We start from the raw sequence: 144,179 nt of genomic DNA, 5'->3' as shown, positions 1-144,179 counted from the left end.
TGGGCGAGGGTATGCTTGTGTTTTTCCACAGGACGCGGACGCTCCGATTTGGGTTCCAGACAGACTAATTCGCCATGTCTCAGCTCCCCGGATACCAGAATCCCCCGCCACCGCGATCTCTAAAAAGGAAGAAACTCCCTCTTCCCCCGCTCCCTCCGCCAGCACGGGAAACGCCGCTGACCCCAGGACAGCTGACATTGGAGATCCCGGATAGGCGCGGATCGGAGCCACCCACTGGACAGATGTCACGACTTCAGATACAGGATATTGCACCCCCTGATTTTTTGCCTCGCAGGAATCCATTAGGACGCCCAGCTCAGTCAACCCAACAAGCCTCCTTGCCCACCTGGGGACAGATTAAAGCTCTCTGTCGCCAGGCACAGGGGATAGCTACCCTACAGGGATCGTCAGTCTCTCCTGAAAAGGTGTTTATTGCCATGCTTGCCTTGCTCTCTTGCCAGGTAAGCGCTGCTCCCATTCCAACCAAATATTGGGCGTTTCTCCCGGATCCTCCAACTTTCCAAGTTGTTACTTGGAACAGTGACCCCATACGAGTTAGTACAGACCAGCCTCGCCTTTTGGGAGGATCTTATACTTCCTATACAAAAGACCAATACCCTATTAATTTCAATTATACCTTTAAAGGACTAGCAGATGATTTTCCTGTCTGCTTTAATTTTCCTCCTGGCCTTACAGGAGACTTCTTTACCAAGACAGGATGCATTGGAGCCTCCACAAAAGCAGTTATGACAGATTCCCCAACCTCTAAATTTGCATCTATAGGGGATCGGTCTGCTTGGATATTACGAGCCCGTATGCCTGGGGTCCTTGGCCCCTATAAGTCTTTGTCTCTCAAAACTCCATCAGAATATCCAAATTGTGATGATGTTGCTCCCTCAGATGTTATTTGGAAAACTATAGATGATCATTCAGGATATCCGATTTGGAAATCTTGTATTTATAATTCGAGAGTAGATTACAATATGCCGGGAGGAAGAAATTGTGCGATTCAGGACTGGAGCAACCCAAATCCAGGTCAAGACCCTGAGTCTGACGATGACTTTATCAATAGATTGGATAATTGGAAAGAATATTCAATTTCTTGGCCGTTAGTTGCCACCAGACGGCATCATAACCAATTTGTTCCCCCTATGCTGTCTTATATAACTAGAGGTAAAACCTTTTGGCAGCCAGAAATTTGGAGAGCCCTTGCGGCTACCGCCCCTATTATTTTAATCCGACCAAAAAATACCTCTATTTACTCTATTTTAGCTTGTCTACCCTCTCCTTATGTTTTTCTTTTCACTAATGATTCTGAAAGACTTAACATACAATTGAATTATACAGGTGGACCCCATGTAGTGTCTTGTGAACAATGTATGCTTTCATCCTGTTTAACTCCTCAATATAAAGTTTGCTCTTTCATGGTTTTAAAACGTCCGCCCTATCTCATGGTACCTGTAACTGTAGCCACGTATTGGTATGATAACCATGGCCTAGCTGTACTGCAACAGCTACAAGATTTAATGCGAACACGACGGTTTGTGGGCTTACTTGTTTTGGGAATATCAGCTTTGATAACCGCAATTACTTCTGTTACTGTGGCGGCATTATCATTGTCTCAACAAGTGTATACTGCCCAATATGTTGACACCGTATCCAAAAATGTTTCTCTAACGCTGGCAACCCAGGAAATTATAGATAGGAAGCTAGAAATAAGGATTGATGCCTTAGAAGAAGCAGTAATGCATATTGGGAATGAATTACAGAGTCTGAAAATGAAATTGGCTCTTTCATGTCATGCCGATTACCGGTGGATATGTGTTACATCCCTGAAAGTAAATGAGACAGATTTTAAATGGGAGAGGGTCAAAAATCATATTTTAGGTGTCTGGAACAGCTCAGATATTAGTTTAGATTTAGGGAAACTTCATAATCAGATTCAGACCTTGGAACACTCCCGATTAGATTTTACCGCCGCAGGAGAAGCCAATGACTTTTTCCACACCTTCTCTGACTTCATTTCTGGAAAAACTCTTCTGACTACTGTCTCTAGCTATGCTGCTGTGGGTGCCATAATCCTGCTCCTTGTAATCGTGCTTCCTTGTGTTGTCAGGACTCTTCGGCAGAGCATTCGGAATCTCGCGACTGAACTGCACCTAATTTTTTTAAAAAACTAATAAAGAAGGGGGAGTTGCCGGAAGCCAGTGTGAGGAATCCCGCCCGTGACAAGGTCATGAGGAAGGAAGCTGACATACGCAAGGCGTGCTCAGACTTCAGGGACCCCTCTGGATATTCCTAAGCATGTACCCCAGCAAAAATCTGCCGGCTTTTGTGCTCTGCTTTTCCACTTTTCTGATATTCTCTGGAAAAAAGTCAATTCAGGGTTTTAGTCTTCTGCATTTGAAAGGGATGTTTCAGTTAAACCCCTCTGATAGCTCTCTAGTCTGCCTAACAGGTTCCCCAGACCTCTTACAGCTTGTGAATTGCTTACAGCCCCCCAACCGCGAGAGGCACAAAGCTTACAGCTTGTGAATTGCTTACAGCCCCCCAACCGCGGGAGGCACAAAGCTTAAAAGCATCTTAAAGATACAGAGCCTTTTCTAAAGAGTTAAAAATTATATTGGTAGAGGGTTTTCACTGTTGACTCAAGGATTGCTGCCAGACCTCCTTATTCTTTATCTTTTAGGCACCTGGAAGGATGTTAATGTAAGCAGGATGTAGAAAAAGATACATAGTAGTTTTGATGTTAGCAACACTAGACTTTTGAGTTAATTGCTTCTCTTTTGCTATAAATCACTGCACTCCCTCTACTTGTTATAAGTTGCTGTATCCTTGCTGTCTAAGAATGTAACTTTCTTTAGTGCTTTCCGAGAGTGGCACCAGACCTTGGGAAGATCAACACAAATAAGTCTTGTGGTTGACAAACACTTATCAGAAAAAAGGCTGTAAAATGTTAATTGGCCCTTTTGGTTGGAAGATGATGTAAATTACCTAAGACTTGTGTATACAATTAGGTATGCAGAGAGAAAAGCCTGGTTTTGATAAGAGTCTGGACTGCTAACGCTGCATAACTTTGTGTTACCCATTGATCTCCATGTTTTATCAAAAGTATAAAAGGCCTTCTGAACAATAAAGGACGGGACCAGATTCTCAGACCAGTTTCTCGGACTAGTCTCGGCCTGGTGTCTTGGGAATCTGGCTCCCCCCGTGTCTCTCTCTCTCTCTCTTTTTCTCTCCCTTTTCTTCCCTCTGCTCTTTACTTTAATTTCAGGCTGAATTTCCATCTGGGGCGCGGAGGCTCGCCAGGTCTACTTATTTGCCCTGGTTATTAAGATCCGCGAGAAAGGGAGCTTAAGGCGAGGGACCCTTAGATATTCAAGCGGGCACCGGTGGCCCAACGTAGATGGTGCAAATTCCTTGTCTGGAATTTTATTGGTCTTCCGCGTAAACCAAGCTATTCAGCCCTATTTCTCCACTTAATCTTCCTACTGCACTACAGTTTCTTAATCTAATCTTATATTAATAAATAAACAAGTCTTTCCACGCCAACGCCGTCCACCCTACGAATTCCCTGGATCCACCGGGGCTGGACCCCGGCAATACCCGTCTCCACTAGAGAGGAAGCACGATGGTCCCGCCCACATCCAGAGGAGCCCCGTTTCCCCCTCGTAGCTCGAGATGAGGGATCCTTTCCCTGCTTTCAACGGGAAAGAATTCCCGGCGTTCCCGTCGCATCTCAAGAGGAGGCACTCTCAACAGGAAAGGCGAGAGGAACTCCATGGTCGTACCACCATTCCAAGAGTCCCCCAGATGTCTCAGTCCATTCCAGAGGAACCTCTGTGCCCTGCACTGGCTCATCTTTCACGCCGAGGATCGACTCACACAACGGTGGCACGTGGGACAGCCCTGTGGGAAAGCCTCGAGGGAAAACCACAGATCCTTTGATCCACACCACGGGAAGCGTGACATTGCTGCTACAGCCTGGAAGGAAAGCGCACGTGCATGCCCCCACTGGAGACGAGGCCTGACTCCCCTGGGGGGACTCCAGAAGTACCCAAAGATCCATGTCAGCCCCTGAGAGGAATCTTCGGTTACGGCCCTGACTCCACACAATGTTTTTGGCCCCGGAATCGACGGGAGAGGAATCCCGAGAGGCCCCGTAGCAAATCGCATGGGGACTGGCCTCTTGAGGCAACCAGGGCGGGTCCCTGAGGTCCCCGTCGTAACTCGAGAACACCTACCGCAACTCGAGAAAATCAAGGAAGTTCTCCCTTGCAGGCGAGATGAGGCCTATTTCCGATGAGGCGTCTGGAGACTAATGACACCTAACCTCTGGAACTTCGAAAGGGTCTTTCACACACTTGCTGCAAGTCAAGAAGTTCACCGCCATATCCGTCTCCACTCGAGAGGAAGCACGATGGTCCCGCCCACATCCAGAGGAGCCCCGTTTCCCCCTCGTAGCTCGAGATGAGGGATCCTTTCCCTGCTTTCAACGGGAAAGTATTCCTGTCATTCCCGTCGCATCTCAAGAGGAGGCACTCTCAACAGGAAAGGCGAGAGGAACTCCATGGTCGTACCACCATTCCAAGAGTCCCCCAGATGTCTCAGTCCATTCCAAAGGAACCTCTTTGCCCTGCACTGGCTCATCTTTCACGCCGAGGATCGACTCACACCACGGTGGCACGTGGGACAGCCCTGCGGGAAAGCCTCGAGGGAAAGCCTCGAGGGAAAACCACAGATACTTTGATCCACGCGACGGGAAGCGTGACATTGCTGCTACAGCCTGGAAGGAAAGCGCACGTGCATGCCCCCACTCGAGACGAGGCCTGACTCCCCTGGGGAGACTCCAGAAGTACCCAAATATCCATGTCACCCCTGTGAGGAATCCTCGGTTCTGGCCCTGACTCCACACAAGGTTTTTGGCCCTAGTATCGACGGGAGAGGAATCCCGAGAGGCCCCCTAGCAACTCGCATGGGGACTGACCTCTCCTGAGGCCATCAGGGCGGGTCCCTGTGGTGCCCGTCGTAACTCGAGAACACCTGTCGCACCTCGAGAAAATCCAGGAAGTTCTCCCTTCCAGGCGAGATGAGGTCTATTTCCGATGAGGCGTCTGGAGACTGACACGTAACCTCTGGAACTTCGAAAGGGTCTTTCACACCCTTGCTGCAACTCAAGAAGTTCAGCGCCATACCCGTCTCCACTCGAGAGGAAGCACGATGGTCCCGCCCACATCCAGAGGAGCCCCGTTTCCCCCTTGGAGCTCGAGATGAGGGATCCTTTCCCTGCTTTCAAAACGAAAGAATTCCCGGCGTTCCCGTCGCATCTCAAGAGGAGGCACTCTCAACAGGAAAGGCGAGAGGAACTCCATGGTCGTACCACCATTCCAAGAGTCCCCCAGATGTCTCAGTCCATTCCAGAGGAACCTCTTTGCCCTGCACTGGCTCATCTTTCGCGCCGAGGATCGACTCACACCACGGTGGCACGTGGGACAGCCCTGTGGGAAAGCCTCGAGGGAAAGCCTCGAGGGAAAACCACAGATCCTTTGATCCACGCGACGGGAAGCGTGACATTGCTGCTACAGCCTGGAAGGAAAGCGCACGTGCATGCCCCCACTCGAGACGAGGCCTGACTCCCCTGGGGAGACTCCAGAAGTACCCAAAGATCCATGTCACCCCTGAGAGGAATCCTCGGTTCCGGCCCTGACTCCACACTAGGTTTTTGGCCCCGGTATCGACGGGAGAGGAATCCCGAGAGGCCCCCTAGCAACTCGCATGTGGACTGGCCTCTCCTGAGGCCACCAGGGCGGGTCCCTGTGGTACCCGTCATAACTCGAGAACACCTGCCGCACCTCGAAAAAATCCAGGAAGTTCTCCCTTCCAGGCGAGATGAGGTCTATTTCCGATGAGGCATCTGGAGACTGACACGTAACCTCTGGAACTTCGAAAGGGTCTTTCACACCCTTGCTGCAACTCAAGAAGTTCACCGCCATACCCGTCTCCACTCGAGAGGAAGCACGATGGTCCCACCCACATCCAGAGGAGCCCCGTTTCCCCCTCGTAGCTCGAGATGAGGGATCCTTTCCCTGCTTTCAACGGGAAAGAATTCCCGGCGTTCCCGTCGCATCTCAAGAGGAGGCACTCTCAACAGGAAAGGCGAGAGGAACTCCATGGTCGTACCACCATTCCAAGAGTCCCCCAGATGTCTCAGTCCATTCCAGAGGAACCTTTTTGCCCTGCACTGGCTCATCTTTCACGCCGAGGATCGACTCACACCATGGTGGAACGTGGGACAGCCCTGCGGGAAAGCCTCGAGGGAAAGCCTCGAGGGAAAACCACAGATCCTTTGATGCACGCGACGGGAAGCGTGACATTGCTGCTACAGCCTGGAAGGAAAGCGCACGTGCATGCCCCCACTCGAGACGAGGCCTGACTCCCCTGGGGAGACTCCAGAAGTACCCAAAGATCCATATCACCCCTGAGAGGAATCCTCGGTTCCGGCCCTGACTCCACACAAGGTTTTTGGCCCCGGTATCGACGGGAGAGGAATCCCGAGAGGCCCCCTAGCAACTCGCATGGGGACTGGCCTCTCCTGAGGCCACCAGGGCGGGTCCCTGAGGTCCCCGTCATAACTCGAGAACACCTGCCGCAACTCGAGAAAATCCAGGAAGTTCTCCCTTCCAGGCGAGATGAGGCGTATTTCCAATGAGGCGTCTGGAGACTAATGACACCTAACCTCTGGAACTTCGAAAGGGTCTTTCACACCCTTGCTGCAACTCAAGAAGTTCACCGCCATACCCGTCTCCACTCGAGATGAAGCACGATGGTCCCGCCCACATCCAGAGGAGCCCCGTTTCCCCCTCGGAGCTCGAGATGTGGGATCCTTTCCCTGCTTTCAACGGGAAAGAATTCCCGGCGTTCCCGTCGCATCTCAAGAGGAGGCACTCTCAACAGGAAAGGCGAGAGGAACTCCATGGTCGTACCACCATTCCAAGAGTCCCCCAGATGTCTCAGTCCATTCCAGAGGAACCTCTTTGCCCTGCACTGCCTCATCTTTCACGCCGAAGATCGACTCACACCACGGTGGGACGTGGGATAGCCCTGTGGGAAAGCCTCGAGGGAAAGCCTCGAGGGAAAACCACAGATCCTTTGATCCACGCGACGGGAAGCGTGACATTGCTGCTAGAGCCTGGAAGTAAAGCGCACGTGCATGCCCCGACTCGAGACGAGGCCTGACTCCCCTGGGGAGACTCCAGAAGTACCCAAAGATCCATGTCAGCCCCTGAGAGGAATCCTCGGTTCCGGCCCTGACTCCACACAAGGTTTTTGACCCCGGTATCGACGGGAGAGGAATCCCGAGAGGCCCCCTAGCAACTCGCATGGGGACTGGCCTCTCCTGAGGCCACCAGGGCGGGTCCCTGAGGTCCCCGTTGTAACTCGAGAACACCTGCCGCAACTCGAGAAAATCCAGGAAGTTCTCCCTTCCAGGCGAGATGAGGCCTATTTCCGATGAGGCGTCTGGAGACTAATGACACCTAAACTCTGGAACTTCGAAAGGGTCTTTCACACCCTTGCTGCAACTCAAGAAGTTCACCGCCATACCCGTCTCCACTCGAGAGGAAGCACGATGGTCCCGCCCACATCCAGAGGAGCCCCGTTTCCCCCTCGTAGCTCGAGATGAGGGATCCTTTCCCTGCTTTCAACGGAAAAGTATTCCCGTCATTCCCGTCGCATCTCAAGAGGAGGCACTCTCAACAGGAAAGGCGAGAGGAACTCCATGGTCGTACCACCATTCCAAGAGTCCCCCAGATGTCTCAGTCCATTCCAGAGGAACCTCTTTGCCCTGCACTGGCTCATCTTTCACGCCGAGGATCGACTCACACCACGGTGGCACGTGGCACAGCCATGTGGGAAAGCCTCGAGGGAAAGCCTCGAGGGAAAACCACAGATCCTTTGATCCACGCGACGGGAAGCGTGACATTGCTGCTACAGCCTGGAAGGAAAGCGCACGTGCATGCCCCCACTCAAGACGAGGCCTGACTCCCCTGGGGAGACTCCAGAAGTACCCAAAGATCCATGTCAGCCCCTGAGAGGAATCCTCGTTTCCGGCCCTGACTGCACACAAGGTTTTTGGCCCCGGTATCGACGGGAGAGGAATCCCGAGAGGCCCCCTAGCACCAGGCATGGGGACTGGCCTCTCCTGAGGCCACCAGGGCTGATCCCTGAGTTCCCCGTCGTAACTCGAGAACACCTGCCGCAACTCGAGAAAATCCAGGAAGTTTTCCCTTCCAGACGAGATGAGGCCTATTTCCGATGAGGCGTCTGGAGACTAATGACACCCAACCTCTGGAACTTCGAAAGGGTCTTTCACACCCTTGCTGCTACTCAAGAAGTTCACCTCCTTGCCCGTCTCCACTCGATAGGAAGCACGATGGTCCCGCCCACATCCAGAGGAGCCCCGTTTCCCCCTCGTAGCTAGAGATGAGGGATCCTTTCCCTGCTTTCAACGGGAAAGAATTCCCGGCATTCCCGTCGCATCTCAAGAGGAGGCACTCTCAACAGGAAAGGCGAGAGGAACTCCATGGTCGTACCACCATTCCAAGAGTCCCCCAGATGTCTGAGTCCATTCCAGAGGAACCTCTTTGCCCTGCACTGGCTCATCTTTCATGCCGAGGATCGACTCACACCACGGTGGCACGTGGGACAGCCCTTTGGGAAAGCCTCGAGGGAAAGCCTCGAGGGAAAACCACAGATCCTTTGATCCACGCGACGGGAAGCGTGACATTGCTGCTACAGCCTGGAAGGAAAGCACACGTGCATGCCCCCACTCGAGACGAGGCCTGACTCCCCTGGGGAGACTCCAGAAGTACCCAAAGATCCATGTCAGCCCCTGAGAGGAATCCTCGGTTCCGGCCCTGACTCCACACAAGGTTTTTGGCCCCGGTATCGACGGGAGAGGAATCCCGAGAGGCCCCCTAGCAACTCGCATGGGGACTGGCCGTTCTTGAGGCCACCAGGGCGGGTCCCTGAGGTCCCCATCGTAACTCGAGAACACCTGCCGCAACTCGAGAAAATCCAGGAAGTTCTCCCTTCCAGGCGAGATGAGGCCTATTTCCGATGAGGCGTCTGGAGACTAATGACACCTAACCTCTGGAACTTCGAAAGGGTCTTTCACACCCTTGCTGCAACTCAAAAAGTTCACCGCCATACCCGTCTCCACTCGAGAGGAAGCACGATGGTCCCGCCCACATCCAGAGGAGCCCCGTTTCCCCCTCGGAGCTCGAGATGAGGGATCCTTTCCCTGCTTTCAACGGGAAAGAATTCCCGGCGTTCCCGTCGCATCTCAAGAGGAGGCACTCTCAACAGGAAAGGCGAGAGGAACTCCATGGTCGTACCACCATTCCAAGAGTCCCCCAGATGTCTCAGTCCATTCCAGAGGAACCTCTTTGCCCTGCACTGGCTCATCTTTCACGCCGAGGATCGACTCACACCACGGTGGCACGTGGGACAGCCCTGCGGGAAAGCCTTGAGGGAAAGCCTCGAGGGAAAACCACAGATACTTTGATCCACGCGACGGGAAGCGTGACATTGCTGCTACAGCCTGGAAGGAAAGCGCACGTGCATGCCCCCACTCGAGACGAGGCCTGACTCCCCTGGGGAGACTCCAGAAGTACCCAAATATCCATGTCACCCCTGTGAGGAATCCTCGGTTCCGGCCCTGACTCCACACAAGGTTTTTGGCCCTAGTATCGACGGGAGAGGAATCCCGAGAGGCCCCCTAGCAACTCGCATGCGGACTGGCCTCTCCTGAGGCCATCAGGGCGGGTCCCTGTGGTGCCCGTCGTAACTCGAGAACACCTGCCGCACCTCGAGAAAATCCAGGAAGTTCTCCCTTCCAGGCGAGATGAGGTCTATTTCCGATGAGGCGTCTGGAGACTGACACGTAACCTCTGGAACTTCGAAAGGGTCTTTCACACCCTTGCTGCAACTCAAGAAGTTCAGCGCCATACCCGTCTCCACTCGAGAGGAAGCACGATGGTCCCGCCCACATCCAGAGGAGCCCCGTTTCCCCCTTGGAGCTCGAGATGAGGGATCCTTTCCCTGCTTTCAAAACGAAAGAATTCCCGGCGTTCCCGTCGCATCTCAAGAGGAGGCACTCTCAACAGGAAAGGCGAGAGGAACTCCATGGTCGTACCACCATTCCAAGAGTCCCCCAGATGTCTCAGTCCATTTCAGAGGAACCTCTTTGCCCTGCACTGGCTCATCTTTCGCGCCGAGGATCGACTCACACCACGGTGGCACGTGGGACAGCCCTGTGGAAAAGCCTCGAGGGAAAGCCTCGAGGGAAAACCAGAGACACTTTGATCCACGCGACGGGAAGCGTGACATTGCTGCTACAGCCTGGAAGGAAAGGGCACGTGCATGCCCCCACTCGAGACGAGGCCTGACTCCCCTGGGGAGACTCCAGAAGTACCCAAAGATCCATGTCACCCCTGAGAGGAATCCTCGGTTCCGGCCCTGACTCCACACTAGGTTTTTGGCCCCGGTATCGACGGGAGAGGAATCCCGAGAGGCCCCCTAGCAACTCGCATGTGGACTGGCCTCTCCTGAGGCCACCAGGGCGGGTCCCTGTGGTACCCGTCATAACTCGAGAACACCTGCCGCACCTCGAGAAAATCCAGGAAGTTCTCCCTTCCAGGCGAGATGAGGTCTATTTCCGATGAGGCATCTGGAGACTGACACGTAACCTCTGGAACTTCGAAAGGGTCTTTCACACCCTTGCTGCAACTCAAGAAGTTCACCGCCATACCCGTCTCCACTCGAGAGGAAGCACGATGGTCCCACCCACATCCAGAGGAGCCCCGTTTCCCCCTCGTAGCTCGAGATGAGGGATCCTTTCCCTGCTTTCAACGGGAAAGAATTCCCGGCGTTCCCGTCGCATCTCAAGAGGAGGCACTCTCAACAGGAAAGGCGAGAGGAACTCCATGGTCGTACCACCATTCCAAGAGTCCCCCAGATGTCTCAGTCCATTCCAGAGGAACCTTTTTGCCCTGCACTGGCTCATCTTTCACGCCGAGGATCGACTCACACCACGGTGGAACGTGGGACAGCCCTGCGGGAAAGCCTCGAGGGAAAGCCTCGAGGGAAAACCACAGATCCTTTGATGCACGCGACGGGAAGCGTGACATTGCTGCTACAGCCTGGAAGGAAAGCGCACGTGCATGCCCCCACTCGAGACGAGGCCTGACTCCCCTGGGGAGACTCCAGAAGTACCCAAAGATCCATGTCAGCCCCTGAGAGGAATCCTCGTTTCCGGCCCTGACTCCACACAAGGTTTTTGGCCCCGGTATCGACGGGAGAGGAATCCCGAGAGGCCCCCTAGCAACTCGCATGGGGACTGGCCTCTCCTGAGGCCACCAGGGCGGGTCCCTGAGGTCCCCGTCATAACTCGAGAACACCTGCCGCAACTCGAGAAAATCCAGGAAGTTCTCCCTTCCAGGCGAGATGAGGCGTATTTCCGATGAGGCGTCTGGAGACTAATGACACCTAACCTCTGGAACTTCGAAAGGGTCTTTCACACCCTTGCTGCAACTCAAGAAGTTCACCGCCATACCCGTCTCCACTCGAGAGGAAGCACGATGGTCCCGCCCACATCCAGAGGAGCCCCGTTTCCCCCTCGGAGCTCGAGATGTGGGATCCTTTCCCTGCTTTCAACGGGAAAGAATTCCCGGCGTTCCCGTCGCATCTCAAGAGGAGGCACTCTCAACAGGAAAGGCGAGAGGAACTCCATGGTCGTACCACCATTCCAAGAGTCCCCCAGATGTCTCAGTCCATTCCAGAGGAACCTCTTTGCCCTGCACTGCCTCATCTTTCACGCCGAAGATCGACTCACACCACGGTGGGACGTGGGATAGCCCTGTGGGAAAGCCTCGAGGGAAAGCCTCGAGGGAAAACCACAGATCCTTTGATCCACGCGACGGGAAGCGTGACATTGCTGCTACAGCCTGGAAGGAAAGCGCACGTGCATGCCCCCACTCGAGACGAGGCCTGACTCCCCTGGGGAGACTCCAGAAGTACCCAAAGATCCATGTCAGCCCCTGAGAGGAATCCTCGTTTCCGGCCCTGACTGCACACAAGGTTTTTGGCCCCGGTATCGACGGGAGAGGAATCCCGAGAGGCCCCCTAGCACCTCGCATGGGGACTGGCCTCTCCTGAGGCCACCAGGGCTGATCCCTGAGTTCCCCGTCGTAACTCGAGAACACCTGCCGCAACTCGAGAAAATCCAGGAAGTTTTCCCTTCCAGACGAGATGAGGCCTATTTCCGATGAGGCGTCTGGAGACTAATGACACCCAACCTCTGGAACTTCGAAAGGGTCTTTCACACCCTTGCTGCTACTCAAGAAGTTCACCTCCTTGCCCGTCTCCACTCGATAGGAAGCACGATGGTCCCGCCCACATCCAGAGGAGCCCCGTTTCCCCCTCGTAGCTAGAGATGAGGGATCCTTTCCCTGCTTTCAACGGGAAAGAATTCCCGGCATTCCCGTCGCATCTCAAGAGGAGGCACTCTCAACAGGAAAGGCGAGAGGAACTCCATGGTCGTACCACCATTCCAAGAGTCCCCCAGATGTCTGAGTCCATTCCAGAGGAACCTCTTTGCCCTGCACTGGCTCATCTTTCATGCCGAGGATCGACTCACACCACGGTGGCACGTGGGACAGCCCTTTGGGAAAGCCTCGAGGGAAAGCCTCGAGGGAAAACCACAGATCCTTTGATCCACGCGACGGGAAGCGTGACATTGCTGCTACAGCCTGGAAGGAAAGCACACGTGCATGCCCCCACTCGAGACGAGGCCTGACTCCCCTGGGGAGACTCCAGAAGTACCCAAAGATCCATGTCAGCCCCTGAGAGGAATCCTCGGTTCCGGCCCTGACTCCACACAAGGTTTTTGGCCCCGGTATCGACGGGAGAGGAATCCCGAGAGGCCCCCTAGCAACTCGCATGGGGACTGGCCGTTCTTGAGGCCACCAGGGCGGGTCCCTGAGGTCCCCATCGTAACTCGAGAACACCTGCCGCAACTCGAGAAAATCCAGGAAGTTCTCCCTTCCAGGCGAGATGAGGCCTATTTCCGATGAGGCGTCTGGAGACTAATGACACCTAACCTCTGGAACTTCGAAAGGGTCTTTCACACCCTTGCTGCAACTCAAAAAGTTCACCGCCATACCCGTCTCCACTCGAGAGGAAGCACGATGGTCCCGCCCACATCCAGAGGAGCCCCGTTTCCCCCTCGGAGCTCGAGATGAGGGATCCTTTCCCTGCTTTCAACGGGAAAGAAATCCCGGCGTTCCCGTCGCATCTCAAGAGGAGGCACTCTCAACAGGAAAGGCGAGAGGAACTCCATGGTCGTACCACCATTCCAAGAGTCCCCCAGATGTCTCAGTCCATTCCAGAGGAACCTCTTTGCCCTGCACTGGCTCATCTTTCACGCCGAGGATCGACTCACACCACGGTGGCACGTGGGACAGCCCTGCGGGAAAGCCTCGAGGGAAAACCACAGATACTTTGATCCACGCGACGGGAAGCGTGACATTGCTGCTACAGCCTGGAAGGAAAGCGCACGTGCATGCCCCCACTCGAGACGAGGCCTGACTCCCCTGGGGAGACTCCAGAAGTACCCAAATATCCATGTCACCCCTGTGAGGAATCCTCGGTTCCGGCCCTGACTGCACACAAGGTTTTTGGCCCTAGTATCGACGGGAGAGGAATCCCGAGAGGCCCCCTAGCAACTCGCATGGGGACTGGCCTCTCCTGAGGCCATCAGGGCGGGTCCCTGTGGTGCCCGTCGTAACTCGAGAACACCTGCCGCACCTCGAGAAAATCCAGGAAGTTCTCCCTTCCAGGCGAGATGAGGTCTATTTCCGATGAGGCGTCTGGAGACTGACACGTAACCTCTGGAACTTCGAAAGGGTCTTTCACACCCTTGCTGCAACTCAAGAAGTTCAGCGCCATACCCGTCTCCACTCCAGAGGAAGCACGATGGTCCCGCCCACATCCAGAGGAGCCCCGTTTCCCCCTTGGAGCTCGAGATGAGGGATCCTTTCCCTGCTTTCAAAACGAAAGAATTCCCGGCGTTCCCGTCGCATCTCAAGAGGAGGCACTCTCAACAGGAAAGGCGAGAGGAACTCCATGGTCGTACCACCATTCCAAGAGTCCCCCAGATGTCTCAGTCCATTCCAGAGGAACCTCTTTGCCCTGCACTGGCTCATCTTTCACGCCGAGGATCGACTCACACCACGGTGGAACGTGGGACAGCCCTGCGGGAAAGCCTCGAGGGAAAGCCTCGAGGGAAAACCACAGATCCTTGGATGCACGCGACGGGAAGCGTGACATTGCTGCTACAGCCTGGAAGGAAAGCGCACGTGCATGCCCCCACTGGAGACGAGGCCTGACTCCCCTGGGGAGACTCCAGAAGTACCCAAAGATCCATGTCAGCCCCTGAGAGGAATCCTCGGTTACGGCCCTGACTCCACACAAGGTTTTTGGCCCCGGAATCGATGGGAGAGGAATCCCGAGAGGCCCCGTAGCAAATCGCATGGGGACTGGCCTCTTGAGGCAACCAGGGCGGGTCCCTGAGGTCCCCGTCGCAACTCGAGAACACCTACCGCAACTCGAGAAAATCAAGGAAGTTCTCCCTTGCAGGCGAGATGAGGCCTATTTCCGATGAGGCGTCTGGAGACTAATGACACCTAACCTCTGGAACTTCGAAAGGGTCTTTCACACACTTGCTGCAACTCAAGAAGTTCACCGCCATACCCGACTCCACTCGAGAGGAAGCACGATGGTCCCGCCCACATCCAGAGGAGCCCCGTTTCCCCCTCGTAGCTCGAGATGAGGGATCCTTTCCCTGCTTTCAACGGGAAAGTATTCCCGTCATTCCCGTCGCATCTCAAGAGGAGGCACTCTCAACAGGAAAGGCGAGAGGAACTCCATGGTCGTACCACCATTCCAAGAGTCCCCCAGATGTCTCAGTCCATTCCAGAGGAACCTCTTTGCCCTGCACTGGCTCATCTTTCACGCCGAGGATCGACTCACACCACGGTGGCACGTGGCACAGCCATGTGGGAAAGCCTCGAGGGAAAGCCTCGAGGGAAAACCACAGATCCTTTGATCCACGCGACGGGAAGCGTGACATTGCTGCTACAGCCTGGAAGGAAAGCGCACGTGCATGCCCCCACTCGAGACGAGGCCTGACTCCCCTGGGGAGACTCCAGAAGTACCCAAAGATCCATGTCAGCCCCTGAGAGGAATCCTCGTTTCCGGCCCTGACTGCACACAAGGTTTTTGGCCCCTGTATCGACAGGAGAGGAATCCCGAGAGGCCCCCTAACACCTCGCATGGGGACTGGCCTCTCCTGAGGCCACCAGGGCTGATCCCTGAGTTCCCCGTCGTAACTCGAGAACACCTGCCGCAACTCGAGAAAATCCAGGAAGTTTTCCCTTCCAGACGAGATGAGGCCTATTTCCGATGAGGCGTCTGGAGACTAATGACACCCAACCTCTGGAACTTCGAAAGGGTCTTTCACACCCTTGCTGCTACTCAAGAAGTTCACCTCCTTGCCCGTCTCCACTCGATAGGAAGCACGATGGTCCCGCCCACATCCAGAGGAGCCCCGTTTCCCCCTCGTAGCTAGAGATGAGGGATCCTTTCCCTGCTTTCAACGGGAAAGAATTCCCGGCGTTCCCGTCGCATCTCAAGAGGAGGCACTCTCAACAGGAAAGGCGAGAGGAACTCCATGGTCGTACCACCATTCCAAGAGTCCCCCAGATGTCTGAGTCCATTCCAGAGGAACCTCTTTGCCCTGCACTGGCTCATCTTTCATGCCGAGGATCGACTCACACCACGGTGGCACGTGGGACAGCCCTGTGGGAAAGCCTCGAGGGAAAGCCTCGAGGGAAAACCACAGATCCTTTGATCCACGCGACGGGAAGCGTGACATTGCTGCTACAGCCTGGAAGGAAAGCACACGTGCATGCCCCCACTCGAGACGAGGCCTGACTCCCCTGGGGAGACTCCAGAAGTACCCAAAGATCCATGTCAGCCCCTGAGAGGAATCCTCGGTTCCGGCCCTGACTCCACACAAGGTTTTTGGCCCCTGTATCGACGGGAGAGGAATCCCGAGAGGCCCCCTAGCAACTCGCATGGGGACTGGCCGTTCTTGAGGCCACCAGGGCGGGTCCCTGAGGTCCCCATCGTAACTCGAGAACACCTGCCGCAACTCGAGAAAATCCAGGAAGTTCTCCCTTCCAGGCGAGATGAGGCCTATTTCCGATGAGGCGTCTGGAGCCTAATGACACCTAACCTCTGGAACTTCGAAAGGGTCTTTCACACCCTTGCTGCAACTCAAAAAGTTCACCGCCATACCCGTCTCCACTCGAGAGGAAGCACGATGGTCCCGCCCACATCCAGAGGAGCCCCGTTTCCCCCTCGGAGCTCGAGATGAGGGATCCTTTCCCTGCTTTCAAAAGGAAAGAATTCCCAGCGTTCCCGTCGCATCTCAAGAGGAGGCACTCTCAACAGGAAAGGCGAGAGGAACTCCATGGTCGTACCACCATTCCAAGAGTCCCCCAGATGTCTGAGTCCATTCCAGAGGAACCTCTTTGCCCTGCACTGGCTCATCTTTCATGCCGAGGATCGACTCACACCACGGTGGCACGTGGGACAGCCCTTTGGGAAAGCCTCGAGGGAAAGCCTCGAGGGAAAACCACAGATCCTTTGATCCACGCGACGGGAAGCGTGACATTGCTGCTACAGCCTGGAAGGAAAGCACACGTGCATGCCCCCACTCGAGACGAGGCCTGACTCCCCTGGGGAGACTCCAGAAGTACCCAAAGATCCATGTCAGCCCCTGAGAGGAATCCTCGGTTCCGGCCCTGACTCCACACAAGGTTTTTGGCCCCGGTATCGACGGGAGAGGAATCCCGAGAGGCCCCCTAGCAACTCGCATGGGGACTGGCCGTTCTTGAGGCCACCAGGGCGGGTCCCTGAGGTCCCCATCGTAACTCGAGAACACCTGCCGCAACTCGAGAAAATCCAGGAAGTTCTCCCTTCCAGGCGAGATGAGGCCTATTTCCGATGAGGCGTCTGGAGACTAATGACACCTAACCTCTGGAACTTCGAAAGGGTCTTTCACACCCTTGCTGCAACTCAAAAAGTTCACCGCCATACCCGTCTCCACTCGAGAGGAAGCACGATGGTCCCGCCCACATCCAGAGGAGCCCCGTTTCCCCCTCGGAGCTCGAGATGAGGGATCCTTTCCCTGCTTTCAACGGGAAAGAATTCCCGGCGTTCCCGTCGCATCTCAAGAGGAGGCACTCTCAACAGGAAAGGCGAGAGGAACTCCATGGTCGTACCACCATTCCAAGAGTCCCCCAGATGCCTCAGTCCATTCCAGAGGAACCTCTTTGCCCTGCACTGGCTCATCTTTCACGCCGAGGATCGACTCACACCACGGTGGCACGTGGGACAGCCCTGCGGGAAAGCCTCGAGGGAAAACCACAGATACTTTGATCCACGCGACGGGAAGCGTGACATTGCTGCTACAGCCTGGAAGGAAAGCGCACGTGCATGCCCCCACTCGAGACGAGGCCTGACTCCCCTGGGGAGACTCCAGAAGTACCCAAATATCCATGTCACCCCTGTGAGGAATCCTCGGTTCCGGCCCTGACTGCACACAAGGTTTTTGGCCCTAGTATCGACGGGAGAGGAATCCCGAGAGGCCCCCTAGCAACTCGCATGGGGACTGGCCTCTCCTGAGGCCATCAGGGCGGGTCCCTGTGGTGCCCGTCGTAACTCGAGAACACCTGCCGCACCTCGAGAAAATCCAGGAAGTTCTCCCTTCCAGGCGAGATGAGGTCTATTTCCGATGAGGCGTCTGGAGACTGACACGTAACCTCTGGAACTTCGAAAGGGTCTTTCACACCCTTGCTGCAACTCAAGAAGTTCAGCGCCATACCCGTCTCCACTCGAGAGGAAGCACGATGGTCCCGCCCACATCCAGAGGAGCCCCGTTTCCCCCTTGGAGCTCGAGATGAGGGATCCTTTCCCTGCTTTCAAAACGAAAGAATTCCCGGCGTTCCCGTCGCATCTCAAGAGGAGGCACTCTCAACAGGAAAGGCGAGAGGAACTCCATGGTCGTACCACCATTCCAAGAGTCCCCCAGATGTCTCAGTCCATTCCAGAGGAACCTCTTTGCCCTGCACTGGCTCATCTTTCACGCCGAGGATCGACTCACACCACGGTGGAACGTGGGACAGCCCTGCGGGAAAGCCTCGAGGGAAAGCCTCGAGGGAAAACCACAGATCCTTGGATGCACGCGACGGGAAGCGTGACATTGCTGCTACAGCCTGGAAGGAAAGCGCACGTGCATGCCCCCACTCGAGACGAGGCCTGACTCCCCTGGGGAGACTCCAGAAGTACCCAAAGATCCATGTCAGCCCCTGAGAGGAATCCTCGTTTCCGGCCCTGACTGCACACAAGGTTTTTGGCCCCTGTATCGACAGGAGAGGAATCCCGAGAGGCCCCCTAGCACCTCGCATGGGGACTGGCCTCTCCTGAGGCCACCAGGGCTGATCCCTGAGTTCCCCGTCGTAACTCGAGAACACCTGCCGCAACTCGAGAAAATCCAGGAAGTTTTCCCTTCCAGACGAGATGAGGCCTATTTCCGATGAGGCGTCTGGAGACTAATGACACCCAACCTCTGGAACTTCGAAAGGGTCTTTCACACCCTTGCTGCTACTCAAGAAGTTCACCTCCTTGCCCGTCTCCACTCGATAGGAAGCACGATGGTCCCGCCCACATCCAGAGGAGCCCCGTTTCCCCCTCGTAGCTAGAGATGAGGGATCCTTTCCCTGCTTTCAACGGGAAAGAATTCCCGGCGTTCCCGTCGCATCTCAAGAGGAGGCACTCTCAACAGGAAAGGCGAGAGGAACTCCATGGTCGTACCACCATTCCAAGAGTCCCCCAGATGTCTGAGTCCATTCCAGAGGAACCTCTTTGCCCTGCACTGGCTCATCTTTCATGCCGAGGATCGACTCACACCACGGTGGCACGTGGGACAGCCCTGTGGGAAAGCCTCGAGGGAAAGCCTCGAGGGAAAACCACAGATCCTTTGATCCACGCGACGGGAAGCGTGACATTGCTGCTACAGCCTGGAAGGAAAGCACACGTGCATGCCCCCACTCGAGACGAGGCCTGACTCCCCTGGGGAGACTCCAGAAGTACCCAAAGATCCATGTCAGCCCCTGAGAGGAATCCTCGGTTCCGGCCCTGACTCCACACAAGGTTTTTGGCCCCTGTATCGACGGGAGAGGAATCCCGAGAGGCCCCCTAGCAACTCGCATGGGGACTGGCCGTTCTTGAGGCCACCAGGGCGGGTCCCTGAGGTCCCCATCGTAACTCGAGAACACCTGCCGCAACTCGAGAAAATCCAGGAAGTTCTCCCTTCCAGGCGAGATGAGGCCTATTTCCGATGAGGCGTCTGGAGCCTAATGACACCTAACCTCTGGAACTTCGAAAGGGTCTTTCACACCCTTGCTGCAACTCAAAAAGTTCACCGCCATACCCGTCTCCACTCGAGAGGAAGCACGATGGTCCCGCCCACATCCATAGGAGCCCCGTTTCCCCCTCGGAGCTCGAGATGAGGGATCCTTTCCCTGCTTTCAAAAGGAAAGAATTCCCAGCGTTCCCGTCGCATCTCAAGAGGAGGCACTCTCAACAGGAAAGGCGAGAGGAACTCCATGGTCGTACCACCATTCCAAGAGTCCCCCAGATGTCTCAGTCCCTTCCAGAGGAACCTCTTTGCCCTGCACTGGCTCATCTTTCGCGCCGAGGATCGACTCACACCACGGTGGCACGTGGGACAGCCCTGTGGGAAAGCCTCGAGGGAAAGCCTCGAGGGAAAACCACAGATCCTTTGATCCACGCGACGGGAAGCGTGACATTGCTGCTACAGCCTGGAAGGAAAGCGCCCGTGCATGCCCCCACTCGAGACGAGGCCTGACTCCCCTGGGGAGACTCCAGAAGTACCCAAAGATCCATGTCACCCCTGAGAGGAATCCTCGGTTCCGGCCCTGACTCCACACTAGGTTTTTGGCCCCGGTATCGACGGGAGAGGAATCCCGAGAAGCCCCCTAGCAACTCGCATGTGGACTGGCCTCTCCTGAGGCCACCAGGGCGGGTCCCTGTGGTACCCGTCATAACTCGAGAACACCTGCCGCACCTCGAGAAAATCCAGGAAGTTCTCCCTTCCAGGCGAGATGAGGTCTATTTCCGATGAGGCATCTGGAGACTGACACGTAACCTCTGGAACTTCGAAAGGGTCTTTCACACCCTTGCTGCAACTCAAGAAGTTCACCGCCATACCCGTCTCCACTCGAGAGGAAGCACGATGGTCCCACCCACATCCAGAGGAGCCCCGTTTCCCCCTCGTAGCTCGAGATGAGGGATCCTTTCGCTGCTTTCAACGGGAAAGAATTCCCGGCGTTCCCGTCGCATCTCAAGAGGAGGCACTCTCAACAGGAAAGGCGAGAGGAACTCCATGGTCGTACCACCATTCCAAGAGTCCCCCAGATGTCTCAGTCCATTCCAGAGCAACCTCTTTGCCCTGCACTGGCTCATCTTTCACGCCGAGGATCGACTCACACCACGGTGGAACGTGGGACAGCCCTGCGGGAAAGCCTCGAGGGAAAGCCTCGAGGGAAAACCACAGATCCTTTGATGCACGCGACGGGAAGCGTGACATTGCTGCTACAGCCTGGAAGGAAAGCGCACGTGCATGCCCCCACTCGAGACGAGGCCTGACTCCCCTGGGGAGACTCCAGAAGTACCCAAAGATCCATATCACCCCTGAGAGGAATCCTCGGTTCCGGCCCTGACTCCACACAAGGTTTTTGGCCCCGGTATCGACGGGAGAGGAATCCCGAGAGGCCCCCTAGCAACTCGCATGGGGACTGGCCTCTCCTGAGGCCACCAGGGCGGGTCCCTGAGGTCACCGTCATAACTCGAGAACACCTGCCGCAACTCGAGAAAATCCAGGAAGTTCTCCCTTCCAGGCGAGATGAGGTCTATTTCCGATGAGGCGTCTGGAGACTAATGACACCTAACCTCTGGAACTTCGAAAGGGTCTTTCACACCCTTGCTGCAACTCAAGAAGTTCACCGCCATACCCGTCTCCACTCGAGAGGAAGCACGATGGTCCCGCCCACATCCAGAGGAGCCCCGTTTCCCCCTCGGAGCTCGAGATGTGGGATCCTTTCCCTGCTTTCAACGGGAAAGAATTCCCGGCGTTCCCGTCGCATCTCAAGAGGAGGCACTCTCAACAGGAAAGGCGAGAGGAACTCCATGGTCGTACCACCATTCCAAGAGTCCCCCAGATGTCTCAGTCCATTCTAGAGGAACCTCTTTGCCCTGCACTGGCTCATCTTTCACGCCGAGGATCGACTCACACCACGGTGGCACGTGGGACAGCCCTGTGGGAAAGCCTCGAGGGAAAGCCTCGAGGGAAAACCACAGATCCTTTGATCCACGCGACGGGAAGTGTGACATTGCTGCTACAGCCTGGAAGGAAAGCGCACGTGCATGCCCCCACTGGAGACGAGGCCTGACTCCCCTGGGGAGACTCCAGAAGTACCCAAAGATCCATGTCAGCCCCTGAGAGGAATCCTCGGTTCCGGCCTTGACTCCACACAAGGTTTTTGGCCCCGGTATCGACGGGAGAGGAATCCCGAGAGGCCCCCTAGCAACTCGCATGGGGACTGGCCTCTCCTGAGGCCACCAGGGCGGGTCCCTGAGGTCCCCGTCGTAACTCGAGAACACCTGCCGCAAATCGAGAAAATCCAGGAAGTTCTCCCTTCCAGGCGAGATGAGGCCTATTTCCGATGAGGCGTCTGGAGACTAATGACACCTAACCTCTGGAACTTCGAAAGGGTCTTTCACACGCTTGCTGCAACTCAAGAAGTTCAGCGCCATACCGGTGTCCACTCGAGAGGAAGCACGATGGTCCCGCCCACATCCAGAGGAGCCCCGTTTCCCCCTCGTAGCTCGAGATGAGGGATCCTTTCCCTGCTTTCAAGGGGAAAGAATTCCCGGCGTTCCCGTCGCATCTCAAGAGGAGGCACTCTCAACAGGAAAGGCGAGAGGAACTCCATGGTCGTACCACCATTCCAAGAGTCGCCCAGATGTCTCAGTCCATTCCAGAGGAACCTCTTTGCCCTGCACTGGCTCATCTTTCACGCCGAGGATCGACTCACACCACGGTGGCACGTGGGACAGCCCTGCTGGAAAGCCTCGAGGGAAAGCCTCGAGGGAAAACCACAGATCCTTTGATGCACGCGAGGGGAAGCGTGACATTGCTGCTACAGCCTGGAAGGAAGGCGCACGTGCATGCCCCCACTCGAGACGAGGCCTGACTCCCCTGGGGAGACTCCAGAAGTACCCAAAGATCCATGTCACCCCTGAGAGGAATCCTCGGTTCCGGCCCTGACTCCACACAAGGTTTTTGGCCCCGGTATCGACGGGAGAGGAATCCCGAGAGGCCCCCTAGCCACTCGCATGGGGACTGGCCTCTCCTGAGGCCACCAGGGCGGGTCCCTGAGGTCCCCGTCATAACTCGAGAACACCTGCCGCAACTCGAGAAAATCCAGGAAGTTCTCCCTTCCAGGCGAGATGAGGCCTATTTCCGATGAGGTGTCTGGAGACTAATGACACCTAACCTCTGGAACGTCGAAAGGGTCTTTCACACCCTTGCTGCAACTCAAGAAGTTCACCGCCATACCCGTCTCCACTCGAGAGGAAGCACGATGGTCCCGCCCACATCCAGAGGAGCCCCGTTTCCCCCTCGGAGCTCGAGATGAGGGATCCTTTCCCTGCTTTCAACGGGAAAGAATTCCCGGCGTTCACGTCGCATCTCAAGAGGAGGCACTCTCAACAGGAAAGGCGAGAGGAACTCCATGGTCGTACCACCATTCCAAGAGTCCCCCAGATGTCTCAGTCCATTCCAGAGGAACCTCTTTGCCCTGCACTGGCTCATCTTTCACGCCGAGGATCGACTCACACCACGGTGGCACGTGGGACAGCCCTGTGGGAAAGCCTCGAGGGAAAGCCTCGAGGGAAAACCACAGATCCTATGATGCACGCGACGGGAAGCGTGACATTACTGCTACAGCCTGGAAGGAAAGCGCACGTGCATGCCCCCAGTCGAGACGAGGCCTGACTCCCCTGGGGAGACTCCAGAAGTACCCAAAGATCCATGTCACCCCTGAGAGGAATCCTCGGTTCCGGCCCTGACTCCACACAAGGTTTTTGGCCCCGGTATCGACGGGAGAGGAATCCCGAGAGGCCCCCTAGCAACTCGCATGGGGACTGGCCTCTCCTGAGGCCACCAGGGCGGGTCCCTGAGGTCCCCGTCGTAACTCGAGAACACCTGCCGCAAATCGAGAATATCCAGGAAGTTCTCCCTTCCAGGCGAGATGAGGCCTATTTCCGATGAGGCGTCTGGAGACTAATGACACCTAACCTCTGGAATTTCGAAAGGGTCTTTCACCCCCTTGCTGCAACTCAAGAAGTTCACCGCCATACCCGTGTCCACTCCAGAGGAAGCATGATGGTCCCGCCCACATCCAGAGGAGCCCCGTTTCCCCCTCGTAGCTCGAGATGAGGGATCCTTTCCCTGCTTTCAACGGGAAAGAATTCCCGGCGTTCCCGTCGCATCCAAAGAGGAGGCACTCTCAACAGGAAAGGCGAGAGGAACTCCATGGTCGTACCACCATTCCAAGAGTCCCCCAGATGTCTCAGTCCATTCCAGAGGAACCTCTTTGCCCTGCACTGGCTCATCTTTCACGCCGAGGATCGACTCACACCACGGTGGCACGTGGGACAGCCCTGTGGGAAAGCCTCGAGGGAAAGCCTCGAGGGAAAACCACAGATCCTTTGATTCTCGCGACGGGAAGCGTGACATTGCTGCTACAGCCTGGAAGGAAAGCGCACGTGCATGCCCCCACTCGAGACGAGGCCTGACTCCCCTGGGGAGACTCCAGAAGTACCCAAAGATCCATGTCACCCCTGAGAGGAATGCTCGGTTCCGGCCCTGACTCCACACAAGGCTTTTGGCCCCGGTATGGACGGGAGAGGAATCCCGAGAGGCCCCCTAGCAACTCGCATGGGGACTGGCCTCTCCTGAGGCCACCAGGGCTGATCCCTGAGGTCCCCGTCGTAACTCGAGAACACCTGCCGCAACTCGAGAAAATCCAGGAAGTTCTCCCTTCCAGGCGAGATGAGGCCTATTTCCGATGAGGCGTCTGCAGACTAATGACACCTAAACTCTGGAACTTCGAAAGGGTCTTTCACACCCTTGCTGCAACTCAAGAAGTTCACCGCCATCCCGTGTCCACTCGGGAGGAAGCACGATGGTCCCGCCCACATCCAGAGGAGCCCCGTTTCCCCCTCGTAGCTCGAGATGAGGGATCCTTTCCCTGCTTTCAACGGGAAAGAATTCCCGGCGTTCCCGTCGCATCTCAAGAGGAGGCACTCTCAACAGGAAAGGCGAGAGGAACTCCATGGTCGTACCACCATTCCAAGAGTCCCCCAGATGTCTCAGTCCATTCCAGAGGAACCTCTTTGCCCTGCACTGGCTCATCTTTCACGCCGAGGATCGACTCACACCACGGTGGCACGTGGGACAGCCCTGTGGGAAAGCCTCGAGGGAAAACCACAGATCCTTTGATCCACGCGACGGGAAGCGTGACATTGCTGCTACAGCCTGGAAGGAAAGCACACGTGCATGCCCCCAATCGAGAAGAGGCCTGACTCCCCTGGTGGGACTCCAGAAGTACCCAAAGATCCATGTCAGCTCCTGAGAGGAATCCTCGGTTCCAGCCCTGACTCCACACAAGGTTTTTGGCCCCGGTATCGACGGGAGAGGAATCCCGAGAGGCCCCCTAGCAACTCGCATGGGGACTGGCCTCTCCTGAGGCCACCAGGGCGGGTCCCTGAGGTCCCCGTCATAACTCGAGAACACCGGGCGCACCTCGATAAAATCCGGGAAGTTCTCCCTTCCAGGCGAGATGAGGCCTATTTCCGATGAGGCGTCTGGAGACTAATGACACCTAACCTCTGGAACTTCGAAAGGGTCTTTCACACCCTTGCTGCAACTCAAGAAGTTTACCGCCATACCCGTCTCCACACGAGAGAAAGCACGATGGTCCCGCCCACATCCAGAGGAGCCCCGTTTCCCCCTCGGAGCTCGAGATGAGGGATCCTTTCCCTGCTTTCAACGGGAAAGAATTCCCGGCATTCCCGTCGCATCTCAAGAGGAGGCACTCTCAACAGGAAAGGCGAGAGGAACTCCATGGTCGTACCACCATTCCAAGAGTCCCCCAGATGTCTCAGTCCATTCCAGAGGAACCTCTTTGCCCTGCACTGGCTCATCTTTCACGCCGAGCATCGACTCACACCACGGTGGCACGTGGGACAGCCCTGTGGGAAAGCCTCGAGGGAAAGCCTCGAGGGAAAACCACAGATCCTTTAATCCTCGCGATGGGAAGCGTGACATTGCTGCTACAGCCTGGAAGGAAAGCGCACGTGCATGCCCCCACTCGAGACGAGGCCTGACTCCCCTGGGGAGACTCCAGAAGTACCCAAAGATCCATGTAACCCCTGAGAGGAATGCTCGGTTCCGGCCCTGACTCCACACAAGGCTTTTGGCCCCGGTATCGACGGGAGAGGAATCCCGAGAGGCCCCCTAGCAACTCGCATGGGGACTGGCCTCTACTGAGGCCACCAGGGCGGGTCCCTGAGGTCCCCGTCGTAACTCGAGAACACCTGCCGCAACTCGAGAAAATCCAGGAAGTTCTCCCTTCCAGGCGAGATGAGGCCTATTTCCGATGAGGCGTCTGGAGACTAATGACACATAACCTCTTGAACTTCGAAAGGGTCTTTCACACCCTTGCTGCAATTCAAGAAGTTCACCGCCATACCCGTGTCCACTCGGGAGGAAGCTCGATGGTCCCGCCCACATCCAGAGGAGCCCCGTTTCCCCCTCGGAGCTCGAGATGAGGGATCCTTTCCCTGCTTTCAACGGGAAAGAATTCCCGGCATTCCCGTCGCATCTCAAGAGGAGGCACTCTCAACAGGAAAGGCGAGAGGAACTCCATGGTCGTACCACCATTCCAAGAGTCCCCCAGATGTCTCAGTCCATTCCAGAGGAACACCTTTGCCCTGCACTGGCTCATCTTTCACGCCGAGGATCGACTCACACCACGGTGGCACGTGGGACAGCCCTGTGGGAAAGCCTCGAGGGAAAGCCTCGAGGGAAAACCACAGATCATTTGATCCACACGACGGGAAGCGTGACATTGCTGCTACAGCCTGGAAGGAAAGCGTACGTGCATGCCCCCACTCGAGACGAGGCCTGACTCCCCTGGGGAGACTCCAGAAGTACCCAAAGATCCATGTCACCCCTGAGAGGAATGCTCGGTTCCGGCCCTGACTCCACACAAGACTTTTGGCCCCGGTATCGACGGGAGAGGAATTCCGAGAGGCCCCCTAGCAACTCGCATGGGGACTGGCCTCTCCTGAGGCCACCAGGGCTGGTCCCTGAGGTCCCCGTCGTAACTCGAGAACACCTGCCGCAACTCGAGAAAATCCAGGAAGTTCTCCCTTCCAGGCGAGATGAGGCCTATTTCCGATGAGGCGTCTGCAGACTAATGACACCTAAACTCTGGAACTTCGAAAGGGTCTTTCACACCCTTGCTGCAACTCAAGAAGTTCACCGCCATACCCGTCTCCACTCGGGAGGAAGCACGATGGTCCCGCCCACATCCAGAGGAGCCCCGTTTCCCCCTCGGAGCTCGAGATGAGGGATCCTTTCCCTGCTTTCAACGGGAAAGAATTCCCGGCGTTCCCGTCGCATCTCAAGAGGAGGCACTCTCAACAGGAAAGGCGAGAGGAACTCCATGGTCGTACCACCATTCCAAGAGTCCCCCAGATGTCTCAGTCCATTCCAGAGGAACCTCTTTGCCCTGCACTGGCTCATCTTTCACGCCGAGGATCGACTCACACCACGGTGGCACGTGGGACAGCCCTGTGGGAAAGCCTCGAGGGAAAACCACAGATCCTTTGATCCACGCGACGGGAAGCGTGACATTGCTGCTACAGCCTGGAAGGAAAGCACACGTGCATGCCCCCAATCGAGAAGAGGCCTGACTCCCCTGGTGGGACTCCAGAAGTACCCAAAGATCCATGTCAGCTCCTGAGAGGAATCCTCGGTTCCAGCCCTGACTCCACACAAGGTTTTTGGCCCCGGTATCGACGGGAGAGGAATCCTGAGAGGCCCCCTAGCAACTCGCATGGGGACTGGCCTCTCCTGAGGCCACCAGGGCGGGTCCCTGAGGTCCCCGTCGTAACTCGAGAACACCTGCCGCAAATCGAGAATATCCGGGAAGTTCTTCCTTCCAGGCGAGATGAGGCCTATTTCCGATGAGGCGTCTGGAGACTAATGACACCTAACCTCTGGAACTTCGAAAGGGTCTTTCACACCCTTGCTGCAACTCAAGAAGTTTACCGCCATACCCGTCTCCACACGAGAGAAAGCACGATGGTCCCGCCCACATCCAGAGGAGCCCCGTTTCCCCCTCGGAGCTCGAGATGAGGGATCCTTTCCCTGCTTTCAACGGGAAAGAATTCCCGGCATTCCCGTCGCATCTCAAGAGGAGGCACTCTCAACAGGAAAGGCGAGAGGAACTCCATGGTCGTACCACCATTCCAAGAGTCCCCCAGATGTCTCAGTCCATTCCAGAGGAACCTCTTTGCCCTGCACTGGCTCATCTTTCACGCCGAGCATCGACTCACACCACGGTGGCACGTGGGACAGCCCTGTGGGAAAGCCTCGAGGGAAAGCCTCGAGGGAAAACCACAGATCCTTTGATCCACGCGACGGGAAGCGTGACATTGCTGCTACAGCCTGGAAGGAAAGCACACGTGCATGCCCCCACTCGAGACGAGGCCTGACTCCCCTGGGGAGACTCCAGAAGTACCCAAAGATCCATGTCAGCCCCTAAGAGGAATCCTCGGTTCCGGCCCTGACTCCACACAAGGTTTTTGGCCCCGGTATCGACGGGAGAGGAATCCCGAGAGGCCCCCTAGCAACTCGCATGGGGACTGGCCTCTCCTGAGGCCACCAGGGCGGGTCCCTGAGGTCCCCGTCGTAACTCGAGAACACCTGCCGCAACTCGAGAAAATCCAGGTAGTTCTCCCTTCCAGGCGAGATGAGGCCTATTTCCGATGAGGCGTCTGGAGACTAATGACACCTAACCTCTGGAACTTCGAAAGGGTCTTTCACACCCTTGCTGCAACTCAAGAAGTTTACCGCCATACCCGTCTCCACACGAGAGAAAGCACGATGGTCCCGCCCACATACAGAGGAGCCACGTTTTCCCCTCGTAGCTCGAGATGAGGGATCCTTTCCCTGCTTTCAACGGGAAAGAATTCCCGGCATTCCCGTCGCAGCTCAAGAGGAGGCACTCTCAACAGGAAAGGCGAGAGGAACTCCATGGTCGTACCACCATTCCACGAGTCCCCCAGATGTCTCAGTCCATTCCAGAGGAACCTCTTTGCCCTGCACTGGCTCATCTTTCACGCCGACGATCGACTCACACCACGGTGGCACGTGGGACAGCCCTGTGTGAAAGCCTCGAGGGAAAGCCTCGAGGGAAAACCACAGATCCTTTGATCCAGGCCACGGGAAGCGTGACATTGCTGCTACAGCCTGGAAGGAAAGCGCACGTGCATGCCCCCACTCGAGACGAGGCCTGACGGCCCTGGGGAGACTCCAGAAGTACCCAAAGATCCATGTCAGCCCCTGAGAGGAATCCTCGATTCCGGCCCTGACTCCACACAAGGTTTTTGGCCCCGGTATCGACGGGAGAGGAATCCCGAGAGGCCCCCTAGCAACTCGCATGGGGACTGGCCTCTCCTGAGGCCACCAGGGCGGGTCCCTGAGGTCTCCGTCGTAACTCGAGAACACCTTCCGCAACTCGAGAAAATCCAGGAAGTTCTCCCTTCCAGGCGAGATGAGGCCTATTTCCGATGAGGCGTCTGGAGACTAATGACACCTAACCTCTGGAACTTCGAAAGGGTCTTTCACTCCCTTGCTGCAACTCAAGAAGTTCTCTGCCATACCCGTCTCCACTCGAGAGGAAGCACGATGGTCCCGCCCACATCCAGAGGAGCCCCGTTTCCCCCTCGTAGCTCGAGATGAGGGATCCTTTCCCTGCTTTCAACGGGAAAGAATTCCCGGCGTTCCCGTCGCATCTCAAGAGGAGGCACTCTCAACAGGAAAGGCGAGAGGAACTCCATGGTCGTACCACCATTCCAAGAGTCCCCCAGATGTCTCAGTCCATTCCAGAGGAACCTCTTTGCCCTGCACTGGCTCATCTTTCACGCCGAGGATCGACTCACACCACGGTGGCCCGTGGGACAGCCCTGTGGGAAAGCCTCGAGGGAAGCCTTGAGGGAAAACCACAGATCCTTTGATCCACGCGACGGGAAGCGTGACATTGCTGCTACAGCCTGGAAGGAAAGCGCACGTGCATGCCCCCAGTTGAGACGAGGCCTGACTCCCCTGGGGAGACTCCAGAAGTACCCAAAGATCCATATCAGCCCCTGAGAGGAATCCTCGGTTCCGGCCCTGACTCCACACAAGGTTTTTGGCCCCGGTGTCGACGGGAGAGGAATCCCGAGAGGCCCCCTAGCAACTCGCATGGGGACTGGCCTCTCCTGAGGCCACCAGGGCGGGTCCCTGAGGTCCCCGTCGTAAATGGAGAACACCTGCCGCAACTCGAGAAAATCCAGGAAGTTCTCCCTTCCAGGCGAGATGAGGCCTATTTCCGATGAGGCGTCTGGAGACTAATGACACCTAACCTCTGGAACTTCGAAAGGGTCTTTAACACCCTTGCTGCAACTCAAGAAGTTCACCGCCATACCCGTCTCCACTCGAGAGGAAGCACGATGGTCCCGCCCACATCCAGAGGAGCCCCGTTTCCCCCTCGTAGCTCGAGATGAGGGATCCTTTCCCTGCTTTCAACGGGAAAGAATTCCCGGCGTTCCCGTCGCATCTCAAAAGGAGGCACTCTCAACAGGAAAGGCGAGAGGAACTCCATGGTCGTACCACCATTCCAAGAGTCCCCCAGATGTCTCAGTCCATTCCAGAGCAACCTCTTTGCCCAGCACTGGCTCATCTTTCACGCCGAGGATCGACTCACACCACGGTGGCACGTGGGACAGCCCTGTGGGAAAGCCTCGAGGGAAAGCCTCGAGGGAAAACCACAGATCCTTTGATCCAGGCCACGGGAAGCGTGACATTGCTGCTACAGCCTGGAAGGAAAGCGCACGTGCATGCCCCCACTCGAGACGAGGCCTGACTCCCCTGGGGAGACTCCAGAAGTACCCAAAGATCCATGTCAGCCCCTGAGAGGAATCCTCGGTTCCGGCCCTGACTCCACACAAGGTTTTTGGCCCCGGTATCGACGGGAGGGGAATCCCGAGAGGCCCCCTAGCAACTCGCATGGGGACTAGCCTCTCCTTAGGCCACCAGGGCGGGTCCCTGAGGTCCCCATCGTAACTCGAGAACACCTGCCGCAACTCGAGAAAATCCAGGAAGTTCTCCCTTCCAGGCGAGATGAGGCCTATTTCCGATGAGGCGTCTGGAGACTAATGACACCTAACCTCTGGAACTTCGAAAGGGTCTTTCACTCCCTTGCTGCAACTCAAGAAGTTCACTGCCATACCCGTCTCAACTCGAGAGGAAGCACGATGGTCCCGCCCACATTCAGAGGAGCCCCGTTTCCCCCTCGGAGCTCGAGATGAGATATCCTTTCCCTGCTTTCAACGGGAAAGAATTCCCGGCGTTCCCGTCGCATCTCGAGGAGGCACTCTCAACAGGAAAGGCGAGAGGAACTCCCTGGTCGTACCACCATTCCAAGAGTCCCCCAGATGTCTCAGTCCATTCCAGAGGAACCTCTTTGCCCTGCACTGGCTCATCTTTCACGCCAAGGATCGACTCACACCACGATGGCACGTGGGACAGCCCTGTGGGACAGCCTCTAGGGAAAGCCTCGAGGGAAAACCACAGATCCTTTGATCCACGCGACGGGAAGCGTGACATTGCTGCTACAGCCTGGAAGGAAAGCGCACGTGCATGCCCCCACTCGAGACGAGGCCCGACTCCCCTGGGGAGACTCCAGAAGTACCCAAAGGTCAATGTCAGCCCCTGAGAGGAATCCTCGGTTCCGGCCCTGACTCCACACAAGGTTTTTGGCCCCGGTATCGACGGGAGAGGAATCCCGAGAGGCCCCCTAGTAACACGCATGTGGACTGACTTCTCCTGAGGCCACCAGGGCGGGTCCCTGAGGTCCCCGTCGTAACTCGAGAACACCTGCCGCATCTCGAGAAAATCCAGGAAGTTCTCCCTTCCAGGCGAGATGAGGCCTATTTCCGATGAGGCCTCTGGAGACTAATGACACCTAACCTCTGGAACTTCGAAAGGGTCTTTCACACCCTTGCTGCAACTCAAGAAGTTCACCGCCATACCCGTCTCCACTCGAGAGGAAGCACGATGGTCCCGCCCACATCCAGAGGAGCCCCGTTTCCCCCTCGTAGCTCGAGATGAGGGATCCTTTCCCTGCTTTCAACGGGAAAGAATTCCCGGCGTTCCCGTCGCATCTCAAGAGGAGACACTCTCAACAGGAAAGGCGAGAGGAACTCCATGGTCGTACCACCATTCCAAGAGTCCCCCAGATGTCTCAGTCCATTCCAGAGGAACCTCTTTGCCCTGCACTGGCTCATCTTTCACGCCGAGGATCGACTCACACCACGGTGGCACGTGGGACAGCCCTGTGGGAAAGCCTCGAGGCAAAGCCTTGAGGGAAAACCACAGATCCTTTGATCCACGCGACGGGAAGCGTGACATTGCTGCTACAGCCTGGAAGGAAAGCGCACGTGCATGCCCCCACTCGAGACGGGGCCTGACTCCCCTGGGGAGACTCCAGAAGTACCCAAAGATCCATGTCAGCCCCTGAGAGGAATCCTCGGTTCCGGCCCTGACTCCACACAAGGTTTTTGGCCCCGGTATCGACGGGAGAGGAATCCCGAGAGGCCCCCTAGCAACTCGCATGGGGACTGGCCTCTCCTGAGGCCACCAGGGCGGGTCCCTGAGGTCTCCGTCGTAACTCGAGAACACCTGTCGCAACTCGAGAAAATCCAGGAAGTTCTCCCTTCCAGGCGAGAAGAATCCTATTTCCGATGAGGCGTTTGGAGACTAATGACACCTAAACTCTGGAACTTCGAAAGGGTCTTTCACACCCTTGCTGCAACTCAAGAAGTTCACCGCCATACCCGTCTCCACTCGCGAGGAAGCACGATGGTCCCGCCCACATCCAGAGGAGCCCCGTTTCCCCCTCGTAGCTCGAGATGAGGGATCCTTTCCCTGCTTTCAACGGGAAAGAATTCCCGGCGTTCCCGTCGCATCTAAAGAGGAGGCACTCTCAACAGGAAAGGCGAGAGGAACTCCATGGTCGTACCACCATTCCAAGAGTCCCCCAGATGTCTCAGTCCATTCCAGAGGAACCTCTTTGCCCTGCACTGGCTCATCTTTCACGCCGAGTATCAACTCACACCACGGTGGCACGTGGGACAGACCTGTGGGAAAGCCTCGAGGGAAAGCCTCGTGGGAAAACCACAGATCCTTTGATCCACGCCACGGGAAGCGTGACATTGCTACTACAGCCTGGAAGGAAAGCGCACGTACTTGTCCCCACTCGAGACGAGGCCTGACACCCCTGGGGAGACTCCAGAAGTACCCAAAGATCCATGTCAGCCCCTGAGAGGAATCCTCGGTTCCGGCCCTGACTCCACACAAGGTTTTTGGACCCGGTATCGACGGGAGAGGAATCCCAGAGTCCCCCTAGCAACTCGCATGGGGATTGGCCTCTCCTGAGGCCACCAGGGCTGGTCCTTGAGGTCCCCGTCATAACTCGAGAACACCTGCCGCAACTCGAGAAAATCCAGGAAGTTCTCCCTTCCAGGCGAGATGAGGCCTATTTCCGATGAGGCGTCTGGAGACTAATGACACCTAACCTCTGGAACTTCGAAAGGGTCTTTCACTCCCTTGCTGCAACTCAAGAAGTTCTCTGCCATACCCGTCTCCACTCGAGAGGAAGCACGATGGTCCCGCCCACATCCAGAGGAGCCCCGTTTCCCCCTCGTAGCTCGAGATGAGGGATCCTTTCCCTGCATTCAACGGGAAAGAATTCCCGGCGTTCCCGTCGCATCTCAAGAGGAGGCACTCTCAACAGGAAAGGCGAGAGGAACTCCATGGTCGTACCACCATTCCAAGAGTCCCCCAGATGTCTCAGTCCATTCCAGAGGAACCTCTTTGCCCTGCACTGGCTCATCTTTCACGCCGAGGATCGACTCACACCACGGTGGCACATGGGACAGCCCTGTGGGAAAGCCTCGAGGGAAAGCCTCGAGGGAAAACCACAGATCCTTTGATCCACGCGACGGGAAGCGTGACATTCCTGCTAAAGCCTGGAAGGAAAGCGCACGTGCATGCCCCCACTCGAGACGAGGCCTGACTCCCCTGGGGAGACTCCACAAGTACCCAAAGATCCATGTCAGCCCCTGAGAGGAATCCTCGATTCCGGCCCTGACTCCACACAAGGTTTTTGGCCCCGGTATCGACGGGAGAGGAATCCCGAGAGGCCCCCTAGCAACTCGCATGGGGACTGGCCTCTCCTGAGGCCACCAGGCGGGTCCCTGAGGTCCCCGTCGTAACTCGAGAACACCTGCCGCAACTCGAGAATATCCAGGAAGTTCTCCCTTCCAGGCGAGATGAGGCCTATTTCCGATGAGGCGTCTGGAGACTAATGACACCTAACCTCTGGAACTTCGAAAGGGTCTTTCACACCCTTGCTGCAACTCAAGAAGTTCACCGCCATACCCGTCTCCACTCGAGAGGAAACACGATGGTCCCGCCCACATCCAGAGGAGCCCATTTTCACCCTCGTAGCTCGAGATGAGGGATCCTTTCCCTGCTTTCAACGGGAAAGAATTCCCGGCGTTCCCGTCGCATCTCAAGAGGAGGCACTCTCAACAGGAAAGGCGAGAGGAACTCCATGGTCTTACCACCATTCCAAGAGTCCCCCAGATGTCTCAGCCCATTCCAGAGCAACCTCTTTGCCCTGCACTGGCTCATCTTTCACGCCGAGGATCGACTCACACCACGGTGGCACGTGGGACAGCCCTGTGGGAAAGCCTCAAGGGAAAGCCTCGAGGGAAAACCACAGATCCTTTGATCCAGGCGACGGGAAGCATGACATTGCTGCTATAGCCTGAAAGGAAAGCGCACGTGCATGCCCCCACTCGAGATGAGGCCTGACTACCCTGGGGAGACTCCAGAAGTACCCGAAGATCCATGTCAGCCCCTGAGAGGAATCCTCGGTTCCGGCCCTGACTCCACACAAGCTTTTTGGCCCCGGTATCGACGGGAGAGGAATCCCGAGAGGCCCCCTAGCAACTCGCATGGGGACTGGCCTCTCCTGAGGCCACCAGGGCGGGTCCCTGAGGTCTCCGTCGTAACTCGAGAACACCTGTCGCAACTCGAGAAAATCCAGGAAGTTCTCCCTTCCAGGCGAGATGAGGCCTATTTCCGATGAGGCGTTTGGAGACTAATGACACCTAAACTCTGGAACTTCGAAAGGGTCTTTCACACCCTTGCTGCGACTCAAGAAGTTCATCGCCATACCCGTCTGCACTCGCGAGGAAGCACGATGGTCCCGCCCACATCCAGAGGAGACCCGTTTCCCCCTCGTAGCTCGAGATGAGAGATCCTTTCCCTGCGTTCAACGGGAAAGAATTCCCGGCATTCCCGTCGCATCTCAAGAGGAGGCACTCTCAACAGGAAAGGCGAGAGGAACTCCATGGTCGTACCACCGTTCCACGAGTCCCCCAGATGTCTCAGTCCATTTCAGAGGAACCTCTTTGCCCTGCACTGGCTCATCTTTCACGCCGACGATCGACTCACACCACGGTGGCACGTGGGACAGCCGTGTGTGAAAGCCTCGAGGGAAAGCCTCGAGGGAAAACCACAGATCCTTTGATCCAGGCCACGGGAAGCGTGACATTGCTGCTACAGCCTGGAAGGAAAGCGCACGTGCATGCCCCAACTCGAGACGAGGCCTGACGGCCCTGGGGAGACTCCAGAAGTACCCAAAGATCCATGTCAGCCCCTGAGAGGAATCCTCGATTCCGGCCCTGACTCCACACAAGGTTTCTGGCCGCGGTATCGACGGGAGAGGAATCCCGAGAGGCCCCCTAGCAACTCCCATGGGGACTGGCCGTTCCTGAGGCCACCAGGGCGGGTCCCTGAGGTCCCCGTCGTAACTCGAGAACACCTGCCACAACTCGAGAAAATCCAGGAAGTTCTCCCTTCCAGGCGAGATGAGGCCTATTTCCGATGAGGCGTCTGGAGACTAACGACACCTAACCTCTGGAACTTCGAAAGGGTCTTTCACACCCTTGCTGCAACTCAAGAAGTTCACCGCCATACCCGTGTCCACTCGAGAGGAAGCACGATGGTCCCGCCCACATCCAGAGGAGCCCCGTTTCCCCCTCGTAGCTCGAGATGAGGGATCCTTTCCCTGCTTTCAACGGGAAAGAATTCCCGGCATTCCCGTCGCATCTCAAGAGGAGGCACTCTCAACAGGAAAGGCGAGAGGAACTCCATGGTCGTACCACCATTCCAAGAGTCCCCCAGATGTCTCAGTCCATTCCAGAGGAACCTCTTTGCCCTGCACTGGCTCATCTTTCACGCCGAGGATCGACTCACACCACGGTGGCACGTGGGACAGCCCTGTGGGAAAGCCTCGAGGCAAAGCCTTGAGGGAAAACCACAGATCCTTTGATCCACGCGACGGGAAGCGTGACATTGCTGCTACAGCCTGGAAGGAAAGCGCACGTGCATGCCCCCACTCGAGACGGGGCCTGACTCCCCTGGGGAGACTCCAGAAGTACCCAAAGATCCATGTCAGCCCCTGAGAGGAATCCTCGGTTCCGGCCCTGACTCCACACAAGGTTTTTGGCCCCGGTATCGACGGGAGAGGAATCCCGAGAGGCCCCCTAGCAATTCGCATGGGGACTGGCCTCTCCTGAGGCCACCAGGGCGGGTCCCTGAGCTCCCCGTCGTAACTCGAGAACACCTGTCCCAACTCGAGTAAATCCAGGAAGTTCTCCATTCCAGGCGAGAAGAATCCTATTTCCGATGAGGCGTTTGGAGACTAATGACACCTAAACTCTGGAACTTCGAAAGGGTCTTTCACACCCTTGCTGCAACTCAAGAAGTTCACCGCCATACCCGTCTCCACTCGAGAGGAAGCACGATGGTCCCGCCCACATCCAGAGGAGCCCCGTTTCCCCCTCGTAGCTCGAGATGAGGGATCCTTTCCCTGCTTTCAACGGGAAAGAATTCCCGGCGTTCCCGTCGCATCTCAAGAGGAGGCACTCTCAACAGGAAAGGCGAGAGGAACTCCATGGTGGTACCACCATTCCAAGAGTCCCCCAGATGTCTCAGTCCATTCCAGAGGAACCTCTTTGCCCTGCACTGGCTCATCTTTCACGCTGAGGATCGACTCACACCACGGTGGAACGTTGGACAGACCTGTGGGAAAGCCTCGAGGGAAAGCCTCGTGGGAAAACCACAGATCCTTTGATCCAGGCCACGGGAAGAGTGACATTGCTGCTACAGCCTGGAAGGAAAGCGCAGGTACCTGTCCCCACTCGAGACGAGGCCTGACTCCCCTGGGGAGACTCCAGAAGTACCCAAAGATCCATGTCAGCCCCAGAGAGGAAACCTCGGTTCCGGCCCTGACTCCACACAAGGTTTTTGGACCCGGTATCGACGGGAGAGGAATCCCAGAGTCCCTCTAGCAAATCGCATGGGGATTGGCCTTTCCTGAGGCCACCAGGGCTGGTACCTGAGGTCCCCGTCGTAACTCGAGAACACCTTCCGCAACTCGAGAAAATCCAGGAAGTTCTCCCTTCCAGGCGAGATGAGGCCTATTTCCGATGAGGCGTCTGGAGACTAATGACACCTAACCTCTGGAACTTCGAAAGGGTCTTTCACTCCCTTGCTGCAACTCAAGAAGTTCTCTGCCATACCCGTCTCCACTCGAGAGGAAGCACGATGGTCCCGCCCACATCCAGAGGAGCCCCGTTTCCCCCTCGTAGCTCGAGATGAGGGATCCTTTCCCTGCTTTCAACGGGAAAGAATTCCCGGCGTTCCCGTCGCATCTCAAGAGGAGGCACTCTCAACAGGAAAGGCGAGAGGAACTCCATGGTCGTACCACCATTCCAAGAGTCCCCCAGATGTCTCAGTCCATTCCAGAGGAACCTCTTTGCCCTGCACTGGCTCATCTTTCACGCCGAGGATCGACTCACACCACGGTGGCACGTGGGACAGCCCTGTGGGAAAGCCTCGAGGGAAAGCCTTGAGGGAAAACCACAGATCCTTTGATCCACGCGACGGGAAGCATGACATTGCTGCTACAGCCTGGAAGGAAAGCGCACGTGCATGCCCCCACTCGAGACGAGGCCTGACTCCCCTGTGGAGACTCCAGAAGTACCCAAAGATCCATATCAGCCCCTGAGAGGAATCCTCGGTTCCGGCCCTGACTCCACACAAGGTTTTTGGCCCCGGTGTCGACGGGAGAGGAATCCCGAAAGGCCCCCTAGCAACTCGCATGGGGACTGGCCTCTCCTGAGGCCACCAGGGCGGGTCCCTGAGGTCCCCGTCGTAACTCGAGAACACCTGCCGCAACTCGAGAAAATCCAGGAAGTTCTCCCTTCCAGGCGAGATGAGGCCTATTTCCGATGAGGCGTCTGGAGACTAATGACACCTAACCTCTGGAACTTCGAAAGGGTCTTTAACACCCTTGCTGCAACTCAAGAAGTTCACCGCCATACCCGTCTCCACTCGAGAGGAAGCACGATGGTCCCGCCCACATCCAGAGGAGCCCCGTTTCCCCCTCGTAGCTCGAGATGAGGGATCCTTTCCCTGCTTTCAACGGGAAAGAATTCCCGGCGTTCCCGTCGCATCTCAAAAGGAGGCACTCTCAACAGGAAAGGCGAGAGGAACTCCATGGTCGTACCACCATTCCAAGAGTCCACCAGATGTCTCAGTCCATTCCAGAGCAACCTCTTTGCCCAGTACTGGCTCATCTTTCACGCCGAGGATCGACTCACACCACGGTGGCACGTGGGACAGCCCTGTGGGAAAGCCTCGAGGGAAAGCCTCGAGGGAAAACCACAGATCCTTTGATCCAGGCCACGGGAAGCGTGACATTGCTGCTACAGCCTGGAAGGAAAGCGCACGTGCATGCCCCCACTCGAGACGAGGCCTGACTCCCCTGGGGAGACTCCAGAAGTACCCAAAGATCCATGTCAGCCCCTGAGAGGAATCCTCGGTTCCGGCCCTGACTCCACACAAGGTTTTTGGCCCCGGTATCGACGGGAGGGGAATCCCGAGAGGCCCCCTAGCAACTCGCATGGGGACTAGCCTCTCCTGAGGCCACCAGGGCGGGTCCCTGAGGTCCCCATCGGAACTCGAGAACACCTGCCGCAACTCGAGAAAATCCAGGAAGTTCTCCCTTCCAGGCGAGATGAGGCCTATTTCCGATGAGGCGTCTGGAGACTAATGACACCTAACCTCTGGAACTTCGAAAGGGTCTTTCACTCCCTTGCTGCAACTCAAGAAGTTCACCACCATACCCGTCTCAACTCGAGAGGAAGCACGATGGTCCCGCCCACATTCAGAGGAGCCCCGTTTCCCCCTCGGAGCTCGAGATGAGATATCCTTTCCCTGCTTTCAACGGGAAAGAATTCCCGGCGTTCCCGTCGCATCTCGAGGAGGCACTCTCAACAGGAAAGGCGAGAGGAACTCCCTGGTCGTACCACCATTCCAAGAGTCCCCCAGATGTCTCAGTCCATTCCAGAGGAACCTCTTTGCCCTGCACTGGCTCATCTTTCACGCCAAGGATCGACTCACACCACGATGGCACGTGGGACAGCCCTGTGGGACAACCTCGAGGGAAAGCCTCGAGGGAAAACCACAGATCCTTTGATCCACGCGACGGGAAGCGTGACATTGCTGCTACAGCCTGGAAGGAAAGCGCACGTGCATGCCCCCACTCGAGACGAGGCCCGACTCCCCTGGGGAGACTCCAGAAGTACCCAAAGGTCAATGTCAGCCCCTGAGAGGAATCCTCGCTTCCGGCCCTGACTCCACACAAGGTTTTTGGCCCTGGTATCGACGGGAGAGGAATCCCGAGAGGCCCCCTAGCAACTCGCATGGGGACTGGCCTCTCCTGAGGCCACCAGGGCGGGTCCCTGAGGTCCCCGTCGTAACTCGAGAACACCTGCCGCAACTCGAGAAAATCCAGGAAGTTCTCCCTTCCAGGCGAGATGAGGCCTATTTCCGATGAGGCGTCTGGAGACTAATGACACCTAAACTCTGGAACTTCGAAAGGGTCTTTCACACCCTTGCTGCAACTCAAGAAGTTCACCGCCATACCCGTCTCCACTCGAGAGGAAGCACGATGGACCCGCCAACATCCAGAGGAGCCCCGTTTCCCCCTCGGAGCTCGAAATGAGGGATCCTTTCCCTGCTTTCAACGGGAAAGAATTCCCGGCGTTCCCGTCGCATCTCAAGAGGAAGCACTCTCAACAGGAAAGGCGAGAGGAACTCCATGGTCGTACCACCATTCCAAGAGTCCCCCAGATGTCTCAGTCCATTCCAGAGGAACCTCTTTGCCCTGCACTGGCTCATCTTTAATGCCGAGGATCGACTCACACCACGGTGGCACGTGGGACAGCCCTGTGGGAAAGCCTCGAGGGAAAGCCTCGAGGGAAAACCACAGATCCTTTGATCCACGCGACGGGAAGCGTGACATTGCTGCTACAGCCTGGAAGGAAAGCGCACGTGCATGCCCCGACTCGAGACGAGGCCTGACTCCCTTGGGGACACTCCAGAAGTACCCAAAGATCCATGTCAGCCCCTAAGAGGAATCCTCGGTTCCGGCCCTGACTCCAAAAAATGTTTTTGGGCCCGGTATCGACGGGAGAGGAATCCCGAGAGGCCCCCTAGCAACTCGCATGGGGACTGGCCTCTCCTGAGGCCACCAGGGCGGGTGCCTGAGGTCCCCGTCGTAACTCGAGAACACCTGCCGCAACTCGAGAAAATCCAGGAAGTTCTCCCTTCCAGGCGAGATGAGGCCTATATCCGATGAGGCGTCTGGAGACTAATGACACCTAACCTCTGGAACTTCGAAAGGGTCTTTCACTCCCTTGCTGCAACTCAAGAAGTTCTCTGCCATACCCGTCTCCACTCGAGAGGAAGCACGATGGTCCCGCCCACATCCAGAGGAGCCCCGTTTCCCCCTCGTAGCTCGAGATGAGGGATCCTTTCCCTGCTTTCAACGGGAAAGAATTCCCGGCGTTCCCGTCGCATCTCAAGAGGAGGCACTCTCAACAGGAAAGGCGAGAGGAACTCCATGGTCGTACCACCATTCCAAGAGTCCCCCAGATGTCTCAGTCCATTCCAGAGGAACCTCTTTGCCCTGCACTGGCTCATCTTTCACGCCGAGGATCGACTCACACCACGGTGGCACGTGGGACAGCCCTGTGGGAAAGCCTCGAGGGAAAGCCTTGAGGGAAAACCACAGATCCTTTGATCCACGCGACGGGAAGCGTGACATTGCTGCTACAGCCTGGAAGGAAAGCGCACGTGCATGCCCCCACTCGAGACGAGGCCTGACTCCCCTGGGGAGACTCCAGAAGTACCCAAAGATCCATATCAGCCCCTGAGAGGAATCCTCGGTTCCGGCCCTGACTCCACAAAAGGTTTTTGGCCCCGGTGTCGACGGGAGAGGAATCCCGAGAGGCCCCCTAGCAACTCGCATGGGGACTGGCCTCTCCTGAGGCCACCAGGGCGGGTCCCTGAGGTCCCCGTCGTAACTCGAGAACACCTGCCGCAACTCGAGAAAATCCAGGAAGTTCTCCCTTCCAGGCGAGATGAGGCCTATTTCCGATGAGGCGTCTGGAGACTAATGACACCTAACCTCTGGAACTTCGAAAGGGTCTTTAACACCCTTGCTGCAACTCAAGAAGTTCACCGCCATACCCGTCTCCACTCGAGAGGAAGCACGATGGTCCCGCCCACATCCAGAGGAGCCCCGTTTCCCCCTCGTAGCTCGAGATGAGGGATCCTTTCCCTGCTTTCAACGGGAAAGAATTCCCGGCGTTCCCGTCGCATCTCAAAAGGAGGCACTCTCAACAGGAAAGGCGAGAGGAACTCCATGGTCGTACCACCATTCCAAGAGTCGCCCAGATGTCTCAGTCCATTCCAGAGCAACCTCTTTGCCCAGTACTGGCTCATCTTTAACGCCGAGGATCGACTCACACCACGGTGGCACGTGGGACAGCCCTGTGGGAAAGCCTCGAGGGAAAGCCTCGAGGGAAAACCACAGATCCTTTGATCCAGGCCACGGGAAGCGTGACATTGCTGCTACAGCCTGGAAGGAAAGCGCACGTGCATGCCCCCACTCGAGACGAGGCCTGACTCCCCTGGGGAGACTCCAGAAGTACCCAAAGATCCATGTCAGCCCCTGAGAGGAATCCTCGGTTCCGGCCCTGACTCCACACAAGGTTTTTGGCCCCGGAATCGACGGGAGGGGAATCCCGAGAGGCCCCCTAGCAACTCGCATGGGGACTGGCCTCTCCTGAGGCCATCAGGGCGGGTCCCTGTGGTGCCCGTCGTAACTCGAGAACACCTGCCGCACCTCGAGAAAATCCAGGAAGTTCTCCCTTCCAGGCGAGATGAGGTCTATTTCCGATGAGGCGTCTGGAGACTGACACGTAACCTCTGGAACTTCGAAAGGGTCTTTCACACCCTTGCTGCAACTCAAGAAGTTCAGCGCCATACCCGTCTCCACTCCAGAGGAAGCACGATGGTCCCGCCCACATCCAGAGGAGCCCCGTTTCCCCCTTGGAGCTCGAGATGAGGGATCCTTTCCCTGCTTTCAAAACGAAAGAATTCCCGGCGTTCCCGTCGCATCTCAAGAGGAGGCACTCTCAACAGGAAAGGCGAGAGGAACTCCATGGTCGTACCACCATTCCAAGAGTCCCCCAGATGTCTCAGTCCATTCCAGAGGAACCTCTTTGCCCTGCACTGGCTCATCTTTCACGCCGAGGATCGACTCACACCACGGTGGAACGTGGGACAGCCCTGCGGGAAAGCCTCGAGGGAAAGCCTCGAGGGAAAACCACAGATCCTTGGATGCACGCGACGGGAAGCGTGACATTGCTGCTACAGCCTGGAAGGAAAGCGCACGTGCATGCCCCCACTGGAGACGAGGCCTGACTCCCCTGGGGAGACTCCAGAAGTACCCAAAGATCCATGTCAGCCCCTGAGAGGAATCCTCGGTTACGGCCCTGACTCCACACAAGGTTTTTGGCCCCGGAATCGATGGGAGAGGAATCCCGAGAGGCCCCGTAGCAAATCGCATGGGGACTGGCCTCTTGAGGCAACCAGGGCGGGTCCCTGAGGTCCCCGTCGCAACTCGAGAACACCTACCGCAACTCGAGAAAATCAAGGAAGTTCTCCCTTGCAGGCGAGATGAGGCCTATTTCCGATGAGGCGTCTGGAGACTAATGACACCTAACCTCTGGAACTTCGAAAGGGTCTTTCACACACTTGCTGCAACTCAAGAAGTTCACCGCCATACCCGACTCCACTCGAGAGGAAGCACGATGGTCCCGCCCACATCCAGAGGAGCCCCGTTTCCCCCTCGTAGCTCGAGATGAGGGATCCTTTCCCTGCTTTCAACGGGAAAGTATTCCCGTCATTCCCGTCGCATCTCAAGAGGAGGCACTCTCAACAGGAAAGGCGAGAGGAACTCCATGGTCGTACCACCATTCCAAGAGTCCCCCAGATGTCTCAGTCCATTCCAGAGGAACCTCTTTGCCCTGCACTGGCTCATCTTTCACGCCGAGGATCGACTCACACCACGGTGGCACGTGGCACAGCCATGTGGGAAAGCCTCGAGGGAAAGCCTCGAGGGAAAACCACAGATCCTTTGATCCACGCGACGGGAAGCGTGACATTGCTGCTACAGCCTGGAAGGAAAGCGCACGTGCATGCCCCCACTCGAGACGAGGCCTGACTCCCCTGGGGAGACTCCAGAAGTACCCAAAGATCCATGTCAGCCCCTGAGAGGAATCCTCGTTTCCGGCCCTGACTGCACACAAGGTTTTTGGCCCCTGTATCGACAGGAGAGGAATCCCGAGAGGCCCCCTAACACCTCGCATGGGGACTGGCCTCTCCTGAGGCCACCAGGGCTGATCCCTGAGTTCCCCGTCGTAACTCGAGAACACCTGCCGCAACTCGAGAAAATCCAGGAAGTTTTCCCTTCCAGACGAGATGAGGCCTATTTCCGATGAGGCGTCTGGAGACTAATGACACCCAACCTCTGGAACTTCGAAAGGGTCTTTCACACCCTTGCTGCTACTCAAGAAGTTCACCTCCTTGCCCGTCTCCACTCGATAGGAAGCACGATGGTCCCGCCCACATCCAGAGGAGCCCCGTTTCCCCCTCGTAGCTAGAGATGAGGGATCCTTTCCCTGCTTTCAACGGGAAAGAATTCCCGGCGTTCCCGTCGCATCTCAAGAGGAGGCACTCTCAACAGGAAAGGCGAGAGGAACTCCATGGTCGTACCACCATTCCAAGAGTCCCCCAGATGTCTGAGTCCATTCCAGAGGAACCTCTTTGCCCTGCACTGGCTCATCTTTCATGCCGAGGATCGACTCACACCACGGTGGCACGTGGGACAGCCCTGTGGGAAAGCCTCGAGGGAAAGCCTCGAGGGAAAACCACAGATCCTTTGATCCACGCGACGGGAAGCGTGACATTGCTGCTACAGCCTGGAAGGAAAGCACACGTGCATGCCCCCACTCGAGACGAGGCCTGACTCCCCTGGGGAGACTCCAGAAGTACCCAAAGATCCATGTCAGCCCCTGAGAGGAATCCTCGGTTCCGGCCCTGACTCCACACAAGGTTTTTGGCCCCTGTATCGACGGGAGAGGAATCCCGAGAGGCCCCCTAGCAACTCGCATGGGGACTGGCCGTTCTTGAGGCCACCAGGGCGGGTCCCTGAGGTCCCCATCGTAACTCGAGAACACCTGCCGCAACTCGAGAAAATCCAGGAAGTTCTCCCTTCCAGGCGAGATGAGGCCTATTTCCGATGAGGCGTCTGGAGCCTAATGACACCTAACCTCTGGAACTTCGAAAGGGTCTTTCACACCCTTGCTGCAACTCAAAAAGTTCACCGCCATACCCGTCTCCACTCGAGAGGAAGCACGATGGTCCCGCCCACATCCAGAGGAGCCCCGTTTCCCCCTCGGAGCTCGAGATGAGGGATCCTTTCCCTGCTTTCAAAAGGAAAGAATTCCCAGCGTTCCCGTCGCATCTCAAGAGGAGGCACTCTCAACAGGAAAGGCGAGAGGAACTCCATGGTCGTACCACCATTCCAAGAGTCCCCCAGATGTCTGAGTCCATTCCAGAGGAACCTCTTTGCCCTGCACTGGCTCATCTTTCATGCCGAGGATCGACTCACACCACGGTGGCACGTGGGACAGCCCTTTGGGAAAGCCTCGAGGGAAAGCCTCGAGGGAAAACCACAGATCCTTTGATCCACGCGACGGGAAGCGTGACATTGCTGCTACAGCCTGGAAGGAAAGCACACGTGCATGCCCCCACTCGAGACGAGGCCTGACTCCCCTGGGGAGACTCCAGAAGTACCCAAAGATCCATGTCAGCCCCTGAGAGGAATCCTCGGTTCCGGCCCTGACTCCACACAAGGTTTTTGGCCCCGGTATCGACGGGAGAGGAATCCCGAGAGGCCCCCTAGCAACTCGCATGGGGACTGGCCGTTCTTGAGGCCACCAGGGCGGGTCCCTGAGGTCCCCATCGTAACTCGAGAACACCTGCCGCAACTCGAGAAAATCCAGGAAGTTCTCCCTTCCAGGCGAGATGAGGCCTATTTCCGATGAGGCGTCTGGAGACTAATGACACCTAACCTCTGGAACTTCGAAAGGGTCTTTCACACCCTTGCTGCAACTCAAAAAGTTCACCGCCATACCCGTCTCCACTCGAGAGGAAGCACGATGGTCCCGCCCACATCCAGAGGAGCCCCGTTTCCCCCTCGGAGCTCGAGATGAGGGATCCTTTCCCTGCTTTCAACGGGAAAGAATTCCCGGCGTTCCCGTCGCATCTCAAGAGGAGGCACTCTCAACAGGAAAGGCGAGAGGAACTCCATGGTCGTACCACCATTCCAAGAGTCCCCCAGATGTCTCAGTCCATTCCAGAGGAACCTCTTTGCCCTGCACTGGCTCATCTTTCACGCCGAGGATCGACTCACACCACGGTGGCACGTGGGACAGCCCTGCGGGAAAGCCTCGAGGGAAAACCACAGATACTTTGATCCACGCGACGGGAAGCGTGACATTGCTGCTACAGCCTGGAAGGAAAGCGCACGTGCATGCCCCCACTCGAGACGAGGCCTGACTCCCCTGGGGAGACTCCAGAAGTACCCAAATATCCATGTCACCCCTGTGAGGAATCCTCGGTTCCGGCCCTGACTGCACACAAGGTTTTTGGCCCTAGTATCGACGGGAGAGGAATCCCGAGAGGCCCCCTAGCAACTCGCATGGGGACTGGCCTCTCCTGAGGCCATCAGGGCGGGTCCCTGTGGTGCCCGTCGTAACTCGAGAACACCTGCCGCACCTCGAGAAAATCCAGGAAGTTCTCCCTTCCAGGCGAGATGAGGTCTATTTCCGATGAGGCGTCTGGAGACTGACACGTAACCTCTGGAACTTCGAAAGGGTCTTTCACACCCTTGCTGCAACTCAAGAAGTTCAGCGCCATACCCGTCTCCACTCGAGAGGAAGCACGATGGTCCCGCCCACATCCAGAGGAGCCCCGTTTCCCCCTTGGAGCTCGAGATGAGGGATCCTTTCCCTGCTTTCAAAACGAAAGAATTCCCGGCGTTCCCGTCGCATCTCAAGAGGAGGCACTCTCAACAGGAAAGGCGAGAGGAACTCCATGGTCGTACCACCATTCCAAGAGTCCCCCAGATGTCTCAGTCCATTCCAGAGGAACCTCTTTGCCCTGCACTGGCTCATCTTTCACGCCGAGGATCGACTCACACCACGGTGGAACGTGGGACAGCCCTGCGGGAAAGCCTCGAGGGAAAGCCTCGAGGGAAAACCACAGATCCTTGGATGCACGCGACGGGAAGCGTGACATTGCTGCTACAGCCTGGAAGGAAAGCGCACGTGCATGCCCCCACTCGAGACGAGGCCTGACTCCCCTGGGGAGACTCCAGAAGTACCCAAAGATCCATGTCAGCCCCTGAGAGGAATCCTCGTTTCCGGCCCTGACTGCACACAAGGTTTTTGGCCCCTGTATCGACAGGAGAGGAATCCCGAGAGGCCCCCTAGCACCTCGCATGGGGACTGGCCTCTCCTGAGGCCACCAGGGCTGATCCCTGAGTTCCCCGTCGTAACTCGAGAACACCTGCCGCAACTCGAGAAAATCCAGGAAGTTTTCCCTTCCAGACGAGATGAGGCCTATTTCCGATGAGGCGTCTGGAGACTAATGACACCCAACCTCTGGAACTTCGAAAGGGTCTTTCACACCCTTGCTGCTACTCAAGAAGTTCACCTCCTTGCCCGTCTCCACTCGATAGGAAGCACGATGGTCCCGCCCACATCCAGAGGAGCCCCGTTTCCCCCTCGTAGCTAGAGATGAGGGATCCTTTCCCTGCTTTCAACGGGAAAGAATTCCCGGCGTTCCCGTCGCATCTCAAGAGGAGGCACTCTCAACAGGAAAGGCGAGAGGAACTCCATGGTCGTACCACCATTCCAAGAGTCCCCCAGATGTCTGAGTCCATTCCAGAGGAACCTCTTTGCCCTGCACTGGCTCATCTTTCATGCCGAGGATCGACTCACACCACGGTGGCACGTGGGACAGCCCTGTGGGAAAGCCTCGAGGGAAAGCCTCGAGGGAAAACCACAGATCCTTTGATCCACGCGACGGGAAGCGTGACATTGCTGCTACAGCCTGGAAGGAAAGCACACGTGCATGCCCCCACTCGAGACGAGGCCTGACTCCCCTGGGGAGACTCCAGAAGTACCCAAAGATCCATGTCAGCCCCTGAGAGGAATCCTCGGTTCCGGCCCTGACTCCACACAAGGTTTTTGGCCCCTGTATCGACGGGAGAGGAATCCCGAGAGGCCCCCTAGCAACTCGCATGGGGACTGGCCGTTCTTGAGGCCACCAGGGCGGGTCCCTGAGGTCCCCATCGTAACTCGAGAACACCTGCCGCAACTCGAGAAAATCCAGGAAGTTCTCCCTTCCAGGCGAGATGAGGCCTATTTCCGATGAGGCGTCTGGAGCCTAATGACACCTAACCTCTGGAACTTCGAAAGGGTCTTTCACACCCTTGCTGCAACTCAAAAAGTTCACCGCCATACCCGTCTCCACTCGAGAGGAAGCACGATGGTCCCGCCCACATCCATAGGAGCCCCGTTTCCCCCTCGGAGCTCGAGATGAGGGATCCTTTCCCTGCTTTCAAAAGGAAAGAATTCCCAGCGTTCCCGTCGCATCTCAAGAGGAGGCACTCTCAACAGGAAAGGCGAGAGGAACTCCATGGTCGTACCACCATTCCAAGAGTCCCCCAGATGTCTCAGTCCCTTCCAGAGGAACCTCTTTGCCCTGCACTGGCTCATCTTTCGCGCCGAGGATCGACTCACACCACGGTGGCACGTGGGACAGCCCTGTGGGAAAGCCTCGAGGGAAAGCCTCGAGGGAAAACCACAGATCCTTTGATCCACGCGACGGGAAGCGTGACATTGCTGCTACAGCCTGGAAGGAAAGCGCCCGTGCATGCCCCCACTCGAGACGAGGCCTGACTCCCCTGGGGAGACTCCAGAAGTACCCAAAGATCCATGTCACCCCTGAGAGGAATCCTCGGTTCCGGCCCTGACTCCACACTAGGTTTTTGGCCCCGGTATCGACGGGAGAGGAATCCCGAGAAGCCCCCTAGCAACTCGCATGTGGACTGGCCTCTCCTGAGGCCACCAGGGCGGGTCCCTGTGGTACCCGTCATAACTCGAGAACACCTGCCGCACCTCGAGAAAATCCAGGAAGTTCTCCCTTCCAGGCGAGATGAGGTCTATTTCCGATGAGGCATCTGGAGACTGACACGTAACCTCTGGAACTTCGAAAGGGTCTTTCACACCCTTGCTGCAACTCAAGAAGTTCACCGCCATACCCGTCTCCACTCGAGAGGAAGCACGATGGTCCCACCCACATCCAGAGGAGCCCCGTTTCCCCCTCGTAGCTCGAGATGAGGGATCCTTTCGCTGCTTTCAACGGGAAAGAATTCCCGGCGTTCCCGTCGCATCTCAAGAGGAGGCACTCTCAACAGGAAAGGCGAGAGGAACTCCATGGTCGTACCACCATTCCAAGAGTCCCCCAGATGTCTCAGTCCATTCCAGAGCAACCTCTTTGCCCTGCACTGGCTCATCTTTCACGCCGAGGATCGACTCACACCACGGTGGAACGTGGGACAGCCCTGCGGGAAAGCCTCGAGGGAAAGCCTCGAGGGAAAACCACAGATCCTTTGATGCACGCGACGGGAAGCGTGACATTGCTGCTACAGCCTGGAAGGAAAGCGCACGTGCATGCCCCCACTCGAGACGAGGCCTGACTCCCCTGGGGAGACTCCAGAAGTACCCAAAGATCCATATCACCCCTGAGAGGAATCCTCGGTTCCGGCCCTGACTCCACACAAGGTTTTTGGCCCCGGTATCGACGGGAGAGGAATCCCGAGAGGCCCCCTAGCAACTCGCATGGGGACTGGCCTCTCCTGAGGCCACCAGGGCGGGTCCCTGAGGTCACCGTCATAACTCGAGAACACCTGCCGCAACTCGAGAAAATCCAGGAAGTTCTCCCTTCCAGGCGAGATGAGGTCTATTTCCGATGAGGCGTCTGGAGACTAATGACACCTAACCTCTGGAACTTCGAAAGGGTCTTTCACACCCTTGCTGCAACTCAAGAAGTTCACCGCCATACCCGTCTCCACTCGAGAGGAAGCACGATGGTCCCGCCCACATCCAGAGGAGCCCCGTTTCCCCCTCGGAGCTCGAGATGTGGGATCCTTTCCCTGCTTTCAACGGGAAAGAATTCCCGGCGTTCCCGTCGCATCTCAAGAGGAGGCACTCTCAACAGGAAAGGCGAGAGGAACTCCATGGTCGTACCACCATTCCAAGAGTCCCCCAGATGTCTCAGTCCATTCTAGAGGAACCTCTTTGCCCTGCACTGGCTCATCTTTCACGCCGAGGATCGACTCACACCACGGTGGCACGTGGGACAGCCCTGTGGGAAAGCCTCGAGGGAAAGCCTCGAGGGAAAACCACAGATCCTTTGATCCACGCGACGGGAAGTGTGACATTGCTGCTACAGCCTGGAAGGAAAGCGCACGTGCATGCCCCCACTGGAGACGAGGCCTGACTCCCCTGGGGAGACTCCAGAAGTACCCAAAGATCCATGTCAGCCCCTGAGAGGAATCCTCGGTTCCGGCCTTGACTCCACACAAGGTTTTTGGCCCCGGTATCGACGGGAGAGGAATCCCGAGAGGCCCCCTAGCAACTCGCATGGGGACTGGCCTCTCCTGAGGCCACCAGGGCGGGTCCCTGAGGTCCCCGTCGTAACTCGAGAACACCTGCCGCAAATCGAGAAAATCCAGGAAGTTCTCCCTTCCAGGCGAGATGAGGCCTATTTCCGATGAGGCGTCTGGAGACTAATGACACCTAACCTCTGGAACTTCGAAAGGGTCTTTCACACGCTTGCTGCAACTCAAGAAGTTCAGCGCCATACCGGTGTCCACTCGAGAGGAAGCACGATGGTCCCGCCCACATCCAGAGGAGCCCCGTTTCCCCCTCGTAGCTCGAGATGAGGGATCCTTTCCCTGCTTTCAAGGGGAAAGAATTCCCGGCGTTCCCGTCGCATCTCAAGAGGAGGCACTCTCAACAGGAAAGGCGAGAGGAACTCCATGGTCGTACCACCATTCCAAGAGTCGCCCAGATGTCTCAGTCCATTCCAGAGGAACCTCTTTGCCCTGCACTGGCTCATCTTTCACGCCGAGGATCGACTCACACCACGGTGGCACGTGGGACAGCCCTGCTGGAAAGCCTCGAGGGAAAGCCTCGAGGGAAAACCACAGATCCTTTGATGCACGCGAGGGGAAGCGTGACATTGCTGCTACAGCCTGGAAGGAAGGCGCACGTGCATGCCCCCACTCGAGACGAGGCCTGACTCCCCTGGGGAGACTCCAGAAGTACCCAAAGATCCATGTCACCCCTGAGAGGAATCCTCGGTTCCGGCCCTGACTCCACACAAGGTTTTTGGCCCCGGTATCGACGGGAGAGGAATCCCGAGAGGCCCCCTAGCCACTCGCATGGGGACTGGCCTCTCCTGAGGCCACCAGGGCGGGTCCCTGAGGTCCCCGTCATAACTCGAGAACACCTGCCGCAACTCGAGAAAATCCAGGAAGTTCTCCCTTCCAGGCGAGATGAGGCCTATTTCCGATGAGGTGTCTGGAGACTAATGACACCTAACCTCTGGAACGTCGAAAGGGTCTTTCACACCCTTGCTGCAACTCAAGAAGTTCACCGCCATACCCGTCTCCACTCGAGAGGAAGCACGATGGTCCCGCCCACATCCAGAGGAGCCCCGTTTCCCCCTCGGAGCTCGAGATGAGGGATCCTTTCCCTGCTTTCAACGGGAAAGAATTCCCGGCGTTCACGTCGCATCTCAAGAGGAGGCACTCTCAACAGGAAAGGCGAGAGGAACTCCATGGTCGTACCACCATTCCAAGAGTCCCCCAGATGTCTCAGTCCATTCCAGAGGAACCTCTTTGCCCTGCACTGGCTCATCTTTCACGCCGAGGATCGACTCACACCACGGTGGCACGTGGGACAGCCCTGTGGGAAAGCCTCGAGGGAAAGCCTCGAGGGAAAACCACAGATCCTATGATGCACGCGACGGGAAGCGTGACATTACTGCTACAGCCTGGAAGGAAAGCGCACGTGCATGCCCCCAGTCGAGACGAGGCCTGACTCCCCTGGGGAGACTCCAGAAGTACCCAAAGATCCATGTCACCCCTGAGAGGAATCCTCGGTTCCGGCCCTGACTCCACACAAGGTTTTTGGCCCCGGTATCGACGGGAGAGGAATCCCGAGAGGCCCCCTAGCAACTCGCATGGGGACTGGCCTCTCCTGAGGCCACCAGGGCGGGTCCCTGAGGTCCCCGTCGTAACTCGAGAACACCTGCCGCAAATCGAGAATATCCAGGAAGTTCTCCCTTCCAGGCGAGATGAGGCCTATTTCCGATGAGGCGTCTGGAGACTAATGACACCTAACCTCTGGAATTTCGAAAGGGTCTTTCACCCCCTTGCTGCAACTCAAGAAGTTCACCGCCATACCCGTGTCCACTCCAGAGGAAGCATGATGGTCCCGCCCACATCCAGAGGAGCCCCGTTTCCCCCTCGTAGCTCGAGATGAGGGATCCTTTCCCTGCTTTCAACGGGAAAGAATTCCCGGCGTTCCCGTCGCATCCAAAGAGGAGGCACTCTCAACAGGAAAGGCGAGAGGAACTCCATGGTCGTACCACCATTCCAAGAGTCCCCCAGATGTCTCAGTCCATTCCAGAGGAACCTCTTTGCCCTGCACTGGCTCATCTTTCACGCCGAGGATCGACTCACACCACGGTGGCACGTGGGACAGCCCTGTGGGAAAGCCTCGAGGGAAAGCCTCGAGGGAAAACCACAGATCCTTTGATTCTCGCGACGGGAAGCGTGACATTGCTGCTACAGCCTGGAAGGAAAGCGCACGTGCATGCCCCCACTCGAGACGAGGCCTGACTCCCCTGGGGAGACTCCAGAAGTACCCAAAGATCCATGTCACCCCTGAGAGGAATGCTCGGTTCCGGCCCTGACTCCACACAAGGCTTTTGGCCCCGGTATGGACGGGAGAGGAATCCCGAGAGGCCCCCTAGCAACTCGCATGGGGACTGGCCTCTCCTGAGGCCACCAGGGCTGATCCCTGAGGTCCCCGTCGTAACTCGAGAACACCTGCCGCAACTCGAGAAAATCCAGGAAGTTCTCCCTTCCAGGCGAGATGAGGCCTATTTCCGATGAGGCGTCTGCAGACTAATGACACCTAAACTCTGGAACTTCGAAAGGGTCTTTCACACCCTTGCTGCAACTCAAGAAGTTCACCGCCATCCCGTGTCCACTCGGGAGGAAGCACGATGGTCCCGCCCACATCCAGAGGAGCCCCGTTTCCCCCTCGTAGCTCGAGATGAGGGATCCTTTCCCTGCTTTCAACGGGAAAGAATTCCCGGCGTTCCCGTCGCATCTCAAGAGGAGGCACTCTCAACAGGAAAGGCGAGAGGAACTCCATGGTCGTACCACCATTCCAAGAGTCCCCCAGATGTCTCAGTCCATTCCAGAGGAACCTCTTTGCCCTGCACTGGCTCATCTTTCACGCCGAGGATCGACTCACACCACGGTGGCACGTGGGACAGCCCTGTGGGAAAGCCTCGAGGGAAAACCACAGATCCTTTGATCCACGCGACGGGAAGCGTGACATTGCTGCTACAGCCTGGAAGGAAAGCACACGTGCATGCCCCCAATCGAGAAGAGGCCTGACTCCCCTGGTGGGACTCCAGAAGTACCCAAAGATCCATGTCAGCTCCTGAGAGGAATCCTCGGTTCCAGCCCTGACTCCACACAAGGTTTTTGGCCCCGGTATCGACGGGAGAGGAATCCCGAGAGGCCCCCTAGCAACTCGCATGGGGACTGGCCTCTCCTGAGGCCACCAGGGCGGGTCCCTGAGGTCCCCGTCATAACTCGAGAACACCGGGCGCACCTCGATAAAATCCGGGAAGTTCTCCCTTCCAGGCGAGATGAGGCCTATTTCCGATGAGGCGTCTGGAGACTAATGACACCTAACCTCTGGAACTTCGAAAGGGTCTTTCACACCCTTGCTGCAACTCAAGAAGTTTACCGCCATACCCGTCTCCACACGAGAGAAAGCACGATGGTCCCGCCCACATCCAGAGGAGCCCCGTTTCCCCCTCGGAGCTCGAGATGAGGGATCCTTTCCCTGCTTTCAACGGGAAAGAATTCCCGGCATTCCCGTCGCATCTCAAGAGGAGGCACTCTCAACAGGAAAGGCGAGAGGAACTCCATGGTCGTACCACCATTCCAAGAGTCCCCCAGATGTCTCAGTCCATTCCAGAGGAACCTCTTTGCCCTGCACTGGCTCATCTTTCACGCCGAGCATCGACTCACACCACGGTGGCACGTGGGACAGCCCTGTGGGAAAGCCTCGAGGGAAAGCCTCGAGGGAAAACCACAGATCCTTTAATCCTCGCGATGGGAAGCGTGACATTGCTGCTACAGCCTGGAAGGAAAGCGCACGTGCATGCCCCCACTCGAGACGAGGCCTGACTCCCCTGGGGAGACTCCAGAAGTACCCAAAGATCCATGTAACCCCTGAGAGGAATGCTCGGTTCCGGCCCTGACTCCACACAAGGCTTTTGGCCCCGGTATCGACGGGAGAGGAATCCCGAGAGGCCCCCTAGCAACTCGCATGGGGACTGGCCTCTACTGAGGCCACCAGGGCGGGTCCCTGAGGTCCCCGTCGTAACTCGAGAACACCTGCCGCAACTCGAGAAAATCCAGGAAGTTCTCCCTTCCAGGCGAGATGAGGCCTATTTCCGATGAGGCGTCTGGAGACTAATGACACATAACCTCTTGAACTTCGAAAGGGTCTTTCACACCCTTGCTGCAATTCAAGAAGTTCACCGCCATACCCGTGTCCACTCGGGAGGAAGCTCGATGGTCCCGCCCACATCCAGAGGAGCCCCGTTTCCCCCTCGGAGCTCGAGATGAGGGATCCTTTCCCTGCTTTCAACGGGAAAGAATTCCCGGCATTCCCGTCGCATCTCAAGAGGAGGCACTCTCAACAGGAAAGGCGAGAGGAACTCCATGGTCGTACCACCATTCCAAGAGTCCCCCAGATGTCTCAGTCCATTCCAGAGGAACACCTTTGCCCTGCACTGGCTCATCTTTCACGCCGAGGATCGACTCACACCACGGTGGCACGTGGGACAGCCCTGTGGGAAAGCCTCGAGGGAAAGCCTCGAGGGAAAACCACAGATCATTTGATCCACACGACGGGAAGCGTGACATTGCTGCTACAGCCTGGAAGGAAAGCGTACGTGCATGCCCCCACTCGAGACGAGGCCTGACTCCCCTGGGGAGACTCCAGAAGTACCCAAAGATCCATGTCACCCCTGAGAGGAATGCTCGGTTCCGGCCCTGACTCCACACAAGACTTTTGGCCCCGGTATCGACGGGAGAGGAATTCCGAGAGGCCCCCTAGCAACTCGCATGGGGACTGGCCTCTCCTGAGGCCACCAGGGCTGGTCCCTGAGGTCCCCGTCGTAACTCGAGAACACCTGCCGCAACTCGAGAAAATCCAGGAAGTTCTCCCTTCCAGGCGAGATGAGGCCTATTTCCGATGAGGCGTCTGCAGACTAATGACACCTAAACTCTGGAACTTCGAAAGGGTCTTTCACACCCTTGCTGCAACTCAAGAAGTTCACCGCCATACCCGTCTCCACTCGGGAGGAAGCACGATGGTCCCGCCCACATCCAGAGGAGCCCCGTTTCCCCCTCGGAGCTCGAGATGAGGGATCCTTTCCCTGCTTTCAACGGGAAAGAATTCCCGGCGTTCCCGTCGCATCTCAAGAGGAGGCACTCTCAACAGGAAAGGCGAGAGGAACTCCATGGTCGTACCACCATTCCAAGAGTCCCCCAGATGTCTCAGTCCATTCCAGAGGAACCTCTTTGCCCTGCACTGGCTCATCTTTCACGCCGAGGATCGACTCACACCACGGTGGCACGTGGGACAGCCCTGTGGGAAAGCCTCGAGGGAAAACCACAGATCCTTTGATCCACGCGACGGGAAGCGTGACATTGCTGCTACAGCCTGGAAGGAAAGCACACGTGCATGCCCCCAATCGAGAAGAGGCCTGACTCCCCTGGTGGGACTCCAGAAGTACCCAAAGATCCATGTCAGCTCCTGAGAGGAATCCTCGGTTCCAGCCCTGACTCCACACAAGGTTTTTGGCCCCGGTATCGACGGGAGAGGAATCCTGAGAGGCCCCCTAGCAACTCGCATGGGGACTGGCCTCTCCTGAGGCCACCAGGGCGGGTCCCTGAGGTCCCCGTCGTAACTCGAGAACACCTGCCGCAAATCGAGAATATCCGGGAAGTTCTTCCTTCCAGGCGAGATGAGGCCTATTTCCGATGAGGCGTCTGGAGACTAATGACACCTAACCTCTGGAACTTCGAAAGGGTCTTTCACACCCTTGCTGCAACTCAAGAAGTTTACCGCCATACCCGTCTCCACACGAGAGAAAGCACGATGGTCCCGCCCACATCCAGAGGAGCCCCGTTTCCCCCTCGGAGCTCGAGATGAGGGATCCTTTCCCTGCTTTCAACGGGAAAGAATTCCCGGCATTCCCGTCGCATCTCAAGAGGAGGCACTCTCAACAGGAAAGGCGAGAGGAACTCCATGGTCGTACCACCATTCCAAGAGTCCCCCAGATGTCTCAGTCCATTCCAGAGGAACCTCTTTGCCCTGCACTGGCTCATCTTTCACGCCGAGCATCGACTCACACCACGGTGGCACGTGGGACAGCCCTGTGGGAAAGCCTCGAGGGAAAGCCTCGAGGGAAAACCACAGATCCTTTGATCCACGCGACGGGAAGCGTGACATTGCTGCTACAGCCTGGAAGGAAAGCACACGTGCATGCCCCCACTCGAGACGAGGCCTGACTCCCCTGGGGAGACTCCAGAAGTACCCAAAGATCCATGTCAGCCCCTAAGAGGAATCCTCGGTTCCGGCCCTGACTCCACACAAGGTTTTTGGCCCCGGTATCGACGGGAGAGGAATCCCGAGAGGCCCCCTAGCAACTCGCATGGGGACTGGCCTCTCCTGAGGCCACCAGGGCGGGTCCCTGAGGTCCCCGTCGTAACTCGAGAACACCTGCCGCAACTCGAGAAAATCCAGGTAGTTCTCCCTTCCAGGCGAGATGAGGCCTATTTCCGATGAGGCGTCTGGAGACTAATGACACCTAACCTCTGGAACTTCGAAAGGGTCTTTCACACCCTTGCTGCAACTCAAGAAGTTTACCGCCATACCCGTCTCCACACGAGAGAAAGCACGATGGTCCCGCCCACATACAGAGGAGCCACGTTTTCCCCTCGTAGCTCGAGATGAGGGATCCTTTCCCTGCTTTCAACGGGAAAGAATTCCCGGCATTCCCGTCGCAGCTCAAGAGGAGGCACTCTCAACAGGAAAGGCGAGAGGAACTCCATGGTCGTACCACCATTCCACGAGTCCCCCAGATGTCTCAGTCCATTCCAGAGGAACCTCTTTGCCCTGCACTGGCTCATCTTTCACGCCGACGATCGACTCACACCACGGTGGCACGTGGGACAGCCCTGTGTGAAAGCCTCGAGGGAAAGCCTCGAGGGAAAACCACAGATCCTTTGATCCAGGCCACGGGAAGCGTGACATTGCTGCTACAGCCTGGAAGGAAAGCGCACGTGCATGCCCCCACTCGAGACGAGGCCTGACGGCCCTGGGGAGACTCCAGAAGTACCCAAAGATCCATGTCAGCCCCTGAGAGGAATCCTCGATTCCGGCCCTGACTCCACACAAGGTTTTTGGCCCCGGTATCGACGGGAGAGGAATCCCGAGAGGCCCCCTAGCAACTCGCATGGGGACTGGCCTCTCCTGAGGCCACCAGGGCGGGTCCCTGAGGTCTCCGTCGTAACTCGAGAACACCTTCCGCAACTCGAGAAAATCCAGGAAGTTCTCCCTTCCAGGCGAGATGAGGCCTATTTCCGATGAGGCGTCTGGAGACTAATGACACCTAACCTCTGGAACTTCGAAAGGGTCTTTCACTCCCTTGCTGCAACTCAAGAAGTTCTCTGCCATACCCGTCTCCACTCGAGAGGAAGCACGATGGTCCCGCCCACATCCAGAGGAGCCCCGTTTCCCCCTCGTAGCTCGAGATGAGGGATCCTTTCCCTGCTTTCAACGGGAAAGAATTCCCGGCGTTCCCGTCGCATCTCAAGAGGAGGCACTCTCAACAGGAAAGGCGAGAGGAACTCCATGGTCGTACCACCATTCCAAGAGTCCCCCAGATGTCTCAGTCCATTCCAGAGGAACCTCTTTGCCCTGCACTGGCTCATCTTTCACGCCGAGGATCGACTCACACCACGGTGGCCCGTGGGACAGCCCTGTGGGAAAGCCTCGAGGGAAGCCTTGAGGGAAAACCACAGATCCTTTGATCCACGCGACGGGAAGCGTGACATTGCTGCTACAGCCTGGAAGGAAAGCGCACGTGCATGCCCCCAGTTGAGACGAGGCCTGACTCCCCTGGGGAGACTCCAGAAGTACCCAAAGATCCATATCAGCCCCTGAGAGGAATCCTCGGTTCCGGCCCTGACTCCACACAAGGTTTTTGGCCCCGGTGTCGACGGGAGAGGAATCCCGAGAGGCCCCCTAGCAACTCGCATGGGGACTGGCCTCTCCTGAGGCCACCAGGGCGGGTCCCTGAGGTCCCCGTCGTAAATGGAGAACACCTGCCGCAACTCGAGAAAATCCAGGAAGTTCTCCCTTCCAGGCGAGATGAGGCCTATTTCCGATGAGGCGTCTGGAGACTAATGACACCTAACCTCTGGAACTTCGAAAGGGTCTTTAACACCCTTGCTGCAACTCAAGAAGTTCACCGCCATACCCGTCTCCACTCGAGAGGAAGCACGATGGTCCCGCCCACATCCAGAGGAGCCCCGTTTCCCCCTCGTAGCTCGAGATGAGGGATCCTTTCCCTGCTTTCAACGGGAAAGAATTCCCGGCGTTCCCGTCGCATCTCAAAAGGAGGCACTCTCAACAGGAAAGGCGAGAGGAACTCCATGGTCGTACCACCATTCCAAGAGTCCCCCAGATGTCTCAGTCCATTCCAGAGCAACCTCTTTGCCCAGCACTGGCTCATCTTTCACGCCGAGGATCGACTCACACCACGGTGGCACGTGGGACAGCCCTGTGGGAAAGCCTCGAGGGAAAGCCTCGAGGGAAAACCACAGATCCTTTGATCCAGGCCACGGGAAGCGTGACATTGCTGCTACAGCCTGGAAGGAAAGCGCACGTGCATGCCCCCACTCGAGACGAGGCCTGACTCCCCTGGGGAGACTCCAGAAGTACCCAAAGATCCATGTCAGCCCCTGAGAGGAATCCTCGGTTCCGGCCCTGACTCCACACAAGGTTTTTGGCCCCGGTATCGACGGGAGGGGAATCCCGAGAGGCCCCCTAGCAACTCGCATGGGGACTAGCCTCTCCTTAGGCCACCAGGGCGGGTCCCTGAGGTCCCCATCGTAACTCGAGAACACCTGCCGCAACTCGAGAAAATCCAGGAAGTTCTCCCTTCCAGGCGAGATGAGGCCTATTTCCGATGAGGCGTCTGGAGACTAATGACACCTAACCTCTGGAACTTCGAAAGGGTCTTTCACTCCCTTGCTGCAACTCAAGAAGTTCACTGCCATACCCGTCTCAACTCGAGAGGAAGCACGATGGTCCCGCCCACATTCAGAGGAGCCCCGTTTCCCCCTCGGAGCTCGAGATGAGATATCCTTTCCCTGCTTTCAACGGGAAAGAATTCCCGGCGTTCCCGTCGCATCTCGAGGAGGCACTCTCAACAGGAAAGGCGAGAGGAACTCCCTGGTCGTACCACCATTCCAAGAGTCCCCCAGATGTCTCAGTCCATTCCAGAGGAACCTCTTTGCCCTGCACTGGCTCATCTTTCACGCCAAGGATCGACTCACACCACGATGGCACGTGGGACAGCCCTGTGGGACAGCCTCTAGGGAAAGCCTCGAGGGAAAACCACAGATCCTTTGATCCACGCGACGGGAAGCGTGACATTGCTGCTACAGCCTGGAAGGAAAGCGCACGTGCATGCCCCCACTCGAGACGAGGCCCGACTCCCCTGGGGAGACTCCAGAAGTACCCAAAGGTCAATGTCAGCCCCTGAGAGGAATCCTCGGTTCCGGCCCTGACTCCACACAAGGTTTTTGGCCCCGGTATCGACGGGAGAGGAATCCCGAGAGGCCCCCTAGTAACACGCATGTGGACTGACTTCTCCTGAGGCCACCAGGGCGGGTCCCTGAGGTCCCCGTCGTAACTCGAGAACACCTGCCGCATCTCGAGAAAATCCAGGAAGTTCTCCCTTCCAGGCGAGATGAGGCCTATTTCCGATGAGGCCTCTGGAGACTAATGACACCTAACCTCTGGAACTTCGAAAGGGTCTTTCACACCCTTGCTGCAACTCAAGAAGTTCACCGCCATACCCGTCTCCACTCGAGAGGAAGCACGATGGTCCCGCCCACATCCAGAGGAGCCCCGTTTCCCCCTCGTAGCTCGAGATGAGGGATCCTTTCCCTGCTTTCAACGGGAAAGAATTCCCGGCGTTCCCGTCGCATCTCAAGAGGAGACACTCTCAACAGGAAAGGCGAGAGGAACTCCATGGTCGTACCACCATTCCAAGAGTCCCCCAGATGTCTCAGTCCATTCCAGAGGAACCTCTTTGCCCTGCACTGGCTCATCTTTCACGCCGAGGATCGACTCACACCACGGTGGCACGTGGGACAGCCCTGTGGGAAAGCCTCGAGGCAAAGCCTTGAGGGAAAACCACAGATCCTTTGATCCACGCGACGGGAAGCGTGACATTGCTGCTACAGCCTGGAAGGAAAGCGCACGTGCATGCCCCCACTCGAGACGGGGCCTGACTCCCCTGGGGAGACTCCAGAAGTACCCAAAGATCCATGTCAGCCCCTGAGAGGAATCCTCGGTTCCGGCCCTGACTCCACACAAGGTTTTTGGCCCCGGTATCGACGGGAGAGGAATCCCGAGAGGCCCCCTAGCAACTCGCATGGGGACTGGCCTCTCCTGAGGCCACCAGGGCGGGTCCCTGAGGTCTCCGTCGTAACTCGAGAACACCTGTCGCAACTCGAGAAAATCCAGGAAGTTCTCCCTTCCAGGCGAGAAGAATCCTATTTCCGATGAGGCGTTTGGAGACTAATGACACCTAAACTCTGGAACTTCGAAAGGGTCTTTCACACCCTTGCTGCAACTCAAGAAGTTCACCGCCATACCCGTCTCCACTCGCGAGGAAGCACGATGGTCCCGCCCACATCCAGAGGAGCCCCGTTTCCCCCTCGTAGCTCGAGATGAGGGATCCTTTCCCTGCTTTCAACGGGAAAGAATTCCCGGCGTTCCCGTCGCATCTAAAGAGGAGGCACTCTCAACAGGAAAGGCGAGAGGAACTCCATGGTCGTACCACCATTCCAAGAGTCCCCCAGATGTCTCAGTCCATTCCAGAGGAACCTCTTTGCCCTGCACTGGCTCATCTTTCACGCCGAGTATCAACTCACACCACGGTGGCACGTGGGACAGACCTGTGGGAAAGCCTCGAGGGAAAGCCTCGTGGGAAAACCACAGATCCTTTGATCCACGCCACGGGAAGCGTGACATTGCTACTACAGCCTGGAAGGAAAGCGCACGTACTTGTCCCCACTCGAGACGAGGCCTGACACCCCTGGGGAGACTCCAGAAGTACCCAAAGATCCATGTCAGCCCCTGAGAGGAATCCTCGGTTCCGGCCCTGACTCCACACAAGGTTTTTGGACCCGGTATCGACGGGAGAGGAATCCCAGAGTCCCCCTAGCAACTCGCATGGGGATTGGCCTCTCCTGAGGCCACCAGGGCTGGTCCTTGAGGTCCCCGTCATAACTCGAGAACACCTGCCGCAACTCGAGAAAATCCAGGAAGTTCTCCCTTCCAGGCGAGATGAGGCCTATTTCCGATGAGGCGTCTGGAGACTAATGACACCTAACCTCTGGAACTTCGAAAGGGTCTTTCACTCCCTTGCTGCAACTCAAGAAGTTCTCTGCCATACCCGTCTCCACTCGAGAGGAAGCACGATGGTCCCGCCCACATCCAGAGGAGCCCCGTTTCCCCCTCGTAGCTCGAGATGAGGGATCCTTTCCCTGCATTCAACGGGAAAGAATTCCCGGCGTTCCCGTCGCATCTCAAGAGGAGGCACTCTCAACAGGAAAGGCGAGAGGAACTCCATGGTCGTACCACCATTCCAAGAGTCCCCCAGATGTCTCAGTCCATTCCAGAGGAACCTCTTTGCCCTGCACTGGCTCATCTTTCACGCCGAGGATCGACTCACACCACGGTGGCACATGGGACAGCCCTGTGGGAAAGCCTCGAGGGAAAGCCTCGAGGGAAAACCACAGATCCTTTGATCCACGCGACGGGAAGCGTGACATTCCTGCTAAAGCCTGGAAGGAAAGCGCACGTGCATGCCCCCACTCGAGACGAGGCCTGACTCCCCTGGGGAGACTCCACAAGTACCCAAAGATCCATGTCAGCCCCTGAGAGGAATCCTCGATTCCGGCCCTGACTCCACACAAGGTTTTTGGCCCCGGTATCGACGGGAGAGGAATCCCGAGAGGCCCCCTAGCAACTCGCATGGGGACTGGCCTCTCCTGAGGCCACCAGGCGGGTCCCTGAGGTCCCCGTCGTAACTCGAGAACACCTGCCGCAACTCGAGAATATCCAGGAAGTTCTCCCTTCCAGGCGAGATGAGGCCTATTTCCGATGAGGCGTCTGGAGACTAATGACACCTAACCTCTGGAACTTCGAAAGGGTCTTTCACACCCTTGCTGCAACTCAAGAAGTTCACCGCCATACCCGTCTCCACTCGAGAGGAAACACGATGGTCCCGCCCACATCCAGAGGAGCCCATTTTCACCCTCGTAGCTCGAGATGAGGGATCCTTTCCCTGCTTTCAACGGGAAAGAATTCCCGGCGTTCCCGTCGCATCTCAAGAGGAGGCACTCTCAACAGGAAAGGCGAGAGGAACTCCATGGTCTTACCACCATTCCAAGAGTCCCCCAGATGTCTCAGCCCATTCCAGAGCAACCTCTTTGCCCTGCACTGGCTCATCTTTCACGCCGAGGATCGACTCACACCACGGTGGCACGTGGGACAGCCCTGTGGGAAAGCCTCAAGGGAAAGCCTCGAGGGAAAACCACAGATCCTTTGATCCAGGCGACGGGAAGCATGACATTGCTGCTATAGCCTGAAAGGAAAGCGCACGTGCATGCCCCCACTCGAGATGAGGCCTGACTACCCTGGGGAGACTCCAGAAGTACCCGAAGATCCATGTCAGCCCCTGAGAGGAATCCTCGGTTCCGGCCCTGACTCCACACAAGCTTTTTGGCCCCGGTATCGACGGGAGAGGAATCCCGAGAGGCCCCCTAGCAACTCGCATGGGGACTGGCCTCTCCTGAGGCCACCAGGGCGGGTCCCTGAGGTCTCCGTCGTAACTCGAGAACACCTGTCGCAACTCGAGAAAATCCAGGAAGTTCTCCCTTCCAGGCGAGATGAGGCCTATTTCCGATGAGGCGTTTGGAGACTAATGACACCTAAACTCTGGAACTTCGAAAGGGTCTTTCACACCCTTGCTGCGACTCAAGAAGTTCATCGCCATACCCGTCTGCACTCGCGAGGAAGCACGATGGTCCCGCCCACATCCAGAGGAGACCCGTTTCCCCCTCGTAGCTCGAGATGAGAGATCCTTTCCCTGCGTTCAACGGGAAAGAATTCCCGGCATTCCCGTCGCATCTCAAGAGGAGGCACTCTCAACAGGAAAGGCGAGAGGAACTCCATGGTCGTACCACCGTTCCACGAGTCCCCCAGATGTCTCAGTCCATTTCAGAGGAACCTCTTTGCCCTGCACTGGCTCATCTTTCACGCCGACGATCGACTCACACCACGGTGGCACGTGGGACAGCCGTGTGTGAAAGCCTCGAGGGAAAGCCTCGAGGGAAAACCACAGATCCTTTGATCCAGGCCACGGGAAGCGTGACATTGCTGCTACAGCCTGGAAGGAAAGCGCACGTGCATGCCCCAACTCGAGACGAGGCCTGACGGCCCTGGGGAGACTCCAGAAGTACCCAAAGATCCATGTCAGCCCCTGAGAGGAATCCTCGATTCCGGCCCTGACTCCACACAAGGTTTCTGGCCGCGGTATCGACGGGAGAGGAATCCCGAGAGGCCCCCTAGCAACTCCCATGGGGACTGGCCGTTCCTGAGGCCACCAGGGCGGGTCCCTGAGGTCCCCGTCGTAACTCGAGAACACCTGCCACAACTCGAGAAAATCCAGGAAGTTCTCCCTTCCAGGCGAGATGAGGCCTATTTCCGATGAGGCGTCTGGAGACTAACGACACCTAACCTCTGGAACTTCGAAAGGGTCTTTCACACCCTTGCTGCAACTCAAGAAGTTCACCGCCATACCCGTGTCCACTCGAGAGGAAGCACGATGGTCCCGCCCACATCCAGAGGAGCCCCGTTTCCCCCTCGTAGCTCGAGATGAGGGATCCTTTCCCTGCTTTCAACGGGAAAGAATTCCCGGCATTCCCGTCGCATCTCAAGAGGAGGCACTCTCAACAGGAAAGGCGAGAGGAACTCCATGGTCGTACCACCATTCCAAGAGTCCCCCAGATGTCTCAGTCCATTCCAGAGGAACCTCTTTGCCCTGCACTGGCTCATCTTTCACGCCGAGGATCGACTCACACCACGGTGGCACGTGGGACAGCCCTGTGGGAAAGCCTCGAGGCAAAGCCTTGAGGGAAAACCACAGATCCTTTGATCCACGCGACGGGAAGCGTGACATTGCTGCTACAGCCTGGAAGGAAAGCGCACGTGCATGCCCCCACTCGAGACGGGGCCTGACTCCCCTGGGGAGACTCCAGAAGTACCCAAAGATCCATGTCAGCCCCTGAGAGGAATCCTCGGTTCCGGCCCTGACTCCACACAAGGTTTTTGGCCCCGGTATCGACGGGAGAGGAATCCCGAGAGGCCCCCTAGCAATTCGCATGGGGACTGGCCTCTCCTGAGGCCACCAGGGCGGGTCCCTGAGCTCCCCGTCGTAACTCGAGAACACCTGTCCCAACTCGAGTAAATCCAGGAAGTTCTCCATTCCAGGCGAGAAGAATCCTATTTCCGATGAGGCGTTTGGAGACTAATGACACCTAAACTCTGGAACTTCGAAAGGGTCTTTCACACCCTTGCTGCAACTCAAGAAGTTCACCGCCATACCCGTCTCCACTCGAGAGGAAGCACGATGGTCCCGCCCACATCCAGAGGAGCCCCGTTTCCCCCTCGTAGCTCGAGATGAGGGATCCTTTCCCTGCTTTCAACGGGAAAGAATTCCCGGCGTTCCCGTCGCATCTCAAGAGGAGGCACTCTCAACAGGAAAGGCGAGAGGAACTCCATGGTGGTACCACCATTCCAAGAGTCCCCCAGATGTCTCAGTCCATTCCAGAGGAACCTCTTTGCCCTGCACTGGCTCATCTTTCACGCTGAGGATCGACTCACACCACGGTGGAACGTTGGACAGACCTGTGGGAAAGCCTCGAGGGAAAGCCTCGTGGGAAAACCACAGATCCTTTGATCCAGGCCACGGGAAGAGTGACATTGCTGCTACAGCCTGGAAGGAAAGCGCAGGTACCTGTCCCCACTCGAGACGAGGCCTGACTCCCCTGGGGAGACTCCAGAAGTACCCAAAGATCCATGTCAGCCCCAGAGAGGAAACCTCGGTTCCGGCCCTGACTCCACACAAGGTTTTTGGACCCGGTATCGACGGGAGAGGAATCCCAGAGTCCCTCTAGCAAATCGCATGGGGATTGGCCTTTCCTGAGGCCACCAGGGCTGGTACCTGAGGTCCCCGTCGTAACTCGAGAACACCTTCCGCAACTCGAGAAAATCCAGGAAGTTCTCCCTTCCAGGCGAGATGAGGCCTATTTCCGATGAGGCGTCTGGAGACTAATGACACCTAACCTCTGGAACTTCGAAAGGGTCTTTCACTCCCTTGCTGCAACTCAAGAAGTTCTCTGCCATACCCGTCTCCACTCGAGAGGAAGCACGATGGTCCCGCCCACATCCAGAGGAGCCCCGTTTCCCCCTCGTAGCTCGAGATGAGGGATCCTTTCCCTGCTTTCAACGGGAAAGAATTCCCGGCGTTCCCGTCGCATCTCAAGAGGAGGCACTCTCAACAGGAAAGGCGAGAGGAACTCCATGGTCGTACCACCATTCCAAGAGTCCCCCAGATGTCTCAGTCCATTCCAGAGGAACCTCTTTGCCCTGCACTGGCTCATCTTTCACGCCGAGGATCGACTCACACCACGGTGGCACGTGGGACAGCCCTGTGGGAAAGCCTCGAGGGAAAGCCTTGAGGGAAAACCACAGATCCTTTGATCCACGCGACGGGAAGCATGACATTGCTGCTACAGCCTGGAAGGAAAGCGCACGTGCATGCCCCCACTCGAGACGAGGCCTGACTCCCCTGTGGAGACTCCAGAAGTACCCAAAGATCCATATCAGCCCCTGAGAGGAATCCTCGGTTCCGGCCCTGACTCCACACAAGGTTTTTGGCCCCGGTGTCGACGGGAGAGGAATCCCGAAAGGCCCCCTAGCAACTCGCATGGGGACTGGCCTCTCCTGAGGCCACCAGGGCGGGTCCCTGAGGTCCCCGTCGTAACTCGAGAACACCTGCCGCAACTCGAGAAAATCCAGGAAGTTCTCCCTTCCAGGCGAGATGAGGCCTATTTCCGATGAGGCGTCTGGAGACTAATGACACCTAACCTCTGGAACTTCGAAAGGGTCTTTAACACCCTTGCTGCAACTCAAGAAGTTCACCGCCATACCCGTCTCCACTCGAGAGGAAGCACGATGGTCCCGCCCACATCCAGAGGAGCCCCGTTTCCCCCTCGTAGCTCGAGATGAGGGATCCTTTCCCTGCTTTCAACGGGAAAGAATTCCCGGCGTTCCCGTCGCATCTCAAAAGGAGCACTCTCAACAGGAAAGGCGAGAGGAACTCCATGGTCGTACCACCATTCCAAGAGTCCACCAGATGTCTCAGTCCATTCCAGAGCAACCTCTTTGCCCAGTACTGGCTCATCTTTCACGCCGAGGATCGACTCACACCACGGTGGCACGTGGGACAGCCCTGTGGGAAAGCCTCGAGGGAAAGCCTCGAGGGAAAACCACAGATCCTTTGATCCAGGCCACGGGAAGCGTGACATTGCTGCTACAGCCTGGAAGGAAAGCGCACGTGCATGCCCCCACTCGAGACGAGGCCTGACTCCCCTGGGGAGACTCCAGAAGTACCCAAAGATCCATGTCAGCCCCTGAGAGGAATCCTCGGTTCCGGCCCTGACTCCACACAAGGTTTTTGGCCCCGGTATCGACGGGAGGGGAATCCCGAGAGGCCCCCTAGCAACTCGCATGGGGACTAGCCTCTCCTGAGGCCACCAGGGCGGGTCCCTGAGGTCCCCATCGGAACTCGAGAACACCTGCCGCAACTCGAGAAAATCCAGGAAGTTCTCCCTTCCAGGCGAGATGAGGCCTATTTCCGATGAGGCGTCTGGAGACTAATGACACCTAACCTCTGGAACTTCGAAAGGGTCTTTCACTCCCTTGCTGCAACTCAAGAAGTTCACCACCATACCCGTCTCAACTCGAGAGGAAGCACGATGGTCCCGCCCACATTCAGAGGAGCCCCGTTTCCCCCTCGGAGCTCGAGATGAGATATCCTTTCCCTGCTTTCAACGGGAAAGAATTCCCGGCGTTCCCGTCGCATCTCGAGGAGGCACTCTCAACAGGAAAGGCGAGAGGAACTCCCTGGTCGTACCACCATTCCAAGAGTCCCCCAGATGTCTCAGTCCATTCCAGAGGAACCTCTTTGCCCTGCACTGGCTCATCTTTCACGCCAAGGATCGACTCACACCACGATGGCACGTGGGACAGCCCTGTGGGACAACCTCGAGGGAAAGCCTCGAGGGAAAACCACAGATCCTTTGATCCACGCGACGGGAAGCGTGACATTGCTGCTACAGCCTGGAAGGAAAGCGCACGTGCATGCCCCCACTCGAGACGAGGCCCGACTCCCCTGGGGAGACTCCAGAAGTACCCAAAGGTCAATGTCAGCCCCTGAGAGGAATCCTCGCTTCCGGCCCTGACTCCACACAAGGTTTTTGGCCCTGGTATCGACGGGAGAGGAATCCCGAGAGGCCCCCTAGCAACTCGCATGGGGACTGGCCTCTCCTGAGGCCACCAGGGCGGGTCCCTGAGGTCCCCGTCGTAACTCGAGAACACCTGCCGCAACTCGAGAAAATCCAGGAAGTTCTCCCTTCCAGGCGAGATGAGGCCTATTTCCGATGAGGCGTCTGGAGACTAATGACACCTAAACTCTGGAACTTCGAAAGGGTCTTTCACACCCTTGCTGCAACTCAAGAAGTTCACCGCCATACCCGTCTCCACTCGAGAGGAAGCACGATGGACCCGCCAACATCCAGAGGAGCCCCGTTTCCCCCTCGGAGCTCGAAATGAGGGATCCTTTCCCTGCTTTCAACGGGAAAGAATTCCCGGCGTTCCCGTCGCATCTCAAGAGGAAGCACTCTCAACAGGAAAGGCGAGAGGAACTCCATGGTCGTACCACCATTCCAAGAGTCCCCCAGATGTCTCAGTCCATTCCAGAGGAACCTCTTTGCCCTGCACTGGCTCATCTTTAATGCCGAGGATCGACTCACACCACGGTGGCACGTGGGACAGCCCTGTGGGAAAGCCTCGAGGGAAAGCCTCGAGGGAAAACCACAGATCCTTTGATCCACGCGACGGGAAGCGTGACATTGCTGCTACAGCCTGGAAGGAAAGCGCACGTGCATGCCCCGACTCGAGACGAGGCCTGACTCCCTTGGGGACACTCCAGAAGTACCCAAAGATCCATGTCAGCCCCTAAGAGGAATCCTCGGTTCCGGCCCTGACTCCAAAAAATGTTTTTGGGCCCGGTATCGACGGGAGAGGAATCCCGAGAGGCCCCCTAGCAACTCGCATGGGGACTGGCCTCTCCTGAGGCCACCAGGGCGGGTGCCTGAGGTCCCCGTCGTAACTCGAGAACACCTGCCGCAACTCGAGAAAATCCAGGAAGTTCTCCCTTCCAGGCGAGATGAGGCCTATATCCGATGAGGCGTCTGGAGACTAATGACACCTAACCTCTGGAACTTCGAAAGGGTCTTTCACTCCCTTGCTGCAACTCAAGAAGTTCTCTGCCATACCCGTCTCCACTCGAGAGGAAGCACGATGGTCCCGCCCACATCCAGAGGAGCCCCGTTTCCCCCTCGTAGCTCGAGATGAGGGATCCTTTCCCTGCTTTCAACGGGAAAGAATTCCCGGCGTTCCCGTCGCATCTCAAGAGGAGGCACTCTCAACAGGAAAGGCGAGAGGAACTCCATGGTCGTACCACCATTCCAAGAGTCCCCCAGATGTCTCAGTCCATTCCAGAGGAACCTCTTTGCCCTGCACTGGCTCATCTTTCACGCCGAGGATCGACTCACACCACGGTGGCACGTGGGACAGCCCTGTGGGAAAGCCTCGAGGGAAAGCCTTGAGGGAAAACCACAGATCCTTTGATCCACGCGACGGGAAGCGTGACATTGCTGCTACAGCCTGGAAGGAAAGCGCACGTGCATGCCCCCACTCGAGACGAGGCCTGACTCCCCTGGGGAGACTCCAGAAGTACCCAAAGATCCATATCAGCCCCTGAGAGGAATCCTCGGTTCCGGCCCTGACTCCACAAAAGGTTTTTGGCCCCGGTGTCGACGGGAGAGGAATCCCGAGAGGCCCCCTAGCAACTCGCATGGGGACTGGCCTCTCCTGAGGCCACCAGGGCGGGTCCCTGAGGTCCCCGTCGTAACTCGAGAACACCTGCCGCAACTCGAGAAAATCCAGGAAGTTCTCCCTTCCAGGCGAGATGAGGCCTATTTCCGATGAGGCGTCTGGAGACTAATGACACCTAACCTCTGGAACTTCGAAAGGGTCTTTAACACCCTTGCTGCAACTCAAGAAGTTCACCGCCATACCCGTCTCCACTCGAGAGGAAGCACGATGGTCCCGCCCACATCCAGAGGAGCCCCGTTTCCCCCTCGTAGCTCGAGATGAGGGATCCTTTCCCTGCTTTCAACGGGAAAGAATTCCCGGCGTTCCCGTCGCATCTCAAAAGGAGGCACTCTCAACAGGAAAGGCGAGAGGAACTCCATGGTCGTACCACCATTCCAAGAGTCGCCCAGATGTCTCAGTCCATTCCAGAGCAACCTCTTTGCCCAGTACTGGCTCATCTTTAACGCCGAGGATCGACTCACACCACGGTGGCACGTGGGACAGCCCTGTGGGAAAGCCTCGAGGGAAAGCCTCGAGGGAAAACCACAGATCCTTTGATCCAGGCCACGGGAAGCGTGACATTGCTGCTACAGCCTGGAAGGAAAGCGCACGTGCATGCCCCCACTCGAGACGAGGCCTGACTCCCCTGGGGAGACTCCAGAAGTACCCAAAGATCCATGTCAGCCCCTGAGAGGAATCCTCGGTTCCGGCCCTGACTCCACACAAGGTTTTTGGCCCCGGAATCGACGGGAGGGGAATCCCGAGAGGCCCCCTAGCAACTCGCATGGGGACTAGCCTCTCCTGAGGCCACCAGGGCGGGTCCCTGAGGTCCCCATCGTAACTCGAGAACACCTGCCGCAACTCGAGAAAATCCAGGAAGTTCTCCCTTCCAGGCGAGATGAGGCCTATTTCCGATGAGGCGTCTGGAGACTAATGACACCTAACCTCTGGAACTTCGAAAGGGTCTTTCACTCCCTTGCTGCAACTCAAGAAGTTCACCGCCATACCCGTCTCAACTCGAGAGGAAGCACGATGGTCCCGCCCACATTCAGAGGAGCCCCGTTTCCCCCTCGGAGCTCGAAATGAGGGATCCTTTCCCTGCTTTCAACGGGAAAGAATTCCCGGCGCTCCCGTCGCATCTCAAGAGGAAGCACTCTCAACAGGAAAGGCGAGAGGAACTCCATGGTCGTACCACCATTCCAAGAGTCCCCCAGATGTCTCAGTCCATTCCAGAGGAACCTCTTTGCCCTGCACTGGCTCATCTTTAATGCCGAGGATCGACTCACACCACGGTGGCACGTGGGACAGCCCTGTGGGAAAGCCTCGAGGGAAAGCCTCGAGGGAAAACCACAGATCCTTTGATCCACGCGACGGGAAGCGTGACATTGCTGCTACAGCCTGGAAGGAAAGCGCACGTGCATGCCCCGACTCGAGACGAGGCCTGACTCCCTTGGGGACACTGCAGAAGTACCCAAAGTTCCATGTCAGCCCCTAAGAGGAATCCTCGGTTCCGGCCCTGACTCCAAAAAATGTTTTTGGGCCCGGTATCGACGGGAGAGGAATCCCGAGAGGCCCCCTAGCAACTCGCATGGGGACTGGCCTCTCCTGAGGCCACCAGGGCGGGTGCCTGAGGTCCCCGTCGTAACTCGAGAACACCTGCCGCAACTCGAGAAAATCCAGGAAGTTCTCCCTTCCAGGCGAGATGAGGCCTATTTCCGATGAGGCGTCTGGAGACTAATGACACCTAACCTCTGGAACGTCGAAAGGGTCTTTCACACCCTTGCTGCAACTCAAGAAGTTCACCGCCATACCCGTCTCCACTCGAGAGGAAGCACGATGGTCCCGCCCACATCCAGAGGAGCCCCGTTTCCCCCTCGGAGCTCGAGATGAGGGATCCTTTCCCTGCTTTCAACGGGAAAGAATTCCCGGCGATCCCGTCGCATTTCAAGAGGAGGCACTCTCCACAGGAAAGCCGAGAGGAACTCCATGGTCGTACCACCATTCCACGAGTCCCCCAGATGTCTCAGTCCATTCCAGAGGAACCTCTTTGCCCTGCACTGGCTCATCTTTCACGCCGAGGATCGACTCACACCACGGTGGCACGTGGGACAGCCCTGTGGGAAAGCCTCGAGGGAAAGCCTCGAGGGAAAACCACAGACCCTTTGATCCACGCCACGGGAAGCGTGACATTGCTGCTACAGCCTGGAAGGAAAGCGCACGTGCATGCCCCCACTCGAGACGAGGCCTGTCTCCCCTGGCGAGACTCCAGAAGTACCCAAAGATCCATATCAGCCCCTGAGAGGAATCCTCGGTTCCGGCCCTGAATCCACACAAGGTTTTTGGAGCCAGTATCGACGGGAGAGGAATCCCGAGAGGCCCCCTAGCAACTCGCATGGGGACTGGCCTCTCCTGAGGCCACCAGGGCGGGTCCCTGAGGTCCCCGTCGTAACTCGGGATAACCTGCCGCAACTCGTGAAAATCCAGGAAGTTCTCCCTTCCAGGCGAGATGAGGCCTATTTCCGATGAGGCGTCTGGATACTAATGACACCTAACCTCTGGAACTTCGAAAGGGTCTTTCACACCCTTGCTGCAACTCAAGAAGTTCACCGCCATACCCGTCTCCACTCGAGAGGAAGCACGATGGTCCCGCCCACATCCAGAGGAGCCCCGTTTCCCCCTCGGAGCTCGAGATGAGGGATCCTTTCCCTGCTTTCAACGGGAAAGAATTCCCGGCGATCCCGTCACATCTCAAGAGGAGGCACTCTCCACAGGAAAGCCGAGAGGAACTCCATGGTCGTACCACCATTCCAAGAGTCCCCCAGATGTCTCAGTCCATTCCAGAGGAACCTCTTTGCCCTGCACTGGTTCATCTTTCACGCCGAGGATCGACTCACACCACGGTGGCACGTGGGACAGCCCTGTGGGAAAGCCTCGAGGGAAAGCCTCGAGGGAAAACCACAGATCCTTTGATCCAGGCCACGGGAAGCGTGACATTGCTGCTACAGCCTGGAAGGAAAGCGCACGTGCATGCCCCCACTCGAGACGAGGCCTGAATCCCCTGGGGAGACTCCAGAAGTACCCAAAGATCCATGTCAGCCCCTGAGAGGAATCCTCGGTTCCGGCCCTGACTCCACACAAGGTTTTTGGCCCCGGTATCGACGGGAGAGGAATCCCGAGAGGCCCCCTAGCAACACGCATGGGGACTGGCCTCTCCTGAGGCCACCAGGGCGGGTCCCTGAGGTCCCCGTCGTAACTCGGGAACACCTGCCGCAACTCGAGAAAATCCAGGAAGTTCTCCCTTCCAGGCGAGATGAGGCCTATTTCCGATGAGGCGTCTGGAGACTAATGACACCTAACCTCTGGAACTTCGAAAGGGTTTTTCACACCCTTGCTGCAACTCAAGAAGTTCACCGCCATACCCGTCTCCACTCGAGAGGAAGCACGATGGTCCCGCCCACATCCAGAGGAGCCCCGTTTTCCCCTCGGAGCTCGAAATGGGGGATCCTTTCCCTGCTTTCAACGGGAAAGAATTCCCGGCGTTCCCGTCGCATCTCAAAAGGAGGCACTCTCAACAGGAAAGGCGAGAGGAACTCCATGGTCGTACCACCATTCCAAGAGTCCCCCAGATGTCTCAGTCCATTCCAGAGGAAACTCTTTGCCCTGCACTGGCTCATCTTTCACGCCGAGGATCGACTCACACCACGGTGGCACGTGGGACAGCCGTGTGGGAAAGCCTCGAGGGAAAGCCTCGAGGGAAAACAACAGACCCTTTGATCCATGCTACGGGAAGCGTGACATTGCTGCTACAGCCTGGAAGGAAAGCGCACGTGCATGCCCCCACTCGAGACGAGGCCTGTGTCCCCTGGCGAGACTCCAGAAGTACCCAAAGATCCATATCAGCCCCTGAGAGGAATCCTCGGTTCCGGCCCTGACTCCACACAAGGTTTTAGGCCCCGGTATCGACGGGAGAGGAATCCCGAGAGGCCCCCTAGCAACTCGCATGGGGACTGGCCTCTCCTGAGGCCACCAGGGCGGGTCCCTGAGGTCCCCGTCGTAACTCGGGATAACCTGCCGCAACTCGAGAAAATCCAGGAAGTTCTCCCTTCCAGGCGAGATGAGGCCTATTTCCGATGAGGCGTCTGGAGACTAATGACACCTAACCTCTGGAACTTCGAAAGGGTCTTTCACACCCTTGCTGCAACTCAAGAAGTTCACCACCATACCCGTCTCCACTCGAGAGGAAGCATGATGGTCCCGCCCACATCCAAAGGAGCCCCGTTTCCCCCTCGTAGCTCGAAATGAGGGATCCTTTCCCTGCTTTCAACGGGAAAGAATTCCCGGCGTTCCCGTCGCATCTCAAGAGGAGGCACTCTCAACAGGAAAGGCGAGAGGAACTCCATGGTCGTACCACCATTCCAAGAGTCCCCCAGATGTCTCAGTCCATTCCAAAGGAACCTCTTTGCCCTGCACTGGCTCATCTTTCACGCCGAGGATCGACTCACACCACGGTGGCACGTGGGACAGCCCTGTGGGAAAGCCTCGAGGGAAAGCCTCGAGGGAATACCACAGATCCTTTGATCCACGCCACGGGAAGCGTGACATTGCTGCTACAGCCTGGAAGGAAAGCGCACGTGCATGCCCCGACTCGAGACGAGGCCTGACTCCCTTGGGGACACTCCAGAAGTACCCAAAGGTCCATGTCAGCCCCTGAGAGGAATCCTCGGTTCCGGCCCTGACTCCAAAAAATGTTTTTGGGCCCGGTATCGACGGGAGAGGAATCCCGAGAGGCCCCCTAGCAACTCGCATGGGGACTGGCCTCTCCTGAGGCCACCAGGGCGGGTCCCTGAGGTCCCCGTCGTAACTCGAGAACACCTGCCGCAACTCGAGAAAATCCAGGAAGTTCTCCCTTCCAGGCGAGATGAGGCCTATTTCCGATAAGGCCTCTGGAGACTAATGACACCTAACCTCTGGAACTTCGAAAGGGTCTTTCACACCCTTGCTGCAACTCAAGAAGTTCACCGCCATACCCGTCTCCACTCGAGAGGAAGCACGATGGTCCCGCCCACATCCAGAGGAGCCCCGTTTCCCCCTCGTAGCTCGAGATGAGGGATCCTTTCCCTGCTTTCAACGGGAAAGAATTCCCGGCGTTCCCGTCGCATCTCAAGAGGAGGCACTCTCAACAGGAAAGGCGAGAGGAACTCCATGGTCGTACCACCATTCCAAGAGTCCCCCAGATGTCTCAGTCCATTCCAGAGGAACCTCTTTGCCCTGCACTGGCTCATCTTTCACGCCGAGGATCGACTCACACCACGGTGGCACGTGGGACAGCCCTGAGGGAAAGCCTCTAGGGAAAGCTTCGAGGGAAAACCACAGATCCTTTGATCCACGCGACGGGAAGCGTGACATTGCTGCTACAGCCTGGAAGGAAAGCGCACGTGCATGCCCCCACTCGAGACGAGGCCTGACTCCCCTGGGGAGACTCCAGAAGTACCCAAAGATCCATGTCAGCCCCTGAGAGGAATCCTCGGTTCCGGCCCTGACGCCACACAAGGTTTTTGGCCCCGGTATCGACGGGAGAGGAATCCCGAGAGGCCCCCTAGCACCTCGCATGGGGACTGGCCTCTCCTGAGGCCACCAGGGCGGGTCCCTGAGGTCCCCGTCGAAACTCGAGAACACCTGCCGCATCTCAAGAAAATGCAGGAAGTTCTCCCTTCCAGGCGAGATGAGGCCTATTTCCGATGAGGCGTCTGGAGACTAATGACACCTAACCTCTGGAACTTCGAAAGGGTCTTTCACACCCTTGCTGCAACTCAAGAAGTTCACCGCCATACCCGTCTCCACTCGAGAGGAAGCACGATGGTCCCGCCCACATCCAGAGGAGCCCCGTTTCCCCCTCGTAGCTCGAGATGAGGGATCCTTTCCCTGCTTTCAACGGGAAAGAAATCAAGGCGTTCCCGTCGCATCTCAAGAGGAGGCACTCTCAACAGGAAAGGCGAGGGGAACTCCATGGTCGTACCACCATTCCAAGAGTCCCCCAGATGTCTCAGTCCATTCCAGAGGAACCTCTTTGCCCTGTACTGGCTCATTTTTCACGCCGAGGATCGACTCACACCACGGTGGCACGTGGGACAGCCCTGTGGGAAAACCTCGAGGGAAAGCCTCGAGGGAAAACCACAGATCCTTTGATCCACGAGACGGGAAGCGTGACATTGCTGCTACAGCCTGGAAGGAAAGCTCACGTGCATGCCCCCACTCGAGACGAGGCCTGACTCCCTTGGGGAGACTGCAGAAGTACCCAAAGATCCATGTCAGCCCCTGAGAGGAATCCTCGGTTCCGGCCCTGACTCCAAAAAATGTTTTTGGGCCCGGTATCGACGGGAGAGGAATCCCGAGAGGCCCCCTAGCAACTCGCATGGGGACTGGCCTCTCCTGAGGCCACCAGGGCGGGTCCCTGAGGTCCCCGTCGTAACTCGAGAACACCTGCCGCAACTCGAGAAAATCCAGGAAGTTCTCCCTTCCAGGCGAGATGAGGCCTATTTCCGATGAGGCGTCTGGAGATAAATGACACCTAACTTCTGGAACTTCGAAAGGGTCTTTCACACCCTTGCTGCAACTCAAGAAGTTCACCGCCATACCCATCTCAACTCGGGAGGAAGCACGATGGGCCCGCCCACATCCAGAGGAGCCCCGTTTCCCCCTCGTAGCTCGAGATGAGGGATCCTTTCCCTGCTTTCAACGGGAAAGAATTCCCGGCGTTCCCGTCGCATCTCAAGAGGAGGCACTCTCAACAGGAAAGGCGAGAGGAACTCCATGGTCGTACCACCATTCCAAGAGTCCCCCAGATGTCTCAGTCCATTCCAGAGGAACCTCTTTGCCCTGCACTGGCTCATATTTCACGCCGAGGATCGACTCACACCACGGTGGCACGTGGGACAGCCCTGTGGGAAAGCCTCGAGGGAAAGCCTCAAGGGAAAACCACAGATCCTTTGATCCACGCGACGGGAAGCGTGACATTGCTGCTACAGCCTGGAAGGAAAGCGCAAGTGCATGCCCCCACACGAGACGAGGCCTGACTCCCCTGGGGAGACTCCAGAAATACCCAAAGATCCATGTCAGCACCTGAGAGGAATCCTCGGTTCCGGCCCTGACTCCACACAAGGTTTTTGGACCCGGTATCGACGGGAGAGGAATCCCGAGAGGCCCCCTAGCAACTCGCATGGGGACTGGCCTCTCCTGAGGCCACCAGGGCGGGTCCCAGAGGTCCCCGTCGTAACTCGAGAACACCTGCCGCAACTCGAGAAAATCCAGGAAGTTCTCCCTTCCAGGCGAGATGAGGCCTATTTCCGATGAGGCGTCTGGAGACTAATGACACCTAACCTCTGGAACTTCGAAAGGGTCTTTCACACCCTTGCTGCAACTCAAGAAGTTTACCGCCGTACCCGTCTCCACTCGAGAGGAAGCACGATGGTCCCGCCCACATCCAGAGGAGCCCCGTTTCCCCCTCGGAGCTCGAGATGAGGGATCCTTTCCCTGCTTTCAACGGGAAAGAATTCCCGGCGTTCCCGTCGCATCTCAATAGGAGGCACTCTCAACAGGAAAGGCGAGAGGAACTCCATGGTCGTACCACCATTCCAAGAGTCCACCAGATGTCTCAGTCCATTCCAGAGGAACCTCTTTGCCCTGCACTGGCTCATCTTTCACGCCGAGGATCGACTCACACCACGGTGGCACGTGGGACAGCCCTGTGGGAAAGCCTCGAGGGAAAGCCTCGAGGGAAAACCACAGATCCTTTGATCCACGTGACGGGAAGCGTGACATTGCTGATACAGCCAGGAAGGAAAGCGCACGTGCATGCCCCCACTCGAGACGAGGCCTGACTCCCCTGGGGAGACTCCACAAGTACCCAAAGATCCATGTCAGCCCCTGAGAGGAATCCTCGGTTCCGGCCCTGACTTCACACAAGGTTTTTGGCTCCGGTATCGACGGGAGAGGAATCCCGAGAGGCCCCCTAGCACCTCGCATGGGGACTGGCCTCTCCTGAGGCCACCAGGGCGGGTCCCTGAGGTCCCCGTCGTAACTCGAGAACACCTGCCGCAACACGAGAAAATCCAGGAAGTTCTCCCTTCCAGGCGAGATGAAGCCTATTTCCGATAAGGCCTCTGGAGACTAATGACACCTAACCTCTGGAACTTCGAAAGGGTTTTTCACACCCTTGCTGCAACTCAAGAAGTTCACCGCCATACCCGTCTCCACTCGAGAGGAAGCACGATGGTCCCGCCCACATCCAGAGGAGCCCCGTTTCCCCCTCGTAGCTCGAGATGAGGCATCCTTTCCCTGCTTTCAACGGGAAAGAATTCCCGGCGTTCCCGTCGCATCTCAAGAGGAGGCACTCTCAACAGGAAAGGCGAGAGGAACTCCATGGTCGTACCACCATTCCAAGAGTCCCCCAGATGTCTCAGTCCATTCCAGAGGAACCTCTTTACCCTGCACTGGCTCATCTTTCACGCCGAGGATCGACTCACACCACGGTGGCACGTGGGACAGCCCTGAGGGAAAGCCTCTAGGGAAAGCTTCGAGGGAAAACCACAGATCCTTTGATCCACGCGACGGGAAGCGTGACATTGCTGCTACAGCCTGGAAGGAAAGCGCACGTGCATGCCCCCACTCGAGACGAGGCCTGACTCCCCAGGGGAGACTCCAGAAGTACCCAAAGATCCATGTCAGCCCCTGAGAGGAATCCTCGGTTCCGGCCCTGACGCGACACAAGGTTTTTGGCCCCGGTATCGACGGGAGAGGAATCCCGAGAGGCCCCCTAGCACCTCGCATGGGGACTGGCCTCTCCTGAGGCCACCAGGGCGGGTCCCTGAGGTCCCCGTCGAAACTCGAGAACACCTGCCGCAACTCAAGAAAATGCAGGAAGTTCTCCCTTCCAGGCGAGATGAGGCCTATTTCCGATGAGGCGTCTGGAGACTAATGACACCTAACCTCTGGAACTTCGAAAGGGTCTTTCACACCCATGCTGCAACTCAAGAAGTTCACCGCCATACCCGTCTCCACTCGAGAGGAAGCACGATGGTCCCGCCCACATCCAGAGGAGCCCCGTTTCCCCCTCGTAGCTCGAGATGAGGGATCCTTTCCCTGCTTTCAACGGGAAAGAAATCAAGGCGTTCCCGTCGCATCTCAAGAGGAGGCACTCTCAACAGGAAAGGCGAGAGGAACTCCATGGTCGTACCACCATTCCAAGAGTCCCCCAGATGTCTCAGTCCATTCCAGAGGAACCTCTTTGCCCTGCACTGGCTCATTTTTCACGCCGAGGATCGACTCACACCACGGTGGCACGTGGGACAGCCCTGTGGGAAAACCTCGAGGGAAAGCCTCGAGGGAAAACCACAGATCCTTTGATCCACGAGACGGGAAGCGTGACATTGCTGCTACAGCCTGGAAGGAAAGCGCACGTGCATGCCCCCACTCGAGACGAGGCCTGACTCCCTTGGGGAGACTGCAGAAGTACCCAAAGATCCATGTCAGCCCCTGAGAGGAATCCTTGGTTCCGGCCCTGACTCCACACAAGGTTTTTGGCCCTGGTATCAACGGGAGAGGAATCCCGAGAGGCCCCCTAGCAACTCGCATGGGGACTGGCCTCTCCTGAGGCCACCAGGGCGGGTCCCTGAGGTCCCCGTCGTAACTCGAGAACACCTGCCGCAACTCGAGAAAATCCAGGAAGTTCTCCCTTCCAGGCGAGATGAGGCCTATTTCCGATGAGGCGTCTGGAGACTAATGACACCTAACCTCTGGAACTTCGAAAGGGTCTTTCACACCCATGCTGCAACTCAAGAAGTTCACCGCCATACCCGTCTCCACTCGGGAGGAAGCACGATGGTCCCGCCCACATCCAGAGGAGTCCCGTTTCCCCCTCGTAGCTCGAGATGAGGGATCCTTTCCCTGCTTTCAACGGGAAAGAATTCCCGGCGTTCCCGTCGCATCTCAAGAGGAGGCACTCTCAACAGGAAAGGCGAGAGGAACTCCATGGTCGTACCACCATTCCAAGAGTCCCCCAGATGTCTCAGTCCATTCCAGAGGAACCTCTTTGCCCTGCACTGGCTCATCTTTCACGCCGAGGATCGACTCACACCACGGTGGCACGTGGGACAGCCCTGTGAGAAAGCCTCGAGGGAAAGCCTCAAGGGAAATCCACAGATCCTTTGATCCACGCCACGGGAAGCGTGACATTGCTGCTACAGCCTGGAAGGAAAGCGCAAGTGCATGCCCCCACACGAGACGAGGCCTGACTCCCCTGGGGAGACTCCAGAAGTACCCAAAGATCCATGTCAGCACCTGAGAGGAATCCTCGGTTCCGGCCCTGACACCACACAAGGTTTTTGGACCCGGTATCCACGGGAGAGGAATCCCGAGAGGCCCCCTAGCAACTCGCATGGGGACTGGCCTCTCCTGAGGCCACCAGGGCGGGTCCCTGAGGTCCCCGTCGTAACTCGAGAACACCTGCCGCAACTCGAGAAAATCCAGGAAGTTCTCCCTTCCAGGCGAGATGAGGCCTATTTCCGATGAGGCGTCTGGAGACTAATGACACCTAACCTCTGGAACTTCGAAAGGGTCTTTCACACCCTTGCTGCAACTCAAGAAGTTTACCGCCATACCCGTCTCCACTCGAGAGGAAGCACGATGGTCCCGCCCACATCCAGAGGAGCCCCGTTTCCCCCTCGGAGCACGAGATGAGGGATCCTTTCCCTGCTTTCAACGGGAAAGAATTCCCGGCGTTCCCGTCGCATCTCAAGAGGAGGCACTCTCAACAGGAAAGGCGAGAGGAACTCCATGGTCGTACCACCATTCCAAGAGTCCCCCAGAAGTCTCAGTCCATTCCAGAGGAACCTCTTTGCCCTGCACTGGCTCATCTTTCACGCCGAGGATCGACTCACACCACGGTGGCACGTGGGACAGCCCTGTGGGAAAGCCTCTAGGGAAAGCTTCGAGGGAAAACCACAGATCCTTTGATCCACGCGACGGGAAGAATGACATTGCTGCTACAGCCTGGAAGGAAAGCGCACGTGCATGCCCCCACTCGAGACGAGGCCTGACTCCCCTGGGGAGACTCCAGAAGTACCCAAAGATCCATGTCAGCCCCTGAGAGGAATCCTCGGTTCCGGCCCTGACTTCACACAAGGTTTTTGGCGCCGGTATCGACGGGAGAGGAATCCCGAGAGGCCCCCTAGCACCTCACATGGGGACTGGCCTCTCCTGAGGCCACCAGGGCGGGTCCCTGAGGTCCCCGTCGTAACTCGAGAACACCTGCCGCAACTCGAGAAAATCCAGGAAGTTCTCCCTTCCAGGCGAGATGAGGCCTATTTCCGATAAGGCGTCTGGAGACTAATGACACCTAACCTCTGGAACTTCGAAAGGGTCTTTCACACCCTTGCTGCAACTCAAGAAGTTCACCGCCATACCCGTCTCCACTCGAGAGGAAGCACGATGGTCCCGCCCACATCCAGAGGAGCACCGTTTCCCCCTCGTAGCTCGAGATGAGGGATCCTTTCCCTGCTTTCAACGGGAAAGAATTCCCGGCGTTCCCGTCGCATCTCAAGAGGAGGCACTCTCAACAGGAAAGGCGAGAGGAACTCCATGGTCGTACCACCATTCCAAGAGTCCCCCAGATGTCTCAGTCCATTCCAGAGGAACCTCTTTGCCCTGCACTGGCTCATCTTTCACGCCGAGGATCGACTCACACCACGGAGGCACGTGGGACAGCCCTGTGGGAAAGCCTCGAGGGAAAACCACAGATCCTTTGATCTACGCGACGAGAAGCGTGACATTGCTGCTACAGCCTGGAAGGAAAGCGCACGTGCATGCCCCCACTCGAGACGAGGCCTGACTCCCCTGGGGAGACTCCAGAAGTACCCAAAGATCCATGTCAGCCCCTGAGAGGAATCCTCGGTTCCGGCCCTGACTCCACAAAAGGTTTTTGGCCCCGGTATCGACGGGAGAGGAATCCCGAGAGGCCCCCTAGCAACTCGCATGGGGACTGGCCTCTCCTGAGGCCACCAGGGCGGGTCCCTGAGGTCCCCGTCGTAACTCGAGAACACCTGCCGCAACTCGAGAAAATCCAGGAAGTTCTCCCTTCCAGGCGAGATGAGGCCTATTTCCGATGAGGCGTCTGGAGACTAATGACACCTAACCTCTGGAACTTCGAAAGGGTCTTTCACACCCTTGCTGCGACTCAAGAAGTTCACTGACATACCCGTCTCCACTCGAGAGGAAGCACGATGGTCCCGCCCACATCCAGAGGAGCCCCGTTTCCCCCTCGTAGCTCGAGATGAGGGATCCTTTCCCTGCTTTCAACGGGAAAGAATTCCCGGCGTTCCCGTCGCATCTCAAGAGGAGGCACTCTCAACAGGAAAGGCGAGAGGAACTCCATGGTCGTACCACCATTCCAAGAGTCCCCCAGATGTCTCATCCATTCCAGAGGAACCTCTTTGCCCTGCACTGGCTCATCTTTCACGCCGAGGATCGACTCACACCACGGTGGCACGTGGGACAACCCTGTGGGAAAACCTTGAAGGAAAGAAATGAGGGAAAACCACAGATCCTTTGATCCACGCGACGGGAAGCGTGACATTGCTGCTACAGCCTGGAAGGAAAGTGCACGTGCATGCCCCGACTCGAGACGAGGCCTGTCTCCCCTGGCGAGACTCCAGATGTACCCAAAGATCCATATCAGCCCCTGAGAGGAATCCTCGGTTCCGGGCCTAACTCCACACAAGGTTTTTGGCCCCGGTATCGACGGGAGAGGAATCCCGAGAGGCCCCCTAGCAACTCGCATGGGGACTGGCCTCTCCTGAGGCCACCAGGGCGGGTCCCTGAGGTCCCCGTCGTAACTCGAGAACACCTGCCGCAACTCGAGAAAATCCAGGAAGTTCTCCCTTCCAGGCGAGATGAGGCCTATTTCCGATGAGGCGTCTGGAGACTAATGACACCTAACCTCTGGAACTTCGAAAGCGTCTTTCACACCCTTGCTGCGACTCAAGAAGTTCACGGCCATACCCGTGTCCACTCGAGAGGAAGCACGATTGTCCCGCCCACATCCAGAGGAGCACCGTTTCCCCCTCGTAGCTCGAGATGAGGGATCCTTTCCCTGCTTTCAACGGGAAAGAATTCCCGGCGTTCCCGTCGCATCTCAAGAGGAGGCACGCTCAACAGGAAAGGCGAGAGGAACTCCATGGTCGTACCACCATTCCAAGAGTCCCCCAGATGTCTCAGTGCATTCCAGAGGAACCTCTTTGCCCTGCACTGGCTCATCTTTCACGCCGAGGATCGACTCACACCACGGTGGCACGTGGGACAGCCCTGTGGGAAAGCCTCGAGGGAAAGCCTCGAGGGAAAACCACAGATCCTTTGATCCACGCGACGGGAAGCGTGACATTGCTGCTACAGCCTGGAAGGAAAGCGCACGTGCATGCCCCGACTCGAGACGAGGCCTGACTCCCTTGGGGACACTCCAGAAGTACCCAAAGATCCATGTCAGCCCCTAAGAGGAATCCTCGGTTCCGGCCCTGACTCCAAAAAATGTTTTTGGGCCCGGTATCGACGGGAGAGGAATCCCGAGAGGCCCCCTAGCAACTCGCATGGGGACTGGCCTCTCCTGAGGCCACCAGGGCGGGTGCCTGAGGTCCCCGTCGTAACTCGAGAACACCTGCCGCAACTCGAGAAAATCCAGGAAGTTCTCCCTTCCAGGCGAGATGAGGCCTATTTCCGATGAGGCGTCTGGAGACTAATGACACCTAACCTCTGGAACTTCGAAAGGGTCTTTCACACCCTTGCTGCAACTCAAGAAGTTCACCGCCATACCCGTGTCCACTCGAGAGGAAGCACGATGGTCCCGCCCACATCCAGAGGAGCCCCGTTTCCCCCTCGGAGCTCGAGATGAGGGATCCTTTCCCTGCTTTCAACGGGAAAGAATTCCCGGCGATCCCGTCGCATTTCAAGAGGAGGCACTCTCCACAGGAAAGCCGAGAGGAACTCCATGGTCGTACCACCATTCCACGAGTCCCCCAGATGTCTCAGTCCATTCCAGAGGAACCTCTTTGCCCTGCACTGGCTCATCTTTCACGCCGAGGATCGACTCACACCACGGTGGCACGTGGGACAGCCCTGTGGGAAAACCTCGAGGGAAAGCCTCGAGGGAAAACCACAGACCCTTTGATCCCCGCCACGGGAAGCGTGACATTGTTGCTACAGCCTGGAAGGAAAGCGCACGTGCATGCCCCCACTCGAGACGAGGCCTGTCTCCCCTGGCGAGACTCCAGAAGTACCCAAAGATCCATATCAGCCCCTGAGAGGAATCCTCGGTTCCGGCCCTGACTCCACACAAGGTTTTTGGCGCCAGTATCGACGGGAGAGGAATCCCGAGAGGCCCCCTAGCAACTCCCATGGGGACTGGCCTCTCCTGAGGCCACCAGGGCGGGTCCCTGAGGTCCCCGTCGTAACTCGGGATAACCTGCCGCAACTCGTGAAAATCCAGGAAGTTCTCCCTTCCAGGCGAGATGAGGCCTATTTCCGATGAGGCGTCTGGAGACTAATGACACCTAACCTCTGGAACTTCGAAAGGGTCTTTCACACCCTTGCTGCAACTCAAGAAGTTCACCGCCATACCCGTCTCCACTCGAGAGGAAGCACGATTGTCCCGCCCACATCCAGAGGAGCCCCGTTTCCCCCTCGGAGCTCGAGATGAGGGATCCTTTCCCTGCTTTCAACGGGAAAGAATTCCCGGCGATCCCGTCACATCTCAAGAGGAGGCACTCTCCACAGGAAAGCCGAGAGGAACTCCATGGTCGTACCACCATTCCAAGAGTCCCCCAGATGTCTCAGTCCATTCCAGAGGAACCTCTTTGCCCTGCACTGGTTCATCTTTCACGCCGAGGATCGACTCACACCACGGTGGCACGTGGGACAGCCCTGTGGGAAAGCCTCGAGGGAAAGCCTCGAGGGAAAACCACAGATCCTTTGATCCAGGCCACGGGAAGCGTGACATTGCTGCTACAGCCTGGAAGGAAAACGCACGTGCATGCCCCCACTCGAGACGAGGCCTGAATCCCCTGGGGAGACTCCAGAAGTACCCAAAGATCCATGTCAGCCCCTGAGAGGAATCCTCGGTTCCGGCCCTGACTCCACACAAGGTTTTTGGCCCCGGTATCGACGGGAGAGGAATCCCGAGAGGCCCCCTAGCAACTCGCATGGGGACTGGCCTCTCCTGAGGCCACCAGGGCGGGTCCCTGAGGTCCCCGTCGTAACTCGGGAACACCTGCCGCAACTCGAGAAAATCCAGGAAGTTCTCCCTTCCAGGCGAGATGAGGCCTATTTCCGATGAGGCGTCTGGAGACTAATGACACCTAACCTCTGGAACTTCGAAAGGGTCTTTCACACCCTTGCTGCAACTCAAGAAGTTCACCGCCATACCCGTCTCCACTCGAGAGGAAGCACGATGGTCCCGCCCACATCCAGAGGAGCCCCGTTTTCCCCTCGGAGCTCGAAATGGGGGATCCTTTCCCTGCTTTCAACGGGAAAGAATTCCCGGCGTTCCCGTCGCATCTCAAGAGGAGGCACTCTCAACAGGAAAGGCGAGAGGAACTCCATGGTCGTACCACCATTCCAAGAGTCCCCCAGATGTCTCAGTCCATTCCAGAGGAAACTCTTTGCCCTGCACTGGCTCATCTTTCACGCCGAGGATCGACTCACACCACGGTGGCACGTGGGACAGCCCTGTGGGAAAGCCTCGAGGGAAAACCACAGATCCTTTGATCCACGATTCGGGAAGCGTGACATTGCTGCTACAGCCTGGAAGGAAAGCGCACGTGCATGCCCCCACTCGAGACGAGGCCTGACTCCCTTGGGGAGACTGCAGAAGTACCCAAAGATCCATGTCAGCCCCTGAGAGGAATCCTCGCTTCCGGCCCTGACTCCAAAAAATGTTTTTGGGCCCGGTATCGACGGGAGAGGAATCCCGAGAGGCCCCCTAGCAACTCGCATGGGGACTGGCCTCTCTTGAGGCCACCAGGGCGGGTCCCTGAGGTCCCCGTCGTAACTCGAGAACACCTGCCGCAACTCGAGAAAATCCAGGAAGTTCTCCCTTCCAGGCGAGATGAGGCCTATTTCCGATGAGGCGTCTGGAGATAAATGACACCTAACTTCTGGAACTTCGAAAGGGTCTTTCACACCCTTGCTGCAACTCAAGAAGTTCACCGCCATTCCCGTCTCAACTCGGGAGGAAGCACGATGGTCCCTCCCACATCCAGAGGAGTCCCGTTTCCCCCTCGTAGCTCGAGATGAGGGATCCTTTCCCTGCTTTCAACGGGAAAGAATTCCCGGCGTTCCCGTCGCATCTCAAGAGGAGGCACTCTCAACAGGAAAGGCGAGAGGAACTCCATGGTCGTACCACCATTCCAAGAGTCCCCCAGATGTCTCAGTCCATTCCAGAGGAACCTCTTTGCCCTGCACTGGCTCATCTTTCACGCCGAGGATCGACTCACACCACGGTGGCACGTGGGAGAGCCCTGTGGGAAAGCCTCGAGGGAAAGCCTCAAGGGAAAACCACAGATCCTTTGATCCACGGCACGGGAAGCGTGACATTGCTGCTACAGCCTGGAAGGAAAGCGCAAGTGCATGCCCCCACACGAGACGAGGCCTGACTCCCCTGGGGAGACTCCAGAAATACCCAAAGATCCATGTCAGCACCTGAGAGGAATCCTCGGTTCCGGCCCTGACTCCACACAAGGTTTTTGGACCCGGTATCGACGGGAGAGGAATCCCGAGAGGCCAGCTAGCAACTCGCATGGGGACTGGCCTCTCCTGAGGCCACCAGGGCGGGTCCCTGAGGTCCCCGTCGTAACTCGAGAACACCTGCCGCAACTCGAGAAAATCCAGGAAGTTCTCCCTTCCAGGCGAGATGAGGCCTATTTCCGATGAGGCGTCTGGAGACTAATGACACCTAACCTCTGGAACTTCGAAAGGGTCTTTCACACCCTTGCTGCGACTCAAGAAGTTCACCGCCATACCCGTGTCCACTCGAGAGGAAGCACGATGGTCCCGCCCACATCCAGAGGAGCACCGTTTCCCCCTCGTAGCTCGAGATGAGGGATCCTTTCCCTGCTTTCAACGGGAAAGAATTCCCGGCGTTCCCGTCGCATCTCAAGAGGAGGCACTCTCAACAGGAAAGGCGAGAGGAACTCCATGGTCGTACCACCATTCCAAGAGTCCCCCAGATGTCTCAGTGCATTCCAGAGGAACCTCTTTGCCCTGCACTGGCTCATCTTTTACGCCGAGGATCGACTCACACCACGGTGGCACGTGGGACAGCCCTGTGGGAAAGCCTCGAGGGAAAGCCTCGAGGGAAAACCACAGATCCTTTGATCCACGCGACGGGAAGCGTGACATTGCTGCTACAGCCTGGAAGGAAAGCGCACGTGCATGCCCCCACTCGAGACGAGGCCTGACTCCCCTGGGGAGACTCCAGAAGTACCCAAAGATCCATGTCAGCCCCTGAGAGGAATCCTCGGTTCCGGCCCTGACTCCACCAAAGGGTTTTGGCCCCGGTATCGACGGAAGAGTAATCCCGAGAAGCCCCCTAGCAACTCGCATGGGGACTGGCCTCTCCTGAGGCCACCAGGGCGGGTCCCTGTGGTCCCCGTCGTAACTCGAGAACACCTGCCGCAATTCGAGAAATCCAGGAAGTTCTCCCTTCCAGGCGAGATGAGGCCTATTTCCGATGAGGCGTCTGGAGACTAATGACACCTAAATTCTGGAACTTCGAAAGGGTCTTTCACACCCTTGCTGCAACTCAAGAAGTTCACCGCCATACCCGTGTCCACTCAAGAGGAAGCACGATGGTCCCGCCCACATCCAGAGGAGCACCGTTTCCCCCTCGTAGCTCGAGATGAGGGAACCTTTCCCTGCTTTCAACGGGAAAGAATTCCCGGCGTTCCCATCGCATCTCAAGAGGAGGCACTCTCAGCAGGAAAGGCGAGAGGAACTCCATGGTCGTACCACCATTCCAAGAGTCCCCCAGATGTCTCAGTCCATTCCAGAGGAACCTCTTTGCCCTGCACTGGCTCATCTATCACGCCGAGGATCGACTCACACCATGGTGGCACGTGGGACAGCCCTGTGGGAAAGCCTCGATGGAAAGCCTCGAGGGAGAACCACAGATACTTTGATCCACGCCACGGGAAGCGTGACATTGCTGCTACAGCCTGGAAGGAAAGCGCACGTGCATGCCCCCACTCGAGACGAGGCCTGACTCCCCTGGGGAGACTCCAGAAGTACTCAAAGATCCATGTCAGCCCATGAGAGGAATCCTCGGTTCCGGCCCTGACTCCACCAAAGGTTTTTGGCCCCGGTATCGACGGGAGAGGAATCCCGAGAGGCCCCCTAGCAACTCGCATGGGGACTGGCCTCTCCTGAGGCCACCAGGGCGGGTTCCTGAGGTCACCGTCGTAACTCGAGAACACCTGCCGCAACTCGAGAAAATCCAGGAAGTTCTCCCTTCCAGGCGAGATGAGGCTTATTTCCGATGAGGCGTCTGGAGACTAATGACACCTAACCTCTGGAACTTCGAAAGGGTCTTTCACACCCTTGCTGCGACTCAAGAAGTTCACCGCCATACCCGTGTCCACTCGAGAGGAAGCACGATGGTCCCGCCCACATCCAGAGGAGCACCGTTTCCCCCTCGTAGCTCGAGATGAGGGATCCTTTCCCTGCTTTCAACGGGAAAGAATTCCCGGCGTTCCCGTCGCATCTCAAGAGGAGGCACTCTCAACAGGAAAGGCGAGAGGAACTCCATGGTCGTACCACCATTCCAAGAGTCCCCCAGATGTCTCAGTCCATTCCAGAGGAACCTCTTTGCCCTGCACTGGCTCATCTTTCACGCCGAGGATCGACTCACACCACGGTGGCACGTGCGACAGCCCTGTGGGAAAGCCTCGAGGGAAAACCACAGATCCTTTGATCCACGCGACGAGAAGCGTGACATTGCTGCTACAGCCTGGAAGGAACGCGCACGTGCATGCCCCCACTCGAGACGAGGCCTGACTCCCTTGGGGACACTCCAGAAGTACCCAAAGATCCATGTCAGCCCCTGAGAGGAATCCTCGGTCCCGGCCCTGACTCCAAAAAATGTTTTTGGGCCCGGTATCGACGGGAGAGGAATCCCGAGAGGCCCCCTAGCAACTCGCATGGGACTGGCCTCTCCTGAGGCCACCAGGGCGGGTCCCTGAGGTCCCCGTCGTAACTCGAGAACACCTGCCGCAACTCGAGAAAATCCAGGAAGTTCTCCCTTCCAGGCGAGATGAGGCCTATTTCCGATGAGGCGTCTGGAGATAAATGACACCTAACTTCTGGAACTTCGAAAGGGTCTTTCACACCCTTGCTGCAACTCAAGAAGTTCACCGCCATACCCGTCTCCACTCGGGAGGAAGCACGATGGTCCCGCCCACATCCAGAGGAGTCATGTTTCCCCCTCGTAGCTCGAGATGAGGGATCCTTTCCCTGCTTTCAACGGGAAAGAATTCCCGGCGTTCCCGTCGCATCTCAAGAGGAGGCACTCTCAGCAGGAAAGGCGAGAGGAACTCCATGGTCGTACCACCATTCCAAGAGTCCCCCAGATGTCTCAGTCCATTCCAGAGGAACCTCTTTGCCCTGCACTGGCTCATCTATCACGCCGAGGATCGACTCACACCATGGTGGCACGTGGGACAGCCCTGTGGGAAAGCCTCGATCGAAAGCCGCGAGGGAAAACCACAGATCCTTTGATCCACGCCACGGGAAGCGTGACATTGCTGCTACAGCCTGGAAGGAAAGCGCACGTGCATGCCCCCAGTCGAGACGAGGCCTGACTCCCCTGGGGAGACTCCAGAAGTACTCAAAGATCCATGTCAGCCCCTGAGAGGAATCCTCGGTTCCGGCCCTGACTCCACACAAGGTTTTTGGCCCCGGTATCGACGGGAGAGGAATCCCGAGAGGCCCCCTAGCAACTCGCATGGGGACTGGCCTCTCCTGAGGCCACCAGGGCGGGTCCCTGAGGTCCCCGTCGTAACTCGAGAACACCTGCCGCAACTCGAGAAATTCCAGGAAGTTCTCCCTTCCAGGCGAGATGAGGCCTATTTCCGATGAGGCGTCTGGAGACTAATGACACCTAACCTCTGGAACTTCGAAAGGGTCTTTCACACCCTTGCTGCGACTCAAGAAGTTCACCGCCATACCCGTGTCCACTCGAGAGGAAGCACGATGGTCCCGCCCACATCCAGAGGAGCCCCGTTTCCCCCTCGTAGCTCGAGATGAGGGATCCTTTCCCTGCTTTCAAGGGGAAAGAATTCCCGGCGTTCCCGTCGCATCTCAAGAGGAGGCACTCTCAGCAGGAAAGGCGAGAGGAACTCCATGGTCGTACCACCATTCCAAGAGTCCCCCAGATGTCTCAGTCCATTCCAGAGGAACCTCTTTGCCCTGCACTGGCTCATCTATCACGCCGAGGATCGACTCACACCATGGTGGCACGTGGGACAGCCCTGTGGGAAAGCCTCGAGGGAAAGCCTCGAGGGAAAACCACAGATCCTTTGATCCACGCCACGGGAAGCGTGACATTGCTGCTACAGCCTGGAAGGAAAGCGCACGTGCATGCCCCCAGTCGAGACGAGGCCTGACTCCCCTAGGGAGACTCCAGAAGTACTCAAAGATCCATGTCAGCCCCTGAGAGGAATCGTCGGTTCCGGCCCTGACTCCACCAAAGGTTTTTGGCAAGGGTATCGACGGGAGAGGAATCCCGAGAGGCCCCCTACAACTCGCATGGGGACTGGCCTCTCCTGAGGCCACCAGGGCGGGTCCCTGAGGTCCCCGTCGTAACTCGAGAACACCTGCCGCAACTCGAGAAACTCCAGGAAGTTCTCCCTTCCAGGCGAGATGAGGCCTATTTCCGATGAGGCGTCTGGAGACTGATGACACCTAACCTCTGGAACTTCGAAAGGGTCTTTCACACCCTTGCTGCGACTCAAGAAGTTGACCGCCATACCCGTGTCCACTCGAGAGGAAGCACGATGGTCCCGCCCACATCCAGAGGAGCACCGTTTCCCCCTCGTAGCTCGAGATGAGGGAACCTTTCCATGCTTTCAACGGGAAAGAATTCCCGGCGTTCCCGTCGCATCTCAAGAGGAGGCACTCTCAACAGGAAAGTCGAGAGGAACTCCATGGTCGTACCACCATTCCAAGAGTCCCCCAGATGTCTCAGTCCATTCCAGAGGAACCTCTTTGCCCTGCACTGGCTCATCTTTCACGCCGAGGATCGACTCACACCATGGTGGCACGTGGGACAGCCCTGTGGGAAAGCCTCGAGGGAAAGCCTCGAGGGAAAACCACAGATCCTTTGATCCACGCGACGGGAAGCGTGACATTGCTGCTACAGCCTGGAAGGAAAGTGCACGTGCATGCCCCGACTCGAGACGAGGCCTGTCTCCCCTGGCGAGACTCCAGATGTACCCAAAGATCCATATCAGCCCATGAGAGTAATCCTCGGTTCCGGCCCTGACTCCACACAAGGTTTTTGGCCCCGGTATCGACGGGAGAGGAATCCCGAGAGGCCCCCTAGCAACTCGCATGGGGACTGGCCTCTCCTGAGGCCACCAGGGCGGGTCCCTGAGGTCCCCGTCGTAACTCGAGAACACCTGCCGCAACTCGAGAAAATCCAGGAAGTTCTCCCTTCCAGGCGAGATGAGGCCTATTTCCAATGAGGCGTCTGGAGACTAATGACACCTAACCTCTGGAACTTCGAAAGGGTCTTTCACACCCTTGCTGCGACTCAAGAAGTTCACCGCCATACCCGTCTCCACTCGAGAGGAAGCACGATGGTCCCGCCCACATCCAGAGGAGCCCCGTTTCCCCCTCGTAGCTCGAGATGAGGGATCCTTTCCCTGCTTTCAACGGGAAAGAATTCCCGGCGTTCCCGTCGCATCTCAAGAGGAGGCACTCTCAACAGGAAAGGCGAGAGGAACTCCATGGTCGTACCACTATTCCAAGAGTCCCCCAGATGTCTCAGTCCATTCCAGAGGAACCTCTTTGCCCTGCACTGGCTCATCTTTCACGCCGAGGATCGACTCACACCACGGTGGCACGTGGGACAGCCCTGTGGGAAAGCCTCAAGGGAAAGCCTCGAGGGAAAACCACAGATCCTTTGATCCACGCGACGGGAAGCGTGACATTGCTGCTACAGCCTGGAAGGAAAGTGCACGTGCACGCCCCGACTCGAGACGAGGCCTGTCTCCCCTGGCGAGACTCCAGATGTACCCAAAGATCCATATCAGCCCCTGAGAGGAATCCTCGGTTCCGGCCCTGCTCCACACAAGGTTTTTGGCCCCGGTATCGACGTGAGAGGAATCCCGAGAGGCCCCCTAGCAACTCGCATGGGGACTGGCGTCTCCTGAGGCCACCAGGGCGGGTCCCTGAGGTCCCCGTCGTAACTCGAGAACACCTGCCGCAACTCGAGAAAATCCAGGAAGTTCTCCCTTCCAGGCGAGATGAGGCCTATTTCTGATGAGGCGTCTGGAGACTAATGACACCTAACCTCTGGAACTTCGAAAGAGTCTTTCACACCCTTGCTGCAACTCAAGAAGTTCACCGCCATACCCGTGTCCACTCAAGAGGAAGCACGATGGTCCCGCCCACATCCAGAGGAGCACCGTTTCCCCCTCGTAGCTCGAGATGAGGGTTCCTTTCCCTGCTTTCAACGGGAAAGAATTCCCGGCGTTCCCGTCGCATCTCAAGAGCAGGCACTCTCAACAGGAAAGGCGAGAGGAACTCCATGGTCGTACCACCATTCCAAGAGTCCCCCAGATGTCTCAGTCCATTCCAAAGGAACCTCTTTGCCCTGCACTGGCACATCTTTCACACCGAGGATCGAATCACACCACGGTGGCACGTGGGACAGCCCTGTGGGAAAGCCTCGAGGGAAAGCCTCGAGGGAAAACCACAGATCCTTTGATCCACGCCACGGGAAGCGTGACATTGCTGCTACAGCCTGGAAGGAAAGCGCACGTGCATGCCCCCACTCGAGACGAGGCCTGACTCCCCTGGGGAGACTCCAGAAGTACCCAAAGATCCATGTCAGCCCCTGAGAGGAATCCTCGGTTCCGGCCCTGACTCCACCAAATGTTTTTGGCCCCGGTATCGACGGGAGAGGAATCCCGAGAGGCCCCCTAGCAACTCGCATGGGGACTGGCCTCTCCTGAGGCCACCAGGGCGGGTCCCTGAGGACCCCGTCGTAACTCGAGAACACCTGCCGCAACTCGAGAAAATCCAGGAAGTTCTCCCTTCCAGGCGAGATGAGGCCTATTTCCGATGAGGCCTCTGGAGACTAATGACACCTAACCTCTGGAACTTCGAAAGGGTCTTTCACACCCTTGCTGCGACTCAAGAAGTTCACCGCCATACCCGTCTCCACTCGAGAGGAAGCACGATGGTCCCGCCCACATCCAGAGGAGCCCCGTTTCCCCCTCGGAGCTCGAGATGAGGGATCCTTTCCCTGCTTTCAACGGGAAAGAATTCCCGGCGTTCCCGTCGCATCTCAAGAGGAGGCACTCTCAACAGGAAAGGCGAGAGGAACTCCATGGTCGTACCACTATTCCAAGAGTCCCCCAGATGTCTCAGTCCATTCCAGAGGAAACTCTTTGCCCTGCACTGGCTCATCTTTCACGCCGAGGATCGACTCACACCACGGTGGCACGTGGGACAGCCCTGTGGGAAAGCCTCAAGGGAAAGCCTCGAGGGAAAACCACAGATCCTTTGATCCACGCGACGGGAAGCGTGACATTGCTGCTACAGCCTGGAAGGAAAGTGCACGTGCATGCCCCGACTCGAGACGAGGCCTGTCTCCCCTGGCGAGACTCCAGATGTACCCAAAGATCCATATCAGCCCCTGAGAGGAATCCTCGGTTCCGGCCCTGACTCCACACAAGGTTTTTGGACCCGGTATCGACGGGAGAGGAATCCCGAGAGGCCCCCTAGCAACTCGCATGGGGACTGGCGTCTCCTGAGGCCACCAGGGCGGGTCCCTGAGGTCCCCGTCGTAACTCGAGAACACCTGCCGCAACTCGAGAAATCCAGGAAGTTCTCCCTTCCAGGCGAGATGAGGCCTATTTCCGATGAGGCGTCTGGAGACTAATGACACCTAAACTCTGGAACTTCGAAAGGGTCTTTCACACCCTTGCTGCAACTCAAGAAGTTCACCGCCATACCCGTCTCCACTCGAGAGGAAGCACGATGGTCTCGCCCACATCCAGAGGAGCCCCGTTTCCCCCTCGTAGCTCGAGATGAGGGATCCTTTCCCTGCTTTCAACGGGAAAGAATTCCCGGCGTTCCCGTCGCATCTCAAGAGGAGGCACTCTCAACAGGAAAGGCGAGAGGAACTCCATGGTCGTACCACCATTCCAAGAGTCCCCCAGATGTCTCAGTCCATTCCAGAGGAACCTCTTTGCCCTGCACTGGCTCATCTTTCACTCCGAGGATCGACTCACACCACGGTGGCACGTGGGACAGCCCTGTGGGAAAGCCTCGAGGGAAAGCCTCGAGGGAAAACCACAGATCCTTTGATCCACGCGACGGGAAGCGTGACATTGCTGCTACAGCCTGGAAGGAAAGTGCACGTGCATGCCCCGACTCGAGACGAGGCCTGTCTCCCCTGGCGAGACTCCAGATGTACCCAAAGATCCATATCAGACCCTGAGAGGAATCCTCGGTTCCGGCCCTGACTCCACACAAGGTTTTTGGCCACGGTATCGACGGGAGAGGAATCCCGAGAGGCCCCCTAGCAACTCGCATGGGGACTGGCGTCTCCTGAGGCCACCAGGGCGGGTCCCTGAGGTCCCCGTCGTAACTCGAGAACACCTGCCGCAACTCGAAAAAATCCAGGAAATTCTCCCTTCCAGGCGAGATGAGGCCAGTTTCCGATGAGGAGTCTGGAGACTAATGACACGGAACCTCTGGAACTTCGAAAGGGTCTTTCACACCCTTGCTGCAACTCAAGAAGTTCACCGCCATACCCGTGTCCACTCGAGAGGAAGCACGATGGTCCCGCCCACATCCAGAGGAGCCCCGTTTCCCCCTCGGAGCTCGAGATGAGGGATCCTTTCCCTGCTTTCAACGGGAAAGAATTCCCGGCGTTCCCGTCGCATCTCAAGAGGAGGCACTCTCAACAGGAAAGTCGAGAGGAACTCCATGGTCGTACCACCATTCCAAGAGTCCCCCAGATGTCTCAGTCCATTCCAGAGGAACCTCTTTGCCCTGCACTGGCTCATCTTTCACGCCGAGGATCCACTCACACCACGGTGGCACGTGGGATAGCCCTGTGGGAAAGCCTCGAGGGAAAGCCTCGAGGGAAAACCACAGATCCTTTGATCCATGCGACGGGAAGCGTGACATTGCTGCTACAGCCTGGAAGGAAAGTGCACGTGCATGCCCCGACTCGAGACGAGGCCTGTCTCCCCTGGCGAGACTCCAGATGTACCCAAAGATCCATATCAGCCCCTGAGAGGAATCCTCGGTTCCGGCCCTGCTCCACACAAGGTTTTTGGCCCCGGTATCGACGGGAGAGGAATCCCGAGAGGCCCCCTAGCAACTCGCATGGGGACTGGCGTCTCCTGAGGCCACCAGGGCGGGTCCCTGAGGTCCCCGTCGTAACTCGAGAACACCTGCCGCAACTCGAGAAAATCCAGGAAGTTCTCCCTTCCAGGCGAGATGAGGCCTATTTCCGATGAGGCGTCTGGAGACTAAAGACACCTAACCTCTGGAACTTCGAAAGGGTCTTTCACACCCTTGCTGCAACTCAAGAAGTTCACCGCCATACCCGTGTCCACTCGAGATGAAGCACGATGGTCCCGCCCACATCCAGAGGAGCCCCGTTTCCCCCTCGTAGCTCGAGATGAGGGATCCTTTCCCTGCTTTCAACGGGAAAGAATTCCCGGTGTTCCCGTCACATCTCAAGAGGAGGCACTCTCAACAGGAAAGGCGAGAGGAACTCCATGGTCGTACCACCATTCCAAGAGTCCCCCAGATGTCTCAGTCCATTCCAGAGGAACCTCTTTGCCCTGCACTGGCTCATCTTTCACGCGGAGAATCGACTCACACCACGGTGTCACGTGGGACAGCCCTGTGGGAAAGCCTCGAGGGAAAGCCTCGAGCGAAAACCGCAGATCCTTTGTTCCACGCGACGGGAAGCGTGACATTGCTGCTACAGCCTGGAAGGAAAGTGCACGTGCATGCCCCCACACGAGACGAGGCCTGTCTCCCCTGGCGAGACTCCAGAAGTACCCAAAGATCCATATCAGTCCCTGAGAGGAATCCTCGGTTCCGGCCCTGACTCCACACAAGGTTTTTGGCCCCGGTATCGACGGGAGAGGAATCCCGAGGGGCCCCCTAGCAACACGCATAGGGACTGGCCTCTCCTGAGGCCAACAGGGCGGGTCCCTGAGGTCCCCGTCGTAACTCGAGAACACCTGCCGCAACTCGAGAAAATCAAGGAAGTTCTCCCTTCCAGGCGAGATGAGGCCTATTTCCGATGAGGCGTCTGGAGACTAATGACACCTAACCTCTGGAACTTCGAAAGGGTCTTTCACACCCTTGCTGCAACTCAAGAAGTTCACCGCCATACCCGTCTCCACTCGAGAGAAAGCACGATGGTCCCGCCCACATCCAGAGGAGCCCCGTTTCCCCCTCGTAGCTCGAGATGAGGGATCCTTTCCCTGCTTGCAACGGGAAAGAATTCCCGGCGTTCCCGTCGCATCTCAAGAGGAGGCACTCTCAACAGGAAAGGCGAGAGGAACTCCATGGTCGTACCACCATTCCAAGAGTCCCCCAGATGTCTCAGTGCATTCCAGAGGAACCTCTTTGCCCTGCACTGGCTCATCTTTCACGCCGAGGATCGACTCACACCACGGTGGCACGTGGGACAGCCCTGTGGGAAAGCCTCGAGGGAAAGCCTCGAGGGAAAACCACAGGTCGTTTGATCCACGCGACGGGAAGCGTGACATTGCTGCTACAGCCTGGAAGTAAAGCGCACGTGCATGCCCCCACTCGAGACGAGGCCTGACTCCCCTGGGGAGACTCCAGAAGTACCCAAAGATCCATGTCAGCCCCTGAGAGGAATCCTCGGTTCTGGCCCTGACTCCACCAAAGGGTTTTGGCCCCGGTATCGACGGAAGAGTAATCCCGAGAGGCCCCCTAGCAACTCGCATGGGGACTGGCCTCTCCTGAGGCCACCAGGGCGGGTCCCTGAGGTCCCCGTCGTAACTCGAGAACACCTGCCGCAACTCGAGAAATCCAGGAAGTTCTCCCTTCCAGGCGAGATGAGGCCTATTTCCGATGAGGCGTCTGGAGACTAATGACACGGAACCTCTGGAACTTCGAAAGGGTCTTTCACACCCTTGCTGCAACTCAAGAAGTTCACCGCCATATCCGTCTCCACTCGAGATGAAACATGATGGTCCCGCCCACATCCAGAGGAGCCCCGTTTGCCCCTCGTAGCTCGAGATGAGGGATCCTTTCCCTGCTATCAACGGGAAAGTATTTTCGGCGTTCCCGTCGCATCTCAAGAGGAGGCACTCTCAACAGGAAAGACGAGAGGAACTCCATGGTCGTACCACCATTCCAAGAGTCCCCCAGATGTTTCAGTCTATTCCAGAGGAACCTCTTTGCCCTGCACTGACTCATCTTTCATGTCAAAGATCGACTCACACCACGGTGGCACGTGGGACAGCCCTGTGGGATAGCCTCTAGGGAAAGCCTAGAGGGAAAACCACAGATCCTTTGATCCACGCGACGGGAAGCGTGACATTGCTGCTACAGCCTGGAAGGAAAGCGCACGTGCATGCCCCCACTCGAGACGAGGCCTGCCTCCCCTGGGGAGACTCCAGAAAGACCCAAAGATCCATGTCAGCCCCTTAGAGGAATCCTCCTTTCCGGCCCTGACTCCACACAAGGTTTTAGGCCCCGGTATCGACTGGAGAGGAATCCGGAGAGGCACCCTAGCAACTCGTATGGGGACTGGAGTTTCCTGAGGCCACCAGGGCTTGTCCCTCACGTCCCCGTCGTAACTCGAGAACACCTGCCGCAACTCGAGAAAATCCAGGAAGTTCTCCGTTCCAGGCGAGATGAGGCCTATTTCCGATGAGGCGTCTGGAGTCTAATGACAGCTAATCTCTGGGACTTCAAAAGGGTCTTTCACACCCTTGCTGCAACTCAAGAAGTTCACCGCCATACCCGTCTCCACTCGAGAGGAAGCACGATGGTCCCGCCCACATTCAGAGGAGCCCCGTTTCCCCCTCGTAGCTCGAGATGAGGGATCCTTTCCCTGCTTTCAACAGGAAAGAATTCCCGGCGTTCCCGTCGCATCTCAAGAGGAGGAACTCTCAACAGGAAAGGCGAGAGGAACTCCATGGTCGTACCACCATTCCAAGAGTCCCCCAGATGACTCAGTCCATTCCAGAGGAACCTCTTTGCCCTGCACTGGCTCATCTTTCACGCCGAGGATCGACTCACACCACGGTGGCACGTGGGACAGCCCTGTGGGAAAGCCTCGAGGGAAAGCTTCGAGGGAAAACCACAGATCCTTTGATCCACGCGACGGGAAGCGTGACATTGCTGCTACAGCCTGGAAGGAAAGCGCATGTGCATGCCCCCACTCGAGACGAGGCCTGACTCCCCTGGGGAGACTCCAGAAGTACTCAAAGATCCATGTCAGCCCCTGAGAGGAATCCTCGGTTCCGGCCCTGACTCCACCAAATGTTTTTGGCCCCGGTATCGACGGGAGAGGAATCCCGCGAGGCCTCCTAGCAACTCGCATGGGGACTGCCCTCTCCTAAGGCCACCAGGGCGGGTCCCTGAGGTCCCCGTCGTAACTCGAGAACACCTGCCGCAACTCGAGAAAATCCAGGAAGTTCTCCCTTCCAGGCGAGATGAGGCCTATTTCCGATGAGGCGTCTGGAGACTAATGACACCTAAACTCTGGAACTTCGAAAGGGTCTTTCACACCCTTGCGGCAACTCAAGAAGTTCACCGCCATACCGGTGTCCACTCGAGAGGAAGCACGATGGTCCCGCCCACATCCAGAGGAGCCCCGTTTCCCCCTCGGAGCTCGAGATGAGGGATCCTTTCCCTGCTTTCAACGGGAAAGAATTCCCGGCGTTCCCATCGCATCTCAAGAGGAGGCACTCTCAACAGGAAAGGCGAGAGGAACTCCATGGTCGTACCACCATTCCAAGAGTCCCCCAGATGTCTCAGTCCATTCCAGAGGAACCTCTTTGCCCTGCACTGGCTCATCTTTCACGCCGAGGATCCACTCACACCACGGTGGCACGTGGGATAGCCCTGTGGGAAAGCCTCGAGGGAAAGCCTCGAGGGAAAACCACAGATCCTTTGATCCATGCGACGGGAAGCGTGACATTGCTGCTACAGCCTGGAAGGAAAGTGCACGTGCATGCCCCGACTCGAGACGAGGCCTGTCTCCCCTGGCGAGACTCCAGATGTACCCAAAGATCCATATCAGCCCCTGAGAGGAATCACCGGTTCCGGCCCTGACTCCACACAAGGTTTTTGGCCCCGGTATCGACGGGAGAGGAATCCCGAGAGGCCCCCTAGCAACTCGCATGGGGACTGGCGTCTCCTGAGGCCACCAGGGCGGGTCCCTGAGGTCCCCGTCGTAACTCGAGCACACCTGCCGCAACTCGAGAAAATCCAGGAAGTTCTCCCTTCCAGGCGAGATGAGGCCTATTTCCGATGAGGCGTCTGGAGACTAATGACACCTAACCTCTGGAACTTCGAAAGGGTCTTTCACACCCTTGCTGCAACTCAAGAAGTTCACCGCCATACCCGTGTCCACTCGAGAGGAAGCACGATGGTCCCGCCCACATCCAGAGGAGCCCCGTTTCCCCCTCGTAGCTCGAGATGAGGGATCCTTTCCCTGCTTGCAACGGGAAAGAATTCCCGGCGTTCCCGTCGCATCTCAAGAGGAGGCACTCTCAACAGGAAAGGCGAGAGGAACTCCATGGTCGTACCACCATTCCAAGAGTCCCCCAGATGTCTCAGTGCATTCCAGAGGAACCTCTTTGCCCTGCACTGGCTCATCTTTCACGCCGAGGATCGACTCACACCACGGTGGCACGTGGGACAGCCCTGTGGGAAAGCCTCGAGGGAAAGCCTCGAGGGAAAACCACAGGTCGTTTGATCCACGCGACGGGAAGCGTGACATTGCTGCTACAGCCTGGAAGTAAAGCGCACGTGCATGCCCCCACTCGAGACGAGGCCTGACTCCCCTGGGGAGACTCCAGAAGTACCCAAAGATCCATGTCAGCCCCTGAGAGGAATCCTCGGTTCTGGCCCTGACTCCACCAAAGGGTTTTGGCCCCGGTATCGACGGAAGAGTAATCCCGAGAGGCCCCCTAGCAACTCGCATGGGGACTGGCCTCTCCTGAGGCCACCAGGGCGGGTCCCTGAGGTCCCCGTCGTAACTCGAGAACACCTGCCGCAACTCGAGAAATCCAGGAAGTTCTCCCTTCCAGGCGAGATGAGGCCTATTTCCGATGAGGCGTCTGGAGACTAATGACACGGAACCTCTGGAACTTCGAAAGGGTCTTTCACACCCTTGCTGCAACTCAAGAAGTTCACCGCCATATCCGTCTCCACTCGAGATGAAACATGATGGTCCCGCCCACATCCAGAGGAGCCCCGTTTGCCCCTCGTAGCTCGAGATGAGGGATCCTTTCCCTGCTATCAACGGGAAAGTATTTTCGGCGTTCCCGTCGCATCTCAAGAGGAGGCACTCTCAACAGGAAAGACGAGAGGAACTCCATGGTCGTACCACCATTCCAAGAGTCCCCCAGATGTTTCAGTCTATTCCAGAGGAACCTCTTTGCCCTGCACTGACTCATCTTTCATGTCAAAGATCGACTCACACCACGGTGGCACGTGGGACAGCCCTGTGGGATAGCCTCTAGGGAAAGCCTAGAGGGAAAACCACAGATCCTTTGATCCACGCGACGGGAAGCGTGACATTGCTGCTACAGCCTGGAAGGAAAGCGCACGTGCATGCCCCCACTCGAGACGAGGCCTGCCTCCCCTGGGGAGACTCCAGAAAGACCCAAAGATCCATGTCAGCCCCTTAGAGGAATCCTCCTTTCCGGCCCTGACTCCACACAAGGTTTTAGGCCCCGGTATCGACTGGAGAGGAATCCCGAGAGGCACCCTAGCAACTCGTATGGGGACTGGAGTTTCCTGAGGCCACCAGGGCTTGTCCCTCACGTCCCCGTCGTAACTCGAGAACACCTGCCGCAACTCGAGAAAATCCAGGAAGTTCTCCGTTCCAGGCGAGATGAGGCCTATTTCCGATGAGGCGTCTGGAGTCTAATGACAGCTAATCTCTGGGACTTCAAAAGGGTCTTTCACACCCTTGCTGCAACTCAAGAAGTTCACCGCCATACCCGTCTCCACTCGAGAGGAAGCACGATGGTCCCGCCCACATTCAGAGGAGCCCCGTTTCCCCCTCGTAGCTCGAGATGAGGGATCCTTTCCCTGCTTTCAACAGGAAAGAATTCCCGGCGTTCCCGTCGCATCTCAAGAGGAGGAACTCTCAACAGGAAAGGCGAGAGGAACTCCATGGTCGTACCACCATTCCAAGAGTCCCCCAGATGCCTCAGTCCATTCCAGAGGAACCTCTTTGCCCTGCACTGGCTCATCTTTCACGCCGAGGATCGACTCACACCACGGTGGCACGTGGGACAGCCCTGTGGGAAAGCCTCGAGGGAAAACCACAGATCCTATGATCCACGCGACGGGAACCGTGACATTGCTGCTACAGCCTGTAAGGAAAGCGCACGTGCATGCCCCCACTCGAGACGAGGCCTGACTCCCCTGGGGAGACTCCAGAAGTACCCAAAGATCCATGTCAGCCCCTGAGAGGAATCCTCGGTTCCGGCCCTGACTCCACACAAGTATTTTGGCCCCGGTATCGACGGGAGAGGAATCCCGAGAGGCCCCCTAGGAACTCGCAAGGGGACTGACCTTTCCTGAGGCCACCAGGGCGGGTTCCTGAGGTCCCCGTCGTAACTCGAGAACCCCTGCCGCAACTCGAGAAAATCCAGGAAGTTCTCCCTTCCAGGCGAGATGAGGCTTATTTCCGATAAGGCGTCTGGAGACTAATGACACGGAACCTCTGGAACTTCGAAAGGGTCTTTCACACCCTTGCTGCAACTCAAGAAGTTCACCGCCATATCCGTCTCCACTCGAGAGGAAACATGATGGTCCCGCCCACATCCAGAGGAGCCCCGTTTGCCCCTCGTAGCTCGAGATGAGGGATCCTTTCCCTGCTATCAACGGGAAAGTATTTTCGGCGTTCCCGTCGCATCTCAAGAGGAGGCACTCTCAACAGGAAAGACGAGAGGAACTCCATGGTCGTACCACCATTCCAAGAGTCCCCCAGATGTCTCAGTCCATTCCAGAGGAACCTCTTTGCCCTGCACTGGCTCATCTTTCACGCCGAGGATCGACTCACACCACGGTGGCACGTGGGACAGCCCTGTGGGAAAGCCTCGAGGGTAAACCACAGATCCTTTGATCCACGCGACGGGAAGCGTGACATTGCTGCTACAGCCTGGAAGGAAAGCGCACGTGCATGCCCCCACTCGAGACGAGGCCTGACTCCCCTGGGGAGACTCCAGAAGTACCCAAAGATACATGTCAGCCCCTGAGAGGAATCCTCGGTTCCGGCCCTGACTCTACACAAGGTTTTTGCCCCGGTATCGACGGGAGAGGAATCCCGAGAGGCCCCCTAGCATCTCGCATGGGGACTGGCCTCTCCTGAGGCCACCAGGGCGGGTCCCTGAGGTCCCCGTCGTAACTCGAGAACACCTGCCGCAACTCGAGAAAATCCAGGAAGTTCTCCCTTCCAGGCGAGATGAGGCCTATTTCCGATTAGGCGTCTGGAGACTAATGACACCTAACCTCTGGAACTTCGAAAGGGTCTTTCACACCCTTGCTGCAACTCAAGAAGTTCACCGCCATACCCGTCTCCACTCGAGAGAAAGCACGATGGTCCCGCCCACATCCAGAGGAGCCCCGTTTCCCCCTCGTAGCTCGAGATGAGGGATCCTTTCCCTGCTTGCAACGGGAAAGAATTCCCGGCGTTCCCGTCGCATCTCAAGAGGAGGCACTCTCAACAGGAAAGGCGAGAGGAACTCCATGGTCGTACCACCATTCCAAGAGTCCCCCAGATGTCTCAGTGCATTCCAGAGGAACCTCTTTGCCCTGCACTGGCTCATCTTTCACGCCGAGGATCGACTCACACCACGGTGGCACGTGGGACAGCCCTGTGGGAAAGCCTCGAGGGAAAGCCTCGAGGGAAAACCACAGGTCGTTTGATCCACGCGACGGGAAGCGTGACATTGCTGCTACAGCCTGGAAGTAAAGCGCACGTGCATGCCCCCACTCGAGACGAGGCCTGACTCCCCTGGGGAGACTCCAGAAGTACCCAAAGATCCATGTCAGCCCCTGAGAGGAATCCTCGGTTCTGGCCCTGACTCCACCAAAGGGTTTTGGCCCCGGTATCGACGGAAGAGTAATCCCGAGAGGCCCCCTAGCAACTCGCATGGGGACTGGCCTCTCCTGAGGCCACCAGGGCGGGTCCCTGAGGTCCCCGTCGTAACTCGAGAACACCTGCCGCAACTCGAGAAATCCAGGAAGTTCTCCCTTCCAGGCGAGATGAGGCCTATTTCCGATGAGGCATCTGGAGACTAATGACACGGAACCTCTGGAACTTCGAAAGGGTCTTTCACACCCTTGCTGCAACTCAAGAAGTTCACCGCCATATCCGTCTCCACTCGAGATGAAACATGATGGTCCCGCCCACATCCAGAGGAGCCCCGTTTGCCCCTCGTAGCTCGAGATGAGGGATCCTTTCCCTGCTATCAACGGGAAAGTATTTTCGGCGTTCCCGTCGCATCTCAAGAGGAGGCACTCTCAACAGGAAAGACGAGAGGAACTCCATGGTCGTACCACCATTCCAAGAGTCCCCCAGATGTTTCAGTCTATTCCAGAGGAACCTCTTTGCCCTGCACTGACTCATCTTTCATGTCAAAGATCGACTCACACCACGGTGGCACGTGGGACAGCCCTGTGGGATAGCCTCGAGGGAAAGCCTAGAGGGAAAACCACAGATCCTTTGATCCACGCGACGGGAAGCGTGACATTGCTGCTACAGCCTGGAAGGAAAGCGCACGTGCATGCCCCCACTCGAGACGAGGCCTGCCTCCCCTGGGGAGACTCCAGAAAGACCCAAAGATCCATGTCAGCCCCTTAGAGGAATCCTCCTTTCCGGCCCTGACTCCACACAAGGTTTTAGGCCCCGGTATCGACTGGAGAGGAATCCCGAGAGGCACCCTAGCAACTCGTATGGGGACTGGAGTTTCCTGAGGCCACCAGGGCTTGTCCCTCACGTCCCCGTCGTAACTCGAGAACACCTGCCGCAACTCGAGAAAATCCAGGAAGTTCTCCGTTCCAGGCGAGATGAGGCCTATTTCCGATGAGGCGTCTGGAGTCTAATGACAGCTAATCTCTGGGACTTCAAAAGGGTCTTTCACACCCTTGCTGCAACTCAAGAAGTTCACCGCCATACCCGTCTCCACTCGAGAGGAAGCACGATGGTCCCGCCCACATTCAGAGGAGCCCCGTTTCCCCCTCGTAGCTCGAGATGAGGGATCCTTTCCCTGCTTTCAACAGGAAAGAATTCCCGGCGTTCCCGTCGCATCTCAAGAGGAGGAACTCTCAACAGGAAAGGCGAGAGGAACTCCATGGTCGTACCACCATTCCAAGAGTCCCCCAGATGCCTCAGTCCATTCCAGAGGAACCTCTTTGCCCTGCACTGGCTCATCTTTCACGCCGAGGATCGACTCACACCACGGTGGCACGTGGGACAGCCCTGTGGGAAAGCCTCGAGGGAAAACCACAGATCCTATGATCCACGCGACGGGAACCGTGACATTGCTGCTACAGCCTGTAAGGAAAGCGCACGTGCATGCCCCCACTCGAGACGAGGCCTGACTCCCCTGGGGAGACTCCAGAAGTACCCAAAGATCCATGTCAGCCCCTGAGAGGAATCCTCGGTTCCGGCCCTGACTCCACACAAGTATTTTGGCCCCGGTATCGACGGGAGAGGAATCCCGAGAGGCCCCCTAGGAACTCGCAAGGGGACTGACCTTTCCTGAGGCCACCAGGGCGGGTTCCTGAGGTCCCCGTCGTAACTCGAGAACCCCTGCCGCAACTCGAGAAAATCCAGGAAGTTCTCCCTTCCAGGCGAGATGAGGCTTATTTCCGATAAGGCGTCTGGAGACTAATGACACGGAACCTCTGGAACTTCGAAAGGGTCTTTCACACCCTTGCTGCAACTCAAGAAGTTCACCGACATATCCGTCTCCACTCGAGAGGAAACATGATGGTCCCGCCCACATCCAGAGGAGCCCCGTTTGCCCCTCGTAGCTCGAGATGAGGGATCCTTTCCTTGCTATCAACGGGAAAGTATTTTCGGCGTTCCCGTCGCATCTCAAGAGGAGGCACTCTCAACAGGAAAGACGAGAGGAACTCCATGGTCGTACCACCATTCCAAGAGTCCCCCAGATGTCTCAGTCCATTCCAGAGGAACCTCTTTGCCCTGCACTGGCTCATCTTTCACGCCGAGGATCGACTCACACCACGGTGGCACGTGGGACAGCCCTGTGGGAAAGCCTCGAGGGAAAGCCTCGAGGGAAAACCACAGATCCTTTGATCCACGCGACGGGAAGCATGACATTGCTGCTACAGCCTGGAAGGAAAGCGCACGTGCATGCCCCCACTCGAGACGAGGCCTGACTCCCCTGGGGAGACTCCAGAAGTACCCAAAGATCCATGTCAGCCCCTGAGAGGAATCCTCGGTTCCGGCCCTGACTCCACACAAGGTTTTTGGCCCCGGTATCCACGGGAGAGGAATCCCGAGAGGCCCCCTAGCAACTCGCATGGGGACTGGCCTCTCCTGAGGCCACCAGGGCGGGTCCCTGAGGTCCCCGTCGTAACTCGGGATAACCTGCCGCAACTCGAGAAAATCCAGGAAGTTCTCCCTTCCAGGCGAGATGAGGCCTATTTCCGATGAGGCCTCTGGAGACAAATGACACCTAACCTCTGGAACTTCGAAGGGGTCTTTCACACCCTTGCTGCAACTCAAGAAGTTCACCGCCATACCCGTCTCCACTCGAGAGGAAGCACGATGTTCCCGCCCACATCCAGAGGAGCCCCGTTTCCCCCTCGTAGCTCGAGATGAGGGATCCATTCCCTGCTGTCAACGGGAAAGAATTCCCGGCGTTCCCGTCGCATCTCAAGAGGAGGCACTCTCAACAGGAAAGGCGAGAGGAACTCCATGGTCGTACCACCATTCCAAGAGTCCCCCAGATGTCTCAGTCCATTCCAGAGGAGCCTCTTTGCCCTGCACTGGCTCATCTTTCACGCCGAGGATCGACTCACACCACGGTGGCACGTGGGACAGCCCTGTGGGAAAGCCTCGAGCGAAAGCCTCGAGGGAAAACTACAGATCCTTTGATCCACGCGACGGGAAGCGTGACATTGCTGCTACAGCCTGGAAGGAAAGCGCACGTGCATGCCCCCACTCGAGACGAGGCCTGACTCCCCTGGGGAGACTCCACAAGTACCCAAAGATCCATGTCAGCCCCTGAGAGGAATCCTCGGTTCCGGCCCTGACTCCACACAAGGTTTTTGGCCCCGGTATCGACGGGAGAGGAATCCCGAGAGGCCCCCTAGCAACTCGCATGGGGACTGGCCTCTCCTGAGGCCACCAGGGCGGGTCCCTGAGGTCCCCGTCGTAACTCGAGAACACCTGCCGCAACTCGAGAAAATCCAGGAAGTTCTCCCTTCCAGGCGAGATGAGGCCTATTTCCGATGAGGCGTCTGGAGACTAATGACACCTAAACTCTGGAACTTCGAAAGGGTCTTTCACAACCTTGCTGCAACTCAAGAAGTTCACCGCCATACCCGTCTCCACTCGAGAGGAAGCACGATGGTCCCGCCCACAACCAGAGGAGACCCGTTTCCCCCTCGGAGCTCGAGATGAGGGATCCATTCCCTGCTTTCAACGGGAAAGAATTCCCGGCATTCCCGTCGCATCTCAAGAGGAGGCACTCTCAACAGGAAAGGCGAGAGGAACTCCATGGTCGTACCACCATTCCAAGAGTCCCCCAGATGTCTCAGTCCATTCCAGAGGAGCCTCTTTGCCCTGCACTGGCTCATCTTTCACGCCGAGGATCGACTCACACCACGGTGGCACGTGGGACAGCCCTGTGGGAAAGCCTCGAGGGAAAGCCTCGAGGGAAAACCACAGATCCTTTGATCCACGCGACGGGAAGCGTGACATTGCTGCTACAGCCTGGAAGGAAAGCGCACGTGCATGCCCCCACTCGAGACGAGGCCTGACTCCCCTGGGGAGACTCCAGAAGTACCCAAAGATCCATGTCAGCCCCTGAGAGGAATCCTCGGTTCCGGCCCTGACTCCACACAAGGTTTTTGGCCCCGGTATCGACGGGAGAGGAATCCCGAGAGGCCCCCTAGCAACTCGCATGGGGACTGGCCTCTCCTGAGGCCAACAGGACGGGTCCCTGAGGTCCCCGTCGTAACTCGAGAACACCTGCCGCAACTCGAGAAAATCCAGGAAGTTCTCCCTTCCAGGCGAGATGAGGCCTATGTCCGATGAGGCCTCTGGAGACAAATGACACCTAACCTCTGGAACTTCGAAAGGGTCTTTCACACCCTTGCTGCAACTCAATAAGTTCACCGCCGTACCCGTCTCCACTCGAGAGGAAGCACGATGGTCCCCCCCACATCCAGAGGAGCCCCGTTTCCCCCTCGTCGCTCGAGATGAGGGATCCTTTCCCTGCTTTCAACGGGAAAGAATTCCCGGCGTTCCCATCGCATCTCAAGAGGAGGCACTCTCAACAGGAAAGGCGAGAGGAACTCCATGGTCGTACCACCATTCCAAGAGTCCCCCAGATGTCTCAGTCCATTCCAGAGGAGCCTCTTTGCCCTGCACTGGCTCATCTTTCACGCCGAGGATCGACTCACACCACGGTGGCACGTGGGATAGCCCTGTGGGAAAGCCTCGAAGGAAAGCCTCGAGGGAAAACCACAGATCCTTTGATCCACGCGACGGGAAGCGTGACATTGCTGCTACAGCCTGGAAGGAAAGCGCACGTGCATGCCCCCACTCGAGACGAGGCCTGACTCCCCTGGGGAGACTCCAGAAGTACCCAAAGATCCATGTCAGCCCCTGAGAGGAATCCTCGGTTCCGGCCCTGACCCAACACAAGGTTTTTGGCCCCGGTATCGACGGGAGAGGAATCCCGAGAGGCCCCCTAGCAACTCGCATGGGGACTGGCCTCTCCTGAGGCCACCACGGCGGGTCCCTGAGGTCCCCGTCGTAACTCGAGAACACCTGCCGCAACTCGAGAAAATCCAGGAAGTTCTCCCTTCCAGGCGAGATGAGGCCTATTTCCGATGAGGCCTCTGGAGACAAATGACACCTAACCTCTGGAACTTCGAAAGGGTCTTTCACACCCTTGCTGCAACTCAAGAAGTTCACCGCCATACCCGTCTCCACTCGAGAGGAAGCACGATGGTCCCGCCCACATCCAGAGGAGCCCCGTTTCCCCCTCGTAGCTCGAGATGAGGGATCCATTCCCTGCTTTCAACGGGAAAGAATTCCCGGCGTTCCCGTCGCATCTCAAGAGGAGGCACTCTCAACAGGAAAGGCGAGAGGAACTCCATGGTCGTACCACCATTCCAAGAGTCCCCCAGATGTCTCAGTCCATTCCAGAGGAGCCTCTTTGCCCTGCACTGGCTCATCTTTCACGCCGAGGATCGACTCACACCACGGTGGCACGTGGGACAGCCCTGTGGGAAAGCCTCGAGGGTAAACCACAGTTCCTTTGATCCACGCGACGGGAAGAGTGACATTGCTGCTACAGCCTGGAAGGAAAGCGCACGTGCATGCCCCCACTCGAGACGAGGCCTGACTCCCCTGGGGAGACTCCAGAAGTACCCAAAGATCCATGTCATCCCCTGAGAGGAATCCTCGGTTCCGGCCCTGACTCCACACAAAGTTTTTGACCCCGGTATCGACGGGAGAGGAATCCCGAGAGGCCCCCGAGCAACTCGCATGGGGACTGGCCTTTCCTGAGGCCACCAGGGCGGGTCCCTGAGGTCCCCGTCGTAACTCGAGAACACCTGCCGCAACTCGAGAAAATCCAGGAAGTTCTCCCTTCCAGGCGAGATGAGGCCTATTTCAGATGAGACGTCTGGAGACTAATGACACCGAACCTCTGGAACTTCAAAAGGGTCTTTCACACCCTTGCTGCAACTCAAGAAGTTCACCGCCATACCCGTCTCCACTCGAGAGGAAACACGATGGTCCCGCCCACATCCAGAGGAGCCCCGTTTCCCCCTCGTCGCTCGAGATGAGGGATCCTTTCCCTGCTATCAACGGGAAAGAATTCCCGGCGTTCCCGTCGCATCTCAAGAGGAGGCACTCTCAACAGGAAAGATGAGAGGAACTCCATGGTCGTACCACCATTCCAAGAGTCCCCGAGATTTCTCAGTCCATTCCAGAGGAACCTCTTTGCCCTGCACTGGCTCATCTTTCACGCCGAGGATCGACTCACACCACGGTGGCACGTGGGACAGCCCTGTGGGAAAGCCTCGAGCGAAAGCCTCGAGGGAAAACCACAGATCCTTTGATCCACGCGACGGGAAGCGTGACATTGCTGCTACAGCCTGGAAGGAAAGCGCACGTGCATGCCCCCACACGAGACGAGGCCTGACTCCGCTGGAGAGTCTCCACAAGTACCCAAAGATCCATGTCAGACCCTGAGAGGAATCCTCGGTTCCGGCCCTGACTCCACACAAGGTTTTTGGCCCCGGTATCGACGGGAGAGGAATCCCGAGAGGCCCCCTAGCAACTCGCATGGGGACTGGCCTCTCCTGAGGCCACCAGGGCGGGTCTCTGAGGTCCCCGTCGTAACTCAACAACACCTGCCGCAACTCGAGAAAATCCAGGAAGTTCTACCTTCCAGGCGAGATGAGGCCTATTTCCGATGAGGCGTCTGGAGACGAATGACACCTAACCTCTGGAACTTTGAAAGGGTCTTTCACATCCTTGCTGCAACTCAAGAAGTTCACCGCCATACCCGTGTCCACTCGAGAGGAAGCACGATGGTCCCGCCCACATCCAGAGGAACCCCGTTTCGCCCTCGTAGCTCGAGATGTGGGATCCTTTCCCTGCTTTCAACGGGAAAGAATTCCCGGCGTTCCCGTCACATCTCAAGAGGAGGCACTCTCAACAGGAAAGGCGAGAGGAACTCCATGGTCGTACCACCATTCCAAGAGTCCCCCAGATGTCTCAGTCCATTCCAGAGGAACCTCTTTGCCCTGCACTGGCTCATCTTTCACGCCGAGGATCGACTCACACCACGGTGGCACGTGGGACAGCCCTGTGGGAAAGCCTCGAGGGAAAGCCTCGAGGGAAAACCACAGATCCTTTGATCCACGCCACGGGAAGCGTGACATTGCTGCTACAGCTTGGAAGGAAAGCGCACGTGCATGCCCCCACTCGAGACGAGGCCTGACTCCCCTGGGGAGACTCCAGAAGTACCCAAAGTTCCATGTCATCCCCTGAGAGGAATTCTCGGTTCCGGCCCTGACTCCACACAAGGTTTTTGGCCCCGGTATCGACGGGAGAGGAATCCCGAGAGGCCCCCTAGCAACTCGCATGGGGACTGGCCTCTCCTGAGGCCACCAGGGCGGGTCCCTGAAGTCCCCGTCGTAACTCGAGAACACCTGCCGCAACTCGAGAAAATCCAGGAAGTTCTCCCTTCCAGGCGAGATGAGGCCTATTTCCGATGAGACGTCTGGAGACTAATGACACCTAACCTCTGGAACTTCGAAAGGGTCTTTCACACCCTTGCTGCAACTCAAGAAGTTCACCGCCATACCCGTCTCCACTCGAGAGGAAGCACGATGGTCCCGCCCACATCCAGAGGAGCCCCGTTTCCCCCTCGGAGCTCGAGATGGGGGATCCTTTCCCTGCTTTCAACGGGAAAGAATTCCCGGCGTTCCCGTCGCATCTCAAGAGGAGGCACTCTCAACAGGAAAGGCGAGAGGAACTCCATGGTCGTACCACCATTCCAAGAGTCCTCCAGATGTCTCAGTCCATTCCAGAGGAACCTCTTTGCCCTGCACTGGCTCATCTTTCACGCCGAGGATCGACTCACACCACGGTGGCACGTGGGACAGCCCTGTGGGAAAGCCTCGAGGGAAAACCACAGATCCTTTGATCCACGCGACGGGAACCGTGACATTGCTGCTACAGCCTGTAAGGAAAGCGCACGTGCATGCCCCCACTCGAGACGAGGCCTGACTCCCCTGGGGAGACTCCAGAAGTACCCCAAGATACATGTCAGCCCCTGAGAGGAATCCTCGGTTCCGGCCCTGACTCCACACAAGGTTTTTGGCCCCGGTATCGACGGGAGAGGAATCCCGAGAGCCCCCTAGCAACTCGCATGGGGACTGGCCTCTCCTGAGGCCACCAGTGCGGGTCCCTGAGGTCCCCGTCTTAACTCGACAACACCTGCCGCAACTCGAGAAAATCCAGGAAGTTCTACCTTCCAGGCGAGATGAGGCCTATTTCCGATGAGGCGTCTGGAGACGAATGACACCTAAACTCTGGAACTTTGAAAGGGTCTTTCACATCCTTGCTGCAACTCAAGAAGTTCACCGCCATACCCGTGTCCACTCGAGAGGAAGCACGATGGTCCCGCCCACATCCAGAGGAACCCCGTTTCCCCCTCGTAGCTCGAGATGAGGGATCCTTTCCCTGCTTTCAACGGGAAAGAATTCCCGGCGTTCCCGTCGCATCTCAGGAGGAGGCACTCTCAACAGGAAAGGCGAGAGGAACTCCATGGTCGTACCACCATTCCAAGAGTCCCCCAGATGTCTCAGTCCATTCCAGAGGAACCTCTTTGCCCTGCACTGGCTGATCTTTCACGCCGAGGATCGACTCACACCACGGTGGCACGTGGGACAGCCCTGTGGGAAAGCCTCGAGGGAAAGCCTCGAGGGAAAACCACAGATCCTTTGATCCACGCCACGGGAAGCGTGACATTGCTGCTACAGCCTGGAAGGAAAGCGCACGTGCATGCCCCCACTCGAGACGAGGCCTGACTCCCCTGGGGAGACTCCAGAAGTACCCAAAGATCCATGTCAGCCCCTGAGAGGAATCCTCGGTTCCGGCCCTGACTCCACACAAGGTTTTTGACCCCGGTATCGACGGGAGAGGAATCCCGAGAGGCCCCCTAGCAACTCGCATGGGGACTGGCCTCTCCTGAGGCCACCAGGGCGGGTCCCTGAGGTCCCCGTCGTAACTCGAGAACACCTGCCGCAACTCGAGAAAATCCAGGAAGTTCTCCCTTCCAGGCGAGATGAGGCCTATTTCCGATGAGGCGTCTGGAGACTAATGACACCTAAACTCTGGAACTTCGAAAGGGTCTTTCACACCCTTGCTGCAACTCAAGAAGTTCACCGCCATACCCGTCTCCACTCGAGAGGAAGCACGATGGTCCCGCCCACATCCAGAGGAGCCCCGTTTCCCCCTCGTAGCTCGAGATGAGGGATCCTTTCCCTGCTTTCAACGGGAAAGAATTCCCGGCGTTCCCGTCGCATCTCAAGAGGAGGCACTCTCAACAGGAAAGGCGAGAGGAACTCCATGGTCGTACCACCATTCCAAGAGTCCCCCAGATGTCTCAGTCCATTCCAGAGGAGCCTCTTTGCCCTGCACTGGCTCATCTTTCACGCCGAGGATCGACTCACACCACGGTGGCACGTGGGACAGCCCTGTGGGAAAGCCTCGAGCGAAAGCCTCGAGGGAAAACCACAGATCCTTTGATCCACGCGACGGGAAGCGTGACATTGCTGCTACAGCCTGGAAGGAAAGCGCACGTGCATGCCCCCACACGAGACGAGGCCTGACTCCGCTGGAGAGTCTCCACAAGTACCCAAAGATCCATGTCAGACCCTGAGAGGAATCCTCGGTTCCGGCCCTGACTCCACACAAGGTTTTTGGCCCCGGTATCGACGGGAGAGGAATCCCGAGAGGCCCCCTAGCAACTCGCATGGGGACTGGCCTCTCCTGAGGCCACCAGGGCGGGTCTCTGAGGTCCCCGTCGTAACTCAACAACACCTGCCGCAACTCGAGAAAATCCAGGAAGTTCTACCTTCCAGGCGAGATGAGGCCTATTTCCGATGAGGCGTCTGGAGACGAATGACACCTAACCTCTGGAACTTTGAAAGGGTCTTTCACATCCTTGCTGCAACTCAAGAAGTTCACCGCCATACCCGTGTCCACTCGAGAGGAAGCACGATGGTCCCGCCCACATCCAGAGGAACCCCGTTTCGCCCTCGTAGCTCGAGATGTGGGATCCTTTCCCTGCTTTCAACGGGAAAGAATTCCCGGCGTTCCCGTCACATCTCAAGAGGAGGCACTCTCAACAGGAAAGGCGAGAGGAACTCCATGGTCGTACCACCATTCCAAGAGTCCCCCAGATGTCTCAGTCCATTCCAGAGGAACCTCTTTGCCCTGCACTGGCTGATCTTTCACGCCGAGGATCGACTCACACCACGGTGGCACGTGGGACAGCCCTGTGGGAAAGCCTCGAGGGAAAGCCTCGAGGGAAAACCACAGATCCTTTGATCCACGCCACGGGAAGCGTGACATTGCTGCTACAGCCTGGAAGGAAAGCGCACGTGCATGCCCCCACTCGAGACGAGGCCTGACTCCCCTGGGGAGACTCCAGAAGTACCCAAAGATCCATGTCAGCCCCTGAGAGGAATCCTCGGTTCCGGCCCTGACTCCACACAAGGTTTTTGACCCCGGTATCGACGGGAGAGGAATCCCGAGAGGCCCCCTAGCAACTCGCATGGGGACTGGCCTCTCCTGAGGCCACCAGGGCGGGTCCCTGAGGTCCCCGTCGTAACTCGAGAACACCTGCCGCAACTCGAGAAAATCCAGGAAGTTCTCCCTTCCAGGCGAGATGAGGCCTATTTCCGATGAGGCGTCTGGAGACTAATGACACCTAAACTCTGGAACTTCGAAAGGGTCTTTCACACCCTTGCTGCAACTCAAGAAGTTCACCGCCATACCCGTCTCCACTCGAGAGGAAGCACGATGGTCCCGCCCACATCCAGAGGAGCCCCGTTTCCCCCTCGGAGCTCGAGATGAGGGATCCTTTCCCTGCTTTCAACGGGAAAGAATTCCCGGCGTTCCCGTCGCATCTCAAGAGGAGGCACTCTCAACAGGAAAGGCGAGAGGAACTCCATGGTCGTACCACCATTCCAAGAGTCCCCCAGATGTCTCAGTCCATTCCAGAGGAACCTCTTTGCCCTGCACTGGCTCATCTTTCACGCCGAGGATCGACTCACACCACGGTGGCACGTGGGACAGCCCTGTGGGAAAGCCTCGAGGGAAAGCCTCGAGGGAAAACCACAGATCCTTTGATCCTCGCGACGGGAAGCGTGACATTGCTGCTACAGCCTGGAAGGAAAGCGCACGTGAATACCCCCACTCGAGACGAGGCCTGACTCCCCTGGGGAGACTCCAGAAGTACCCAAAGATCCATGTCAGCCCCTGAGAGGAATCCTCGGTTCCGGCCCTGACTCCACACAAGGTTTTTGCCCCAGTATCGATGGGAGAGGAATCCCGAGAGGCCCCCTAGCAACTCGCATGGGGACTGGCCTCTCCTGAGGCCACCAGGGCGGGTCCCTGAGGTCCCCGTCGTAACTCGAGAACACCTGTCGCAACTCGAGAAAATCCAGGAAGTTCTCCCTTCCAGGCGAGGTGAGGCCTATTTCCGATGAGGCGTTTGGAGACGAATGACACCTAACCTCTGGAACTTCGAAAGGGTCTTTCACACCCTTGCTGCAACTCAAGAAGTTCAGCGCCATACCCGTGTCCACTCGAGAGGAAGCACGATCGTCCCACCCACATCCAGAGGAGCCCAGTTTCCCCCTCGTAGCTCGAGATGAGGGATCCATTCCCTGCTTTCAACGGGAAAGAATTCCCGGCGTTCCCGTCGCATCTCAAGAGGAGGCACTCTCAACAGGAAAGGCGAGAGGAACTCCATGGTCGTACCACCATTCCAAGAGTCCCCCAGATGTCTCAGTCCATTCCAGAGGAACCTCTTTGCCCTGCACTGGCTCATCTTTCACGCCGAGGATCGACTCACACCACGGTGGCACGTGGGACAGCCCTGTGGGAAAGCCTCGAGGGAAAGCCTCGAGGGAAAACCACAGATCCTTTGATCCACGCTACGGGAAGCGTGACATTGGTGCTACAGCCTGGAAGGAAAGCGCACGTGCATGCCCCCACTCGAGACGAGGCCTGACTCCCCTGTGGAGACTCCAGATGTACCCAAAGATCCATGTCAGCCCCTGAGAGGAATCCTTGGTTCCGGCCCTGACTCCACACAAGGATTTTGGCCCCGGTATCGACGGGAGAGGAATCCCGAGAGGCCCCCTAGCAACTCGCATGGGGACTGGCCTCTCCTGAGGCCACCAGGGCGGGTCCCTGAGGTCCCCGTCGTAACTCGAGAACACCTGCCGCAACTCGAGAAAATCCAGGAAGTTCTCCCTTCCAGGCGAGATGAGGCCTATTTCCGATGAGGCGTCTGGAGACTAATGACACCTAACCTCTGGAACTTCGAAAGGGTCTTTCACACCCTTGCTGCAACTCAAGAAGTTCACCGCCATACCGTCTCCACTCGAGAGGAAGCACGATGGTCCCGCCCACATCCAGAGGAGCCCCGTTTCCCCCTCGGAGCTCGAGATGAGGGATCCTTTCCCTGCTTTCAACGGGAAAGAATTCCCGGCGTTCCCGTCGCATCTCAAGAGGAGGCACTCTCAACAGGAAAGGCGAGAGGAACTCCATGGTCGTACCACCATTCCAAGAGTCCCCCAGATGTCTCAGTCCATTCCAGAGGAACCTCTTTGCCCTGCACTGGCTGATCTTTCACGCCGAGGATCGACTCACACCACGGTGGCACGTGGGACAGCCCTGTGGGAAAGCCTCGAGGGAAAGCCTCGAGTGAAAACCACAGATCCTTTGATCCACGCTACGGGAAGCGTGACATTGGTGCTACAGCCTGGAAGGAAAGCGCACGTGCATGCCCCCACTCGAGACGAGGCCTGACTCCCCTGGGGAGACTCCAGAAGTACCCAAAGATCCATGTCAGCCCCTGAGAGGAATCCTCGGTTCCGGCCCTGACTCCACACAAGGTTTTTTGCCCCGGTATCGACCGGAGAGGAATCCCGAGAGGCCCCCTAGTAACTCGCATGGGGACTGGCCTCTCCTGAGGCCCCCAGGGCGGGTCCCTGAGGTCCCCGTCGTAACTCGAGAACACCTGCCGCAACTCGAGAAAATCCAGGAAGTTCTCCCTTCCAGGCGAGATGAGGCCTATTTCCGATGAGGCGTTTGGAGACGAATGACACCTAACCTCTGGAACTTCGAAAGGGTCTTTCACACCCTTGCTGCAACTCAAGAAGTTCAGCGCCATACCCGTGTCCACTGGAGAGGAAGCACGATCGTCCCGCCCACATCCTGAAGAGCCCAGTTTCCCCCTCGTAGCTCGAGATGAGGGATCCTTTCCCTGCTTTCAACGGGAAAGAATTCCCGGCGTTCCCGTCGCATCTCAAGAGGAGGCACTCTCAACAGGAAAGGCGAGAGGAACTCCATGGTCGTACCACCATTCCAAGAGTCCCCCAGATGTCTCAGTCCATTCCAGAGGAACCTCTTTGCCCTGCACTGGCTCATCTTTCACGCGGAGAATCGACTCACACCACGGTGTCACGTGGGACAGCCCTGTGGGAAAGCCTCGAGGGAAAGCCTCGAGCGAAAACCGCAGATCCTTTGATCCACGCGACGGGAAGCGTGACATTGCTGCTACAGCCTGGAAGGAAAGTGCACGTGCATGCCCCCACACGAGACGAGGCCTGTCTCCCCTGGCGAGACTCCAGAAGTACCCAAAGATCCATATCAGTCCCTGAGAGGAATCCTCGGTTCCGGCCCTGACTCCACACAAGGTTTTTGGCCCCGGTATCGACGGGAGAGGAATCCCGAGGGGCCCCCTAGCAACACGCATAGGGACTGGCCTCTCCTGAGGCCAACAGGGCGGGTCCCTGAGGTCCCCGTCGTAACTCGAGAACACCTGCCGCAACTCGAGAAAATCAAGGAAGTTCTCCCTTCCAGGCGAGATGAGGCCTATTTCCGATGAGGCGTCTGGAGACTAATGACACCTAACCTCTGGAACTTCGAAAGGGTCTTTCACACCCTTGCTGCAACTCAAGAAGTTCACCGCCATACCCGTCTCCACTCGAGAGAAAGCACGATGGTCCCGCCCACATCCAGAGGAGCCCCGTTTCCCCCTCGTAGCTCGAGATGAGGGATCCTTTCCCTGCTTGCAACGGGAAAGAATTCCCGGCGTTCCCGTCGCATCTCAAGAGGAGGCACTCTCAACAGGAAAGGCGAGAGGAACTCCATGGTCGTACCACCATTCCAAGAGTCCCCCAGATGTCTCAGTGCATTCCAGAGGAACCTCTTTGCCCTGCACTGGCTCATCTTTCACGCCGAGGATCGACTCACACCACGGTGGCACGTGGGATAGCCCTGTGGGAAAGCCTCGAGGGAAAGCCTCGAGGGAAAACCACAGGTCGTTTGATCCACGCGACGGGAAGCGTGACATTGCTGCTACAGCCTGGAAGTAAAGCGCACGTGCATGCCCCCACTCGAGACGAGGCCTGACTCCCCTGGGGAGACTCCAGAAGTACCCAAAGATCCATGTCAGCCCCTGAGAGGAATCCTCGGTTCTGGCCCTGACTCCACCAAAGGGTTTTGGCCCCGGTATCGACGGAAGAGTAATCCCGAGAGGCCCCCTAGCAACTCGCATGGGGACTGGCCTCTCCTGAGGCCACCAGGGCGGGTCCCTGAGGTCCCCGTCGTAACTCGAGAACACCTGCCGCAACTCGAGAAATCCAGGAAGTTCTCCCTTCCAGGCGAGATGAGGCCTATTTCCGATGAGGCGTCTGGAGACTAATGACACGGAACCTCTGGAACTTCGAAAGGGTCTTTCACACCCTTGCTGCAACTCAAGAAGTTCACCGCCATATCCGTCTCCACTCGAGATGAAACATGATGGTCCCGCCCACATCCAGAGGAGCCCCGTTTGCCCCTCGTAGCTCGAGATGAGGGATCCTTTCCCTGCTATCAACGGGAAAGTATTTTCGGCGTTCCCGTCGCATCTCAAGAGGAGGCACTCTCAACAGGAAAGACGAGAGGAACTCCATGGTCGTACCACCATTCCAAGAGTCCCCCAGATGTTTCAGTCTATTCCAGAGGAACCTCTTTGCCCTGCACTGACTCATCTTTCATGTCAAAGATCGACTCACACCACGGTGGCACGTGGGACAGCCCTGTGGGATAGCCTCTAGGGAAAGCCTAGAGGGAAAACCACAGATCCTTTGATCCACGCGACGGGAAGCGTGACATTGCTGCTACAGCCTGGAAGGAAAGCGCACGTGCATGCCCCCACTCGAGACGAGGCCTGCCTCCCCTGGGGAGACTCCAGAAAGACCCAAAGATCCATGTCAGCCCCTTAGAGTAATCCTCCTTTCCGGCCCTGACTCCACACAAGGTTTTAGGCCCCGGTATCGACTGGAGAGGAATCCCGAGAGGCACCCTAGCAACTCGTATGGGGACTGGAGTTTCCTGAGGCCACCAGGGCTTGTCCCTCACGTCCCCGTCGTAACTCGAGAACACCTGCCGCAACTCGAGAAAATCCAGGAAGTTCTCCGTTCCAGGCGAGATGAGGCCTATTTCCGATGAGGCGTCTGGAGTCTAATGACAGCTAATCTCTGGGACTTCAAAAGGGTCTTTCACACCCTTGCTGCAACTCAAGAAGTTCACCGCCATACCCGTCTCCACTCGAGAGGAAGCACGATGGTCCCGCCCACATTCAGAGGAGCCCCGTTTCCCCCTCGTAGCTCGAGATGAGGGATCCTTTCCCTGCTTTCAACAGGAAAGAATTCCCGGCGTTCCCGTCGCATCTCAAGAGGAGGAACTCTCAACAGGAAAGGCGAGAGGAACTCCATGGTCGTACCACCATTCCAAGAGTCCCCCAGATGCCTCAGTCCATTCCAGAGGAACCTCTTTGCCCTGCACTGGCTCATCTTTCACGCCGAGGATCGACTCACACCACGGTGGCACGTGGGACAGCCCTGTGGGAAAGCCTCGAGGGAAAACCACAGATCCTATGATCCACGCGACGGGAACCGTGACATTGCTGCTACAGCCTGTAAGGAAAGCGCACGTGCATGCCCCCACTCGAGACGAGGCCTGACTCCCCTGGGGAGACTCCAGAAGTACCCAAAGATCCATGTCAGCCCCTGAGAGGAATCCTCGGTTCCGGCCCTGACTCCACACAAGTATTTTGGCCCCGGTATCGACGGGAGAGGAATCCCGAGAGGCCCCCTAGGAACTCGCAAGGGGACTGACCTTTCCTGAGGCCACCAGGGCGGGTTCCTGAGGTCCCCGTCGTAACTCGAGAACCCCTGCCGCAACTCGAGAAAATCCAGGAAGTTCTCCCTTCCAGGCGAGATGAGGCTTATTTCCGATAAGGCGTCTGGAGACTAATGACACGGAACCTCTGGAACTTCGAAAGGGTCTTTCACACCCTTGCTGCAACTCAAGAAGTTCACCGCCATATCCGTCTCCACTCGAGAGGAAACATGATGGTCCCGCCCACATCCAGAGGAGCCCCGTTTGCCCCTCGTAGCTCGAGATGAGGGATCCTTTCCCTGCTATCAACGGGAAAGTATTTTCGGCGTTCCCGTCGCATCTCAAGAGGAGGCACTCTCAACAGGAAAGACGAGAGGAACTCCATGGTCGTACCACCATTCCAAGAGTCCCCCAGATGTCTCAGTCCATTCCAGAGGAACCTCTTTGCCCTGCACTGGCTCATCTTTCACGCCGAGGATCGACTCACACCACGGTGGCACGTGGGACAGCCCTGTGGGATAGCCTCGAGGGAAAGCCTAGAGGGAAAACCACAGATCCTTTGATCCACGCGACGGGAAGCGTGACATTGCTGCTACAGCCTGGAAGGAAAGCGCACGTGCATGCCCCCACTCGAGACGAGGCCTGACTCCCCTGGGGAGACTCCAGAAGTACCCAAAGATCCATGTCAGCCCCTGAGAGGAATCCTCGGTTCCGGCCCTGACTCCACACAAGGTTTTTGGCCCCGGTATCGACGGGAGAGGAATCCCGAGAGGCCCCCTAGCAACTAGCATGGGGACTGGCCGTACCTGAGGACACCAGGGCGGGTCCCTGAGGTCCCCGTCGTAAATCGAGAACACCTGCCGCAACTCGAGAAAATCCAGGAAGTTCTCCTTTCCAGGCGAAGTGAGGCCTATTTCCGATGAGGCGTCTGGAGACTAATGACACCTAACCTCTGGAACTTCGAAAGGGTCTTTCACACCCTTGCTGCAACTCAAGAATTTCACCGCCATACCCGTCTCCACTCGAGAGGAAGCACGATGGTCCCGCCCACATCCAGAGGAGCCCAGTTTCCCCCTCGTAGCTCGAGATGAGGGATCCTTTCCCTGTTTTCAACGGGAAAGAATTCCCGGCGTTCCCGTCGCATCTCAAGAGGAGGCACTCTCAACAGGAAAGGCGAGAGGAACTCCATGGTCGTACCACCATTCCAAGAGTCCCCCAGATGTCTCAGTCCAATCCAGAGGAACCTCTTTGCCCTGCACTGTCTCATCTTTCACGCCGAGAATCGACTCACACCACGGTGGCACGTGGGACAGCCCTGTGGGAAAGCCTCGAGGGAAAACCACAGATCCTTTGATCCACGCGACGGGAACCGAGACATTGCTGCTACAGCCTGGAAGGAAAGCGCACGTGCATGCCCCCACTCGAGACAAGGCCTGACTCCCCTGGGGAGACTCCAGAAGTACCCAAAGATCCATGTCAGCCCCTGAGAGGAATCCTCGGTTCCGGCCCTGACTCCACAGAAGTTTTTTGGCCCCGGTATCGACAGGAGAGGAATCCTGAGAGGCCCCCGAGCAACTCGCATGGGGACTGGCCTTTCCTGAGGCCACCAGGGCGGGTCCCTGAGGTTCACGTCGTAACTCGAGAACACCTGCCGCAACTCGAGAAACTTCAGGAAGTTCTCCCTTCCAGGCGAGATGAGGCCTATTTCCGATGAGGCGTCTGGAGACTAATGACACGGAACCTCTGGAACTTCGAAAGGGTCTTTCACACCCTTGCTGCAACTCAAGAAGTTCACCGCCATAACCGTCTCCACTCGAGAGGAAACATGATGGTCCCGCCCACATCCAGAGGAGCCCCGTTTGCCCCTCGTAGCTCGAGATGAAGGATCCTTTCCCTGCTATCAACGGGAAAGTATTTTCGGCGTTCCGGTCGCATCTCAAGAGGAGGCACTCTCAACAGGAAAGACGAGAGGAACTCCATGGTCGTACCACCATTCCACGAGTCCCCCAGATGTTTCAGTCCATTCCAGAGGAACCTCTTTGCCCTTCCCTGGCTCATCTTTCATGCCGAAGATCGACTCACACCACGGTGGCACGTGCGACAGCCCTGTGGGATAGCCTCGAGGGAAAGCCTCGAGGGAAAACCACAGATACTTTGATCCACGCGACGGGAAGCGTGATATTGCTGCTACAGCCTGGAAGGAAAGCGCACGTGCATGCCCCCACTCGAGACGAGGCCTGACTCCCCTGGGGAGACTCCAGAAAGACCCAAAGATCCATGTCAGCCCCTTAGAGGAATCCTCCGTTCCGGCCCTGACTCCACACAAGGTTTTTGGCCCCGGTATCGACTGGAGAGGAATCCCGAGAGGCACCCTAGCAACTCGCATGGGGACTGGAGTTTCCTGAGGCCACCAGGGCTTGTCCCTGACGTCCCCGTCGTAACTCGAGAACACCTGCCGCAACTCGAGAAAATCCAGGAAGTTCTCCGTTCCAGGCGAGATGAGGCCTATTTCCGATGAGGCGTCTGGAGTCTAATGACAGCTAATCTCTGGGACTTCAAAAGGGTCTTTCACACCCATGCTGCAACTCAAGAAGTTCACAGCCATACCCGTCTCCACTCGAGAGGAAGCACGATGGTCCCGCCCACATTCAGAGGAGCCCCGTTTCCCCCTCGTAGCTCGAGATGAGGGATCCTTTCCCTGCTTTCAACAGGAAAGAGTTCCCGGCGTTCCCGTCGCATCTCAAGAGGAGGAACTCTCAACAGGAAAGGCGAGAGGAACTCCATGGTCGTACCACCATTCCAAGAGTCCCCCAGAGGTCTCAGTCCATTCCAGAGGAACCTCTTTGCCCTGCACTGGCTCATCTTTCACGCCGAGGATCGACTCACACCACGGTGGCACGTGGGACAGCCCTGTGGGAAAGCCTCGAGGGAAAACCACAGATCCTTTGATCCACGCGACGGGAACCGTGACATTGCTGCTACAGCCTGTAAGGAAAGCGCACGTGCATGCCCCCACTCGAGACGAGGCCTGACTCCCCTGGGGAGACTCCAGAAGTACCCAAAGATCCATGTCAGCCCCTGAGAGGAATCCTCGGTTCCGGCCCTGACTCCACACAAGTATTTTGGCCCCGGTATCGACGGGAGAGGAATCCCGAGAGGCCCCCTAGGAACTCGCAAGGGGACTGACCTTTCCTGAGGCCACCAGGGCGGGTTCCTGAGGTCCCCGTCGTAACTCGAGAACACCTGCCGCAACTCGAGAAAATCCAGGAAGTTCTCCCTTCCAGGCGAGATGAGGCCTATTTCCGATAAGGCGTCTGGAGACTAATGACACGGAACCTCTGGAACTTCGAAAGGGTCTTTCACACCCTTGCTGCAACTCAAGAAGTTCACCGTCATAACCGTCTCCACTCGAGAGGAAACATGATGGTCCCGCCCACATCCAGAGGAGCCCCGATTGCCCCTCGTAGCTCGAGATGAGGGATCCTTTCCCTGCTATCAACGGGAAAGTATTTTCGGCGTTCCCGTCGCATCTCAAGAGGAGGCACTCTCAACAGGAAAGACGAGAGGAACTCCATGGTCGTACCACCATTCCAAGAGTCCCCGAGATTACTCAGTCCATTCCAGAGGAACCTCTTTGCCCTGCACTGGCTCATCTTTCACGCCGAGGATCGACTCACACCACGGTGGCACGTGGGACAGCCCTGTGGGAAAGCCTCGAGGGTAAACCACAGTTCCTTTGATCCACGCGACGGGAAGAGTGACATTGCTGCTACAGCCTGGAAGGAAAGCGCACGTGCATGCCCCCACTCGAGACGAGGCCTGACTCCCCTGGGGAGACTCCAGAAGTACCCAAAGATCCATGTCATCCCCTGAGAGGAATCCTCGGTTCCGGCCCTGACTCCACACAAAGTTTTTGACCCCGGTATCGACGGGAGAGGAATCCCGAGAGGCCCCCGAGCAACTCGCATGGGGACAGGCCTTTCCTGAGGCCACCAGGGCGGGTCCCTGAGGTCCCCGTCGTAACTCGAGAACACCTGCCGCAACTCGAGAAAATCCAGGAAGTTCTCCCTTCCAGGCGAGATGAGGCCTATTTCAGATGAGACGTCTGGAGACTAATGACACCGAACCTCTGGAACTTCAAAAGGGTCTTTCACACCCTTGCTGCAACTCAAGAAGTTCACCGCCATACCCGTCTCCACTCGAGAGGAAACACGATGGTCCCGCCCACATCCAGAGGAGCCCCGTTTCCCCCTCGTCGCTCGAGATGAGGGATCCTTTCCCTGCTATCAACGGGAAAGAATTCCCGGCGTTCCCGTCGCATCTCAAGAGGAGGCACTCTCAACAGGAAAGATGAGAGGAACTCCATGGTCGTACCACCATTCCAAGAGTCCCCGAGATTTCTCAGTCCATTCCAGAGGAACCTCTTTGCCCTGCACTGGCTCATCTTTCACGCCGAGGATCGACTCACACCACGGTGGCACGTGGGACAGCCCTGTGGGAAAGCCTCGAGCGAAAGCCTCGAGGGAAAACCACAGATCCTTTGATCCACGCGACGGGAAGCGTGACATTGCTGCTACAGCCTGGAAGGAAAGCGCACGTGCATGCCCCCACACGAGACGAGGCCTGACTCCGCTGGAGAGTCTCCACAAGTACCCAAAGATCCATGTCAGACCCTGAGAGGAATCCTCGGTTCCGGCCCTGACTCCACACAAGGTTTTTGGCCCCGGTATCGACGGGAGAGGAATCCCGAGAGGCCCCCTAGCAACTCGCATGGGGACTGGCCTCTCCTGAGGCCACCAGGGCGGGTCTCTGAGGTCCCCGTCGTAACTCAACAACACCTGCCGCAACTCGAGAAAATCAAGGAAGTTCTACCTTCCAGGCGAGATGAGGCCTATTTCCGATGAGGCGTCTGGAGACGAATGACACCTAACCTCTGGAACTTTGAAAGGGTCTTTCACATCCTTGCTGCAACTCAAGAAGTTCACCGCCATACCCGTGTCCACTCGAGAGGAAGCACGATGGTCCCGCCCACATCCAGAGGAACCCCGTTTCGCCCTCGTAGCTCGAGATGTGGGATCCTTTCCCTGCTTTCAACGGGAAAGAATTCCCGGCGTTCCCGTCACATCTCAAGAGGAGGCACTCTCAACAGGAAAGGCGAGAGGAACTCCATGGTCGTACCACCATTCCAAGAGTCCCCCAGATGTCTCAGTCCATTCCAGAGGAACCTCTTTGCCCTGCACTGGCTCATCTTTCACGCCGAGGATCGACTCACACCACGGTGGCACGTGGGACAGCCCTGTGGGAAAGCCTCGAGGGAAAGCCTCGAGGGAAAACCACAGATCCTTTGATCCACGCCACGGGAAGCGTGACATTGCTGCTACAGCTTGGAAGGAAAGCGCACGTGCATGCCCCCACTCGAGACGAGGCCTGACTCCCCTGGGGAGACTCCAGAAGTACCCAAAGTTCCATGTCATCCCCTGAGAGGAATCCTCGGTTCCGGCCCTGACTCCACACAAGGTTTTTGGCCCCGGTATCGACGGGAGAGGAATCCCGAGAGGCCCCCTAGCAACTCGCATGGGGACTGGCCTCTCCTGAGGCCACCAGGGCGGGTCCCTGAAGTCCCCGTCGTAACTCGAGAACACCTGCCGCAACTCGAGAAAATCCAGGAAGTTCTCCCTTCCAGGCGAGATGAGGCCTATTTCCGATGAGACGTCTGGAGACTAATGACACCTAACCTCTGGAACTTCGAAAGGGTCTTTCACACCCTTGCTGCAACTCAAGAAGTTCACCGCCATACCCGTCTCCACTCGAGAGGAAGCACGATGGTACCGCCCACATCCAGAGGAGCCCCGTTTCCCCCTCGGAGCTCGAGATGGGGGATCCTTTCCCTGCTTTCAACGGGAAAGAATTCCCGGCGTTCCCGTCGCATCTCAAGAGGAGGCACTCTCAACAGGAAAGGCGAGAGGAACTCCATGGTCGTACCACCATTCCAAGAGTCCTCCAGATGTCTCAGTCCATTCCAGAGGAACCTCTTTGCCCTGCACTGGCTCATCTTTCACGCCGAGGATCGACTCACACCACGGTGGCACGTGGGACAGCCCTGTGGGAAAGCCTCGAGGGAAAACCACAGATCCTTTGATCCACGCGACGGGAACCGTGACATTGCTGCTACAGCCTGTAAGGAAAGCGCACGTGCATGCCCCCACTCGAGACGAGGCCTGACTCCCCTGGGGAGACTCCAGAAGTACCCCAAGATACATGTCAGCCCCTGAGAGGAATCCTCGGTTCCGGCCCTGACTCCACACAAGGTTTTTGGCCCCGGTATCGACGGGAGAGGAATCCCGAGAGCCCCCTAGCAACTCGCATGGGGACTGGCCTCTCCTGAGGCCACCAGTGCGGGTCCCTGAGGTCCCCGTCTTAACTCGACAACACCTGCCGCAACTCGAGAAAATCCAGGAAGTTCTACCTTCCAGGCGAGATGAGGCCTATTTCCGATGAGGCGTCTGGAGACGAATGACACCTAAACTCTGGAACTTTGAAAGGGTCTTTCACATCCTTGCTGCAACTCAAGAAGTTCACCGCCATACCCGTGTCCACTCGAGAGGAAGCACGATGGTCCCGCCCACATCCAGAGGAACCCCGTTTCCCCCTCGTAGCTCGAGATGAGGGATCCTTTCCCTGCTTTCAACGGGAAAGAATTCCCGGCGTTCCCGTCGCATCTCAGGAGGAGGCACTCTCAACAGGAAAGGCGAGAGGAACTCCATGGTCGTACCACCATTCCAAGAGTCCCCCAGATGTCTCAGTCCATTCCAGAGGAACCTCTTTGCCCTGCACTGGCTGATCTTTCACGCCGAGGATCGACTCACACCACGGTGGCACGTGGGACAGCCCTGTGGGAAAGCCTCGAGGGAAAGCCTCGAGGGAAAACCACAGATCCTTTGATCCACGCGACGGGAAGCATGACATTGCTGCTACAGCCTGGAAGGAAAGCGCACGTGCATGCCCCCACTCGAGACGAGTCCTGACTCCACTGGGGAGACTCCAGAAGTACCCAAAGATCCATGTCAGCCCCTGAGAGGAATCCTCGGTTCCGGCCCTGACTCCACACAAGGTTTTTGGCCCCGGTATCGACGGGAGAGGAATCCCGAGAGGCCCCCTAGCAACTAGCATGGGGACTGGCCGTACCTGAGGACACCAGGGCGGGTCCCTGAGGTCCCCGTCGTAAATCGAGAACACCTGCCGCAACTCGAGAAAATCCAGGAAGTTCTCCTTTCCAGGCGAAGTGAGGCCTATTTCGGATGAGGCGTCTGGAGACTAATGACACCTAACCTCTGGAACTTCGAAAGGGTCTTTCACACCCTTGCTGCAACTCAAGAATTTCACCGCCATACCCGTCTCCACTCGAGAGGAAGCACGATGGTCCCGCCCACATCCAGAGGAGCCCAGTTTCCCCCTCGTAGCTCGAGATGAGGGATCCTTTCCCTGTTTTCAACGGGAAAGAATTCCCGGCATTCCCGTCGCATCTCAAGAGGAGGCACTCTCAACAGGAAAGGCGAGAGGAACTCCATGGTCGTACCACCATTCCAAGAGTCCCCCAGATGTCTCAGTCCAATCCAGAGGAACCTCTTTGCCCTGCACTGTCTCATCTTTCACGCCGAGAATCGACTCACACCACGGTGGCACGTGGGACAGCCCTGTGGGAAAGCCTCGAGGGAAAACCACAGATCCTTTGATCCACGCGACGGGAACCGAGACATTGCTGCTACAGCCTGGAAGGAAAGCGCACGTGCATGCCCCCACTCGAGACAAGGCCTGACTCCCCTGGGGAGACTCCAGAAGTACCCAAAGATCCATGTCAGCCCCTGAGAGGAATCCTCGGTTCCGGCCCTGACTCCACAGAAGTTTTTTGGCCCCGGTATCGACAGGAGAGGAATCCTGAGAGGCCCCCGAGCAACTCGCATGGGGACTGGCCTTTCCTGAGGCCACCAGGGCGGGTCCCTGAGGTTCACGTCGTAACTCGAGAACACCTGCCGCAACTCGAGAAACTTCAGGAAGTTCTCCCTTCCAGGCGAGATGAGGCCTATTTCCGATGAGGCGTCTGGAGACTAATGACACGGAACCTCTGGAACTTCGAAAGGGTCTTTCACACCCTTGCTGCAACTCAAGAAGTTCACCGCCATAACCGTCTCCACTCGAGAGGAAACATGATGGTCCCGCCCACATCCAGAGGAGCCCCGTTTGCCCCTCGTAGCTCGAGATGAAGGATCCTTTCCCTGCTATCAACGGGAAAGTATTTTCGGCGTTCCGGTCGCATCTCAAGAGGAGGCACTCTCAACAGGAAAGACGAGAGGAACTCCATGGTCGTACCACCATTCCAAGAGTCCCCCAGATGTTTCAGTCCATTCCAGAGGAACCTCTTTGCCCTTCCCTGGCTCATCTTTCATGCCGAAGATCGACTCACACCACGGTGGCACGTGCGACAGCCCTGTGGGATAGCCTCGAGGGAAAGCCTCGAGGGAAAACCACAGATACTTTGATCCACGCGACGGGAAGCGTGATATTGCTGCTACAGCCTGGAAGGAAAGCGCACGTGCATGCCCCCACTCGAGACGAGGCCTGATTCCCCTGGGGAGACTCCAGAAAGACCCAAAGATCCATGTCAGCCCCTTAGAGGAATCCTCCGTTCCGGCCCTGACTCCACACAAGGTTTTTGGCCCCGGTATCGACTGGAGAGGAATCCCGAGAGGCACCCTAGCAACTCGCATGGGGACTGGAGTTTCCTGAGGCCACCAGGGCTTGTCCCTGACGTCCCCGTCGTAACTCGAGAACACCTGCCGCAACTCGAGAAAATCCAGGAAGTTCTCCCTTCCAGGCGAGATGAGGCCTATTTCCGATAAGGCGTCTGGAGACTAATGACACGGAACCTCTGGAACTTCGAAAGGGTCTTTCACACCCTTGCTGCAACTCAAGAAGTTCACCGTCATAACCGTCTCCACTCGAGAGGAAACATGATGGTCCCGCCCACATCCAGAGGAGCCCCGATTGCCCCTCGTAGCTCGAGATGAGGGATCCTTTCCCTGCTATCAACGGGAAAGTATTTTCGGCGTTCCCGTCGCATCTCAAGAGGAGGCACTCTCAACAGGAAAGACGAGAGGAACTCCATGGTCGTACCACCATTCCAAGAGTCCCCGAGATTACTCAGTCCATTCCAGAGGAACCTCTTTGCCCTGCACTGGCTCATCTTTCACGCCGAGGATCGACTCACACCACGGTGGCACGTGGGACAGCCCTGTGGGAAAGCCTCGAGGGTAAACCACAGTTCCTTTGATCCACGCGACGGGAAGAGTGACATTGCTGCTACAGCCTGGAAGGAAAGCGCACGTGCATGCCCCCACTCGAGACGAGGCCTGACTCCCCTGGGGAGACTCCAGAAGTACCCAAAGATCCATGTCATCCCCTGAGAGGAATCCTCGGTTCCGGCCCTGACTCCACACAAAGTTTTTGACCCCGGTATCGACGGGAGAGGAATCCCGAGAGGCCCCCGAGCAACTCGCATGGGGACTGGCCTTTCCTGAGGCCACCAGGGCGGGTCCCTGAGGTCCCCGTCGTAACTCGAGAACACCTGCCGCAACTCGAGAAAATCCAGGAAGTTCTCCCTTCCAGGCGAGATGAGGCCTATTTCAGATGAGACGTCTGGAGACTAATGACACCGAACCTCTGGAACTTCAAAAGGGTCTTTCACACCCTTGCTGCAACTCAAGAAGTTCACCGCCATACCCGTCTCCACTCGAGAGGAAACACGATGGTCCCGCCCACATCCAGAGGAGCCCCGTTTCCCCCTCGTCGCTCGAGATGAGGGATCCTTTCCCTGCTATCAACGGGAAAGAATTCCCGGCGTTCCCGTCGCATCTCAAGAGGAGGCACTCTCAACAGGAAAGATGAGAGGAACTCCATGGTCGTACCACCATTCCAAGAGTCCCCGAGATTTCTCAGTCCATTCCAGAGGAACCTCTTTGCCCTGCACTGGCTCATCTTTCACGCCGAGGATCGACTCACACCACGGTGGCACGTGGGACAGCCCTGTGGGAAAGCCTCGAGCGAAAGCCTCGAGGGGAAACCACAGATCCTTTGATCCACGCGACGGGAAGCGTGACATTGCTGCTACAGCCTGGAAGGAAAGCGCACGTGCATGCCCCCACACGAGACGAGGCCTGACTCCGCTGGAGAGTCTCCACAAGTACCCAAAGATCCATGTCAGACCCTGAGAGGAATCCTCGGTTCCGGCCCTGACTCCACACAAGGTTTTTGGCCCCGGTATCGACGGGAGAGGAATCCCGAGAGGCCCCCTAGCAACTCGCATGGGGACTGGCCTCTCCTGAGGCCACCAGTGCGGGTCTCTGAGGTCCCCGTCGTAACTCAACAACACCTGCCGCAACTCGAGAAAATCCAGGAAGTTCTACCTTCCAGGCGAGATGAGGCCTATTTCCGATGAGGCGTCTGGAGACGAATGACACCTAACCTCTGGAACTTTGAAAGGGTCTTTCACATCCTTGCTGCAACTCAAGAAGTTCACCGCCATACCCGTGTCCACTCGAGAGGAAGCACGATGGTCCCGCCCACATCCAGAGGAACCCCGTTTCGCCCTCGTAGCTCGAGATGTGGGATCCTTTCCCTGCTTTCAACGGGAAAGAATTCCCGGCGTTCCCGTCACATCTCAAGAGGAGGCACTCTCAACAGGAAAGGCGAGAGGAACTCCATGGTCGTACCACCATTCCAAGAGTCCCCCAGATGTCTCAGTCCATTCCAGAGGAACCTCTTTGCCCTGCACTGGCTCATCTTTCACGCCGAGGATCGACTCACACCACGGTGGCACGTGGGACAGCCCTGTGGGAAAGCCTCGAGGGAAAGCCTCGAGGGAAAACCACAGATCCTTTGATCCACGCCACGGGAAGCGTGACATTGCTGCTACAGCTTGGAAGGAAAGCGCACGTGCATGCCCCCACTCGAGACGAGGCCTGACTCCCCTGGGGAGACTCCAGAAGTACCCAAAGTTCCATGTCATCCCCTGAGAGGAATCCTCGGTTCCGGCCCTGACTCCACACAAGGTTTTTGGCCCCGGTATCGACGGGAGAGGAATCCCGAGAGGCCCCCTAGCAACTCGCATGGGGACTGGCCTCTCCTGAGGCCACCAGGGCGGGTCCCTGAAGTCCCCGTCGTAACTCGAGAACACCTGCCGCAACTCGAGAAAATCCAGGAAGTTCTCCCTTCCAGGCGAGATGAGGCCTATTTCCGATGAGACGTCTGGAGACTAATGACACCTAACCTCTGGAACTTCGAAAGGGTCTTTCACACCCTTGCTGCAACTCAAGAAGTTCACCGCCATACCCGTCTCCACTCGAGAGGAAGCACGATGGTCCCGCCCACATCCAGAGGAGCCCCGTTTCCCCCTCGGAGCTCGAGATGGGGGATCCTTTCCCTGCTTTCAACGGGAAAGAATTCCCGGCGTTCCCGTCGCATCTCAAGAGGAGGCACTCTCAACAGGAAAGGCGAGAGGAACTCCATGGTCGTACCACCATTCCAAGAGTCCTCCAGATGTCTCAGTCCATTCCAGAGGAACCTCTTTGCCCTGCACTGGCTCATCTTTCACGCCGAGGATCGACTCACACCACGGTGGCACGTGGGACAGCCCTGTGGGAAAGCCTCGAGGGAAAACCACAGATCCTTTGATCCACGCGACGGGAACCGTGACATTGCTGCTACAGCCTGTAAGGAAAGCGCACGTGCATGCCCCCACTCGAGACGAGGCCTGACTCCCCTGGGGAGACTCCAGAAGTACCCCAAGATACATGTCAGCCCCTGAGAGGAATCCTCGGTTCCGGCCCTGACTCCACACAAGGTTTTTGGCCCCGGTATCGACGGGAGAGGAATCCCGAGAGCCCCCTAGCAACTCGCATGGGGACTGGCCTCTCCTGAGGCCACCAGTGCGGGTCCTTGAAGTCCCCGTCTTAACTCGACAACACCTGCCGCAACTCGAGAAAATCCAGGAAGTTCTACCTTCCAGGCGAGATGAGGCCTATTTCCGATGAGGCGTCTGGAGACGAATGACACCTAAACTCTGGAACTTTGAAAGGGTCTTTCACATCCTTGCTGCAACTCAAGAAGTTCACCGCCATACCCGTGTCCACTCGAGAGGAAGCACGATGGTCCCGCCCACATCCAGAGGAACCCCGTTTCCCCCTCGTAGCTCGAGATGAGGGATCCTTTCCCTGCTTTCAACGGGAAAGAATTCCCGGCGTTCCCGTCGCATCTCAGGAGGAGGCACTCTCAACAGGAAAGGCGAGAGGAACTCCATGGTCGTACCACCATTCCAAGAGTCCCCCAGATGTCTCAGTCCATTCCAGAGGAACCTCTTTGCCCTGCACTGGCTGATCTTTCACGCCGAGGATCGACTCACACCACGGTGGCACGTGGGACAGCCCTGTGGGAAAGCCTCGAGGGAAAGCCTCGAGGGAAAACCACAGATCCTTTGATCCACGCCACGGGAAGCGTGACATTGCTGCTACAGCCTGGAAGGAAAGCGCACGTGCATGCCCCCACTCGAGACGAGGCCTGACTCCCCTGGGGAGACTCCAGAAGTACCCAAAGATCCATGTCAGCCCCTGAGAGGAATCCTCGGTTCCGGCCCTGACTCCACACAAGGTTTTTGACCCCGGTATCGACGGGAGAGGAATCCCGAGAGGCCCCCTAGCAACTCGCATGGGGACTGGCCTCTCCTGAGGCCACCAGGGCGGGTCCCTGAGGTCCCCGTCGTAACTCGAGAACACCTGCCGCAACTCGAGAAAATCCAGGAAGTTCTCCCTTCCAGGCGAGATGAGGCCTATTTCCGATGAGGCGTCTGGAGACTAATGACACCTAAACTCTGGAACTTCGAAAGGGTCTTTCACACCCTTGCTGCAACTCAAGAAGTTCACCGCCATACCCGTCTCCACTCGAGAGGAAGCACGATGGTCCCGCCCACATCCAGAGGAGCCCCGTTTCCCCCTCGGAGCTCGAGATGAGGGATCCTTTCCCTGCTTTCAACGGGAAAGAATTCCCGGCGTTCCCGTCGCATCTCAAGAGGAGGCACTCTCAACAGGAAAGGCGAGAGGAACTCCATGGTCGTACCACCATTCCAAGAGTCCCCCAGATGTCTCAGTCCATTCCAGAGGAACCTCTTTGACCTGCACTGGCTCATCTTTCACGCCGAGGATCGACTCACACCACGGTGGCACGTGGGACAGCCCTGTGGGAAAGCCTCGAGGGAAAGCCTCGAGGGAAAACCACAGATCCTTTGATCCTCGCGACGGGAAGCGTGACATTGCTGCTACAGCCTGGAAGGAAAGCGCACGTGAATGCCCCCACTCGAGACGAGGCCTGACTCCCCTGGGGAGACTCCAGAAGTACCCAAAGATCCATGTCAGCCCCTGAGAGGAATCCTCGGTTCCGGCCCTGACTCCACACAAGGTTTTTGCCCCAGTATCGATGGGAGAGGAATCCCGAGAGGCCCCCTAGCAACTCGCATGGGGACTGGCCTCTCCTGAGGCCACCAGGGCGGGTCCCTGAGGTCCCCGTCGTAACTCGAGAACACCTGTCGCAACTCGAGAAAATCCAGGAAGTTCTCCCTTCCAGGCGAGATGAGGCCTATTTCCGATGAGGCGTTTGGAGACGAATGACACCTAACCTCTGGAACTTCGAAAGGGTCTTTCACACCCTTGCTGCAACTCAAGAAGTTCAGCGCCATACCCGTGTCCACTCGAGAGGAAGCACGATCGTCCCACCCACATCCACAGGAGCCCAGTTTCCCCCTCGTAGCTCGAGATGAGGGATCCATTCCCTGCTTTCAACGGGAAAGTATTCCCGGCGTTCCCGTCGCATCTCAAGAGGAGGCACTCTCAACAGGAAAGGCGAGAGGAACTCCATGGTCGTACCACCATTCCAAGAGTCCCCCAGATGTCTCAGTCCATTCCAGAGGAACCTCTTTGCCCTGCACTGGCTCATCTTTCACGCCGAGGATCGACTCACACCACGGTGGCACGTGGGACAGCCCTGTGGGAAAGCCTCGAGGGAAAGCCTCGAGGGAAAACCACAGATCCTTTGATCCACGCTACGGGAAGCGTGACATGGTGCTACAGCCTGGAAGGAAAGCGCACGTGCATGCCCCCACTCGAGACGAGGCCTGACTCCCCTGGGGAGACTCCACAAGTACCCAAAGATCCATGTCAGCCCCTGAGAGGAATCCTCAGTTCCGGCCCTGACTCCACACAAGGTTTTTGGCCCCGGTATCGACGGGAGAGGAATCCCGAGAGGCCCCCTAGCAACTCGCATGGGGACTGGCCTCTCCTGAGGCCACCAGGGCGGGTCCCTGAGGTCCCCGTCGTAACTCGAGAACACCTGCCGCAACTCGAGAAAATCCAGGAAGTTCTCCCTTCCAGGCGAGATGAGGCCTATTTCCGATGAGGCGTCTGGAGACTAATGACACCGAACCTCTGGAACTTCGAAAGGGTCTTTCACACCCTTGCTGCAACTCAAGAAGTTCACCGCCATACCCGTCTCCACTCGAGATTAAACACGATGGTCCCGCCCACATCCAGAGGAGCCCCGTTTCCCCCTCGTAGCTCGAGATGAGGGATCCTTTCCCTGCTATCAACGGGAAAGAATTCCCGGCGTTCCCGTCGCATCTCAAGTGGAGGCACTCTCAACAGGAAATTGAGAGGAACTCCATGGTCGTACCACCATTTCAAGAGTCCCCGAGATTTCTCAGGCCATTCCAGAGGAAACTCTTTGCTCTGCACTGGCTCATCTGTCATGCCGAGGATCGACTCACACCACGGTGGCACGTGGGACAGCCCTGTGGGAAAGCCTCGAGGGAAAGCCTCGAGGGAAAACCACAGATCCTTTGATCCACGCGACGGGAAGCATGACATTGCTGCTACAGCCTGGAAGGAAAGCGCACGTGCATGCCCCCACTCGAGACGAGTCCTGACTCCCCTGGGGAGACTCCAGAAGTACCCAAAGATCCATGTCAGCCCCTGAGAGGAATCCTCGGTTCCGGCCCTGACTCCACACAAGGTTTTTGGCCCCGGTATCGACGGGAGAGGAATCCCGAGAGGCCCCCTAGCAACTAGCATGGGGACTGGCCGTACCTGAGGACACCAGGGCGGGTCCCTGAGGTCCCCGTCGTAAATCGAGAACACCTGCCGCAACTCGAGAAAATCCAGGAAGTTCTCCTTTCCAGGCGAAGTGAGGCCTATTTCCGATGAGGCGTCTGGAGACTAATGACACCTAACCTCTGGAACTTCGAAAGGGTCTTTCACACCCTTGCTGCAACTCAAGAATTTCACCGCCATACCCGTCTCCACTCGAGAGGAAGCACGATGGTCCCGCCCACATCCAGAGGAGCCCAGTTTCCCCCTCGTAGCTCGAGATGAGGGATCCTTTCCCTGTTTTCAACGGGAAAGAATTCCCGGCATTCCCGTCGCATCTCAAGAGGAGGCACTCTCAACAGGAAAGGCGAGAGGAACTCCATGGTCGTACCACCATTCCAAGAGTCCCCCAGATGTCTCAGTCCAATCCAGAGGAACCTCTTTGCCCTGCACTGTCTCATCTTTCACGCCGAGAATCGACTCACACCACGGTGGCACGTGGGACAGCCCTGTGGGAAAGCCTCGAGGGAAAACCACAGATCCTTTGATCCACGCGACGGGAACCGAGACATTGCTGCTACAGCCTGGAAGGAAAGCGCACGTGCATGCCCCCACTCGAGACAAGGCCTGACTCCCCTGGGGAGACTCCAGAAGTACCCAAAGATCCATGTCAGCCCCTGAGAGGAATCCTCGGTTCCGGCCCTGACTCCACAGAAGTTTTTTGGCCCCGGTATCGACAGGAGAGGAATCCTGAGAGGCCCCCGAGCAACTCGCATGGGGACTGGCCTTTCCTGAGGCCACCAGGGCGGGTCCCTGAGGTTCACGTCGTAACTCGAGAACACCTGCCGCAACTCGAGAAACTTCAGGAAGTTCTCCCTTCCAGGCGAGATGAGGCCTATTTCCGATGAGGCGTCTGGAGACTAATGACACGGAACCTCTGGAACTTCGAAAGGGTCTTTCACACCCTTGCTGCAACTCAAGAAGTTCACCGCCATAACCGTCTCCACTCGAGAGGAAACATGATGGTCCCGCCCACATCCAGAGGAGCCCCGTTTGCCCCTCGTAGCTCGAGATGAAGGATCCTTTCCCTGCTATCAACGGGAAAGTATTTTCGGCGTTCCGGTCGCATCTCAAGAGGAGGCACTCTCAACAGGAAAGACGAGAGGAACTCCATGGTCGTACCACCATTCCAAGAGTCCCCCAGATGTTTCAGTCCATTCCAGAGGAACCTCTTTGCCCTTCCCTGGCTCATCTTTCATGCCGAAGATCGACTCACACCACGGTGGCACGTGCGACAGCCCTGTGGGATAGCCTCGAGGGAAAGCCTCGAGGGAAAACCACAGATACTTTGATCCACGCGACGGGAAGCGTGATATTGCTGCTACAGCCTGGAAGGAAAGCGCACGTGCATGCCCCCACTCGAGACGAGGCCTGACTCCCCTGGGGAGACTCCAGAAAGACCCAAAGATCCATGTCAGCCCCTTAGAGGAATCCTCCGTTCCGGCCCTGACTCCACACAAGGTTTTTGGCCCCGGTATCGACTGGAGAGGAATCCCGAGAGGCACCCTAGCAACTCGCATGGGGACTGGAGTTTCCTGAGGCCACCAGGGCTTGTCCCTGACGTCCCCGTCGTAACTCGAGAACACCTGCCGCAACTCGAGAAAATCCAGGAAGTTCTCCCTTCCAGGCGAGATGAGGCCTATTTCCGATAAGGCGTCTGGAGACTAATGACACGGAACCTCTGGAACTTCGAAAGGGTCTTTCACACCCTTGCTGCAACTCAAGAAGTTCACCGTCATAACCGTCTCCACTCGAGAGGAAACATGATGGTCCCGCCCACATCCAGAGGAGCCCCGATTGCCCCTCGTAGCTCGAGATGAGGGATCCTTTCCCTGCTATCAACGGGAAAGTATTTTCGGCGTTCCCGTCGCATCTCAAGAGGAGGCACTCTCAACAGGAAAGACGAGAGGAACTCCATGGTCGTACCACCATTCCAAGAGTCCCCGAGATTACTCAGTCCATTCCAGAGGAACCTCTTTGCCCTGCACTGGCTCATCTTTCACGCCGAGGATCGACTCACACCACGGTGGCACGTGGGACAGCCCTGTGGGAAAGCCTCGAGGGTAAACCACAGTTCCTTTGATCCACGCGACGGGAAGAGTGACATTGCTGCTACAGCCTGGAAGGAAAGCGCACGTGCATGCCCCCACTCGAGACGAGGCCTGACTCCCCTGGGGAGACTCCAGAAGTACCCAAAGATCCATGTCATCCCCTGAGAGGAATCCTCGGTTCCGGCCCTGACTCCACACAAAGTTTTTGACCCCGGTATCGACGGGAGAGGAATCCCGAGAGGCCCCCGAGCAACTCGCATGGGGACTGGCCTTTCCTGAGGCCACCAGGGCGGGTCCCTGAGGTCCCCGTCGTAACTCGAGAACACCTGCCGCAACTCGAGAAAATCCAGGAAGTTCTCCCTTCCAGGCGAGATGAGGCCTATTTCAGATGAGACGTCTGGAGACTAATGACACCGAACCTCTGGAACTTCAAAAGGGTCTTTCACACCCTTGCTGCAACTCAAGAAGTTCACCGCCATACCCGTCTCCACTCGAGAGGAAACACGATGGTCCCGCCCACATCCAGAGGAGCCCCGTTTCCCCCTCGTCGCTCGAGATGAGGGATCCTTTCCCTGCTATCAACGGGAAAGAATTCCCGGCGTTCCCGTCGCATCTCAAGAGGAGGCACTCTCAACAGGAAAGATGAGAGGAACTCCATGGTCGTACCACCATTCCAAGAGTCCCCGAGATTTCTCAGTCCATTCCAGAGGAACCTCTTTGCCCTGCACTGGCTCATCTTTCACGCCGAGGATCGACTCACACCACGGTGGCACGTGGGACAGCCCTGTGGGAAAGCCACGAGCGAAAGCCTCGAGGGGAAACCACAGATCCTTTGATCCACGCGACGGGAAGCGTGACATTGCTGCTACAGCCTGGAAGGAAAGCGCACGTGCATGCCCCCACACGAGACGAGGCCTGACTCCGCTGGAGAGTCTCCACAAGTACCCAAAGATCCATGTCAGACCCTGAGAGGAATCCTCGGTTCCGGCCCTGACTCCACACAAGGTTTTTGGCCCCGGTATCGACGGGAGAGGAATCCCGAGAGGCCCCCTAGCAACTCGCATGGGGACTGGCCTCTCCTGAGGCCACCAGTGCGGGTCTCTGAGGTCCCCGTCGTAACTCAACAACACCTGCCGCAACTCGAGAAAATCCAGGAAGTTCTACCTTCCAGGCGAGATGAGGCCTATTTCCGATGAGGCGTCTGGAGACGAATGACACCTAACCTCTGGAACTTTGAAAGGGTCTTTCACATCCTTGCTGCAACTCAAGAAGTTCACCGCCATACCCGTGTCCACTCGAGAGGAAGCACGATGGTCCCGCCCACATCCAGAGGAACCCCGTTTCGCCCTCGTAGCTCGAGATGTGGGATCCTTTCCCTGCTTTCAACGGGAAAGAATTCCCGGCGTTCCCGTCACATCTCAAGAGGAGGCACTCTCAACAGGAAAGGCGAGAGGAACTCCATGGTCGTACCACCATTCCAAGAGTCCCCCAGATGTCTCAGTCCATTCCAGAGGAACCTCTTTGCCCTGCACTGGCTCATCTTTCACGCCGAGGATCGACTCACACCACGGTGGCACGTGGGACAGCCCTGTGGGAAAGCCTCGAGGGAAAGCCTCGAGGGAAAACCACAGATCCTTTGATCCACGCCACGGGAAGCGTGACATTGCTGCTACAGCTTGGAAGGAAAGCGCACGTGCATGCCCCCACTCGAGACGAGGCCTGACTCCCCTGGGGAGACTCCAGAAGTACCCAAAGTTCCATGTCATCCCCTGAGAGGAATCCTCGGTTCCGGCCCTGACTCCACACAAGGTTTTTGGCCCCGGTATCGACGGGAGAGGAATCCCGAGAGGCCCCCTAGCAACTCGCATGGGGACTGGCCTCTCCTGAGGCCACCAGGGCGGGTCCCTGAAGTCCCCGTCGTAACTCGAGAACACCTGCCGCAACTCGAGAAAATCCAGGAAGTTCTCCCTTCCAGGCGAGATGAGGCCTATTTCCGATGAGACGTCTGGAGACTAATGACACCTAACCTCTGGAACTTCGAAAGGGTCTTTCACACCCTTGCTGCAACTCAAGAAGTTCACCGCCATACCCGTCTCCACTCGAGAGGAAGCACGATGGTCCCGCCCACATCCAGAGGAGCCCCGTTTCCCCCTCGGAGCTCGAGATGGGGGATCCTTTCCCTGCTTTCAACGGGAAAGAATTCCCGGCGTTCCCGTCGCATCTCAAGAGGAGGCACTCTCAACAGGAAAGGCGAGAGGAACTCCATGGTCGTACCACCATTCCAAGAGTCCTCCAGATGTCTCAGTCCATTCCAGAGGAACCTCTTTGCCCTGCACTGGCTCATCTTTCACGCCGAGGATCGACTCACACCACGGTGGCACGTGGGACAGCCCTGTGGGAAAGCCTCGAGGGAAAACCACAGATCCTTTGATCCACGCGACGGGAACCGTGACATTGCTGCTACAGCCTGTTAGGAAAGCGCACGTGCATGCCCCCACTCGAGACGAGGCCTGACTCCCCTGGGGAGACTCCAGAAGTACCCCAAGATACATGTCAGCCCCTGAGAGGAATCCTCGGTTCCGGCCCTGACTCCACACAAGGTTTTTGGCCCCGGTATCGACGGGAGAGGAATCCCGAGAGCCCCCTAGCAACTCGCATGGGGACTGGCCTCTCCTGAGGCCACCAGTGCGGGTCCTTGAAGTCCCCGTCTTAACTCGACAACACCTGCCGCAACTCGAGAAAATCCAGGAAGTTCTACCTTCCAGGCGAGATGAGGCCTATTTCCGATGAGGCGTCTGGAGACGAATGACACCTAAACTCTGGAACTTTGAAAGGGTCTTTCACATCCTTGCTGCAACTCAAGAAGTTCACCGCCATACCCGTGTCCACTCGAGAGGAAGCACGATGGTCCCGCCCACATCCAGAGGAACCCCGTTTCCCCCTCGTAGCTCGAGATGAGGGATCCTTTCCCTGCTTTCAACGGGAAAGAATTCCCGGCGTTCCCGTCGCATCTCAGGAGGAGGCACTCTCAACAGGAAAGGCGAGAGGAACTCCATGGTCGTACCACCATTCCAAGAGTCCCCCAGATGTCTCAGTCCATTCCAGAGGAACCTCTTTGCCCTGCACTGGCTGATCTTTCACGCCGAGGATCGACTCACACCACGGTGGCACGTGGGACAGCCCTGTGGGAAAGCCTCGAGGGAAAGCCTCGAGGGAAAACCACAGATCCTTTGATCCACGCCACGGGAAGCGTGACATTGCTGCTACAGCCTGGAAGGAAAGCGCACGTGCATGCCCCCACTCGAGACGAGGCCTGACTCCCCTGGGGAGACTCCAGAAGTACCCAAAGATCCATGTCAGCCCCTGAGAGGAATCCTCGGTTCCGGCCCTGACTCCACACAAGGTTTTTGACCCCGGTATCGACGGGAGAGGAATCCCGAGAGGCCCCCTAGCAACTCGCATGGGGACTGGCCTCTCCTGAGGCCACCAGGGCGGGTCCCTGAGGTCCCCGTCGTAACTCGAGAACACCTGCCGCAACTCGAGAAAATCCAGGAAGTTCTCCCTTCCAGGCGAGATGAGGCCTATTTCCGATGAGGCGTCTGGAGACTAATGACACCTAACCTCTGGAACTTCGAAAGGGTCTTTCACACCCTTGCTGCAACTCAAGAATTTCACCGCCATACCCGTCTCCACTCGAGAGGAAGCACGATGGTCCCGCCCACATCCAGAGGAGCCCAGTTTCCCCCTCGTAGCTCGAGATGAGGGATCCTTTCCCTGTTTTCAACGGGAAAGAATTCCCGGCATTCCCGTCGCATCTCAAGAGGAGGCACTCTCAACAGGAAAGGCGAGAGGAACTCCATGGTCGTACCACCATTCCAAGAGTCCCCCAGATGTCTCAGTCCAATCCAGAGGAACCTCTTTGCCCTGCACTGTCTCATCTTTCACGCCGAGAATCGACTCACACCACGGTGGCACGTGGGACAGCCCTGTGGGAAAGCCTCGAGGGAAAACCACAGATCCTTTGATCCACGCGACGGGAACCGAGACATTGCTGCTACAGCCTGGAAGGAAAGCGCACGTGCATGCCCCCACTCGAGACAAGGCCTGACTCCCCTGGGGAGACTCCAGAAGTACCCAAAGATCCATGTCAGCCCCTGAGAGGAATCCTCGGTTCCGGCCCTGACTCCACAGAAGTTTTTTGGCCCCGGTATCGACAGGAGAGGAATCCTGAGAGGCCCCCGAGCAACTCGCATGGGGACTGGCCTTTCCTGAGGCCACCAGGGCGGGTCCCTGAGGTTCACGTCGTAACTCGAGAACACCTGCCGCAACTCGAGAAACTTCAGGAAGTTCTCCCTTCCAGGCGAGATGAGGCCTATTTCCGATGAGGCGTCTGGAGACTAATGACACGGAACCTCTGGAACTTCGAAAGGGTCTTTCACACCCTTGCTGCAACTCAAGAAGTTCACCGCCATAACCGTCTCCACTCGAGAGGAAACATGATGGTCCCGCCCACATCCAGAGGAGCCCCGTTTGCCCCTCGTAGCTCGAGATGAAGGATCCTTTCCCTGCTATCAACGGGAAAGTATTTTCGGCGTTCCGGTCGCATCTCAAGAGGAGGCACTCTCAACAGGAAAGACGAGAGGAACTCCATGGTCGTACCACCATTCCAAGAGTCCCCCAGATGTTTCAGTCCATTCCAGAGGAACCTCTTTGCCCTTCCCTGGCTCATCTTTCATGCCGAAGATCGACTCACACCACGGTGGCACGTGCGACAGCCCTGTGGGATAGCCTCGAGGGAAAGCCTCGAGGGAAAACCACAGATACTTTGATCCACGCGACGGGAAGCGTGATATTGCTGCTACAGCCTGGAAGGAAAGCGCACGTGCATGCCCCCACTCGAGACGAGGCCTGACTCCCCTGGGGAGACTCCAGAAAGACCCAAAGATCCATGTCAGCCCCTTAGAGGAATCCTCCGTTCCGGCCCTGACTCCACACAAGGTTTTTGGCCCCGGTATCGACTGGAGAGGAATCCCGAGAGGCACCCTAGCAACTCGCATGGGGACTGGAGTTTCCTGAGGCCACCAGGGCTTGTCCCTGACGTCCCCGTCGTAACTCGAGAACACCTGCCGCATCTCGAGAAAATCCAGGAAGTTCTCCCTTCCAGGCGAGATGAGGCCTATTTCCGATAAGGCGTCTGGAGACTAATGACACGGAACCTCTGGAACTTCGAAAGGGTCTTTCACACCCTTGCTGCAACTCAAGAAGTTCACCGTCATAACCGTCTCCACTCGAGAGGAAACATGATGGTCCCGCCCACATCCAGAGGAGCCCCGATTGCCCCTCGTAGCTCGAGATGAGGGATCCTTTCCCTGCTATCAACGGGAAAGTATTTTCGGCGTTCCCGTCGCATCTCAAGAGGAGGCACTCTCAACAGGAAAGACGAGAGGAACTCCATGGTCGTACCACCATTCCAAGAGTCCCCGAGATTACTCAGTCCATTCCAGAGGAACCTCTTTGCCCTGCACTGGCTCATCTTTCACGCCGAGGATCGACTCACACCACGGTGGCACGTGGGACAGCCCTGTGGGAAAGCCTCGAGGGTAAACCACAGTTCCTTTGATCCACGCGACGGGAAGAGTGACATTGCTGCTACAGCCTGGAAGGAAAGCGCACGTGCATGCCCCCACTCGAGACGAGGCCTGACTCCCCTGGGGAGACTCCAGAAGTACCCAAAGATCCATGTCATCCCCTGAGAGGAATCCTCGGTTCCGGCCCTGACTCCACACAAAGTTTTTGACCCCGGTATCGACGGGAGAGGAATCCCGAGAGGCCCCCGAGCAACTCGCATGGGGACTGGCCTTTCCTGAGGCCACCAGGGCGGGTCCCTGAGGTCCCCGTCGTAACTCGAGAACACCTGCCGCAACTCGAGAAAATCCAGGAAGTTCTCCCTTCCAGGCGAGATGAGGCCTATTTCAGATGAGACGTCTGGAGACTAATGACACCGAACCTCTGGAACTTCAAAAGGGTCTTTCACACCCTTGCTGCAACTCAAGAAGTTCACCGCCATACCCGTCTCCACTCGAGAGGAAACACGATGGTCCCGCCCACATCCAGAGGAGCCCCGTTTCCCCCTCGTCGCTCGAGATGAGGGATCCTTTCCCTGCTATCAACGGGAAAGAATTCCCGGCGTTCCCGTCGCATCTCAAGAGGAGGCACTCTCAACAGGAAAGATGAGAGGAACTCCATGGTCGTACCACCATTCCAAGAGTCCCCGAGATTTCTCAGTCCATTCCAGAGGAACCTCTTTGCCCTGCACTGGCTCATCTTTCACGCCGAGGATCGACTCACACCACGGTGGCACGTGGGACAGCCCTGTGGGAAAGCCTCGAGCGAAAGCCTCGAGGGGAAACCACAGATCCTTTGATCCACGCGACGGGAAGCGTGACATTGCTGCTACAGCCTGGAAGGAAAGCGCACGTGCATGCCCCCACACGAGACGAGGCCTGACTCCGCTGGAGAGTCTCCACAAGTACCCAAAGATCCATGTCAGACCCTGAGAGGAATCCTCGGTTCCGGCCCTGACTCCACACAAGGTTTTTGGCCCCGGTATCGACGGGAGAGGAATCCCGAGAGGCCCCCTAGCAACTCGCATGGGGACTGGCCTCTCCTGAGGCCACCAGTGCGGGTCTCTGAGGTCCCCGTCGTAACTCAACAACACCTGCCGCAACTCGAGAAAATCCAGGAAGTTCTACCTTCCAGGCGAGATGAGGCCTATTTCCGATGAGGCGTCTGGAGACGAATGACACCTAACCTCTGGAACTTTGAAAGGGTCTTTCACATCCTTGCTGCAACTCAAGAAGTTCACCGCCATACCCGTGTCCACTCGAGAGGAAGCACGATGGTCCCGCCCACATCCAGAGGAACCCCGTTTCGCCCTCGTAGCTCGAGATGTGGGATCCTTTCCCTGCTTTCAACGGGAAAGAATTCCCGGCGTTCCCGTCACATCTCAAGAGGAGGCACTCTCAACAGGAAAGGCGAGAGGAACTCCATGGTCGTACCACCATTCCAAGAGTCCCCCAGATGTCTCAGTCCATTCCAGAGGAACCTCTTTGCCCTGCACTGGCTCATCTTTCACGCCGAGGATCGACTCACACCACGGTGGCACGTGGGACAGCCCTGTGGGAAAGCCTCGAGGGAAAGCCTCGAGGGAAAACCACAGATCCTTTGATCCACGCCACGGGAAGCGTGACATTGCTGCTACAGCTTGGAAGGAAAGCGCACGTGCATGCCCCCACTCGAGACGAGGCCTGACTCCCCTGGGGAGACTCCAGAAGTACCCAAAGTTCCATGTCATCCCCTGAGAGGAATCCTCGGTTCCGGCCCTGACTCCACACAAGGTTTTTGGCCCCGGTATCGACGGGAGAGGAATCCCGAGAGGCCCCCTAACAACTCGCATGGGGACTGGCCTCTCCTGAGGCCACCAGGGCGGGTCCCTGAAGTCCCCGTCGTAACTCGAGAACACCTGCCGCAACTCGAGAAAATCCAGGAAGTTCTCCCTTCCAGGCGAGATGAGGCCTATTTCCGATGAGACGTCTGGAGACTAATGACACCTAACCTCTGGAACTTCGAAAGGGTCTTTCACACCCTTGCTGCAACTCAAGAAGTTCACCGCCATACCCGTCTCCACTCGAGAGGAAGCACGATGGTCCCGCCCACATCCAGAGGAGCCCCGTTTCCCCCTCGGAGCTCGAGATGGGGGATCCTTTCCCTGCTTTCAACGGGAAAGAATTCCCGGCGTTCCCGTCGCATCTCAAGAGGAGGCACTCTCAACAGGAAAGGCGAGAGGAACTCCATGGTCGTACCACCATTCCAAGAGTCCTCCAGATGTCTCAGTCCATTCCAGAGGAACCTCTTTGCCCTGCACTGGCTCATCTTTCACGCCGAGGATCGACTCACACCACGGTGTCACGTGGGACAGCCCTGTGGGAAAGCCTCGAGGGAAAACCACAGATCCTTTGATCCACG

The sequence above is a fragment of the Capricornis sumatraensis genome, unplaced genomic scaffold, assembly GCF_032405125.1.
Source record: "Capricornis sumatraensis isolate serow.1 unplaced genomic scaffold, serow.2 scaffold1, whole genome shotgun sequence".
Classification (NCBI taxonomy): Eukaryota; Metazoa; Chordata; class Mammalia; order Artiodactyla; family Bovidae; genus Capricornis; species Capricornis sumatraensis.
Note: the sequence above shows the minus strand (reverse complement) of the source record.